Source organism: Rhinoraja longicauda, chromosome 26, assembly GCF_053455715.1.
Source record: "Rhinoraja longicauda isolate Sanriku21f chromosome 26, sRhiLon1.1, whole genome shotgun sequence".
Classification (NCBI taxonomy): Eukaryota; Metazoa; Chordata; class Chondrichthyes; order Rajiformes; family Arhynchobatidae; genus Rhinoraja; species Rhinoraja longicauda.
The window spans coordinates 4,960,397-5,094,076 of record NC_135978.1 but is presented as its reverse complement, the minus strand read 5'-3'; the positions used below and the strand labels follow the sequence as shown (position 1 = coordinate 5,094,076).

The 133,680-nt window shown below is 46.7% G+C and overlaps 4 protein-coding genes across 4 annotated transcripts in view; 2 read left to right on the top strand and 2 right to left on the bottom strand.

Moving 5' to 3' along the window:
* LOC144606385 (uncharacterized) overlaps positions 1-7,496 on the top strand; it is a 10,499-nt gene extending 3,003 nt beyond the window's left edge. The window contains exons 2-4 of the mRNA XM_078422420.1: positions 1,683-1,815; positions 2,617-2,751; positions 5,287-7,496. Coding sequence (XP_078278546.1) covers positions 1,683-1,815; positions 2,617-2,751; positions 5,287-6,370 — 1,352 coding nt within the window. The 3' untranslated portion in view covers positions 6,371-7,496. The remainder of the gene's footprint in view (positions 1-1,682; positions 1,816-2,616; positions 2,752-5,286) is intronic.
* Positions 7,497-12,641: 5,145 nt separating this feature from the next.
* supt6h (SPT6 homolog, histone chaperone and transcription elongation factor) lies at positions 12,642-94,719 on the bottom strand. The gene is made up of 37 exons (XM_078422569.1): positions 94,601-94,719; positions 92,681-92,797; positions 87,672-87,842; positions 86,194-86,264; positions 79,704-79,899; positions 76,789-76,873; positions 75,396-75,672; positions 73,951-74,052; positions 72,010-72,126; positions 70,996-71,085; positions 68,109-68,251; positions 65,909-66,063; positions 63,287-63,388; positions 62,252-62,381; positions 60,187-60,337; positions 58,095-58,249; positions 55,563-55,758; positions 53,325-53,467; positions 50,789-50,906; positions 48,661-48,737; positions 47,647-47,782; positions 44,380-44,517; positions 43,241-43,408; positions 41,333-41,460; positions 40,468-40,675; positions 38,373-38,520; positions 38,120-38,262; positions 34,653-34,793; positions 34,372-34,567; positions 31,401-31,639; positions 29,570-29,683; positions 28,695-28,819; positions 27,153-27,265; positions 25,142-25,222; positions 23,130-23,284; positions 18,160-18,317; positions 12,642-16,558 (listed from the first exon to the last, which is right to left on the bottom strand). The coding sequence occupies exons 2-37, from the start codon at positions 92,784-92,786 to the stop codon at positions 16,372-16,374; spliced, it is 5,163 nt and encodes a 1,720-aa protein (XP_078278695.1). The 5' UTR covers positions 92,787-92,797; positions 94,601-94,719; the 3' UTR covers positions 12,642-16,371.
* Positions 94,720-94,736: 17 nt separating this feature from the next.
* On the bottom strand, positions 94,737-101,803 carry LOC144606455 (uncharacterized). Its single transcript, XM_078422571.1, has 3 exons — positions 100,829-101,803; positions 96,808-96,826; positions 94,737-94,772 (listed from the first exon to the last, which is right to left on the bottom strand). Exon 1 carries the CDS (start codon positions 101,696-101,698, stop codon positions 100,955-100,957), a length of 744 nt encoding a protein of 247 aa, XP_078278697.1. The 5' UTR covers positions 101,699-101,803; the 3' UTR covers positions 94,737-94,772; positions 96,808-96,826; positions 100,829-100,954.
* A 2,117-nt stretch (positions 101,804-103,920) lies between these two features.
* sdf2 (stromal cell-derived factor 2) lies at positions 103,921-108,772 on the top strand. The gene is made up of 3 exons (XM_078421997.1): positions 103,921-104,189; positions 106,163-106,359; positions 107,746-108,772. Exons 1-3 carry the CDS (start codon positions 103,976-103,978, stop codon positions 108,031-108,033), a joined length of 699 nt encoding a protein of 232 aa, XP_078278123.1. The 5' UTR covers positions 103,921-103,975; the 3' UTR covers positions 108,034-108,772.
* The last annotated feature ends 24,908 nt before the right edge of the window (positions 108,773-133,680 follow it).

The window sequence follows — 133,680 nt, the reverse complement described above, 5'->3', positions numbered from 1 at the left end:
TCTCTGTGTCTCTCTCTGTGTCTCTCTGTGTCTCTCTCTGTCTCTCTCTGTCTCTCTGTGTCTCTGTGTCTCTCTCTGTCTCTCTGTGTCTCCCTGTGTCTCTCTGTCTCTCTCTCTCTGTCTCTCTCTCTCTGTCTCTCTCTGTGTCTCTCTGTGTCTCTCTCTCTCTGTCTCTCTGTGTCTCTCTGTGTCTCTGTGTCTCTCTGTCTCTCTCTCTCTGTCTCTCTCTGTGTCTCTCTGTGTCTCTCTGTCTCTCTCTCTCTGTCTCTCTCTCTCTGTCTCTCTGTGTCTCTCTGTGTCTCTCTCTCTCTGTCTCTCTGTCTCTGTCTCTCTGTGTCTCTGTGTCTCTCTGTCTCTCTCTCTCTGTCTCTCTGTCTCTCTGTGTCTCTCTGTCTCTCTCTCTCTGTCTCTCTCTCTCTGTCTCTCTGTGTCTCTCTGTGTCTCTCTCTCTCTGTCTCTCTGTCTCTGTCTCTCTGTGTCTCTGTGTCTCTCTGTCTCTCTCTCTCTGTCTCTCTGTCTCTCTGTGTCTCTCTGTCTCTCTCTGTGTCTCTCTGTCTCTGTCTCTCTCTGTGTCTCTCTGTCTCTGTCTCTCTCTGTCTCTCTCTGTCTCTCTGTCTCTCTCTCTGTCTCTCTCTCTGTCTCTCTCTGTGTCTCTCTGTCTCTGTCTCTCTCTGTGTCTCTCTGTCTCTGTCTCTCTCTGTGTCTCTCTCTGTGTCTCTGTCTCTCTCTGTCTCTCTCTCTGTCTCTCTCTCTGTCTCTCTCTCTGTCTCTCTCTGTGTCTCTCTGTCTCTGTCTCTCTCTGTGTCTCTCTGTCTCTGTCTCTCTCTGTGTCTCTCTGTCTCTGTCTCTCTCTGTCTCTCTGTCTCTCTGTGTCTCTGTGTCTCTGTCTCTCTGTGTCTCTCTGTCTCTGTCTCTCTCTGTGTCTCTGTGTCTCTGTCTCTCTGTGTCTCTCTGTCTCTCTCTGTGTCTCTGTCTCTCTCTGTCTCTCTCTGTCTCTCTGTCTCTCTGTGTCTCTCTCTGTGTCTCTGTCTCTCTCTGTCTCTCTCTGTCTCTCTGTCTCTCTGTGTCTCTGTGTCTCTCTCTGTGTCTCTCTGTCTCTCTCTGTGTCTCTCTGTCTCTGTCTCTCTCTGTGTCTCTCTGTCTCTGTCTCTCTCTGTCTCTCTGTCTCTCTCTGTCTCTCTGTCTCTCTGTGTCTCTGTGTCTCTGTCTCTCTCTGTGTCTCTCTCTGTGTCTCTCTGTGTCTCTCTGTCTCTCTCTGTGTCTCTCTGTCTCTCTCTCTGTCTCTCTCTCTCTGTCTCTCTGTCTCTCTCTCTGTGTCTCTGTGTCTCTGTCTCTCTCTGTCTCTCTCTGTGTCTCTCTGTGTCTCTGTCTCTCTCTGTCTCTCTCTGTGTCTCTCTGTGTCTCTGTCTCTCTGTGTCTCTCTGTGTCTCTCCGTGTCTCTCCGTGACTCTCCGTGACTCTCTGTGACTCTCTGTGTCTCTCTGTGACTCTCTCTGTCTCTCCGTGTCTCTCCGTGTCTCTCCGTGTCTCTCCGTGTCTCTCTGTGACTCTCTGTGTCTCTCTGTGACTCTCTCTGTGTCTCTCTGTGACTCTCTCTGTCTCTCTGTGACTCTCTGTGTCTCTCTGTGTCTCTCTGCGACTCTCTGACCATGTTTTTCCCCGTCTCTCTCTCTCTCTCCCAGGTGAGTTTTCGGAGACGGACAAGTGCTGCCGGGAGCACGACCACTGTGCCCACGTCATCTACCCTTTCTCCACCTCCTACGGCCACAGGAACCTGAGGCTCCACACACTGAGCCACTGCGACTGTGACGCACAGTAAGTACCGGGGCGGCACGTTGGCGCAGCGGGTAGAGCTGCCGCCTCACAGCGCCGGAGACCCGGGTTCGATCCCGACTACGGGCGCTGTCTGCACGGAGTTTGTACGCTCTCCCCGTGACCTGCGCGGGTTTTCTCCGGGTGCTCCGGTTTCCTCCCACACTCCAAAGTTTGTCGGTTAATTGGCTTCTGTAAAATTGCCCCTATTGTGCGGGATAGACCTAGTGTACGGGTGACAGTGGGATTGTACTGTACCTTCATATGTTCCTAAGGCTTGTATACACTGGGATTTAGAAGGATGAGAGGGGATCTTATCGAAACATATAAGATTATTAAGGGGTTGGACACATTAGAGGCAGGAAACATGTTCCCAATGTTGGGGGAGTCCAGAACCAGGGGCCACAGTTTAAGAATAAGGGGTAGGCCATTTAGAACTGAGATGAGGAAAAACTTTTTCAGTCAGAGAATTGTGAATCTGTGGAATTCTCTGCCTCAGAAGGCAGTGGAGGCCAATTCTCAGGATGCTTTCAAGAGAGAGCTAGATAGAGCTCTTAATGATAGCGGAGTCAGGGGGTATGGGGAGAAGGCAGGAACGGGGTACTGATTGAGAATGATCAGCCGCGATCACAGTGAATGGCGGTGCCGGCTCGAAGGGCCGAATGGTCTCCTCCTGCACCTATTGTCTAATTGACTATCAACCCATTCCTTCTCTCCAGAGATGCTGCCCGCCCCGCTGAGTTACTCCAGCATTTTGTGTCTATCCTCTCTCACTCTCACTGTCTGAATGACCTCTCCACACAGGCTGAAGAAGTGCTTGAGAAGGGTGAATGACACATCTTCCCGCATCGTGGGCCAGGCTTTCTTCAACGTGCTGGAGGTCCCTTGCTTTGACCTGACCTACAAGGAGCAGTGCGTCGAGCGGTATTGGTATGGCTGGTGAGTCCACGCTTCAAGAGTCAGCGACCGTTTCACTTTCACCCGGGACCCCATCTACACCTCACGCTGCCTCGGTAAGGCCAGCAGCATAATCAAGGACCAGCCTCACCCCGGCCACTCCCTCTTCTCCCCTCTCCCATCGGGCAAGATGCAGCTGGGACATGTTGGCCGGTTTGGGCAAGTTGGGCCAAAGGGCCTTTTTCCACACTCTATGGCTCTATAACTTTGTGGACGCAGCCCAGACCATCACACAAACCAACCCCCCTTCCATTGACTCCATCTACACCTCACGCTGCCTCGGCAAGGCCAGCAGCATCATCAAGGACCAGTCTCACCCCGGTCACTCCCTCTTCTCCCCTCTCCCATTAGGCAAGAGGTACAGAAGTGTGAAAACACGCACCTCCAGATTCAGGGACAGTTTCTTCCCAGCTGTTATCAGGCAACTGAACCATCCTACCACATCCTGAGAGCAGTGCTGAACTACTATCTACCTCACTGAGGACCCTCAAACTGAACTGCCCTCTGGTTTGGGAACCGCTCCATCCAAAACTGCAAGAAATTGCAGTGAATTGTGGACGCAGCCCAGACCATCACACAAACCAACCTCCCGTCCATCGACTCCATCTACACCTCACGCTGCCTCGGCAAGGCCAGCAACATAATCAAGGACCAATCTCACCCCCGGTCACTCCCTCTTCTCCCCTCTCCCATCAAGGCACGAGGTTATAGAAGATTGTAAATTAAACTAAACTAAGATGGGAAATTTCCCAGTAATGAACGCCATGATTTTGGATGTTATAATTCACTGCAACAGGGCGTCAACTCAGAAGGGCAGCGGTAGAGTTGCTGCCTCACAGCGCCAGAGACCCGGGTTCGATCCTGACCACGGGTGCTGGCTGTACGGAGTTTGTATGTTCTCCCTGTGACCACGTGGGTTTTCTCTGGGTGCCCTGGTTTCCTCCCACACTCCAAAGATGTTGTGTAATGAACCTGATCTGATAAGTGTTGTGCAATGAACCTGATCTGAGAAGGGGACTCAAGGTAAAAGAGCCATTAGGAGGCAGTGATCACAATATGATAAGTTTTACTCTACAAATTGAGAGGGAGAAGGGAAAATCGGAAGTGTCAGTATTACAGTATAGCAAAGGGGATTACAGAGGCATGAGGCAGGAGCTGGCCAGATTTGACTGGAAGGAGGCCCTAGCAGGGAAGACGGTGGAACAGCAATGGCAGGTATTCCTGGGAATAATGCTATGAGGTTGCAGGGTGACTTGGACAGGTTGTGTGAGTGGGCGGATGCATGGCAGATGCAGTTTAATGTGGTTAAGTGTGAGGTTATCCATTTTGGTGGTAAGAATAGGAAGGCAGATTATTATCTGAATGGTGTCAAGTTAGGAAAAGGGGGCGTACAACGAGATCTGGGTGTCCTAGTGCATCAGTCACTGAAAGGAAGCATGCAGGTACAGCAGGCAGTGAAGAAAGCCAATGGAATGTTGGCCTTCACAACAAGAGGAGTTGAGTATAGGAGCAAAGAGGTCCTTCTACAGTTGTACAGGGCCCTAGTGAGACCGCACCTGGAGTACTGTGTGCAGTTTTGGTCTCCAAATTTGAGGAAGGATATTCTTGCTATTGAGGACGTGCAGCGTAGGTTTACTAGGTTAATTCCCGGAATGGCGGGACTGTCATATGTTGAAAGACAGTCTGAAGAAGGGTCAAATGGCCTACTCCTGCACCTATTGTCTATTGTCTATGACGTGCAGCATTGTGAGCTAATTGGCTTTGGTACAAATTGCAAATTGTCGCGCGTGTGTGTGTGTGTGTGTGTGTGTGTGTGTGTGTGTGTGTGTGTGTGTGTGTGTGTGTGTGTGTGTGTGTGTGCGTGTATATGTGTGTGTGTATATGTGTGTATGTGCGTGTGTGTGTGCGCGTGTGTGCGTGTTTGCGTGTGTGTGTGTGTGTGTGCGTGTGTGTGTGCGTGTGCGCGTGTGTGTGTGTGTGTGTGCGTGTGTGTGTGTGCGTGTGTGTGTGTGTGTGTGTGTGTGTGCGTGTGTGTGTGTGTGTGTGTGTGTGTGTGCGTGTGTGTGTGTGTGCGTGTGTGTGTGTGTGTGTGTGTGTGTGTGTGTGTGTGTGTGTGTGTGTGTGTGTGTGTGTGTGCGTGCGTGTATATGTGTGTGTGTATATGTGTGTATGTGCGTGTGTGTGTGCGCGTGTGTGCGTGTTTGCGTGTGTGTGCGTGTGTGTGTGTGTGCGTGTGTGTGTGTGTGTGTGTGTGTGTGTGTGCGCGTGTGTGTGTGTGTGTGTGTGTGTGTATGTGCGTGTGTGTGTGTGTGTGTGTGTGTGTGTGTGTGTGTGTGTGTGTGTGTGTGTGTGTGTGTGTGTATGTGTGTGTGTGTGTGTGTGTGTGCGTGTGTGTGCGTGTGCGTACGTGTGTGTGCGTGTGTGTGTGCGTGTGCAGTGATCGCTGGTCGGCTTGGACTCGGTGGACCTGTAACTCTAAAGTCTGAAGTGTAAACCCTCTCTGATCATGTTTGAAAGGTGCAAGAGTTACGATCATGTTCTGGTCGCTGTCCCGAGGGAGTCGGTGCTCTATGACTACGGGGGAGATTTGATCGATGACGCCGGCGCGGAGACGAGGCCCGGCTCCAGCTCCAGCTCCCCGTCGTGGGCCTCCTCGTGGACGAGCAGTGCCCCGTCGTTTACCGCCGCCCCCGACCCCCCGAGACCGGACTCCACCAGCCAAGCGTCCACCCTGGGCCAGGTCATCCACGCGGCAGAGGACCTCCTGAAGGTCATGGCTACCATGACCCAGAGCTCTGTGCACGGGCAGCTGCCCGGGGACACGGGCCAGGCCGCACACGCCAACGCCAACCGCGAGGAGGGGAGGAAAAAGAAAAGGAGGAAAGGCAAGAAGAGACGAAAGGGGAAAGGAAGGAAGAAGAATCGCAAGGGCAAAGCTGGCAGCAAAGCCACCAACATGTTGCGTGGCCTTGACAAGAAGATGCACAGCAGGAAGGACTACTTCACTGAGAAGGCGGGCGGTAGGAACCGTAATGAAGTTGCCCACCCTTACTTTGAGAATTCCTTGGAGTTAATGATGAAGGGGGATGTATTTAACGGCGTGGTGAGTCATGGCTCCCACAGCTATCTCCAGCAGGCTCAGGCCTTGCCCGAGGTGCTGGCCCAACCTCAGCACCACACAAGGGAGGACTTGCTCACTCCCCCGGTCACACGGCACCCGGCAGCTAGGAATAGCGGGGGAGAGCCGCCTGCCAGGCCACGCCACCACTGTACCGATCGACATCAGGCCGGCCGAGAGGGCGCACTGACCCCGGCCCCCACCGAGCCAAGTTCCAATTCCCACTCGGCCAACGGAGAACCTTCTGTTTTAACGCCGACGGCAGGCGGACAATATACGGAGGGGCCTCCGGTGCCATCGCCGCTCCACGCCGCGCGCGGGGAGGTGGGAGCGAGTGCCGGGCCCGAGGCGGGCCACGTGGGCGGCACGAGCAAGAAACGGCGTCACAAGAGGAAGGGCAGGAGACGGACGGCCAAATCCCCAATCCCAACACGGGCGCAAGTCCGCACCACCACCGCCTCCCAGAGACGCCGGTCACGGTGAGCTGGACGCCTAGTCCCAGATGACCACGCAGCAGAGCACGTGTACGCGCCAAATCACAACGCACAATGTCGTCACGCAGCGATGCGGGGGCAACGCGTGACTTTACAGCCGGTCTCTGGACCGCAGAGAGATCCGGTAAATAGTCTAGACGTAAACACTGCCTAGGAAGGATCTGCAGACGCTGGTTTACACCGGAGACAAACACAAAAAGCCGGAGTAACTCAGCGGGACAGGCAGCGTCCATGGAGGGAAGGAACCGGTGACGTTTCGGGTCGAGACCCTTCGATGTTGAGGGCGGTGAGCTCTCAACATCGAAGGACTAGAACAGCATTTAAGATACATTTAAGGACAGGTACATGGTCAGGAAAGAGAATGTTGCTGATTGTATGCCTCGTTGTCCCCTTCTCCCCAGCTGAGAAGCAATCATTCTACATTCCCATACCAGCGTCTGCTTTGATCTGTCGTTTTCACACCTTTCCCCTCCATATCTCTAGACTCCCTCTCCCCTGACTCTCAGTCTGAAGGGACTCGACCCAAAACGTCACCCATTCAATAGACAATAGGTGCAGGAGGAGGCCATTCGGCCCTTCGAGCCAGCACCGCCATTCAATGTGATCATGGCTGATCATTCTCAATCAGTAACCCGTTCCTGCCTTCTCCCCATACCCCCTGACTCCGCTATCCTTAAGAGCTCTATCCAGCTCTCTCTTGAATGCATTCAGAGAATTGGCCTCCACTGCCTTCTGAGGCAGAGAATTCCACAGATTCACAACTCTCTGACTGAAAAAGTTTTTCCTCTTCTCCGTTCTAAATGGCCTACCCCTTATTCTTAAACTGTGGCCCCTTGTTCTGGACTTCCCCAACATTGGGAACATGTTTCCTGCCTCTAACGTGTCCAACCCCTTAATAATCTTATACGTTTCGATAAAATTCCTTCTCTCCAGAGATGCTGCCTGACCCGCTGAGTTACTCCAGCTTTTTGTGTCGACCTTAGAAATCAATACTGACGTTTCTTGTTGAGTTTAGATTCTTTACTGGCCCATGATTGCACAGACGGACTTAACATACCGTAGAAAGGAAATTTTTATAAAGTTTAATAAATTTAACATCTTTTAATCGCCTTGCTGTGTACATTTATTCTATTTTTACCTTGCTTTGATACATGGACAAATAGGTGCAGGAGGAGGCCATTCGGCCCTTCAAGTAAGCACCGCCATACAATATGATCATGGCTGATCACACATTGAACTCGTACACCCTATTAAGATGAATTAATCCCTTCTCTTCCAAAAACATTTCAACAAATGGCACCACTAGTCAGGGTAAATTAACATGTTTTTTAAAAATAATGATTAATTGTAGATGATGCAGATTGTTTGAAATGCTAATTTAGTTTAGTTTAGAGATCTAGCGCTGAAACAGGCCCTTCGGCCCACCAGGTCCGCGCCGACCAGCGATCCCCGCACACTAACACTATCCTACACACACTGGGGACAATTTACATTTATACCAATCCAATTAACCTACAAACCTGCACGTCTTTGGACTTACAGGAGGAAACCGGAGCACCCGGAGAAAACCCACGTGGTCACAGGGAGAACGTACAAACTCCGTACAGAACAGCGCCCGTAGTCAGGATCGACACAGGAATTCTTGCGCTGTAAGGCAGCAACTCTACCGCTGCGCCACCATAGATTGTGTCTATGCATGGGATATTTGATCTGTTTGGATAGCACGCAACACAAAGTCTTTCACTGTACCTCGGGATACAGGTGAAGTAATAAAACTAAACCGAATCAGATTCCCATCACAGATGCTGCCTGACACGCTGAGTTCCTCCAGCTATTTTATGCAGTTTTATTCCCAGAAGTTGCCACACCTGCTGACCCAGCGGATTAGTTTAACTGATGAGTTCATCAAAGGCTCAAAACAGCTTCAAAGGTTCACAGTGAAATTCGATTTACCATACAGTCATACTAGTAAAAGCAACACGCAACTACGTAAAAGTTAACATAAACATCCACTACAGCAGATTCCCCACGTTCCTCACTGTGATGGAAGGCAATAAAGTCCAATCTTCTTACCACTTTATTCTCCCGCGGTCGGGGCAGTCGAACCATCCGTCGGGGCGGTCGAAGCTCCCGGGATCGGGGCAGTCGAACCATCGGTCGGGGCAGTCGAATCATCCGTCGGGGCAGTCGAACCATCCGTCGGGGCAGTCGAACCATCCGTCGGGGCAGTCGAACCATCCGTCGGGGCAGTCGAACCATCCCTTGGGACGGTCGAAGCTCCCACGATCGGGGCGGTTGAACCATCTGCAGTCGGGGTGGTCGAACCATCTGCAGTCGGGGCGATCGAAACTCCTGCAGCCGGCGATCGAAGCTCCCACGATCGGGGCAGTCGAAGCTCCTGTGGCTTGCAGCTCCCGAAGTCGGTCCCTGACCAGTGTCCGCGTGCTCCACGATATCAAAGTCCGCAGGCTCCCGCAGTTGGAGCTTCCGAGGTTGATCCCCGACAGGGACCACCAGCTCCACGATGTTAACTCCTGCAGGCTCCCGCGGTTGGAGCTCCCACAGTCGATCCCCAGCAAGAGGCCGCCAGCTGCACGATGTTAGACCGTAGTGCTGACGGAGATACGATACGGGGGAAAAAAAAATCGCATCTCCGTCGAGATAAAAAAAATAAAAAAATTCCCCCAACCTCACCCCACCCCTGATAAAACAAAGCTAAAGAACACTAAAACATGCATTTAACACACACTAAAAATACCAAAGGACGAAAAGGACCAGACAGACTGTTGGCGAGGCATGTTCAGCACAGACATTGTGGGCCGAAGGGCCTGTTCCAGTACTGTTCCGTGCTCTATCCCTCCATTTCCACACTGCCCATGTGTCACAAATGAAAAATTGTGAAAAAGAATTGAGATTGAAAGGAGAAGGAAAAGTTATTTTTTTAAATTAAAAAACAATCAAAAACACAAAGGAAAATATTTACATTAATTTTAAGTTCCTGATTGATGAGCAGCATTTGTTCCCGGTATTTATGACTGAAATGGAACTTAACCTTCTCTGAGAAACAGAACCAACGAGATTTAAGCTTTGGGAAGTTAAACAAATTTGTCCCCTTGATTTACATGTTGGCATTCATAGCGAGGGGATTTGAGTATAGGAGCAGGGAGGTTCTGCTGCAGTTGTACAGGGCATTGGTGAGACCACACCTGGAGTATTGTGTACAGTTTTGGTCTCCTAATCTGAGGAAAGAAATTCTAGCCTTACAGGGAGTACAGAGAAGGTTCACCAGATTGATCCCTGGGATGGCAGGACTTTCATATGAAGAAAGACCGGATAGATTCGGCTTGTACTCGCTGGAATTTAGAAGATTGAGGGGGGATCTTATAGAAACATATAAAATTCTTAAGGGGTTGGAGAGGTTAGATGCGGGAAGATTGTTCCTGATGTTGGGGAAGTCCAGAACCAGGGGTCACAGCTTAAGGATAAGGGGGATGTCTTTTAGGACCGAGATGAGAAAACATTTCTTCACACAGAGTGGTGAGTCTGTGGAATTCTCTGCCACAGAAGGTAGTTGAGGCCAGTTCATTGGCTATATTTAAGAGGGAGTTAGATGTGGCCCTTGTGGCTAAAGGGATCAGGGGGTATGGAGAGAAGTCAGGTACAGGATACTGAGTTGGATGATCAGCCATGATCATATTGAATGGCGGTGCAGGCTCGAAGGGCCGAATGGCCTACTCCTGCACCTATTTTCTATGTTTCTACATCCTTTAGCTGCTACCCCTCCCCCAAACAAAAAATTTCGAAGGAACAATAATTTTTCCTTTGAATTATCAAGTGGCTCTTCATAAGTCGTAGGAGCAGAATTAGGCCATTCGGCCCATCAAGTCTACCCCGTCATTCAATCATAGCTGATCTATCTTTCCCTCTCAACCCCATTCTCCTGCCTTCTCCCCGTAACCCCTGACACCTGCAAATTTGTTTTAAACTTCCCAAAGCGTAAATCTTGATGGTTCTATATCTCTCAGAGTTTAAGTTCCAGTCCTAAATATCTGGAACAAAACATTACACCCGTACCAATCAAGAATCTCTCAACCTCCGGCTTAAAAATATCCATTATCTTGGCCTCCACAGCCGTCTGTGGCAATGAATTCCAGATTCACCACCCTCTGACTAAAGGAATTCCTCATCTCCTTCCTAAAGGAACGTCCTTTATCCTGAGGCTATGGCCACTAGTGGAAACATCCACACAGTTCTACATCTTTAGGTTTATTAATGTCATATGTAACGAGGTACAGTTGAAAGCTTTGTTTTTGCATGCTATCCAATCAAAGTAGATAAGATGATACATGAATACAATCAATTACATCGACAAATGAAGGGAAAGATAGAGTGCAGAATATACCCGATCAGCCAAAACATTATGACCACTGACAGGCAAAGTGAATAACATTGATGATCTTGTTACAATGGCACCTGTCAAGGGGTGGGGTATATTAGGCAGCAAGTGAACAGTCAGTTCTTGAAGTTGATGTGCTGGATGTAGGGCGGCACGGTAGCGCAGCGGTAGAGTTGCTGCTTTACAGCGAATGCAGCGCCGGAGACTCAGGTTCGATCCTGACTACGGGTGCTGCACTGTAAGGAGTTTGTACGTTCTCCCCGTGACCTGCGTGGGTTTTCTCCGAGATCTTCGGTTTCCTCCCACACTCCAAAGACGTACAGGTATGTAGGTTAATTGGCTGGGTAAATGTAAAAATTGTCCCTAGTGGGTGTAGGATAGTGTTAATGTACGGGAATCGCTGGGCGGCACGGACTTGGAGGGCCGAAAAGGCCTGTTTCCGGCTGTATATATATGATATGATGATGATGTAGGAGAAATGGGCAGGAGTAAAGACCTGAGCGACTTTGACAAGAGCCAAATTGTTACGGCCAGACGACTGGGTCAGAACATCTCTGAATCGGCAAGGCTTGTGTTGTGGGGTGCTCCCGGTCAGCAGTGGTGAGTACCGGCCGACAGCAGTCCAAGGAGGGACAAACCACAAACGGGCGACAGACAGGGTGTTGGGCGCCCAAGGCTCATCGATGCACGAGGGCAACGAAGGCTATCCCGTCTGGTCCGAACCGGCAGAAGGTCGACTGTGGCACAAGTCACAGAAAATGTTGATGGTGGTCACGGGAGGAATGTGTCACAATACACAGTGCATCGCACCCTGCTGCGTATGGGGCTGCACACGGAGGACCAACAGCATATTAGGCAGGTGGTCATAATGCTTTGGCTCGTCAGGTCATAATGTTTTGGCTGATCGGTGTAGTTCTCTGCATTGTAGCTCAACTGTAGCCTATTTTATGGAAGCACCGTTCAGAAGGCTGATAACAGAAGGGAAGAAGTTGTTCTCGAGTCTGGTGGTGCGCGCTTTCAAGCTTCTGTATCTTTTGCCCGATGGGAGCAGAGAGAAGGAATATCCTTGTTGGGACAAGTCTTTCATTATGTGGGATTAATTAAAATTGGATCTTGCAGCTTTAAAAACACACGCCAAAAGCAGGTTGTTCATCCCACCACAACCACAGAGCGGTCCTGAACTACTGTCTACTTCATTTGTGACCCTCGGACTATCCTTGATTGGACTTTGTGTGTTGGAAAGAACTGCAGATGCTGGTTTAAAATCGAAGGCAGTCACAAACTGCTGGTGTAACTCAGCGGGACAGGCAGCATCTCTGGGAAAGGATAGACAATAGGTGCAGGAGGAGGCCATTCGGCCCTTCGAGCCTGTACGCACCGCCATTCAATGTGATCATGGCTGATCATTCTCAATCAGTACCCCGTTCCTGCCTTCTCCCCATGCCCCCTGACTCCGCTATCCTTAAGAGCTCTATCTATGGGTGATGTTTTGGGTCTGAGGAAGGGTCTCGATCCGAAACATCATCCATTCCTTCTCTCCAGAGAAGCTGCCTGTCCCGCTGAGTTACTCCAGCAGTTTGCGTCCACCTTGATTGGACTTTGCTGGCTTTACCTTGCACTAAACGTTATTCCCTTGTCACTCATCTATCTGTACACTGTAAACGGCTCGATTGTAATCGTGTATTGTCTTTCCGCTGACTGGTTAGCACGCAACAAAAGCTTTTCACTGTACCTCGGTACACGCGACAATAAACCAAACTGTAAACCGGCACGCTACCTTTACAAAATATCAATGTACAAACTTAAACAACATGGGAACCTTTGACCCACAACGGGAACTCGTAACTGAAGTATAGAAACGTGATTTGTTTTGGTGAATTGGCTTTATTCATGGAACAATACAAGATACCAAGAATGGAAAGCATGATAATCTGGATTAAGATTGCTTGTTTGGAAAATACAATTTAATGCACAACTCCAAGACCATAGAACTTTCAAATCAGTTAAATAACAGAGCACGAGAATAACCCCATTATTATTCCATGTAATATACTTTCCAGATAATAATACATTGGTGGGAAGAGGAACTCGCCAATAAAAACAAAGAAATAATAATAGATTATGCTAGCATATACTAGCAACTATATGGGTTTAAAGAATTTCCTAGTGTAAAATGGAATATAATAACATCATTTCAAAAAAATAATACACTCCTCCTTATGTGCGTAAAACGGCCCTCAATGCACCACCCAACCTTGCATATTTAAACTTAATTACACTCCATCAAATTAAATGCTTTTGCAATAGTATAAAATTATGAGAGGAATAGATCTGGTCGATGCACAAAGTCTCTTGCCCAGGGTGTGAATCGAGGACCAGAGGACATAGGTTTAAGGTGAAGGGGAAATGATTTAATTGGAATCTGAGGGGGTAACTTTTCCACACAAAGGGTGGTGGGTGTATGGAACAAGCTGCCGGAGGAGGTAGTTGAGGCAGGGACTATCCCAACGTTTAAGAAACATTTAGACAGGTACATGGATAGGACAGGTTTGGGAGGGGCCAAACGCAGGCAGGTGGGACTAGTGCAGATGGGACACTTTGGTCGGTGTGGGCAAGTTGGGCCGAAGGGCCTGATTCCGCACTGTATCACTCTATGACTCGAGTTAAGATAACTTTGACCAGGCAGATATACTTGACTAGCATATGTCTACATCTGAAATTGCTTGCAGTAGCTTCGGTAAGCAAGGTTTGAATTCACAGTACTTTTATTCAGAGCAAAAGCTGCAAGAAATATTTACTTTGCAAGGTGAATTGTATTTGAAAAAATATCAAATCCCTTCTCCACAAAGACATAATTTAAGGTTGCATAAAATTATTCTGCAATGCAAAAAGCTTAAGATATTGTGTATCTACACATTTTGCAAACATATAATTTCACTAACTGATCCAAATTGTTCCCCATCCATCGAACTCACGCATTTTAGTACTGATGGACAGAACGAGGACTCAGACTCAAGATCCATGTGAATCTAAACAATTTTTGTGTGTTGTGCTACTGTGAATTCTAATGATTAGAGAAAAAAAAGTTTGGTTTAAACTTATCTGGATAAATAGGTCACTACAATAGGTCAATCCATAACCATAGCCCTGATCTACACATCTTAAATTAATCTCACGGATACATCAAAATGGAAGCTTGTCACCTCAAAATTTGGTTGAAACCAGACATTTTGGGAATTACATCAGTTCTGAAGTTTGAACAAAAGTGAACTGCAGATGCTGGTTCATACCAAAGATAGACACAAAATGCTGGAGTAACTCAGCGGGTCAGGCAGCATCCCTGGAGAACGTGGGTGGGTGACGTGGCGGGTCGAGACCCATCTTCAGTCTGAAGAAGGGTCTCAACCCAAAACTTCAACCATCCATTTGCAAGGATGTTGCAAGCAAAAGATGGGTAAAAATACATGCACTAATGTGGGCTGAAGTGTATTCCAGATGTAATCAAGAGCTCTTAGGGCTAACGGAATCAAGGGATATGGGGAAAAAACAGGAACGGGGTACTGATACTGGATGATCAGCCATGATCATATTGAATGGCAGTGCTGGCTCGAAGGGCCGAATGGCCTACTCCTCTACCTACTTTCTATGTTTCCAGCATTTTGTGTCTAGCTCTGAACCCTTATTACCCCACACTGAAATCTCTCAACCGTGGCTTCAACATTTGTAATCAAGGTTTTGGACATTAAAAAAAACAAAACTATTTCCAATTTCAGCAATAAAATACAGGCACGGTAGGGATCACGGCAGCAATTCAAACTAACATGCTTCCATAAGCTACACGATCCTTTAAAACAGCAACGTTATAATCTCCGTTATATTGACTATCTTGGGAAATATGTGTAACCAAAACATTAGGCCTTGGGAGGCTTTCAATAATTTCTGAGACAGGTATCTAAAAGGCAGTAATATTCATTGACTGATGCCATTGGAAAGAATAATGTAATATATATATGTATGTATATATGTGTGTGTGTGTATATATACATACATATATATATATGCGAGTGTGTGTGTATGCGCATATATGCAAGTGTGTGTGTATGTATATAAATGAGTGTGTATACACATATATACAGTATATATATACATAGTATATATATATATATACAGTATATATACACATACACAATATATATATATATATACACACACACAATATATATATATACACACACACAGTATATACATATATATATGTATGATTATATATATACACACACATATACATATGCACGCACACACACACATATATATATATATATATAGGCTCTCCTCCACAACCCCATGGAACAGAGGGATGTAGAGTAAGCCTTTCATAGCCCTACTGCTTTATGGAAAGTAGTGATAGGTATTTAGGTAACTTAATATTTGCCAACAATGGTATACATATTCCATTATTCCTGCATCATCCTTCACAACCGGAATGTGTGCAGCAAACGTTTAGCTGAAAACCCCCCTGCAGGATAGACTTACGACTGAACGAAGCACGGCACGGCAGAGCCACTATCACATCGTGACTGCAGCACCATTAAATAGCGTTGGACTAGATGTGAATGGGGACAGGGTGCCCTGTTGATGTGTTACAGTGACAAACCGCACCCCCGGTTTGGATGAGGGGGGTGGGGGTGATTGTTGGAGGCTGAGGTTACATCAGCTGCTACAGAACTTAAGAACACGTCCACCACGCTTGCCCCTGGAGCGCGCGTACGGACAAACCCCTCACTGCCCGATCCCTTACCCCTCAAGCAACCCGCGAATCCCTTGGGGATACCAACACGAAAAAGCACACGAATCATTTGGGACCCATATCAGAACAATATTTGTTATTAATAGTTCTTTTAAAGTTACAAAATAACCAGAAGGTGAGAAAGCAAATTGAAAACTAAATGCTCTTTTATTTAGAGGGGAAAGAAAAAGAAAAAAAAGCTTATTAATTCAGGTACAATTTAAATTCTCCTTCCGCAGCAGAACATGTAATCACCACGCGTTGGTGACCATTTCCATGTCCGTTAAATTTCACCTCAAGCTTAAAAACCCCCAAAGTCTGCGTCTTACCTATGTATGTATGTACATCGTTATATGATATAGGAAGTCAAGGTGGTGACAACCAGTCTCTGCTTTAGCGTAACGGTTGCAAATATCCCCCCAAAATCCCAGCCGCAGAAATGAAAAGTAGGCCAGGTGCAAGCTGGCGTTTGTGTATGCATCCGCGTGGGTCACGACAGCACACGGATAATCAGTCTGCCTCGCACACGAGACCAAGGGCCTAATCATCTCACCATTCCAGTCATTTCCCCTCGGCCTCCTGAAAGCTTCACGCTTCTTGCTAAGTGGACAATACTGAGTGTCAAGGACAAGTGTCGGAGAATAACCAATATATAGCTTAGAAGCAAAAATCCTTGAGCCCGTCCTTGGTAGTTGTGGGCACTGGGGAAACACTGAAAGTGACGGGTCCAATCGGAGGGGGTGGGAGGACGGGTGGGTGGGTAGGGGGGGGGGGAATCAAGTTCAAATGCTGTCCATTTTGCCATGCCCTATCGATCCATTTCATCCAGTAATGGCGTGGCGTCGCCAGCGATGGACATGGGGGTGCCCTCGATCATGGGGCTTGGAGACGGTCGAGGAGTCTTGACTTTTTGCTTCCGTCGCTCCTGTTCCTTCTCTTGTAACCACTGCTCGGCGATCTTGCCCCAGTCAACTGCCGTGTGTGCAGTGGAGGTCCTAGGTGAGAGAATCGCGAACAAGGTTAGGGGTCTTGTGTCACCTTTAAACCTGGAGATGTACACCGGCCGCAGAGGCAGAATGGGTCCCCGATCAGAAACCTCGCCCATCCGCGTCCTCCAGAGATGCTGCCTAACCCGCTGAATTACTCCAGCACTTCGTACCTTTTCATTTAACCCAGCATCTACAGTTCCTGTGTCTACTTGCCCCTTCTCTGAATTCTCTGTATTCTACCACGGTTGAGGAGCAGAGCTCATGGGTTTAAGGTGAGAGAGGAGGGGGGTGAGAGGGAAAGATTTAATAGGAACCCGAGGGTCAACGTTTTCACACAAAGGGTGGCAGGTGAATGGAACGAGCTGTCGAGGGCAGGTATTATCACAATGTTCAAGAAACATTTATCCAGGCACTTGGATAGGACAGGTTTAGAGGGATATGGGTGAAACACAGCAAGGTGGGTCAGTCTCGTGGTCGATTTGGCCATGTGTTGCAAAGCTGTATGATTTGATGACACTGATAGTTCTGAGCATCTGCAGTTCCTTGTGGCCACAAATGCATCTTGGCTTCTGTGGACTACATTTCATGACACTAAGGAGCACAGGTTTTTTGCACTAATATCGTGGGTTGTTAACCTATTGAATTTTTAAATTATAAATCATCTGTGATATAATTATATATCATCATTACATGGCTGTACACTAGAAATCAGTTGTAGTGTTTAATTTAGTTTAGAGGTACGGCACAGAAAAAGGCCCTTCGGCCCACTGAGTTCATGCCAACCAGCGATCGCTCTGTTCACTCGCATTATCCTACACACTAGGGATAATTTACAACTTACAGAAGCCAATTAACCCACAAACCTGCACATCTTCGGAGTGTGGGAGGAAACCGGAGCACCCGGAGAAAACTCACAGGGTCACGGGGAGAACGTACAAACTCCGTACAGACGGCACCCGTAGTCGGGATCGAAGCCGGGTCTCTGGTGCTGTGAGGCAGCAACTCTACCGCTGCGCCCTGTTCTGTACTGAAATGTACTCATGCCTCACCTCTACTGCCGTCATCTGCGGACTATCCTTCATTAGACTAAGGAGCACGGGTTTTTTCCACTGGTATTGCGGGTGGTTAACTTATTGAATTTGTACATGATGCGTCGTCTGGGATAATGACGTGGCTGCACGTTAGAATCCAGTTGCGTTGTCGGTACATTTGACGGTGGCGCAGCGGTAGAGTTGCTGCCTTACAGCGAATGCAGCGCCGGAGACTCAGGTTCGATCCTGACTACGGGTGCCGTCTGTACGGAGTTTGTACGTTCTCCCCGTGACCTGCGTGGGTTTTCTCCGAGATCTTCGGTTTCCTCCCACACTCCAAATACGTACAGGTATGTTGGTTAATTGACTGGGTAAATGTAAAAATTGTCCCTAGTGTGTGTACGATAGTGTTAGTGTGCGGGGATCGCTGGGCGGCGTGGACTCGGTGGGCTGAAGGGCCTGTTTCCGCGCTGTATCTCTAAATGTAAAACAAAATCTAAAAGCACTGTTGGATCTGGAAACTCTCGGGGCCTTTATGCACGGTCCCACCCCGTGTCCCGCTGTGGCAATACTCACTTGGGCTGCGAACGCTGTCGCGTGGAGGCGGGCGTCTGGGGCGTGGTGCTGCCCGGGTACTGCGGAGTGGTGACGGGCTGCTGGCTGGGCGTGGTGTACGAGTAACTCGGCGTCATCAGCGGAGTTGCCACCGCTTGCTGTGCGGGAGTGGCAAACACCTGCAACAGAGTGAAAGCACGCTCAATCAGTCCCGACGCAACATCACAATAGACAATAGGTGCAGGAGGAGGCCATTCAGCCCTGCGAGCCAGCACCGCCATTCAATGAGATCATGGCTGATCATTCTCAATCAGTACCCCGTTCCTGCCTTCTCCCCATACCCCCTGACTCCGCTATCCTTAAGAGCTCTATCTAGCTCTCTCTTGAATGCGTTCAGAGAATTGGCCTCCACTGCCTTCTGAGGCAGAGAATTCCACAGATTCACAACTCTCTGACTGAAAAAGTTTTTCCTCATCTCCGTTTTAAATGGCCTACCCCTTATTCTTAAACTGTGGCCCCTTGTTCTGGACTCCCCCGACATTGGGAACATTTTTCCTGCCTCTAACGTGTCCAACCCCTTAATAATCTTATTAATATCCAGTGTCACCCGTCATGGTTCATTGTCATGCGCAGATCTTTGCGACTTTTAAAATATGAGCCGGAAATTAAATGCAAATCACAGAAAACAGGATGTGATTATTGAAGATAATGACTTTGAAAAGATTCATTGATTTACCACAAAGTAGCAGACAAGACAATAATTATTCAAATTACAGGATAATTCCCTGCAACTTTGTTCACTTTTTTGATGAAAAGACCACCTTCCCAACATGGCCACTCAGTTTCCCCTTCCCTGCTTGCTGCGTGGTCAATCATCTGCGTATTTCCAGCATCTTCTACTTTTTATCTGACTATTCAAATAGGCATGTGGTGAAATATGAAAGGAGAAGTTAAAGATTTCCATTTCAGCAGCAGTCCCGGAAGGTAAATTGGACTTCCATTTGGAGAATGATTAGTCACCTCATTAACCGAGCTGGTTCTTGTCGGGTAGTGGGAGAGTCTAGGACTAGAGGTCACAGCCTCAGAATTAAAGGACATTCTTTTAGGAAGGAGATGGAGAGAAATTTCTTTAGTCGGGGGGTGGTGAATCTGTGGAATTCTTTGCCACAGAAGGCTATAGAGACCAAGTCAGTGGATATTTTTAAGGCATAGATAGATTCTTGATTAGTGCGGGTGTCAGAGGTTATGGGGAGAAGGCAGGAGAATGTGATTAGGAGGGAGAGATAGATCAGCCGTGATTGAATGGTGGAGTAGACTTGATAGGCTGGCTGGTCTAATTCTACTCCTATTCCTTCTGACTTCATGACCTTTAATGTTTTGATAAGAAAATTCATGGAGGGACATGTAACTGCTGACTAAATGTGGTGTACTTCATTCATGTAGAGACTTGAATATGCTTGAGGGTTCTGCCAGGATATGACTTCATTAGAGACAGTTGGCAAAATTTGGATTGTCTGGGTTTTAGTTTAGTTTAGTGTCATGTATCTAGTGAAAAGCTTTTGTTGCGTGCTCACCAGCCAGCTTATACATGATTACAATCGAGCCGTCCACACTGTAGGTACGTGATAAAGGGAATAATGTTTAGTGCGAGATAAAGTCCGATCAAAGATAGTCCAGGGGTCTCCAGTGAGGTAGATAGTAGCTCAGGTAGTAGACAATAGGTGCAGGAGGAGGCCATTCGGCCCTTCGAGCCAGCACCGCCATTCAATGTGATCATGGCTGAACATTCTCAATCAGTACCCCGTTCCTGCCTTCTCCCCATACCCCCTGACTCCGCTATCCTTAAGAGCTCTATCTAGCTCTCTCTTGAATGCATTCAGAGAATTGGCCTCCCACTGCCTTCTGAGGCAGAGAATTCCACAGATTCACAACTCTCTGACTGAAAAAGTTTTTCCTCATCTCCGTTTTAAATGGCCTCCCCCTTATTCTTAAACTGTGGCCCCTTGTTCTGGACTCCCCCGACATTGGGAACATTTTTCCTGCCTCTAACGTGTCCAACCCCTTAATAATCTTATTAATTTCCAGTGTCACCCGTCATGGTTCATTGTCATGCGCAGATCTTTGCGACTTTTAAAATATGAGCCGGAAATTAAATGCAAATCACAGAAAACAGGATGTGATTATTGAAGATAATGACTTTGAAAAGATTCATTGATTTACCACAAAGTAGCAGACAAGACAATAATTATTCAAATTACAGGATAATTCCCTGCAACTTTGTTCACTTTTTTGATGAAAAGACCACCTTCCCAACATGGCCACTCAGTTTCCCCTTCCCTGCTTGCTGCGTGGTCAATCATCTGCGTATTTCCAGCATCTTCTACTTTTTATCTGACTATTCAAATAGGCATGTGGTGAAATATGAAAGGAGAAGTTAAAGATTTCCATTTCAGCAGCAGTCCCGGAAGGTAAATTGGACTTCCATTTGGAGAATGATTAGTCACCTCATTAACCGAGCTGGTTCTTGTCGGGTAGTGGGAGAGTCTAGGACTAGAGGTCACAGCCTCAGAATTAAAGGACATTCTTTTAGGAAGGAGATGGAGAGAAATTTCTTTAGTCGGGGGGTGGTGAATCTGTGGAATTCTTTGCCACAGAAGGCTATAGAGGCCAAGTCAGTGGATATTTTTAAGGCATAGATAGATTCTTGATTAGTGCGGGTGTCAGAGGTTATGGGGAGAAGGCAGGAGAATGTGATTAGGAGGGAGAGATAGATCAGCCGTGATTGAATGGTGGAGTAGACTTGATAGGCTGGCTGGTCTAATTCTACTCCTATTCCTTCTGACTTCATGACCTTTAATGTTTTGATAAGAAAATTCATGGAGGGACATGTAACTGCTGACTAAATGTGGTGTACTTCATTCATGTAGAGACTTGAATATGCTTGAGGGTTCTGCCAGGATATGACTTCATTAGAGACAGTTGGCAAAATTTGGATTGTCTGGGTTTTAGTTTAGTTTAGTGTCATGTATCTAGTGAAAAGCTTTTGTTGCGTGCTCACCAGCCAGCTTATACACGATTACAATCGAGCCGTCCACACTGTAGGTACGTGATAAAGGGAATAATGTTTAGTGCGAGATAAAGTCCGATCAAAGATAGTCCAGGGGTCTCCAGTGAGGTAGATAGTAGCTCAGGTAGTAGACAATAGGTGCAGGAGGAGGCCATTCGGCCCTTCGAGCCAGCACCGCCATTCAATGTGATCATGGCTGAACATTCTCAATCAGTACCCCGTTCCTGCCTTCTCCCCATACCCCCTGACTCCACTATCCTTAAGAGCTCTATCTAGCTCTCTCTTGAATGCATTCAGAGAATTGGCCTCCACTGCCTTCTGAGGCAGAGAATTCCACAGATTTACAACTCTCTGACTGAAAAGGTTTTTCCTCATCTCAGTTCTAAATGGCCTACCCCTTATTCTTAAACTGTGGCCCCTTGTTCTGGACTCCCCCAACATTGGGAACATGTTTCCTGCCTCTAACGTGTCCAACCCCTTAATAATCTTATACGTTTCGATAAGATCCCCTCTCATCCTTCTAGTAGCTCGCTAGTTGTTTGTAGGATGGTTCAGTTGCCTGATAACAGCCGGGATAAATCTCTCCCTGAATCTGGAGGTGTGCGTTTTCACATTTCTTTACTTCTTGGCTGATGGAAGAGGGAGTGGCGGGGGTGAGACTGGTCCTTGATTATGCTGCTGGCCTTGCCGAGGCAGCGTGAAGAAGTGTAGATCAAGTCAATGGAAGGGAGGGGGTGGTTTGTGTGATGGTCTGGGCCGCGTCCACAACTCTCTGCAATTTCTTGTGGTCTTGGACGCAGCTGTTCCCAAACCTTTTTACAATGCCTTCTATAATGGATTGTAATACAGAAGCATATTCAATGAGTGTGGAATAACTGAAATGTTATGCGCTTGCATGCATTGTATCTCACAGGTAAAGGCAAAAGGAGAGGCTTCTTAATTTTCACCATCACGGTTCCTGATACAATATGTTGCTTGCTGTCAGATGTGATAATGAAAGGAGAAACACTTAATAGTTTGCTGTTAAACTTCGGCTGTTAATTAGTACTAAGCATTTACATCAATTCTAGGAGCAGAATTAGACCATTCGACCGATCAAGTCTACTCCGCCATTCAATTATGGCTGATCTATCTCTCCCTCTCAACCCCCTTCTCCTGCCTTCACCCCATAAGCCTCTTCTCCCCATTTTAACTCCAAAGTGAATCCTTAGAAGAGGCTAGATTGACTTTGCCGGTGACGGTGAGTGTTGGTATACATTTACGCGGGAAAGGCCCGCTTCCTTTATCATCATTACTTTTTCGCACATCTTTCATTCATTGCCCTTTATCTCTTCTCCACATCATCAGCTATATCTCTCGTCTCCCTCCCCCTCCCCCCCCCCCCCCCCCCCCCCCCGACTAGTCTGAAGAAGGGTCTCAACCTGAAACGTCACCCATTCCTCCTCTCCAGAGATGCTGCCTGTCCCGCAGTTACTCCGGCTTTCATAGAAACATAGAAAATAGGTGGAGGAGTAGGCCATTCAGCCCTTCGAGCCTGCACCGCCATTCAATATGATCATGGCTGATCATCCAACTCAGTATCCCGTACCTGCCTTCTCTCCATACCCCCTGATCCCTTTAGCCACAAGGGCCACATCTAACTCCCTCTTAAATATAGCCAATGAACTGGCCTCAACTACCTTCTGTGGCAGAGAATTCCACAGATTCACCACTCTCTGTGTGAAAAAAAACGTTCTCATCTCGGTCCTAAAGGACTTCCCCCTTATCCTTAAACTGTGACCCCTTGTTCTGGATCCCTTTCTGTGTGTGTCTGCGGGAATAGTTAAGTTGGATCTGGGGTCACGCTGGCGAACTAGGGAAACATGGGCGACGTTGAGAAATGAGCAAGGATTTTCACGGCTAGCGGTGATGGCGGCAGACGTACGTGGTAGGCACTGCTTCCTCCGTAGCCATACTGGCTGGATCCCCACTGCGCTGGCGTGGTGTTCGGATTCTGTCCCTGTCCGGTAACGGCGGCAATGGCATTAAACATCTGCGTCGTCATGTTCTGTGGGAGAGCGTTGACTGCTCGGGTAAGATCTAGGTAAAGAGAGAACAACTTTCGTGAACGACAAAGCGCGTCAATCATCTATCGATTCACACCGAAATCCCAGTCTGAAGAAGGGTCTCGACACGAAACGTCACCCACTCCTGCTCTCCAGAGATGCTGCCTGTCCCCCTGAGATACTCCAGCATTTAGTGTCTAACTTTGGTGTAAACCAGCATCTGCAGTCCCTTCCTTCACACCCCATTTCATTCGACAGCTGACGATGTTTACTTTACTTCATTCCTGTAAAGACTTTTAATTTATTTGAGGTTTCCGTGAAGCAACTTCCTCATAAGGGCAGAAAGTTACGCAAACAAGTTGGACTGGTCTCAAAAGCACCAGATTTAAGACAAAACATTCGCATGATCTAACACACGGGCCCAATGATTCTATGTTACGTTATTGGCACGAGTGTACAGTGAAATGCTTTGTTTTGTCTACAACCTGGTGAAACCATTAATCAGACCTCACCTGGCCAGTACACACAAGTCACCACACATCTGGAGCCGACAAAGTTACAAAAGTCCACCGAACAATCCCTTTGGTTGGTGTCAGCAGCCCCCTGCCCTTCCCCGCTGGGCCCCCACCTTTGTTCCCGAAGGTCCCCCATTCGTTCTCTGTGGCCCCTAGCATTCGATATCTGCCCCCCGCCCCCGTTCTCAACGGCTTCCCGCTGGGTCTCCCTTTGCCCCCCAACAAAATACACCTGATAAATGTCAACAGTGCAAGTGAAAACCCACATTTAATATTTATTAATCGATAATTAATCAGCAATAATTAATTAATATATAACACACACGCACACACACGTATAAATAAGTGAATAAGTAAATATTTGTTAATACTCAAGTACTAGAACAAACATATCCCCTTTTCCTATGAGTTTCACGGTGGAATTTGATGTATTTTGAAATATGTGTTGCCAGGGTGTGCATTTTTATATATATAAATATTAATATATATATAAAATGCACACCCTGGCAACACATATTTCAAAATACATCAAATTCCACCGTAAAACTCATAGGAAAAGGAGATATGTTTGTTCGAGTACTTGAATCTCACTTTAACGACAATGAATTTGGAGTTTGAAGTCCCAGATAAGAAACTCCTTTTAAATACTTTAGAAGTTGTGTTTATTCTGCAAATTAAGACACCAAAAGATAATCCTGTAGGTCACAGAGTATTGCTGTGGAAGATGCGAACTTGGGAAGATATGAAATGACCCATTTAATCTCACTCATTAGTGGTTGATTAAAATCATACGGTTGAAACTTTTTTTTAAAAATGCTTTAAAAAAACTTTTTAAAAAATGCATGAAGGGCTTGCTTCCACACAGAACTAATCTACTTGAATGTGTAGGGAAAAAACTGCAGATGATGGTTAAAATTGAAGGTAGATGCAAAATGCTGGAGTAACTCAGCGGGTCAGGCATCATCTTGGGAGAGAAGGAATGGGTGACGTTTCGGGTGACAATAGACAATAGGTGCAGGAGGAGGCCATTCGGCCCTTCGAGCCAGCACCGCCATTCAACGTGATCATGGCTGATCATTCTCAATCAGTACCCCGTTCCGTACTCAAGTACTCGAACAAACATATCTCAGTGGCTTTATTTAAATTAATACTGACTAGCTAATTAAATTATTGCATCGTATGGGAGGCGCATTCCCAATCTCGTTGTACCCCTGTACAATGACAATAAAGATATATTGTATTGTATTGTATTGTATTGCAGCTATATTTAACAGTGAAAATGAAACAGGCAAAAAAAACTTCAGCCTAAGAACTTAGCATAATATCAGGAATGCAAGCTGCCGAATACCTTTAACGCAAGAAATTCACGTACGTACCTGCCAAATTAATATTAGCTGGTGTGGCATCCATTGAAGCAGGAGTTCTACTAGATCTGCTTGTACTTGAAGGTGTTATACCTAGAAGAAATGTTAATACATTAAAACTATTAAAAACAAAATCAAGCAAGAGTATACGTTGTGTTAAAATAATTGTCATCGTGTGCCCACTCTCTCTCTTTGAATACATCGTTGACATTCGCATCATTAAAAATTATCCGTAACCTTTAATAAAATTAAAATGACCAAACATTTTTAAAAAACCCGAGCTCGATTAAATTTCCCTGAAAGTGGCGCCACAGGTGGATAGGCTGGTAAAGAGGGATTTTGGTGCATTGGCCTTCGTCAGTCAGGGTATCCAGTATAGAAATTCCTCTCTCCAGAGATGCTGCCTATCCCGCTGAGTTTCTCCAGCGTTTTGTGCCCATTATCGAATACAGAAGTTGTTCGCGACTCTGGTGAGGCTGCGTTTGGAGCATTATGTTCAGTTTCGGTTCTCCCTGCTATAAGGAGGATGTCTTTAAGCCGGAAAGAATGAGAGAAGATGTACGAGGATGTCGCCAGGACTCAAGGACCTGAGCTACAGGGAAAGATTGGAGAAACTAGGACTTTATTCCTCGGAGCGCAGGAGGCTAAGGGGTGTAGGAAAATAACTGCAGATGCTGGCTACAAATCGAAGGTATCACAAAATGCTGGAGTAACTCAGCAGGTCAGGCAGCATCTCTGCAGAGAAGGAATGGGTGACATTTCGGGTCAAGACCCTTCTTCAGAAGGCTAAGGGGTGATCTTATCATGGTGTATAAAAATCATGAGGGTGATTGATAGTGTGAATGCACAGATTCTTTTACCCAGGGAATCAAGAACAGAGGACATTGGTTTAAGGTGTGACGAGAAAGATTTACTCAGAATCTGATGGGCAACCTTTTCACTTAGTAGTATATGGAATGAGCTGCCTGAGGAGTTAGTTGAGGAAGGTATAATAACAACATTTATATGGTGGGCAAACAATATGTTCCGTGGACTTAATAGGTAGGATCTTCTACTTAAAAGCCTGCACAGTTACTTTGGTCCGATGGCCGATGCCCACGAAACTGAATGGAAACTTGAGATGACCATACAAACGAAGTTGAATAAGAAAATAACTGCAGATGCTGGTACAAATCGAAGGTATTTATTCACAAAATGCTGGAGTAACTGTACTTATGTCCCTTCCAAAGCCGTTATTAGCTGAAAGCAATTGGTTGCTGGTCTCTCTGGCAGACTTCCCAGTCAACATACTGAAAGATTTGCAGAAGCCCGAGGAGTCCAACAAACATGGTACGATACGATAGAAAGCTAATGGCATGTTGGCCCTCATAACAAGAGGATTTGAGTATACGAGTAAAGAGGTCCTTCTGCAGTTGTACGGGGCCCTGGTGAGACCACATCTGGAGTATTGTGTGCAGTTTTGGTCTCCTAATTTGAGGTCCTTGCTATGGAGGTAGTGCAGCGTAGGTTCACGAGGTTAATCCCCAGGATGGCGGGACTGCCATGTGAGGAAAGATTGGAAAGACTGGGCTTGTATTCACTGGAGTTTAGAATGATGAGAGGGGATCTTATAGAAATGTATAAAATTATGCAGGAAAAATGTTCCCAATATTGGGAGAGTCCAGAACCAGCGGCCACAGTCTAAGAATAGAGGGGAGGCCATTTAAAACTGAGGTGAGAAAAAACTTTTTCACCCAGAGAGTTGTGAATTTGTGGATTTCTCTGCCACAGAAGGCAGTGGAGGCCAACTCACTGGATGAATTTAAAAGAGAATTAGATAGAGCTCTAGGGGCTCAAGTTTCCATTCAGTTTCGTAGGCATTAGTCATCAGACCAAAATAGATGTTCTGGCTTTTAAGTAGAAGATCCTACCTATTGAGCCTACTGAACATATTGTTTGCTTACCTATGAAACCCAGCCCATTATAAAAACATGTTTTACCCATAAACTATTTTCATTGACATCAGTGTTTCAGCGAGTCCTACCTGGCACAGGGTCCTGGAAATGATCTTTAAACCACCTAAACAAACCATTCACAGTTGGGAAAACCTGCCCTCTGTACCGATATCCTTCTGGGGTGATGGTTACAAACTCTACCCTGCAAGACAAAATGGTGTGGCGATGAAAATTATGTTGTTGGATGATTATTGCCACTTCCACAGATACACTTTTACATATACATATACAATTAATATAGTCCTCCCTATTAAATATGCGGCACCTCCAGGAAACATTTTTCACCTCTCTGTGGAGAGGTGTCCTTACATCCTAACCTTGAACTATGCAGAAAACCATCTCCAGAAGCACAGTGCCCAGGTCTAAATGTTTCTTAAAACTCTCACTAATCAATTTACACTTTATTGCCTAAATAGTCCATTGTAAGAAATAGTGGCATTATGAGAAAAAAGATCATTTAAAATCATTCATATGATTTTACAAATTAAGCCTTTAGTTTAGTTTAGAGATACAGCACGGAAACAGGCCCTTCGGCCCACCGAGTCCACGCCGACCAGCGATCCCCGCACACTAACACCATCCTACACACACAAGGGACAATTTACACTTATACCAAGGATACAAACCCAAGCCAATTAACCTACAAACCTTTACAACTTGAGTGTGGGAGGAAACCGAAGATCTCGGAGAAAACCCATGCAGGTCACGGGGAGAACGTACAAACTCCGTACAGACAGCACCCGTAGTCAGGATTAAGCCCGGGTCTCTGGCGCTGCAAGCGCTGTACGGCAGCAACTCTACCGCTGAGCCACAGTGCATTGCATAGCATGGAATATAGATATAGCATAGAAAGAGGCCCTGTGGCCCATCGGGTCCATGCTGACCCTTAACCACTCGTTCAAACTAATTCCATGCTATCCCACTTTCGCATCCACTCCCTACACACTTAAGGGGAATTTTACACAAGAGGCAAATTAACCTACAATCCTGCACATCTTTAGGATGTTGGGGGAAACCGGAGCACCCGGAGGAAACCCACGCGGTCACAGGCAGAACGTGCAAACTTTACACACAGACAGCACCCAAAGTCAGGATTGAACCTGGGTCTCTGGCGTGGTGGGGCAGCAACTCTGCGGGCTGCAAAGCCGTAATGCCTAAAAACATTTTTATTCAGTCTCTAACACTATGAGCAACGGATTGGCTTTAATTATTTTCCACCGTGCCATTTTTGCCATAATCAGATTTATTTCCATAATTAAGATCACAGTTGCTCCTCAACGTACGATGGTGTTACGTTCCGATAAACCCATCGCAAACCGAAAATATCGTAAGTCGGAAACGCATTTAAATACGCCCGATCACGTGACCGAAAACGCGCTACGGCTCGCTGCCGTTTGACCATCGCGAAGTTGAAGCATCCTAAGCCGGGGAGCATCTGTAATGTCGAGCCCATCCAAAAGAAAGTGATCACAAGCTTATTAAAAGTGGCATTCCCACTTTTGGGTTAACAAGCAAGGTAATCATTACCGAGGTTTATCTGCCGAACATTGTGACATTTTGGAGACACTAACCTTGGCTTGGCTCGGGGTTGGTAACCTAACAAAAACTTCCCTGGCAGTTCCTTTGATGCGGACACATAGTAGGGAATAAATGAAGGCTTTTCCCTTTTGGATTTTGTGAGAAGCTCTTCCATTTTCTAGAAAGAAAAACAACGTTACATTTAATATTTACCTTGGGTCATGCAGGGCAGCCCAAGACAGAACGACAAATTGATCTTGGCCTGTGGATAACTAAAGTCGACAGCGAGACTGCTGACAGGACCTTACCCAATGTCTAAAGGTTGACACTGGAAAAATGTTGCATCAACCCCACTGCTAACTCAACCAATATTTAATGATACGAAAGGGCTGTCTGTCTGTCTGTCTGTCTATCTATCTATGACTAAAAATCCGCCCGTGCGTAGTTGGGGGAGTGTTGCTGCTCGGAGGGGGGGTGGGACCCGAGTGACGGGAGTGGCGGCAAATGAGATGGGGGGGGGGGAAAGAAGGAGTGCTCTCCTGCTGATGGCTGACGTGATGGCCGCCCGGGGCCGGGGTGAGTGGCTCCCTCTCCCATTTCCTCTCCCCCCCCCTCCAGCCCCGGGGGAGTTTTAAGGGGGGTTGTGGGGGGGATGGAGTGGGTGAGTGTCGTCAGTTGGGGGAGGGTTGCCGGGCCCGCAGGAGAGATGTGTGTCTTAAATGTGATCCAAGTGTCTCTATCAAATTCCAAGCTCCAACTTCACTGGTAGTAACTCAGCGGGACAGGCAACATCTCTGGATTCCTTCTCTCCAGAGATGGCTACCTGTCCCGCTGAGTTCCCCCAGCATTTTGTGTCTACCTTCTATTAAAACGGTTGATCAGGTAACTGTTACCGAGCCGGCCACATTTAGCTTCTGTATACTAGTACCTTGCGGTCTCCACCATTGCACTCCTGGTAATATTTATGATAGATCAAGTCACGAGCAAAAGATGCCATTGGCTGCACAAAACGAGCCGTAATTTCATCAAGGTCTTCAAATTCCTGGATAATAATGCAAATCAAGTTTTTTGTGTCAATAAAATCAAACAAATGAATACATCACGTAAGTGTACATTAATTGTAAATACCTGCAGAATCATTGCAGAAATGACAACCTGAATGAAGTATTAATTACAAACACATTGTAAATGCATTGAACCATATTTGATCTGAAGTGGAAAATGTGTTGACAAGTAGATTCGAACATGGATGAAGTATATTTGAAGATGCATAATGTGTTTTCAGGTAGATTTGAAGATGAATAATGCGCCAACAAGTAGATTTGAACATAACGTGCGCAGTAGTAGATCCAAACGTGGAGAATGTGTCCACTGGTAAATTTAAGCATGGATAACGTGTCCAGTAAAATTGAAGAGATAATATTTTAACAAGGAGATTTGAACGTGCAAAATGTGTCCACTAGTAGATTTGAACATGGAAAATATGCCAACATGTAGATTCTGGATAATGTGTACACTAGTGGATGTGAATATGGATAATGAAGTGACATATAGGTTCAAAAACGATTAATGTCCCTATAAGTAGATTTGAACATGAATAATGCATTAAGTAGATTTGAACGTGGAGAATGCATCCACCAGTAGATTTGAACATAATGTGTGCACTGGTAGATTTGAACATGAATAATGCATTAACAAGGAAACATAGACAATAGCTACAAGAATAGGCCATTCGGCCCTTTGAGCCAGCACTGCCATTCATTAGATCATGGCTGATCATCCAAAATCAGTACCCCCTTCCTGCTTTCTCCCCATATCCCTTGATTCCCTTAGCCCTAAGAGCTAAATCTAACTCTCTCTTGAAAACAGTAGATTTGAACATGGATAAAGCCTCAACAAGTAGATTTGAAGATTGAAAGTATATGATAAAATTAAATGTTTGAAATAATCGCCTATAAATTTGAAGGAAGCAGAAAGCTACCAACTGTGTACTTCACTTGTAAGTAAAAGTCAACATATTGGCAACTGTGTGGCATGACCCACGAGCACCAGAAATTCCACCAAGAAGTTATAGTCAATAGACAAATGGTGCAGTAGGCCATTCGGCCCTACGAGCCAGCACCGCCATTCAATGTGATCATGGCTGATCATTCACAATCAATACCCCGTTCCTGCCCTCTCCCCATGTGAGACTGCACAACCAGCGCTACTCCCAGCAGACGAGTCAACAGTAACAGTTAAGGAATACACAGTAAATGATGGCAATCTATCCTTGTCTTTATTTTTATTTATAACTAGACCAAATGGACCCGATGGGCCCAAACCTCTCCTGCATTGGTGCAGCACCCTCTCCTCCCCTCCCCTCCCTCCTCAACCTCTCCGTCCCCTCTTCCCCCTTCCTCCCTCCCCCTCCCCTCCTTTTAAACTTAAAAATATGAATAACAAAAAATATAACACCGATGTCAATAAAACTACTTGCATTATCACTAAAGTGACAATGGTGAGTAAGGTGGGCCTAAAATTGTCGCGCTATCGTGTACCGTTTTGGCTGAAGTTCAGTCACAAACAAGATAACAAACGAGAGTTTTAGTATATAGATGAATGATCTCTTGCTATCCACGTTGCCGCTGTAACACTGCAAATTTCCCCGGCGTGGGACAAATAAAGGAATATATTAACCCCTGACTCCGCTAAATAGACAAGTTCATAAAATGTGTACGTAATCTGAAATAAATTACAGTGCAACGTATTTTTCTTACCTCGGTGTTGATCAAAAGAGACTGTCCCAAACTGAAGGCGTTCTCCTTGCGTTCTTCTCTCACGTCGATATGCTGGTAGATCCCGTCGCTCACTTTCCAGGTGACGGTGAGGTGATTTGCTCCTTTGCTGCTGGGTCTGATGATGACATCTCCTTGGTCCATGGTCTCCATCATCTTCTCAGCCTGCTTGAAGTTGATGTTGTGGAATGATGGGTGGACAATTACCCGCTTGATGTACGCTGAGAAACAGAAACAAGTCATTAAACACAATCGTTTCGAGCAACGACAAACTCTTCACTTCAAATAACACAGCTATGCTTTTCACAAAATGCTGGAGTAACTCAGCAGGTCAGGCAGCATCTCGGGAGAGAAGGAATGGGTGACGTTTCGGGTCGAGACCCTTCTTCAGACTGAAGAAGGGTCTCGACCCGAAACGTCACCCATTCCTTCTCTCCCGAGATGCTGCCTGACCTGCTGAGTTACTCCAGCATTTTGTGAATAAATACCTTCGATTTGTACCAGCATCTGCAGTTATTTTCTTATACAGCTATGCTATAATTTTTTTTAATAAGTTTAAGAAATAAGGTGCGGCATAGTGGCGTGGAGGTAGAACTACCGTCTTACAGTGCCTGAGACCCGGGTTCGATCTTGCCACGGGTGCTGTCTGTACAGAGTTTGTACGTTCTCCCCGTGACCTGCGTGCGTTTTTCTCCAAGATCTTCAGTTTCCAGCCACGCTCCAAAGACGTACAGGTTTGTAGGTTAACTTGCTTGGCTTAAATGTAAAAAAATTGTCCCTAGTGTGTGTAGGATAGTGTGGGGATAGTGTGTGTAGGATAGTGTGGGGATCGCTGGTCGGTCAGGACTTGCTGGGCCGAAGGGCCTGTTTCCGCGCTGTATCTCTAAACTAAACTTAATAAAAAAAGATGTTTTCAGTTCAAATCCTCATGTTAGAACATAGAACTGATGTGTCGGAAGGAACTGCAGATGCAGGGTTATACCGAAGATATCCACAAAATGCTGGAGTAATTTGGCAGGTCAGGCAGCATCTCCAGAGAGGAACAGGTGAGGTTTCGAGTTGGAACGCTTCCGATGCAGCCTGACCCGTTGAGTTACTCCAGCATTTTGAGTCTTCAGAATAGCACACAGCCCAGGAACAGGCCCTTTGGCCCACAAGGGCTGATGGCAAGACAAACACTTATCTATCTGCACATAATCCATATCCTTCCATTCACGGTACAGATGCTCCTCGACTTACGATGCTTCGACTTGCGATATTCCAACTTTACGATGGTGCAAAAGTGATACACATTCAGTAGAAAACGTGATGTTGGGTAGGTCAGGTGGCTGTGATGTTCAGTAAGTTAGGTGGCTATGATGTTGGGTAGGTTAGGTGGCTATGATGTTCAGTAAGTTAGGTGGCTATGATTTGTACCAGCATCTGCAGTTATTTTCTTATACTAGGTGGCTATGATGTTGGGTAGGTTAGGTGGCTATGATGTTGGGTAGGTTAGGTGGCTATGATGTTGGGTAGGTTAGGTGGCTATGATGTTGGGTAGGTTAGGTGGCTATGATGTTGGTAGGTTAGGTGGCTCTGATGTTCGGTAGATTAGGTGTATTAAATGCATTTTCGACTTATGATATTTTCAATTTACGATGGGTTTATCAGAACGTAACCCCATCGTAAGTCGAGGAACACCTGTATATCCATATGCCTATCCAAAAGCCTCTTAAATGCCACTATTATTTCCGTGCTGTATCTCTAAACTAAACTAAATCCTAGTCTGTCGAACCACCCTCTGTAGTTAATATCCTCCAATCCAGGCATCATTCTGGCAATCCTCGTAGAGTCATACAGGTGGAAACAGGCCCTTCGGCCCAACTTGCCCACACTGACCAACATATTCCATCTATACTAATGCCACCTGCCCGCGTTTGTCCCATGACCCTCTATGATATGCCACCATAGCATGGTCATTTATTTGTTACATGTACCGAGGTACAGTGAAATTAATTTTTGTATACAGTTCAGTACAAGTATCACTATACATAAGCACTTAGATACGTCTTGGATCATAAGTGATAGGAGCAGAATTAGGCCATTCGGCCCATCAAGTCTACTCCGCCATTCAATCATGGCTGATCTATCTCTCCCTCCTAACCCCATTCTCCTGCCTAGATAAGCAGCTCAGATATAGTGTATGTGTACAGCAGTATCTCAGATACAGTGCATGTGTACAGCAGTATCTCAGATACAGTGCATGTGTATAGCAGTAGTACACTAAGACAGTATATAGAGTCGTCAGTTTGGCACCATTTTCAAGTCCCAGTTGTTGTAAGTGCAGGGATCTTAACCTGATCGTGAAGGCCTGAAGGGAAAAAAAAGCCTCTAAATAAATGTATGATCTTCTCATGAGATTGTGAATATTTAAACACCAAAGTGAATAACCCAGAGAGTCAGTGCTTGTGGCAAATTTAAGGATAAACTGTAAACTTGGGAGCTTCTCAATAATGGAATATTAGAAATTGCAAACAGCATCTGCTGAAATTTCATGAGATGAGGAAAAACTTTTTCACCCAGAGTTGTGAATCTGTGGAACTCTCTGCCGCAGAAGGCAGTGGAGTCCAATTCACTGGATGTTTTCAAGAGAGAGTTAGGTAGAGCTCTCAGGGCTAACGGAATCAAGGGATGTGTGGGAAAGCAGGAACGGGAAACTGATTTTGGATCAGCAATGATCATATTGAATGGCGGTGCTGGCTCGAAGGGCCCATCGGATGGCCTACTCCTGCACCTGTTTACTATGTTTCTATGATCGCATTGAATGGCGGTGCTGGCTCGATGGGCCCATCGGATGGCCTACTCCTGCACCTGTTTACTATGTTTCTATGATCACATTGAATGGCGGTGCTGGCTCGATGGGCCCATCGGATGGCCACCTCCTGCACCTGTTTTCGATGCTTCAATGACATACTTGTGCGTTGCTGCTTTTTCTTTGCGTCGTCTTCGACCTTTTGATCTGCTGCTTCGGAGTCAAAATCGTAATAGGTGTCCTTGGGCAACTTCCACTCATTGTTCTTATCCATCAGATCCGACGTCCGGCAAGTCAGGTCCACGCTGAACTTCTCAATGTCTATCTTCATGATCCGGCAATGTACGGTCATGCCAATCTACGAAGGGAAGCAGCGGTCAATCAATTGTTAGTACCACCCCCCCTGTGAGTCTGGATCTGGTTTGCAATCAAGTGGTCTCTACCTTGACCCTTTCTTCAGGGTGTTTCACATTCTTGTCACTGAGGAACTTTGTTGGGATAAAACCCGTAACATTGTTGTCCATCCTGGTTTTCACTCCGATCGCCTGACCCGGGCACGCACCGCTGTCAAAGTGATTCCACACCTGAGGTCGGAAAAATGGAAACATTTGGTGAATTTAAAATTAAAAAAAATTAAAAACCACAGACTTTGGGGCGGCACGGTGGCACACCGGTAGAGTTGCTGCCTCACAGCGCCAGAGACCCCGGTTCGATCCTGACCATGGGTGCTGTCTGTACGGATAGATCAGCCATACTTGAATGGCGGAGTAGACTTGATGGGCCAAATTGCCTTAATCTGCTCCGAGAACTTATGAATATTGTGACTGTGTTAGTTAAAAGTTAAGACCTAAATGACAATCAATGGCTCAACTTTTGTGGGTGAGGTATTGTTATTTTATGCCGTGGGAAGAAAATTCTCACAGGAAATTCTGGAAGTTCCCACCTACACGACTGCCAAACTTGGGTAATACCTGACAGGAAAAGCTATCACACCCCTTACTTACTGTTTTTTTTTTTAACAGTAAATAGTTATTTGAGCAGACAGGCAGAGACACAAAACTACCTTTCCAGATCAGAACATGTCCCAGCATGTTTTATAGCCACTGAAATAGATCTGAAATACAGTCACACTTTTGGAGGACACGTGCGACAGTGGAGGACACCAGCAACGTGGCTGAAGTTCAAGAGTCGGTGGGGGGGGGGGGGGGAGAGAGAGTTAGTGGAGCGGCTATTACTAAAGAGCGGCACGGTGGCGCAGCAGTAGAGTTGCTGCCTTACAGCGAATGCAGCGCCGGAGACTCAGGTTCGATCCTGACTACGGGCGCCGTCTGTACGGGGTTTGCACGTTCTCCCCGTGACCTGCGTGGGTTTTCTCCGAGATCTTCGGTTTCCTCCCACACTCCAAAGACATGCAGGTATGTAGGTTAATTGACTGGGTAAAATGTAAAAAATTGTCCCTGGTGTGTGTAAGATAGCGTTAATGTGCGGGGATCTCTGGGCGGCGCAGACTCGGTGGGCCGAAGGGCCTGTTTCCGCGCTGTATCTCTGAATCTGAATCTAAAGAGAAGCTGAAAGGGTTGAGGGTGGATAACCCACCTCGGCCAGATGGACCCCACCCTATAGTTCAGAAAGAGGTGGCTTCAGAGAGTGTAGAAGCATTAATAGTGACATTTCAAGAATCACGAGAATATTGCCAATATTACCCCGCTGCACAAGAAGGGAGCAAAGCAGAAGAGTGGGGTTTCGGTGGTTGGTGAGATTTTAGAGTTCATTATAAAGGATGAGGTTATGGAGTACTTGGAAGTTCATGATAAACTAGACCGAAGTCAGCATGGCTTTGTGAAGGGGAGGTCTTGCCCGACGAATCTGCTGGATTTCTTTGAAGAAGTAAATAGCAGGACAGACAAAGGAGAGCCAGTAGATGTTGTTTACCTAGATTTTCTGAAAGCCTTTGATAAGGTGAGGCTGCGAAGGAAGATGAGAGCCCATGGTACCAAAGGGCAGATACGAGAATGGATAGCAGGGTGGCTGGATGGCAGAAGGCAAAGAGGGGCAGTAAAGGGGGCTTTTTCTGGTTGGCTGCCGGTGACTGGCAGAGTTTAGTTTAGTTTAGAGATGCTGCGCGGAAACAGGCCCTTCGGCCCGCTGGATCCGCGCCGACCAGCGATCCCCGCACATTAACACTATCCTACACCAGCTAGGGACAATTTTTATTTACTAAGCCAATTAACCCACAAACATGTATGTCTTTGGAGTGTTGGAGGAAACCGGAGATATCGGAGAAAACCCATGCAGGTCACGGGGAGAAAGTACAAACTCCTTACAGACAGCACCCGTGGTCAGGATCGACACCGGGTCTCCGGCACTGCATTCGCTGTAAGGCAGCAACTCTACCGCCGCGCACCGTGACCGCAGAGGTCAGTGCTGGGGCCGCTACTCTTCACGCTGTATATTAATGATTTGGACAAGGGGATTGAAGGCTTTGTGGCCACATTTGCAGATAATACGGAAATAGGTGAGGGGGCAGGTAGGCAGAAAGCAGGGACTCTGCAGAAGGACTTGGACAGGTTGGAAGAGTGGGCAGAGAAGTGGCAGAAGGAATATAGTGTAGCAAAGTGTGGAATCGGAATAAAGGCGTAGACTATTTTCTAAATGGGGAGAGAATCCAGAAATCGGAGGTGCAAAGGAACTTTGAAGTGCTGGTATTTATTCACAAAATGCTGGAGTAACTCAGCAGGTCAGGCAGCATCTCAGGAGAGAAGGAATGGGTGACGTTTCGGGTCGAGACCCTTCTTCAGACTGATGTCAGGGGGGTGGGACAAAGGAAGGATATAGGTGGAGAAAGGAAGATAGAGGGAGATCTTGGAAGGAGGAGGGGAAGAGAGGGACAGAGGAACTATGTGCTGGTGCAGGATTCACTAAAGGTTAATCTGAAGTCGAATCGGTAGTAAAGAAAGCAAACTCAATGCCAGCATTTATTTCAAGAGGGCTTGTATACAAAAACAGGGATGTAATGATGAGGCTCTATGAGGCATTTGGAGTATTGTGAGCAATTTTGGGCACCATACCTGAGGAAGGATGTGCTGGATCTGGAGAGGGTCCAGAGGAGGTTTACAAGAGTGATCCCAGGAATGAGTGGGTTAACATATGATGAACATTTGACGGCACTGAGCCTGTATTCGCTGGAGTTTAGAAGAATGAGGGAGGACCTCATTGAAACTTACAGAATAGCGAAAGGCTTGGATAGAATGGATGTGGAGAGGATGTTTCCACTAGTGGGAGAGTCGAAGACTAGAGGTCATAGCCTTAGAATTAAAGAACATTCCTTTAGGAAGGAGATGAAGAGCAATTCTTTGCCACAGATTCTGCGGAGGCCAAGTCAATGGATATTTTTAAGGCAGGATATAGATTCTTGATTAGTACAGGTGTCTGGGGTTATATGGAGGAGGCAGGAGAAAGGGGTTTACGAGGGAGAGATAGTTCAGCCATGATTGAATGGCGGAGTAGACTTGATGGGCCGGATGGCCTAATTCTGCTCCTGTCACATGACCTTATGACAGGTAATTTGTGCACAGCAAGGTGAGCTTCAAAAACGACAATGATCAAACCATTTTCTTCATGTTCATAATCGATAGGAGCAGAATTGGGCCATTCGGCTCATCATGGCTGATCTCCCTAGAGAAGGCAGGAGAATGGGGTTAGGAGGGAGGGACAGATCAGCCATGATTGAATGGTGGAGTAGACTAGATGGGCCGAATGGCCTAATTTTTGCAATGATGGGCTGAACTATCTAAGAGTGGGGATTCTTGATCGGCATGGACAAGTTGGGCTGATGGATCAGTTTTTGTACTGTAGGACGCTAAAAACACAGCATCATAAAGCACCTGTCCAAGATATTAAAATGCTATACCTCACTAAGCTCCGGAAAGTTGTCTTGCTGGCAGAAAGGACATTGCCAAAGGCCCGTCTCATCGTTCCTGATGGCCTGATCATAACTCTCACCCTGAGGCCTCCTGTGAGCAATTCCAGTCACGTTGCACGTTATTAATTTACCTAAAACAGTTAAACCAAAAAAAAAACAAATGTTAAAAACGCAGGTATTCAGAATTCAGAAAATGCTTGAGAATATGTTTCTATTGGTGGGAAAGTGAGGAAGACTTTACCAATGTAAAACGTGTCTGGAGTTTCCTTTGTGAGCATGTTAAAGATCTCCTCAGAGTTTGGAACACGGCAAGGTATACGCAGATCCTTGTATCTGCAGCTCAGCTCGGCTCGAATGTCGTACAGCGTAATGCCTTTGTTACCATAGCCCTGTTAAATTAATCATTCAAAAATGAGAATTAAAGAACGTAGAACAGTACAGCTTAGGAACCTAGTGTTTTTGGCTTGCAATGTTTGTGCCCAACGTGATGCCTAGTTACACTGATCTCATCTGCCTCTACGTGATCCATATCACTCCATTCCCTGCACTTCCATGTACAATTCCATGATTAGTACGGGTGTCATGGGGTCATCGGGAGAAGGCGGGTAAATGGGGTTAGGGGGGAGAGATAGACCAGCCATGATTGAATGGCGGAGTTAGACCTGATGGATCGAATGGCCTAATTCTGCTCCCATCACGTATTTAGAGATACATTCAGATTTAGAGATACAGCGCGGAAACAGGCACTTCGGCCCACCGAGACCGCGCCGCCCAGCGATCCCCGCACATTAACACTATCCTACACACACTGGGGACAATTTTTAAATTTACCCAGTCAATTAACCTACATACCTGTACGTCTTTGGAGTAAATGGTTAAATTAGACAGGATAAATCGGACACCAAATTTTTTTTTTCTATTCATTAATTGGCACTAGAAGGAATTTTTATGTCTTTCGACTTTCGAGATACAGTGTGGAAACAGGCCGCTCGGTCCACCGAGTCCACGCAGACCTGAAATCACCCCGTAAACTAGCACTATCCCACACACCAGGGACCAGTTACAACTTTACGGAAGCCAATTAACCTACAGACCCTCCGTAACAGTCCCTTCACAAAGGAACTTAGAAAATATATCCTATCAAACACTAACGACATTTGGTACCGGCACGACAAAATTAATGAAAATAGGGAATTACTAATGTACCAAACTTGTTTAGTAGAGTTTATTGTCACGTGTACCGAGGCACCGTGAAAAGCTTTGTTGCGTGCCAACCAGTCAGCAGAAAGACAAAACATGATCATATTGAATGGCGGTGCAGGCTCGAAGGGCCGAATGGCCTACTCCTGCACCTATTTTCTATGTTACTATGTTTCTATGTTTCTATGATTACAATCGAGCCATTTGCAGTATAGTAGATACACTGCAGGGGGCACTTCTACAACACGGTGGTTGCATTGGCTATTTTCTATGGAGTGGTCTGCTGGAGCAGTAGCAACTCAGCGGTGGAAGGGAAGAGACTCGACAAGCTGGTCAGGAAGGCCAGCTCTGTCCTGGGTTGCCCCCTTGACTCAGTGCAGGCAGTGGGAGAGAGGAGGATGATGGCAAAGTTAACATCGCTGTTGGACAACGACTCCCGCCCCATGCAGGACACTGCCACTGCACTGAGTAGCTCCTTCAGTGACAGACTCCTTCACCCCAAGTGTGTGAAGGAGAGATATCGGAGGTCCTTCCATCCCGCTGCTGTGAGACTGCACAACCAGCACTGCTCCCAGCAGACGAGTCAACAGTAACAGTTAAGAACACACAGAAACCTGATGACAATTTATCCTTGTCTTTCCTTTTATTTATAATGAATGATCTCTTGCTATCCACTTTGCTGCTGTAACACTGTAAATTTCCCCGGTGTGGGACGAATAAAGGAATATTATTATTATTATTATCCGAATTATTATTATTATTCGATAACAAATTTCATTCTAAATTATAGTATTCATGCACAAAAAGGAGTTAAATATAGAACTTTCTTTCTGGTTAAATCAGTTGCAAGTTGATAAATATTTTCTGGCAATACATCAATCACAAAGCAATGTAGCAAATGTGACAAAAAATTCCTTTGAAGATAGACACATAATGCTGGAGTAACTCAGCGGGACAGGCAACATCTCTGGAGAGAAGGAATGGGTCGTGACCCTTCTTCAGACTGAAAGTCAGGGGGAGCAGAAGACTAGAGATATGGAAGGGTAGGGCGTGAAAATGACAGATCAAAGCAGACGATGCTCAACTGTTTTTGCCAAACAAATCTCAGTTGAAAAGCCGCGGTGGGGAATACTAACCTGCCTTTCCAGTTCTTCCGCAAATGCGTCAAGGTCGAGGTCTTTGAGTCGCTCAGGGTTTTCCAGAATCTCTTCCAGCGCCCCGGCGGGGTTGGCGTCCTCTGCCGACTCATCGTATTCCAGAGCGTCCACGGCCATCTTCCTGGCCCATTCGTACGTCTCAGGATGAACTCTTGATCCATCCAGGACCTCAATGTAGGAATCAGTACTGCAGACACAAACAGCTCAGCGTTATTTCCTGATCAACGTTATTTATCAAAATTACATTTTTCTTTCTTCCGTCCGTTCTATGTACAGAGTTTGTGCGTTCTCCCTGTGAGAATAGGTGGGACGTGTCGATGGGGCATGTTGGTAGGAGCGTGCAAGTTGGGCCAAAGGGCCTGTTTCAGCACTGTGTAGATGGGGCATGTTGGGCTGTGTGGGCAAGTTGGGCCAAAGGACCTGATTCCACACTGTGTAGATGGGGCATGTTGGTAGGAGCGTGCAAGTTGGGCCAAAGGGCCTGTTTCCACACTGTGTAGATGGGGCGTGTTGGGCTGTGTGGACAAGTTGGGCCAAAGGGCCTGTTACAGCACTGTGTAGATGGGGCATGTTGGACTGTGTGGGCAAGTTGGGCCAAAGGGCCTGACTCCACACTGTGTAGATGGGGCATGTTGGACTGTGTGGGCAAGTTGGGCCAAAGGGCCTGACTCCACACTGTGTAGATGGGGCATGTTGGACTGTGTGGGCAAGTTGGGCCAAAGGACGCTGTAAGACTCTATGAGGAGGGACTAGTGCAGATAATGGTGCTTTTCAAATTCTTTGAAAAATGGAGATTTGAATAATATTGTTTCAGAAAGAGTACACTAATCTTATGAAGACTAACCTGTCCCCTAAAGACGCCGTATCTATTTTAATAAACCCCGCACAATTGATGAAGACCTTCGGGCCCATGTGACACATCGTGACTAGCTGGGTCCTATTTTCCAAGCGAGTGTTATTCTGTTTGAGGATCTGCATCACAAAATAAACACCTGTTAGTGTGATCGATGCACTAAAGTTGAATGTATAATTCTGCAGCAGCAAGAGTTTATAAACCCAAACGATATTTTTGAATTACGGTTAAAACGCGCAAAGTACCTGTGTTCCAACACCAGGATAAGTGTTCAACCAAGAAAACCAAAAGCAATGCCCAAGTAGTATTTAATCTGCACATGCACTTAAGCTACGGGGCAATATCATATATATCATATCATATATATATACAGCCGGAAACAGGCCTTTTCGGCCCTCCAAGTCCGTGCCGCCCAGCGATCCCCGTACATTAACACTATCCTACACCCACTAGGGACAATTTTTACATTTACCCAGCCAATTAACCTACATACCGTCTAATATCTAACTTCATATTTCATAACAGGCAACTGAACCATCCTACCACAACCAGAGAGCAGCCCTGAACTGCTATCTACCTCATTGGTGACCCTCGGACTATCCTTGATCAGACTTTGCTGGCTTTACCTTGCGCTAAACGTTATTCCCTTATCATGTATCTACACACTGTAAATTATCTTTTTGCAAGAAACTACCCAGTAAAGCAAGTTTTCTCTGAAAAGACAACTTTTAAAAACTGTCCCTCTGTCACCCTTTCTGCATAATGCCTTTAACCTTGCTGTTGCTAGCTTCACCAAAATAACCACCAGAAGATGTTGTTCTTCACGGAATATTAAGCAAATTGGATTTACTGAGTGGAATTCGTCGTCCACTTGTGTCATTTGAGGAACTATGCTAAGCACTGTAATTAATAGAATACTAGACCAAGTGGACCCGTTGGGCCCAAACTTCTCCTGCATTGGTGCAGCATCTCTCCCCCCCCCACCTCCCCCTCAACCCCCCCCCCACCTCCTCCTCAACTCCCCCCCCACCTCCCCCTCAACCCCCCTCCCTCCCTCCCCCACTCCATCCCCCTTAATCCCCCTCCTCCCTCCCTCCCTCCCCCCCTCCCACCCTCCCTAGGAGATAGATTTTAAACTTTAAAATGTGAATAACTAAAAAAATATAACACCAATTTCAATGAAACTTCTTCCATTAGCACCAAAGGGACGAAGGAGAGTAAGGTGGGCCTAAAACTGTCGTGCTATCGTGTACCGTTTTGGTTGTAGTTCAGGAACAAACAAACAAATGAGAGTTTTAGTATATAGATAGATGAATAGAGATCCAGCCTTAAAGGATTGAAGTAAGTGGAAACCTTCTTTTGTACAGAAGATTGTAATTCCGTTGCAAGTGGACAGCAGAGGCTCGGTTGTTGAATAGATTCAAGACAGGCAAGATCGAAAGACTGAAAATAAGCAAGGGGCAGGGATTGAAGAATTACTGAACATTAGGAGAAACGGAGAAGATGGTGTTATGGCAGGAAAAGAGAAATTATGATCTTATTGAGTAGCTTGAGTTGAACGATCCACTTCTGTTTCATAAGTTCATAAATGATAGGAGGGAGCAGAGTTCTGCCATTCGGCCCATCAAGTCTACTTCGCCATTCAATCATGGCTGATATCTTTCCCTCTCAACCCCATTCTCCTGACTTTTCCCCCTAAACCCTGACATCCGTACTAATCAATAATCTATCTAGTTCTGCTTTAAAAATAACCATTGACTTGGCCTCGATAGCCTTCTGTGGCAAAGAATTCCACAGATTCACCACCCTCTGACGAAAGGAATTCCTCCTCGTCTCCTTACTTAAGGAACGTTGCTCTCGAGCTTTCTTAGTAAAATAGTGTTGGATTTCCTTTCGTACCTTCTGCAGGTGTGATCCTTTACGAGGTCCCAGACCACAAACATATTGGACCAGTGCTTGAGTGTGTGGATGCGTTATCGCCCTGTTTACATCCACACCTACTTCATTCACTCGGTTAATGAATTCACAGTAAAGCGCACTCAGTAGTTCTTCTTTCACAACTTGTTCCTGGGAGAGGGTGTAGGAAAATATCAAGTGGTTTAAATCAAGTGGTTTAAATCTCTTCATTCAGTTTGAGTGAGAGCAAAAGTGAGATTGATAGGATGAGATAGGGGGAAAGGATGAGAGGGGAGAGAGAAAGGGAAAGGGAGGGGGAAAGGGAGGGAGGGGGGAAAGGGAGGGAGAATGGGAGGGGGAAAAGGAGGGAGGGAGAATAGGAGGGAGAATGGGAGGGAGGGAGAATGGGAGGGAGAATGGGAGAGAGAAAGGGAGGGGGAAAAAGGGAGGGGGGAAAGGGAGGGGGAATGGAAGGGAGGGAGGGAGAATGGGAGGGGGAAAGGAAGGGAGGGAGAATGGGAGGGGGAAAGGAAGGGAGGGGGGGAAAGGGAGGGGGAATGGGAGGGGGAATGGAAGGGAGGGAGAATGGGAGGGGGCAAGGAAGGGAGGGGGAATGGAAGGGAGGGAGAATGGGAGGGGGAAAGGATGAGAGGGGAGAGAGAGGGAGAATGAGGGGGAATGGGCGGGGGAAAGGGAGGGGGAAAAGGGGAAAGGGAGGGAGGAAGGGGAAAGGGAGGGGGAAAGGAAGGGAGAGAGGGAGGAGAAGGGGAAAGGGAGGGGGAAAGGGAGGTGTGGAGAGATTCTGACAATATTTATCTTACTGTACAAAGAGGAAAAAAAAGTTGATTTTACTCCATTAAACATTACAGACAAGATTAGATTGCTATTAGAAACTAACATTTGGAAAATTGCATCTTCTTGTTCAGATTCATGCGGCAGTCTGAATGCGCGAGAGCCTGGAATAAATATACAGCAAACCACCCCAAATGCCTTTGACAGTCCTCAGCTTTTAAGTACATTTAAAGTGATCGCCCATTTTACATTGCAGCATAAAATTAATGACCCACTCCCTTAAATTGTTACAGTTGGGATAAAAAGGCAAGCAAGCTAATTTTTCAGAATTTTGAAAGAACACAAGTTACCTGCAAGGGGTGGAGTTTGAGACAAAGAATGTCGTCATCAGAGCTGCAGACTTGAGCAAACTCGACCAGCGGGTCCTGCACCCTGTGAGCCAGTGACACCGCCTGACGTAACAGCGGCGGATAATCCCGAAAGTCAGTCTAATAAGCAAGGTAACAAAGTCAAAGTTATTGCAAGCACCATGTCTCCATCTACTTTCTTTAACATCTACAGGCCCAACACCAATTTTCCAGCAACTGGTGGTCGGATCACCATTTCCTTTGATCCGGACAAAATGACAAGAATGCATTTTAGATTTTAAAATTTAGATTTAGGGATATAACGTGGAAACAGGCCCTTCGGCCCACCGAGTCCGCGCCGCCCAGCGATCCCCGCACATTAACACTATCCTACACACACTGGGGACAATTTTTACATTTACCCAGTCAATTAACCTACATACCTGCACGTCTTTGGAGTGTGGGAGGAAACCGAAGACCTCGGAGAAAACCCACACAGGTCACGGGGAGGACGTACAAACTCCGTACAGACGGCGCCCGTAGTCAGGATCGAACCCGGGTCTCCGGCACTGCATTCGCAGTAAGGCAGCAACTCTACCTCTGCACCACCGTGCCGCCATTTGATTACCCCCCCCCCCCCCCCCCCCCCACCCCGAAATCCCACTAAAAATGTGGCCCCGATCTCAACCTCATCGGGACTTCCGCGGCGGGTGGAATTTGCCCCCTGCGGCCGGCCGGGGCTCTGGAACTGCGGCCCGGGCCGGAGCCGGCAGATCCGTTCCTGTAGCCGACTTCTGATGCCCCTACCCCCTCCCCCCCCCCCCAAGTAGTCTAGGTGGACTCCTCTCGGAGACCGTGACCTCTGTGGGTCCGGCAAACCGGATAATCCAGCAGGGCCCTGGAACCAAGGGTACGGGAAAATCGCCGCTGGCCCAATACCTCTCACTAAGTCACATATGGAGAGAGCCTCCCACTCTTCTAACGCTGTTTTTCATAGACAAATTGACTGAAGACAAACAATAAAGGACACCTTAGAAACAAGTGACTGCAGATGCTGGTTTACAAAAGACACAAAATGCTGTGTAGCTCAGCGGGCCGGGCAGCATCTCTGGAGAACGTGGGTAGGTGAGGCTTCGGGTCTGGACTCTTCCTCACCTACCACCTTCATCCCTCGGGTTTATTTTTCTCAAGGGACATCATAATCATTTTTAAACAGTCACGGTATCATGGAGATGTACAGCATCGGACCAGACCCTTCGGCCCACCGTGTCTACGTACTCCTTCTCGCCCGCTATGTCCATGACAATCTTTTGCTCATGTACACAAATCCTATTTTCCAGGATTAGATCTGCATCTTTATAGTGTGAGAAAATAACTGCAGATGCTGGTACAAATCGAAGGTATCTATTCACAAAATGCTGGAATAACTCAGCAGGTCAGGCAGCATCTCTGGAGAGAAGGAATGGGGGACGTTTCGGGTCGAGACCCTTCTTCAGACTGAAGAAGGGTCTCGACCCGAAACGTCACCCATTCCTTCTCTCCTGAGATGCTGCCTGACCTGCTGAGTTACTCCAGCATTTTGTGAATAAATATGCATCTTTATAGTGTTTGCCTATTCAAACTCTTTTCTAAATGGCTCCTAAATATAGTGATTGTATCTCATTCCACCCGCTCCTTTGCTAGTGCATTGCAGATGAAAGCCAGAGTGTGTGAAAGGTCACATCCCCTCATATCCCCATTAAAATTCATTCCTCTCATTTTAAACCTGTGCCCTCTTAATTTTGATACCCCTACAAATACATTTTTTGGACAGGTACATGGATAGGAAAGGTAATTTGATACCTCTACAAAGACAGTTTTTGGACAGGTACATGGATAGGAAAGGTTTAGAGGGATATGGGCCAAACATGCAAAGGTGCGACCAGTGTAGATGAGGCATCTTGGTCGACATGGGAAAGTTGGGCTGCAGGAGTCTGTTTCCATGCTGTACACTCTATGACTATCTGCCTTATCTATGCGTCTTATTGTATATGTAGGAAGGAACTGCAGATGCTGGTTTACACCGAAGATAGACACAAAATGCTGGAGTAACTCAGCGGGTCAGGCAGCGCATCTGGAGAGAAGGAACAAGTGTCGTTTCGGGTGAAGACCTTTCAGGCCCTTCCGAGTCTGAAAAGGGGTCTTGACCTGAAACGTTGAGTCTCAAGAAGGGTCTTGACCCGAAACATCACCTATTCCTTTTCTCCACAGATGCTGCCTGACCCGCTGAGTTACTCCAGCACTCTGTGAAACATCACCTATCCATGTTCTCCACAGATGCTGCCTGACCCGCTGGGTTACTCCAGTATTTTGTTCCTCTTATTTTATACACTTCTAAGGTAATCTCTCAGCCTCCTTTGCTGCAGGGAAAATGAGCCCAGCCTATCCAATCTCCCCCCCCCCCCCCACCCGACTAAACTCTTCCAATCTAGAATCTCTAACACCAACAATTTATTCAAAATTGAAAATTAGATATTCTTGCAGAAAATAGATTGTAAATCATGCTTCAGATTGTCACCAAATAACATCTGCAACAACATACTACCAACTATTGTGAAGTGTAAGAAAATAACTGCAGATGCTGTTACAGATCGAAGGTATTTATTTCACAAAATGCTGGAGTGACTCAGCAGGTCAGGCTGTGAAATGTGAGTGAGTAGGGACCAGACTGAAGAAGGGTCTCAGTTCGAAACATCACCCATTCCTTCTCTCCAGAGATGCCGCCTGTCCCGCTAAGTTACTCCAGCATTTTGTGTCTATCTTTGACATTAAAGTGATCTTCAATAGACCAATTTGAATGAGACAATGCATTGTACATCATCCGAAGATTGTATAAGGCACATTATACTTCATATCTATGTAGCTTGGCCCTCTCCCAAGTCAAGTCAAGTCAACTTTATTTGTCACATACATATACAAGATGTGCAGTGAAATAAAAGTGGCAATGCCTGCGGGTTGTGCTAAAACTACAAAACAGAATAGAATTTTTTTTAACACACAAAAAATAAATTTATACAGTAACTTAAATTAGTCCCTGGTGATAGGAGAGTTAATAGTCCTGATGGCCTGTGGGAAGAAACTCCGTCTCATGCTCTCTGTTTTCACAGCGTGACAGCGGAAACGTTTGCCTGACCCCAGCAGCTGGAACAGTCCGTCCCATGCCCTCTGTGTGCTGTTAACCAACAAGCCGTTAGTTCATTTTAGGTTGCTTTTGAGTTAGGCGCTCGTTACCTCGGACTTTTTGCTGTTCATGTAGAGAAGAGCCAGCTCGTTGTCCACCAGCTGCACTCCAATGGGTGACATCTGATGCTCCTGCTCCAGTTCATTCACGACTCGCTTTATATCCTCGACAACCATAAGGGCGTCCCTAAACAGAGAAACATCTGCAACTCCAGTTTCCGAAGGAAAGCGTACATTATCAATGCAAAAGAGCACATCTTAAACGCTGAAATTCCGTGCCAACACCAACGGGACCATTATGAAATCGAATCACCGCCTATTTGTTGGAGATGGAGAAGATAAACTGGCCCCTGATTTATTTCCTCCAAAAGGAAATGTCTGGCCTTCAAAGTACCCCGAATCAGTAAAATAATAATGCAGTCTCAGCGTGTGTGTAGGAAGGAACCACAGATGCTGCTTTAAACCCAAACTGAAATAGACGTACTCTATCTATATCTGCGAGGACAGCAGATATGTGGGACAGAGACAAAATGTGAAATACGAGTCAGACAACTTACAAACTTCTCAGATACATTTTACGGCTGAATCGAGTGAATTAAGCTTTATAATGTTATAAAACGTTACGTTTTATAACATTATAAAGCTTAATTCACTCGATTCAGCCTTAAAACGTTTAAGTTTCATAGGCGGCGAAAACATAGGGGGGGGGGGCACTGAGAACGAAGGGGTAACTGGCTGAGGAGGGGGCTGCTGTCACATGTGGCAGCGGGCAATTGATCGGATTGTTCGGTACATTTATAACTTTGTCGGTGCCGACACGCGTACTGCCCAGGTTGTAAGCAGAACAAAGCATTTCACTGCACCTAGCTACGCCAGGTACATGTGACAATAAAGCATCATTCAAAACAATCCTGTGAAAATGATCACAAATGCGTGCACTTGCTTGGGCAAAGCAGAATTATTCTTCAATAATTCAAAGCAATTTAAATATCGTTTTGCGCAGATTTTGAAATAATTAAACCCCGTTCCTTGGCTAAACACTAACTCAACAACATCGATTCTCACCTGTTCTCTCCACCAACCGCCACCACGTGAGGCTTCTTGCTCAGAAGAAACTTCTTCAAGCTTTCAGTGTCCTGTGCCTGTGGACAAAGAGATGTCGAGTCAAGTTGCTGGAAATAAAATTGATTTACTCTTGTCAGACCGTTACAAGATCATCCTTTGGCAAACAAATCCAGGCAGAGGATACTCCATCGGCCGAAGGGCCTAATTCTGCTCCTGTGTCTCATATCTAATCAATCTGTTCATCTTTTCCACATGGATTCTCCTATATTTCAGTGTGAAAACAGGCCCTTCCGCCCATCTCATCCAAGCTGAAACAAGATGCCCATATACGCTAATCCCATTTGCCTGCGTTTAGCCCATCTATATAATATCGTTTGTTTGTTTGTTCGTTCCTGAACTACAGCCAAAACGGTACATGATTGCGCACCAATTTTAGGCCCACCTAACTCAGCGTCGTCCCTTTGGTGCTAATGGAAGAAGTTTCATTGAATCGGTGTTATAATTTAAAGTCATTCACAATTTGAAGTTTAAATCTATCTCCTAGGGAGGGATGGGGGGGGGGGGGGGGGGGGGGGAGGGGAAGAGGGTGCTGCACCAATGCAGGAGAGTTTTGGTCCAAACGGGTCCACTTGGTCTAGTATCCTTCTAAATCCTTCCTACTCACATACTTGTTCAAATGTCTACTACACGTTGTAATTGGATCAGTACCTACGACTTCCTCGGGCAACCCAATCCAGATACCCACCACCCTCTGTGCGATAAACTTGCCCCTCGGGTCCCCCTTTAAATCTTTCCCCTCTCATCTTAAACTTGCACCCCTCTAGTTTTAGACATGCCTCCCGTGGGATGACAACTGTGACCGATCCGTCCGTCCAGTAATCCAAGCCCCCCAGTGTTGCCCCCCGTAGTTTGTCTGAAGGGATCCAACCCGAAATATCAACTATTCCTTTCCTCCAGAGATGCTGCCTGATCCACTGAGTTACTCCAGCATTTTGTGTCTACCCTTGTGATTTATTTTCTGCACCCTTTCTACTACATCCCTTCCTTTTGTAGATTTTTCCTGACGCTCTCTCAACTTTCCTATACCTTTAATAAAGGGGTGTCCCCATAGCAGAAGCGTCCACGTCGCGGGGCTGGAAACGGGGCATGTCCTGGGCTAATTCTGCTACCACCATCGTCTACTGTACAAGTGATGGCTCCCACTGACTGTCGCCAGAAGCTCGCGCCCTTTTCAGGACGGACGATGACAGTGATGTGACATTTGAATGATGGACACGCAAGAAGAATAAAGGGGTATCCAAATTCCAATCAAATTTTTCAATAGACAATAGGTGCAGGAGTAGGCCATTCAGCCCTTCGAGCCAGCACCACCATTCAATTTCACGTACGTTCAGTATAAAACTTCCCCACTTTTCAATTCTATCCCTCTTTGAACAAACCCTTTATTTAAAATGACCTTGCCAATGGCACGGTGGCGCAGCGGTAGAGTTGCTGCCTTTCAGCGCCAGAGACCCAGGTTAGATCCTGACTACAGGCGCTGTGTGTACGGAGTTTGTACGTGCTCCCCGTGACCTGTGGGGCGTACCTATGAGATCTCCGGTTTCCTCCCACACCCCAAAGACGTACAGATTTGTTGGTCAATTGGCTGGGTATAAATGTAAAATTGTCCCTAGTGTGTGTAGGATAGTGTTAATGTGCGGGGATCGCTGGTCGGTGCGGACTTGGTGGGCCACAGGGGGTTGATTCCGCGCTGTGCTTATCTCTAAACTAAACTCTCCTTGGAGTTTAGAGGGATAAGGGCCAAACCCAGACAAATTGGACTAGCTTAGATGGGCCATCTTAGTCGGCACGGACTGGGGCCGGTTTCCATGCTGTACGTCTCTATATAACACTAACGCGTGGCACATCTTTCATGAATGGTGTATTTGTCTCATGTCCAAGATAAATTAAAAATGGAGAGTAAATGCTGGAAATGTCACAAAACAAACTGAGGGGCGGTGCAAGATGTTTGCAGAAATCCTGGCAGCCAGCATCCACGGTCTCTTAAAATTCTACTCAAACCCGGGTACAATTGTGCACACTGCCAATTACAGTTTGCGTTTCGACGCATTGAAGCAAGCTATTTTACCTTCTTCTCTCGTTCTTCCTCACGCCACGCATTCCTCCGCTTTAAGAAATAAGGCAGTCGGAGGAAGTCTGTCACTTCCCCGTCTCCATTGACAAGGGAACAGAATGACGGCGTATCCCTAGGAGAAACGAAAACACAAAGGGGAACACTACTTATTTGGCGGTGATTGCAGGTCCATACAACAGCAGTTTACACACACACACATATATAATATGACGCAATAACATGCTAGAAATCATAAATAGCCTTAATGATGCCGTCTGATTATTCTTCAAACAGATGAATCTACACTGTTCTATGTTTACAGATTGCAATTTTAAAAGCACGGCATAAATGAGACTGCGCAGAGAATGAACAACATTTATGATACCTGCCAGAGGAGGTAGTTGAGGCACGTACTATCATAATGTTTAAAAAAACATTTGGCCAGGTACATGGATAGGATAAGTTTAGAAGGAGATGGATGAGCAGAGGGCTTATTTTTGCACTGTTTTACTAGCAACCTTAAGACACACAAAGACTGCAAGGTGTACAAGGACTGGACGTCCATCGTCTGAAATGGTGTGCGAGTCCCAGCCCGAAATGTTGCTTGTCCATTCCCTCCACAGATGCTGTCTAACCCAGAGTTCATCCAGCATTTTTTTTTTTTGCCTTCATCTTCCAAGCTACTAACACCAGCAGCTTTGTGTGCAGAGGAAGTTCTCCATTCAAATGACTTCAAAAGAACAAGAGTACCATGGCAGACACAAAAAACTGGAGTATCACAGCGGGACAGGCAGCATCTCTGGAGAGAAGGAATGGGCGACGTTTCGGGTCGAGACCCTTCTTCAGACTGTACCATGACAATATTCACAAACCACTATACGGTGGAGACACAGAAGGTCGGATTACAATGAATCAACATCCTTTCCCAATAAGGTCATAGTGATAGGAGCTGAATTAGGCCATTCGGCCCATCAAGTCTACTCCGCCATTCAATCATGGCTGATCTATCTCTCCCTCCTAACCCCATTCTCCTGCCTTCTCCCCATAACCTCTGACACCCGTACTAATCAAGAATCTATCCATCCCAATCCTTAAATCTATCCACTGAAGGCCTCCACAGCCTTCTGTGGCAAAGAATTCCACAGATTTACCACCCTCTGACTAAAGAAATTCCTTCTCATCTCCTTCCAAAAAGAAGGTCCTTTAATTCTGAGGCTATGGCCTCTAATAAGATCAATAGGCAAGTTAAATTTATGTTTTAAGTAAAGATTCCTTTTTTCATAGAGTACTGAGTTTCAGAGTCAGATCTTTTAACATGTCTTTTAACCCTTACACCACCAAAGTACACAAATTAAAGAACAAAACAGGCTTGTATACACTGGAATTTAGAAGGATGAGAGGAGATCTTATCGAAACGTATAAGATTATTAAGGGGTTGGACACGTTAGAGGCAGGAAACATGTTCCCAATGTTGGGGGAGTCCAGAACAAGGGGCCACAGTTTAAGAATAAGGGGTAGGCCATTTAGAACTGAGATGAGGAAAAACCTTTTCAGTCAGAGAGTTGTGAATCTGTGGAATTCTCTGCCTCAGAAGGCAGTGGAGGCCAATTCTCTGAATGCATTCAAGAGAGAGCTAGATAGAGCTCTTAAGGATAGCGGAGTCAGGGGGTATGGGGAGAAGGCAGAAACGGGGTACAGATTGAGAATGATCAGCCATGATCACATTGAATGGCGATGCTGGCTCGAAGGGCCGAATGGCCTCCTCCTGCACCTATTGTCTATTGTCTATAAAACTGGGAGAATATCCTATTAAAATGATCTCCATGTGGTTTGTCTGCACTACATCCTAACGTATTTTATGAACATGTATGGATCGCTGAAATATTTGAGGAAATTAGTTTTTGTTTTAAATATATACAGCATCATAGTGTATTATATCTGAATGCACACAGCTATGTGGAACTGCAAGTCCATAGAGCTCAGAGGACCATCGGAACACAGCTACCAGCCTTGGAGGACATCTACAACACACGATGCCTCAGAAAAGCCACCAGCATCCACAAAGACTCTTCACACCCCTGCAACAGTCTGTTCGAACATCTACCATCGGGCAGACGATACAAGGCCTTCTACGCCCGCACCTCCAGACTCAGGAACAGCTTCATCCCCAGGGCCATAGCTGCTATGAACCGGTCCTGCTGAGCCGGATGGTCACATCGCACAGTGATCCGGCACAGATCTACTTGCACTTTATTCTGTTTTAAAACTGTTACAATTTGTTTCATTGGGTTGTTTAAATTAATACTGACTAGCTAATTAAATTATTGCATCGTATGGGAGGCGCATTCCCAATCTCGGTGTACCCCTGTACAATGACAATAAAGATATATTGTATTGTAAGTTGTTGTTTAAATCACAAGTGCAATTGATTTACAATATTCTTAAGTGCCATGCTTTTTGAAAACATAAGCAACTTCTTGAAATTGGAACCAAGATTTTCTCTATGCATAAACGCCTACACATGTACACGGGTCTTTCCTTGCACACTTACCTTTCTTCTGTAAACGCCATGCCTAACACTCGGACACCTTTGCTCTGACTTTCCTCCATGAAGTCATCGTCGTCCTCATCATTTTGCTGGTCAGGCCGATATGGCGAGACCTTCAACCAGTTGTATAGTTTGCGACTGCAACACTAGCAAAAAGACCATTTGCAGAAAGTTAGCCCCTTTTGACAAAAAAAGAGATATGTTTTCAAGCAAAAACATGTTAAAAGGGCAAAAAATCATCCTTCTTGGGTTCCGACCTGAAACCTCACCCATCCTTTATCTCCAGAGATGCTGCCTGACCCGTTGAGTTACTCCAACGCTTTGTGTCTACACAATCATCCAGGTCTTTTTATGACCCTTCTTGATACAAGAACGCCAGCAGATGCTGAAACATTTATGTTCAATCATCAGAATTGCTGTTCATTGCATTAAAACCGGCTGGTGCATTTATCACCAACCTTATAATGTTCCACTCCACACTTCAAGTGAGACTTCATGCTTACTAACAATCTACTGCAGTGAGCAGTTCTGTCCTGAAAGCTCACAGAACTTATTTATACATACGTTGATTGCAGTTCAGGTAATTTTACAAAGAATTGCATTTTTTTAAAAAAGTTCTGCTCTATTTAAAGCCAAAAGCTAAAAGCACAACTGTTTACCTGACCTCATCCATAATCCAGATAATAAAGTTAATAAAGCATTATTTTTAATGCCTTCTTACTTTCAATACACCATTGGTCCAATTGTCCAAAAGCATATCTTCGTAGACATCAAATATCACATATATTTGTGATAAGATGATATCAGAATGATTTTTAATTGCTTTATCATTGGTAAAAAATGATAAGAATTATTTGTGGGTGGCTTTTAGAAAGGTGGTGTCTACATGATACAACAGAAATGCACTTTGGAAGTGCCTGAGTTTAGTAACACCAGGTATTTCAGGAAATTATCAACATTTAAAAACATACCACACCTGCCCCAAGACGATGGAGAATAGTTTGAAATAGTTTAATTTAGTTTTGTTTATTACTGTCACGGGCACTGCATGCTATCCAGTCAAATGCATCGTACAGTTCAGATTGTGAGGTGTTTAAACACGTTTTCTTGTATATTCTTGCACTTGGCTCTTCTGTGAATGAAACATTTAATACTTTTTGAAGGGGAGTGCACATTTTCATTTGCCTCGCAAACAAATATACAAGACAGAAGGATACGTGCAATAGTGATATAGGGGATATTAAAACAGCAGCCTGCCCCAACCTACCTGCAATACGTGCAATCGTGATATAGGGGATACGTGCAATAGTGATATAGGGGATATTAAAACAGCAGCCTGCCCCAACCTACCTGCAATACGTGCAATAGCGATATAGGGGATACGTGCAATAGCGATATAGGGGATATTAAAACAGCAGCCTGCCCAAACCTACCTGAAGACTAAATTTGGACTGGGCGTTCATTTTGCTGAACACCTTCGCTCAGTCCGCCTGGACCTACCTGATCTCCCGGTTGCCAAACACTTTAATTCTCCTTCCCATTCCCACAAAGACCTTTCTGTCCAAGGTCTCCTCCATTGTCAGTGTGAGGCTAAACGCAAATTGGAGGAACAGCATCTCATATTTCACTTGGGCAGTTTACAGCCCAGTGGTATGGATGTTGATTTCTCTAACTTCAAGTAACCCCAGCATTCCCTCTCTCTCCATCCCTCCCCCACCCAAGTCGCACCAGCTTCTCGTTTTCACCCACCAAAAAGCTAACAATGGCCTGCTTCCTTTATCATGGTGACTTTTTTTGCATATCTTTCATTCATTGTTCTTTATCTTTCTACATCATCGTCTACATCTCTCATTTCCCTTATCCCTAACCAGTCTGAAGAAGGGTCTCGACGCAAAACTTCACCCATTCCTTCTCTCCACAGATGCTGCCTGTCCCGCTGAGTTATTCCAGCTTTTTGTGTCTATCTTCGGTTTAAACCGGCACCTGCAGTTCCTTCCTGCACATAAAAACAATAAATACAGGTGCTCCTCGACCTACGATGGGGTCACGTTCCGATAAAACCATCGTCAACCGAAAATATCGCAAGTGGGAATGCATTTAATACACCTGATCACGTGGCCGGAAACGAGCCACGGCTCACCGCCGTTGCCCAGTGTTTGCACCGTTGTAAAGTCAGAAGCATCGTAAGTCAGGGAGCCTGCACTAAACGGCTCGGAGAGAGGTCAAGTATTCATGAGGTACCTTTGAAATATAATCTCGTGCCTCATTGAGCAATTTGTTTTTCAGCTCCTTGCCCATCTGTGGGTAGAGGAACTGATTCAGAGCCCGCTCGATTGCCATGCTGCGTTGCCGGTTCCATTCTTGCACTTGGTGACTGAACTCATCACGGTAGTAGAATTGCTTGATTTCGTCAAAATAGGTCTGCTCATTGTCGTAACTAAAAGACGGGAGACATAACCATAAAACAAGTTCATTGCCTGGTGTAATACGGCACCATATTCTAGTCGCGCTGATTAAATGTCAGCAGGGGACAATCTAGCCAGGATTTTCCGATTGCAGTGATGAGGAAACTGTCAGCGTTTGCTGTCGTTGCAACAGGAAACCGATGGCAATTTGTGGAACGTGTATTCGTTAAAATATACCTCAGAAGCTCCCTTCAACGATGTTGCTTTGGAGCTTTCATGCAGTCAATGAAAGTAGAACAAAGAACAGGACATCACCTGCTGCCAAATTAAAATGGATCTCACATGCCCGTACATATCCCTCTATTCCCTGCACTTCCATGTGCAAACTGAGGCGAGAAAAAACGTTTTCACCCAGAGTCGTGAATTTGTGGAATTCTCTGCCACAGAGGGCAGTGGAGGCCAATTCACTGGATGAATTTAAAAGAGAGTTTGATAGAGCTCTAGGGGCTAGCGGAATCAGGGGATGTGGGGAGAAGGCAGGCAGGGGTTACTGATTGTGGATGATCAGCCACGATCACAATGAATGGCGGTGCTGGCTCGAAGGGCCAAATGGCCACCTCCTGCACCTATTTTCTATGTTTCTAAATCTAAAAGCCTTTTAAATGCCACTACTGTATCTGCCTCTACCACTTGCTCCAGATCCAGTACTCTGTATAAATAATTCTTGCCCCACACATCTATACACTAAAACTCTCGTTTGTTTGTTTGTTTGTTCCTGAACTACAGCCAAAACGGTACGCGATACCATGACAATTTTAGGCCTACCTTACTCACCGTCGTCCCTTTGGTGCTAATGGAAGAAGTGATGTCACCCGAAAATGTGACAATTTATTGCACAAGAGAGAGTATGTTTTTAGCAATGTATTAACCTTTAATTATTGTTTCTGCATTCCTTTGGCATAAAGGCCAATAATGCATTTAGATTCTCATATAAATACCAATGATTTTGTTTTTTGAATGTTTAAAAAATCATGCATTTTAGTTTCTTACTAAACCTTTGCTTCCTGCTCTACAAAACGCTCAAAAGATTTGCTTAAAATAGTGCTCTTTTCTGTCTCGATTCCTGCCTGTGGAAAGTAGGACATTTTTGTACTTGAGAAAGGGCAGCACAGTGATGCAGCTGCCCGAGCTGCTGCCTCTCACGGCGCCACAGATCCGAGATCCATCCTGACCCCGGGCGAGGTCTGTGCGGAGTTTGCACGTTCTCCCTGTAAGTGGCCATGTATGTTTCCTCCGGGTGCTTCAGCTTCCTCTCACGTCCCAAAGACGTGCGGGTTTCTAGATTAACTGGCCTCTGTAAATTGCCCCTAGTGTGTGGATGCGAAAGTGGGATAATATATAGAACTTTAGACTTTAGTTCAGAGATACAGTATGGAAACTGGCCCTTCGAGTCCACGGCGACCAGCGATCACCCTGTACACTATCCTACACACTAGGAACAATTTATAATTTACAGAAGCCAATTAACCTACAAACCTGCACGTCATTGGAGTGTGGGAGGAAACCGGAGCACACGGAGAAAACCCACGCGGTCACGGGGAGAATGTACAAACTCCTAACTGACAGCACTTTTAGTCAGGATTGGACCCGGGTCTCTGGCGTTGTAAGGCAGTAACTCTACCGCTGCACCACCATGCCTCCCAACCCTTCCCTCCAAATGCACTCTTGGGATTTAATTCTATTACATCAAGAAATTTTGTTAATACCCCTTCTTTTATTCCTCTCTTCTGCTGCTCTCACTAGCTTTTTAGCCCGATGGTTTAGCTGATCTTTAAAACAGTTAATTCTACTCTTAAATGATATTTGTTGAAGGTACAGAGCAAAATTTGGAATCCGAAAATCATTGGCTCTCCTTCTGCTGACATATTTCAAGCAAACTGCAATTCATTTTTATGGATCGCAGTGAAAAATAAACAGGCAAAAAAGAACCGTGAGCTCTAATTTTTTTTAATTTTCAATTGGTGCAGGAGTAGGCCATTCGCCCTTCGAGCCAGCACCGCCATTTACTGTGATCATGGCTGATCATCCACAATTAGTACCCCGTTCCTCCCTTGACTCCGCTATCTTTAAGAGCTCCATCTAACTCGCTCTTGAAAGCATCCTGAGAATTGGCCTGTATGGTAACAATCAAAACCTGAACGCAAGAACCAAAATTCAATGTTACAAGCTCACCAGAAATTGTTGGAAATATGTTACTGTAAAAATTACAATCATGGGATCATATAAAATATATATCCTTCACACTGCTGTACCATGTACCAGGTCAGCATCTTCCTCCCCTTTCCTATTGCCTATTGTGATAACTCACCCTTCAAGTCCTTTCATGTCAATGCAGATCTCCATAGTTAGCAGGCTGTCATCCTCAGCAATGCACATCTTCAAGAACTGGTCATCTCTCAATTCTTTGACTGGCTTATTCTTTACATATTTGAAAGAATAAGCATAGTGCGCTTCATCAATGTCCTGAAACCATAAAATCAAATGTTAAAAATACTGAAAATTCTTATTTGCAATATTTCTGCTGTGGGCGTACCTTTGTTAGAAATATCACCGCGGTTATGAAAACGATTATTTGTAAACCAACATCTGTAGTTCCACCCTTTTATCTTTGGTGTAAACTAACATCTGCAGTTTCTTCCTACACGTTTAATTTAATCAGACCAGTTTTTTGCCTAATCCTATATTTAAATACCAACCATTACAATGCAGGATTGCGATATTATGTAACCTAATCTACGAAGGATTAATTTTCAGAACAGATTTTAGGCTCTGAGATGGTTACTTCAAGATTTTGCTGTATAAATACACATCGCAATGAGGTACATTAAAGTTTAATTGTTGATGAAATAGTCAAGAGTCAATAGTTTTTTTATCATCATGTGTCCCAGACTGAACAATGAAATTCTTACCTGCAGCAGCACAATAAAATATGTAAACTCAGAAAAAAAGTCCTATGTATGTTTTTTATATATATATATGAAAATAACTGCAGATGCTCGTACAAATCGAAGGTATCACAAAATGCTAGAGTCTGAAGAATTCAGTCTGAATTCAGTCTGAAGATGGGCCTCGACCCGAAACGTCACCCATTCCTTCTCTCCTGAGATATTTTTCATATATTTTTTCATATTTCAGATACAGCGCGGAAACAGGCCTTTTAGGCCCACCAAGTCCGCGCCGCCCAGCGATCCCCGCACACTAACACTATCCTACAAACACTAGGGACAATTTTTACATTTACCCAGTCAATTAACCTACATAACTGTACGTCTTTGGAGTGTGGGAGGAAACCGAAGATCTCGGAGAAAACCCACGCAGGTCACGGGGAGAACGTACAAACTCCTTATAGTACAGCACCCGTAGTCAGGATCAAACCTGAGACTCCGGCGCTGCATTCGCTGTAAAGCAGCAACTCTACCGCTGCACTACCGTGCCGCCCGATGCTGCCTGACCTGCTGAGTTACTCCAGCATTTTGTGATACCTTCTATATATATAGACCCACTGAGTTACTCCAGCACCTCGGTGCTTCTAAAAAATAAACCAGCACCTGCAGTTCCTGGTTTCTACACTCCAGTATTTTTTTTTAACCATTTTTCTGCTTTTATTTCAGATAACTTTGTTCTTTGCAAATCAAACTAAATTAGGCAAAGAAAAGTGCTGGAGTAACTCAGCGGGTCAGGCAGCATCTCTGAAGAACATGGATAGGTGATGTTTTGTATTGGGATCCTCTTTAAGAACTAGTCTGAAGAACAGTCCAGAACCAAAAGCAGTCTGAAGGGTGCGAAACGAAATCCCTCCCATCCAGAGAAGCTGCCAAACCCGCTGAGTTACTCCAGCACTTTGTGGCTTTTAATGTAAACCAGCATCTGCAGTACCTTGTTTCTACTATATTAGGCATATTTTAATCATTGAAATAACACTCCATTTGCCGCCCGCTTTTATTCTCGGCTAATTTAAACCGTGGATTTACTTTACTGAGTGCCTCTATTGATGTTATCCAGTTTCAGCGCTGGAAAGGGATGTGGGTGGAAAGGCTCGTATCCAAATTTAATGCACAGCATCACAACAAAAATGTATGCATTTGCTTCCTGTATTTGACATGCTGTGAGCGAGGACAAAACAAAATTTCAATGTTGCGTCCCAATAGACAATAGGTGCAGGAGTAGGCCATTCGGCCCTTCGAGCCAGCACCGCCATTCAATGTGATCATGGCTGATCATTCTCAATCAGTACCCCGTTCCTGCCTTCTCCCCATACCCCCTGACTCCGCTATCCTTAAGAGCTCTATCTAGCTCTCTCTTGAATGTATTCAGAGAATTGTCCTCCACTGCCCTCTGAGGCAGAGAATTCCACAGATTCCATTGCATTATGCACAGAAACTCCATGAATCGCACGTTACCTTTTTGCCTTTCTTCGTGGGAGTAATGTTGACCTTGGCTCTCTCTTGAAAGGTCTGTCTTAGAACTTGCTTGACCAAGGGTTCTCGAGCAATCTGCATGGCCACCATGTATCGGGAACCTTCCAACACGCCCTCGGGCGTTGTGAATTGGCTGAAAGATTAATAAATATTAACGGACGGATATAGATTTTGACAAACCTTTATTACGTCAAGTACGGGTGCTCCCCGGCTCGCTATGCTTCGACTTGTGATGTTTCGACTTTGCGATGGCGCAAACGGCAGCGGTTCGCTTCCGGCCACGTGATCAGGTGTATTAAACGCGTTACAATATTTTCGGTTTGCGATGGGTTTCTCGGCATCGGAAGCCGAGGAGCACCTGTATTAAGTTCTATAAGAAAATAACTGCAGATGCTGGTACAAATCGAAGGTATTTATTCACAAAAATGCTGGAGTAACTCAGCGGGTCAGGCAGCATCTCGGGAGAGACGGAACGGGCGACGTTTCGGGTCGAGACCCTTCTTCAGACTGATGTCAGGGGAGGGGGCGGGCCTGACATCAGTCTGAAGAAGGGTCTCGAACCGAATCGTCGCCCATTCCTTCTCTCCCGAGATGCTGCCTGACCTGCTGAGTCACTCCAGCATTCTGTGAATAAATACCTGTATTAAGCTCAATTAGTTCATTTAATTCTTCCACTTTGGCTTTAAATGACAATTAAACGGTGAGGTACCGACATACAACTTTATGCATTGGAAGAAAGGTGGAAAGATATTATAAGTAGCATAAATATTTAAAACTCACTGGGTTGGCAGTGAGAGGAGCACTTTTCAAGGTCCACCCCAAGCAGCTCCGTAACAGAGGACTTTCTGATTTACGGGCTGTTACCAGGGACACAACAGGAGACGGGTGTCAGGGGTTACGGGGAGAAGGCAAGAGAATGGGGTTAGGAGGGAGAGATAGATCAGCCACGATTGAATGGCGGAGTAGACGTGATGGGCCGAATTGCCTAATCCTGCTCCCATCACTTATGAACTTGGGAGCTGGACATCAAGTGCCGCTGGAAGATCATCAACTCGGTGAAAGACGGCTTTTGGTCGGCCCAAAACATGACCTCCCGGCAGAGCGAGATGGCCGTCGGGGAATGTTGCTGACCTGCCAGCTCCAGACTGCAGGAGTGTGTGCTGAGCAAAGATACTAGAGGAGCAAGATGAACCACTCCGTTGAAATCGCCTATACTGAAGTGTAGTACGCGTAACGTCCGCCATTTTAGTAGGCAAAACCCGCCGTTCGCCATGCCGTTCGCAGTGCAATCAGTGTTTTGGGAGAACAGTATGTGTGATGATACCATAAAAATGCAGAATGTATCTCATCTATCAAATCACAGATTTTTATTATTTTTCTTTTAAAATGTTTCTGCAAGTTTCTGCCTACTAAAATGGCGCCGTGACATACTTCGGTTTTTAGGGTTGAGTGGTCTATCTTGCTCTGCTCTGTTATCTATGGTGCTGAGGGACGCACTGAAGCTTGGTGCAGCCAACGCCAAGGCTCTGTGGGGGAGGACCACAGTCTCGGGTCCTTCCGCTGCTGGACATGGGGGGGGGGGGGGCAGAGTCCAGTGGGGACACCCCTCAAACAAGGGGGGTGATTGAGGGGCAGGGGCATTTTTGTGTAAAGGCTGGTGCTAACACCACTGAGTATGACACTATTGAATGTATGGACACTAAAAATATATGATGACCTCTACTGTTTTTGCTATGCAAATAAGTTTTAATTCTGCAAAGTTTATTTTTGTCATATATTTAAAAAAAACTAAAACCTAATACAAACACCAAGCAATAAAATGGCGTCACGATGAACTGCAGGTGCTGGAATCTTGAGTAAAACTCAAATTGCTGGAGGAACGGGGTTGGTCAGGCAGCATCTGTGGAGGGAAAAGATGGCCAAGGCCCTTCTTCAGTCATCCAGACCTGAGACGTCATCTATCCATGTCCTCCAGACATGCTGGGTTACTCCAGTACTTTGTGTTTTACTCATGAACACCAAGCAGCAGGTAACTTTTTGTGCTAACCTGCAGACGTAATCTTTCGCCAATTCCAGTGGCTCAGCAGGAAATTGCTCGGTTTCATGACGCTGGTAACTGTCTCGGAGATTTTCACCAAACTGCTCAGGAGTCAGCCCAAATTTCTTTGCAAGCCCATCTGTAAGACAGAGAGCCCATCAAGACGTGTGATTAACAAGTGCAGATTTTTGATTTATCACCAGATATTACAAAACAGAGAAAGGATTAAAACGGCAGCAATAGTACGACGGTGCTGAACTTGGACTTGTCACAACACAGCGTAGTTTTTTAAAAGTTTAGCTTAGTTTAAGGATGGAGCGCGGAAACAGGGCCTTCGGCCTACCGAGTCCGCACCCACCAGCGATCCCCACACACCAACACTACGTCTATCCTACCCACACTAGGGACAACTTACAATTTTACCGAAGCCAATTAACCCACAAATCTGAAAATCGTTGGAGTGTGGGAGGAAACCGTATCCCCCGGAGAAAACCCACACAGGTTATGGGGAGAACGTACAAACTCCCTGCACACAGCACTCAGTCAGGATGGAACGCGGATCTCTGGCGCTGTAAGTCAGCAACTCTACCGCTAGGCTCAAAATGTAAACTTCAGTTTTACTTTATTGCCAGTAACTTTGCCATTCAGTGGAAAATCTGTCTGGTCATTTGAAGTCACTTTGGGCTTGATTAATACTAGGCTAATCACGCACAAGACAGGCCAATTTTGTAGTTATACCCAAAATATACCTTAAATTTGGCAAGACTAATCTTAATTTTAACCCAGATATTGCCAGTAAATCCCGTTTAAAAAAATTAAAAATTCATATTATTTCACTTATTTCACAAAGGCAAACGCAGGCAAAGATTCGGGCTTTTGTTTAGCAATCCGAAGACAATAAGTTCCAAAGGAAAATAAACTGTAGAAGCTGGTTTAAATCGAAGGTAGACGCAAAAAGCTGGAGTAACTCAGCGGGTCAGGCAGCATCTCTGGAGAGAGGAATGGGTGGCGTTTCGGGTCGAGACCTTTCTTCAGACTATTTACCTAGACCAGTGTTCTGGCAAATGGTGTACATGTCCCTGCGGGAAGCTTGCTTCAGCTCTGGTCCATGATGTTCTTCGTCTTCAACCTCCTCATCTCGTTCTCCTGAAATCAGAATCAGAATTACCTTTATTGTCATCCCAAAAAAAAGCAAGTCTTTTGGACGAGATTTCGTCACCCACAGAATGACAATGAAAATCTATTGCAATTAACTGTTCCACCAAGCACCCTACTTTACTGAATTTGACAACAAATTATGGATAATATCACAATGTTACCCTTTAGATTCATACTGCACACAAACGGTCCTTCAGCCCACTATGTCAATGGTGACCTTTTTCCCCCTTTAATTCCATTTGCCTGCATTAGCACAGCATCCCTCTATCTCTTGCCTATTTGTGTCTAAATGCCTCTTAAATGTAGCAATTGGATCCAATTCCACTGCCTCCTTGGACAGCACATACCAGATCTTCGCTGTCAACCAGATATCATAGAAACATAGAAAATAGGTGCAGGAGTAGGCCATACGGCCCTTCGAGCCTGCACCGCCATTCAATATGATCATGGCTGATCATCCAACTCAGTATCCCGTACCTGCCTTCTCTCCATACCCCTGATCCCTTTAGCCACAAGGGCCACATCTAACTCCTTCTTAAATATAGACAATAGACAATAGGTGCAGGAGTAGGCCATTCAGCCCTTCGAGCCAGCACCGCCATTCAATGCGATCATGGCTGATCACTCTCAATCAGTACCCCGTTCCTGCCTTCTCCCCATACCCCCTCACTCCGCTATCCTTAAGAGCTCTATCCAGCTCTCTCTTGAAAGCATCCAACGAACTGGCTTCCACTGCCTTCTGAGGCAGAGAATTCCACACCTTCACCACTCTCTGACTGAAAAAGTTCTTCCTCATCTCCGTTCTAAATGGCCTACCCCTTATTCTTAAACTGTGGCCCCTTGTTCTGGACTCCCCCAACATTGGGAACATGTTTCCTGCCTCTAATGTGTCCAATCCCCTAATTATCTTATACTTTTCAATAAGATCCCCCCTCATCCTTCTAAATTCCAGTGTATACAAGCCTAATTGCTCCAGCCTGTCAACATACTGGCCTGGCCTCAACTACCTTCTGTGGCAGGGAATTCCACAGATTCACCACTCTCTGTGTTAAAAAAAACTTTCTCATCTCGGTCCTAAAAGACTTCCCCCTTATCCTTAAACTGTGACCCCTTGTTCTGGACTTCCCCAACATCGGGAACAATCTTCCTGCATCTAGCCTGTCCAACCCCTTAAGAATTTTGTACGTTTCTATAAGATCCCCCCTCAATCTTCTAAATTCCAGCGAGTACAAGCCGAGTCTATCCAGTCTTTCTTCATATGAAAGTCCTGCCACAGAATCAACCAAATATCAGATAGTCAAGAGTGTTTTATTGTCATATGTCAATGGTGGAGTCGCAGGTAGATTGGGTGGTCAAAAAGGCTATTGGCACATTGGCCTTCATCAGCTAGAGTATTCAGTAGATAAGTTGGGAGGCCATGTTACAGTTGTGTAAGACGTAGGTGAGGCCGCATTTAGAGTATTGTGCAACAAGTTATAGGAAAGACGTTTAAAAACTGGAAATGATACAATAAAGATTCACAAGAATGTGGCCAGGACTAGAGGATGTGAGCTATAGGGAAAGGATGAGCAGGCTGGGACACTACTCCTTGGAGCACAGGAGGAGGAGGGGTGATCTTATAGAGGTGTATAAAATCATGAGGAATAGGTCGGGTAGATGCACAGTCTCTTGACCAGAGTAGGTGAATCGAGGACCAGAGGACTTTTAAAAAAAAGATTTTAGAGATACAGCGCAGAAACAGGCCCTTCGGCCCACCGGGTCCGCGCCGCCCAGCGATCCCCGCACACTAACACTATCCTACACCCACTAGGGACAATTTTTACATTTGCCCAGCCAATTAACCTACAAAATTGCACATCTTTGGAGTGTGGGAGGAAACCGAAGATCTCGGAGAAAACCCACGCAGGTCACGGGGAGAACGTACAAACTCCGTACAGTACAGCACCCGTAGTCAGGATCGGACCCGAGTGTCCGGCGCTGCATTCGTTGTAAGGCAGTAACTCTACCGCTGCGCCACCACAATAGGACATAGGTTTCAAGTTAAGGGAAACGATTTAATAGGAATCTGAGGGGTAACTTTTCCACACAAATAACAGGGACTATCCTAACATTTAAGAAACAGTTAAGACAGGTACATGGATAGGACAGATTTGGAGGGATATGGACCGAATGCAGGTAGCTGGGATACGCTGGCTGGTGTGGGCAAGTTGTGCCGAAGGGCCTGTTTCCATACTGTATCACTCTATATCCTGCAGACCGGCAGGTTTTTGGGACGTAGGAGGAGCCTGGAGCACCCGGAGGAAACCCACACGGTCAGAGAGAACATGCAAACTCCAGTCGGCACCCGACATCAGAATTGAACCCGGGTCTCTGGTGCCGTGAGGCAGCAGGACTACCAGCTGCACCACTCCGACGGGCCATACTGGGGCGACCAGGACTGCTGATTCACGTGCTGATGTAGGGAGGAAACAGATAGTGAATTTCCTGTGAGAAGCGAGACATACCAACCTTCCTCCTCATCCTCTCCAACTTGCTGACTCTTTTTGTATTTCTTCTTACTTGGTTTTAATGCATTTTGCATTTTTGGAATATCACGACCATAATACAACAAGAAGTGATTGTACACATCCCGCAGCTCATCTGTCGACTGTACGTCCTTCAGTCTGAAAAGATGGAAAGAGGGAATAATCACAGGACAAAGAAACAATCGAAACGTATAAGATTATTAAGGGGTTGGACACGTTAGAGGCAGGAAACATGTTCCCAATTTTGGGGGAGTCCAGAACAAGGGGCCACAGTTTAAGAATAAGGGGTAGGCCATTTAGAACTGAGACGAGGAAAAACTTTTTCAGTCAGAGAGTTGTGAATCTGTGGAATTCTCTGCCTCAGAAGGCAGTGGAGGCCAATTCTCTGAATGCATTCAAGAGAGAGCTGGATAGAGCACTTAAGGATAGCGGAGTCAGGGGGTATGGGGAGAAGGCAGGAACGGGGTACTGATTGAGAATGATCAGCCATGATCACATTGAATGGCGGTGCTGGCTCGAATGGCCGAATGGCCTCCTCCTGCACCTATTGTCTATTGTCTAAGAAGCAAAATTCACAGAAACAAATGCAGAAGGAAACACAAAAACAATCCGCGACTTAGCATCCTCAAATACAGTTGACAATTGGCTTCTTTAGTTTAGTTTAGAGATACAGCACGGAAACATGCCCTTCGGCCCACTGACCAGCGATCCCTGCGCATTAACGCTATCCTGCACACACGAGGGTCAATTTTACATTTACAACAAACCAACTGACCAACAAACCTGTACGTCTTTGGAGTGCGGGAGGAAATCGAAGATCTCTGAAAAAAACCCACACAGGTGACGGGGAGAACATAAAAACTTTGTACGGACAAGCACCAGTGGTCAGGATGGAACCCGGGTCTCAGGCACTGTGAGGCAGCTGCTCTACCGCTATGCCTCCGTGCCTCTCATTGACATCCATCAATTCAGTGAATGGCAGGGCCCTGGGGAGCGTTGTAGAGCAGAGGGATCTAGGGGTGCAGATTCCCTGAGAGTGGCCTTACAGGCAAGTAGGGTGCTAAAGGCAGCTCTTTGTACATTCGCCTTCATTAGTCAGGGTACAGAGTAAAGAGTTGGAACGTCATGTTGTACAAGACCCCGATGAAGCTGCAATTAGAGTATTGTGTTCAGTTTTGGTCACCCTGCGATAGCAAGGATGTCATTGAGGTGAAAATGGGCGCAGTGAAGATTTACAAGGATGTTGCCAAGACTCAAAGGTCTGAGCTATTGGGGGAAGATTGGGCAGGCGAGGACTTTATTCCTTCGACCTTAGAGGTGTATAAATTCATGGGGACAATATATATGTGTGTATATGCAAGTATATATATATATATACACACATACAATTTTTCTCGTTTATCATATTGTTTACAGTGTACTATTTTAAAACATAATTCTGTTGTGCTGCTGCAAGTAAGAATTTCAATGTCCTATCTGGGACATATGATAATAAAACACTCTTGACAAGGTTAGTGGGGAAAGATTTAATAGGAGCCCGAGGGGCAACTTTTTCCACTCAGAGGTGGTAGGTATATGGAATGAGCTGCCAGAGGAGGTAGTTGAGGCAGGGACTAGAACAACATTTACAAGCAGGTCCATGGATAGGAAAGGTTTACAGGGATAGGGGCCAAGTGCGGGAAGATGGGATTATAGACGGGGCATCGGTTGGCATGGGCAGGTTGGGCTGTATGATTCTATGACTCGAATCACACTGCACAACAATGAAATATTTAAATATTTAGGCAAAGATATATTTTAAATTGCAAATGACTTTCCAGGAAAGGCTAACAGGCTACGTGATAATATTGAGGGCAGCACGGTATCGCAGCAGTGGAGTTGCTGCCTCACAGCGCCAGAGACATGGGTTCAATCTTGACTACAGGTGCTGTCTGTACGGAGTTTGTGCGCTCTCCCTGTAACCACATGGGTTTTCTCCAGGTGCTTAGGTTTCCACCCACAACTCATAGAACGTACATGTTTGCAGCTTAATTCAGCTTTGGTAAAGATTGTAAATTGTCCCTAGTCTGTCGGATAGTGCCAGTGTGCGGGGATCGCTAGTTGGCGTGGACCCGGTGGGCCGAAGGGCCCGTTTCCACTTTTGTATCTCGAAACTAAACCTCTAAATGACATTAGGAGGTTACCTATCAATATCTGCAGTGTCAAGTGCTCGAACACCATCCGCCAGGGGCTTGTCGGGATCGGCAGAGATTTGCTCGTACTGGTACGCTTGCATCTTCTGGAATAGCCGGGCCAGGTTTTCTTTACGAGTCTTCAGCTGTGTCCACTGTAATGGACCATTGCAAAAGGTGACTCAAGCAGAACTGTGGAATATTCATCAGTGAACAAAAAAGAGATTCCAACAGGCCCAATAAGTGGGAGCAAAAACATAACAGCCAATTAATCCATGTACATTTCTCACCCAGACTTCTAAAGCATTAAAGACATAAAACATGGAACATGGAACAGTACAGCACTGGAACGGGCACTCCAGCCCAGAGTGTTTGTGCTGAACACGATGCCTAGCTGAACTGATCTCATCCGCCTGCACATGATCCATATCCCTCCACTTCCGTGTGCCTATCAAAAAGTCTCTTAAACACCACTATTGAAATCAATAAGCAGTACATCGTATGCAAACGCCCGATCTCGCTTTGCAGCCTCCCTGATTATGCTCTGATGTTGTATAATTAGTCCATTTGCCAAAAATAAAGGCACAAAACGCTGGAGTAACTCAGGCGGTCAGGCAGCATCTCTGGATAGGAATGGGTGACGTTTCGGGTCGAGACCCTTCTATTTAGACTGAGAGTCAGGGGAGAGGGAGTCAGGTAGATAAGGAAGTGTACGAGATCAAAAGTGAAGCAGATCAAGGAAAATGTAGAATAGATCATTGTTAGCTGGGAAAAGGTGACAACAAAACAACCAGAGATAAAATTTAATCACGGGGACAATCAGGCTGGTCGGAGAACTGGGAAGGGGGAGGGATGGAGAGAGAGGGAAAGCAAGGGTTACGAAGTTGGGGAAGTCAATATTCATACCGCCGAGTCCGAGTGGTTAATTATAACTATGAGAGACAAGTAAAAGCTAATTTATATATTTAAGAATTACCTGCATTTACCTTAATGTTCGTGATTACATAAATTTGGTTTACGTGATTTTAATTTTAATTTTTTAAATGTTAACTTATTAACTGATTTACTTTCATTTAGTTTCAAGACAGTGTGGAAACAGGGGCTCCGGCCCACTGAGTCCGCTCCGATCAGTGACCACCCACACACTGGTTCTATCTTACACGCATAGGGACAATTTTCCAGATGCCAATTAATCCACAAACCTGCACGTCTTTGGAATGTGGGAGGAAACCAGAGCACCCGGAAAAAACCCACGTGGTCACAGGAAAAACGTACAAAGTACCTGTGGTCAGGATTGAGCCTGGGGCTCTGGTGCTGTAAGGCAGCATCTCTACCATTATGCTCCCGTGCCAACCCCAAATAGTTTCTTTAAAACATACCATGTCTTTGACAAGCTGGACAAGCAGTGAAACCTGGGGGCATTATCCACACGTTAAAGTTGCACAGGCGGGACTTGTTCTGCTCTTCCACCACATCACATTGCACACAATGAGATAACATTGCTCAAGGCTCAGTCACTGTGGACGGCCTCTTTTATGGACTGTGACAGCTGCAATCAGCACGACAATACCAGGTGGAGTGAAAAAGCAGAGCGGCACAGTGGCGCAGTCGGTAGAACCTCTTCCTCGCAGTGCCAGAGGCCCGGGTTTGATTCTGACCTCAGTTGCTGCCTGTGTGGAGTTTGCACCTTCTCCCTGCGACTGTGTGTGTTTCCTCCGGGTGCTCCGATATTCCAAAGTTTACTCCCATATTCCAAAGACGTGCGGGTTTGTGGGTGAATTGGCCCTCTGTAAATTGCCCCTTGTGTGTAGGGAGTGGATGTGAAAGTCGGATAAAGATTTAGATATTTTAGATTTAGAGATACAGCGCAGAAACAGGCCCTTCGGCCCACCGGGTCTGCGCCGCATATTAACACTATCCTACACCCACTACGAACAATTTTTATATTTACCAAGCCAATTAACCTACGTACCTGTACGTCTTTGGAGTGTGGGAGAAAACCGTAGATCTCGGAGAAAACCCACGCAGGTCACGGGTTGAACGTACAAACTCCGTACAGACGGCGCCCGTAGTCAGGATCGAACCCGAGTCTCCGGCGCTGCATTCGCTGTAAGGCAGCAACTCTACCGCTGCGTCCCCCATTAACATAGAACTAGCGTGAACGGATGATCGACGGTCGGCCTGAAACGTCACCTATTCCTTTGCTGTCTGACCCGCTGGGTTACTCCAGCTTTTTGTGTCTATCTTCAGTGAGCCAAATATCCTGTTCCTGTGCTGTATCTTTCAAAACCAGTCAAACCCAAGAAGGAGGGGAAAGAATTGCAGTTGCCGGTTTAAATCGAAGGTAGACACAAAATGCTGGAGTAACTCAGCGGGTCGGGCAGCATCTTGGGAGAGAAGGAATGGGTGACGTTTCAGGTCGAGACCCTTCTTCAGACTGATGTTGAGACCCTTCTTCAGACTGATGTCAGGGGAGGGGATGGGCTCATCGCCCGCCCGCCCCCTCCCCTGACATCAGTCTGAAGAAGGGTCTCGACCCGAAACGTCACCCATTCCTTCTCTCCCGAGATGCTGCCTGACCCGCTGAGTTACTCCAGCAGTTTGTGTACACCCAAGAAGACAACATTGCAACTGGCAGTTCTCGACCAAGAACTGCAAAGCTATTGCAGTGGACCTTCTCGAGTTGGTGAAAGCTTCAGAGAACTGTATTCTGATATCTCCTGCTATCATTTTGATTAACGTAGGTCAGTTTTCAAACGACAATTGTCTTTCCAACCAATGAACAACAATTTTCGATGACTTAAAATTGTTCGTAACACGAAACTTGGTCGGTTTGAAACGCGAACCACCAACCTCTACCTTCTGAAGTTACTCCAGCATTTTGTGAATAAACCCCTACCTTCTCGTCCCACTGCCAGACCTTCCACAGGTCATTGATGTTCAGTTCCGGCTCCACATACTCCTTCCTGTAGAACGCAATGAAAGGCACCTAACCCAAGGAAATACGTTGTAAAACAAAACGAAGAAAAATATTCAATTAGAATCTGTCACGATAAAAACATCAGTACTACCACAAATATACAATGCTGCCCTCAACCACGATCTTTAAAGAAGACCACGACGTTTTCTATGTGTAAGAAGGAACTGCAGATACAGGGTGCTGCAAGACTTACGATGATGCTTCGACTTGGAATTCTCTGCCTCAGAAGGCAGTGGAGGCCAATTCTCTGAATGCATTCAAGAGAGAGTCAGATAGAGCTCTTAAGGATAGCGGAGTCAGGGGGTATGGGGAGAAGGCAGGAACGGGGTACTGATTGAGAATGATCAGCCATGATCACATTGAATGGTGGTGCTGGCTCGAAGGGCTGAATGGCCTCCTCCTGCACCTATTGTCTGTTGACTTACGATATTTCGACTTTCGATGGTGCAAACGCTGGGCAACGGCAGTGACCCCGTAGCGAGCTGGCCACGTGATCGGATGCATTAAATGCATTCGACTTACGATATTTTTGGTTTACGATGGGTTTCTCGGAACGAAAACCCCATCGTAAGTTGAGGAGCACCTCTACTGGTTTAAACTCAAGACAAGACTCAAAATTCCTGAGTAACTCAGCGGGGCAGGCAGCATCTCTGTTTAGAAGGAAGAGGTGACGTTTCGGGTCGAGACCCTCCTTCAGTCTTAAGAAGGGTCGACCACCCTTCTTCAGATCCGAATCGTCACCCATTCCTTCTGCCTGTCCCGCTGAGTTACTCCAACATTTTGTGCGTATAAAACACTTTCTACGCTGGTTCAAATCATATCAACGTTTTATGCTCTTAAACAATATCTTTAATAAATAATTGCATACGATAGTTTATCAGAATTATTAATCAACTTTGGGCGGTTTAGTCAAGCAGTAGAATGCAGAAATACCTCAAAGTGCTGGTTCCTCATAAAATTGAGTGCTTCTTTTATCTTCTGGATAGTTGCCGGACCTTTTCGACTGAAGTTGCTAATTCCCTGGCCACGTTCCAGGTATTCAGAACTCTCCTATGACAATAAAGTCAGAAGTTTGGGTGTCAAGAACTTACTCCCAAAAGCAAACCATATTCATCTTGCAAATTGACCTTGCAGCAAAAGTCAGGGCTGCTTAATATTTCTTCAGACAGTGACATCTTCAGTAGTTTGTTTAAAAATATAACAACAGACGGAGGCAGTACAAATTAGTTCTTCAATACCTAGGAATCAATAAAACACTTCTGCGTTCGATGTAAAAAGATCCTCAGGTGTTGGAATTTTGCAAGGAACACAAAGTGCTGGAGTAACTCAGTGGGTCAGGCAGCATCTCTGGAGGACATGGATAGGTGACGTTTCAGGTTGGGACCCTTCGAGACCGCTGAAGGGTCTCCAGTGTGAAGAAGGGTCCCGACTTGAAACGGCACCCATCCACGCCCCCTAGAGATGCTACCTGACCCACTAAGTTACTCCAGCACTTTGTGTCTTGAGTTTTTGAATTTGAGTTTCCCTGGAAGCCAGCTCAATATAAACGAATTGTGCAAAATAGAAGGGCTTAAACTAACCTCAGGTGATTTCAACTGCAGTGCTTGCTTAGAGGGCAGAGGGAGAATTGCCATAAATCATGCAGACTGACAAACCTACGTCAGAAAAACAATTTGAATCACAGATGGTCAATTTGATCCATGCTGCCTGTGTTGGAAAAGACCTTGTCTTCACTCATATTCCTCCATTCCTTTCCCATAGCCACGCATAGATTGCATTGCGTTCACTAAAACACAGTGCTTCCTTTATTTTCTAAATATTAGCTGGGTCTTTTCAGCTTAAGTTGCTAATACCCTGGCCATGTTCCTGGTATTTAGAGCTTTCCTGTCATCTTAAATCTTTCCATCACAGAGGCTGCCAAAACAGGTTGTGGAAGCAGTGATTTCCCAGCAATTTTCCACTCTTTCTCTCAGCAGTGCATTCAGATCATAATTTAATTTAGTTTGCAAAAGTGTTGTCATCTTGCATCTGGTTGGGATACCACAATCTGCATCTCACGATGAATGACGACGCGCTGCCACTGTTGCCCGGAGTACTGGCGCTCCTCATCCATGGCATCATTCCAGTCAATTTCCACCACGCCCCCCCTCCAAGATCTTGCCATGTCTTGTCAAGAATGGTGCCCAACAATGGGAATAATAGTCAGATGGAGGATTAAGCAACAATTCACAGCAATGTACCATTATCCTATTTGGGTACGTCGTCCAAGTTCATCTCGATTCATTCTTGCATACTTTAACCGTAACGATTTGGCTATGTGCCTCCATCAACGTTTGTGCTGATGGCTAAAATGGAGGGTCAGATGCAGAGAAAGTAAAATGCATTCACTGGAGAAGGAGGAGGATACTGAAACGTTTATTCCATGACATAGGTGGCTTCTGTTTCACGGATTTAGTCATAGGGAATCGTAAGCATCATACAGCATGAAACTGTATGGCCCAACTTATCCTTTGGCCCAACTTGCCCATGTCGACCAAGGCACTCCATCTACGCTAGTCCCATCTGCCCCTGTCTACTAGTGTAGCTGGGATATGTTGGTCGACGTGGGCGAGTTGGGCCGAAGGACCTGTTTCCAAAATATAGTTAACATAAAATGCTTGCACAAAATACAACTATGACCATATTTTAGAAATCACAAGAAAACAGATTTTCAACAGTGGGTGTCAGAGGTTATGAGGAGAAGGCAGGAGAATGGGGTTAGGAGGGAGAGATAGATCAGCCATGATTGAATGGCGGAGTAGACTTGATGGACCGAATGGCCTAACTCTGCTCCTGTCACTTATGATGTTATGAAAATAGATCTGGACTGCCAACCTGCAATGAAATGGTGGGCGTTGAGAAGGAATGTCTGTAAATCCACTCGGACTCTTCTTCTAGTTCGTCATCTTCACAGGGCTTGACTGGAATGGAACGAAGCTGTGGAAAGAGAATTTCATTTTGACCACTGTAGGCATTTGGTTTTATTAGCCCATGTTAAATATTAGGAGGATTAAATATAACCGGGTGGGGCAAAAACTTGCTTGGTGGCACATCGGTAGAGTTGCTTCCTCACAGCGCCAGGAACCCGGGTTCCATCCTGACTATGGGTGGCATATGTACAGTTTGTACATCCTCCCCGTGACCTGCGTGGGTTTACTCCGGGAAGCTCCAGTTTCCCCCCCCACCACACTCCAAAGACGTAAAGGTTTGTAAGCTAATTGGCTTGGTATAAATGTAAATTGTCCCTAGCGTGTTTGGAACTATCGCTAGTGTGCGGGGATTGCTGGTCGGAGTGGAAGGGCCTGTTTCCGCGCTACATCTCTAGACTAAACTAAAACTATATGCAACAAAATTCAAATGAATCCCGAGAAACTATTTTTGCATTGACTGATCATCTGCTATTGCTCTGGATGCCGGCGATGGGTCTTCTGTAGTGATGTTTGGTAGAAAATCCACTCAAACTGACTCAGCAAGGTTTAAAGAAGGTATTTATTCACAAAATGCTGGAGTAACTCAGCAGGTCAGACAGCATCTCGGGAGAGAAGGAATGGGTGACGTTTCGGGTCGAGACCCTTCTTCAGTCTGAAGACCCGAAACGTCACCCATTCCTTCTCTCCCGAGATGCTGCCTGACCTGCTGAGTTACTCCAGCATTTTGTGAATAAATACCTTCGATTTGTACCAGCATCTGCAGTTATTTTCTTATACCAAGGTTTAAAGAAGGATGCTGTGTATCTAAGCAGGTTGCTTAGACGTTGCCTTTACCGACCCATCATTTCGCGTCAGCACGGTGGCGCAGAGGTAGAGCTGCTGCCTCACAGCGCCAGAGACGCAGGTTCAATCCTGACTACGGGCGCTGACTGTACGCAGTTTGTACGTTCTCCCTGCGACTGCGTGGGTTTTCTCCAGGTGCTCCGGTTCTCTCCCACACTCCAAAAGACGTACTGGTTTGTAGGTTAATTGGTTTAGGTAAAATCGTAAATGGTCCCTCGTGTTAGTGTGCGGGGATTGCTTGTCGGCGGGGGCTCGATGGGCCTGTTTCCTCGCTGTCTACAGTCTAAATCTGCCATCCAACACCCCCATTGATTGTAACCGCCGGTCACTTGCCAGGCTTTGCCCTGCCCCACCTCTCATTTCCAGCTCCCCCCCCCGCTTAATGCAATCAGTATGAAGATGAGCCCCCACCTGATGCATGCGTGGCCTGGCCATTCCCTTCCCAGGTGCCGCCTGACCCGCTGAGTTACTCTGGCACTATGTGCTTCATACAAGAGGCACACTGACCTGGAATCTCTCGGGCATGTCTGTGACTCTGATCTCGTTGTCCTGGTCCGTCAGATGGCTGCTCTCCAGCTCACTGGGCTCATAGATCTCAAAGATGCTCCGCCGGCTAACACGTTTTTTGGTGGTTTTCTTCGGACGGACCCTTGTTTCGCCTTCACCCAACTCCTCATCTTCAAACTCGTATTCCTCCTCCATTTCCTCATCGTATTCATTGTACTTTTCAAATTCGTCATAATCAAAATCCACTCCGAAGATCTCCTGAGCTTCTTGAAGAGCACTGCAATTAAAATGAAAATACATTTTAAAAACTGGTGCAGAAAGCAGTTTAACAACTCAGCTGGATAAAACACACACCCGCGCTGATTTTACTTTAGAGATACAGCGCAGAAACAGGCCCTTCGGACCACCGAGTCCACGCCGACCAGCAATCCCCTGTACACTAGCACTATCCTGCACACACAAGGGACGATTTACAACTTTTACCAAAGCCAATTAACCTACAAACCTGCACGTCTTTGGAGTGTGGGAGGAAACCGAAGCTCCCGGAGAAAGCCCACGCGGCCATAGGGAGAACGTACAAGCTCCGCACAGACAGCGCTCGTAGTCAGAATCGATCCCGGGTCTCTGGTGCTGTGAGGCAGCAACTCGACTGCTGCGCCACCGTGCTGGTTGTCACATCGACAGTTTGTCATGTCGTAATGTATGACAAAGATTAAGAAACATTTAGACAGGTTTATGGACGGGACAAGTTTGGAGGGATACAGGCCAAACGCAGGCAGGTGGGACTAGTGTAGATGGGACACGTTGGTCGATGTGGGCAAGTTGGGCCGAAGGGCCTGTTTCCGCGCTGTCTAAAGTTGTAGGTCAAGGGTAGACATCCTGGCCAGGGCAGGGCAGCATCAGTGGCTGGGTGGATGGCCTTGATGCCACCAGGGAAAAGCCTCAGTGAGCAGTCATTCACCATGTGTGGGGCGGTCTGGTCTGGTCTGGATATCACAAGCAGGGCTGTCCGTCTGTCATCCCCCACTTGTGCAGGTGATGGGCTGTTCTTGCATGGAGGGTGCGGATCCTGTTAATGGTTAGCCATTGCTTGCGATGGAGGTCAAATCCCGGTGGTTTCACTGTGGGGTCTGTGATCACCTCTCCGTTGTTGGCGTGGGCATCTTTCCAGACTCTGCGCCACTCAGTCTCGGGGTCAAAGTCTTCCAGGGATTTGGCCGAAGACCAGAAGAGTTTGCGTTTCCGCGCTGTGAGACTCTATGATAACCTAACATGGAAGGTCTTGCTATATCTCTAAAGTAAGGTCTAAAATGCTTTCTTAGTGTTTTCTTCGTTACACAGGACCGAGCGCTGGACAGCTTGTGTTAATTTTCCACAGCAGAATATTACTCACGCATCAGTGTACCCGGGGAACTTCCTCTTCCATTTTGGCTTCTTAAGCGGCTGCCCGTCATCATCAACAATGAAGTCATCGATATCTACGATAAAGGCACAATCAATTTAGAAGTAATCTCAATTCTGTTCCTTCGTTCTCTTGAATCAGAATGATACAGTAATGAAACAAGCTCTACACTCGCTGAGTCCACACTGACCATCAAGCACCCATTTACATTAAAGGTAGACACAAAATGCTGGAGTAACTCTGCAGGTCAGGCAGCATCTGGGGAGAGAAGGAATGGGTGACGTTTCGGGTCGAGACCCTTCTGCAGACTGATGTCAGGGGAGGGGGCGGGACGCCCTCCAAAGAAGGGTCTCGACCCAAAACGTCACCCATTCCTTCTCTCCTGAGATGATGCCTGACCCGCTGAGTTACTCCAGCATTTTGTGTCCACCTTCGATTTAAACCACCACCTGCAGTTCTTTCCTACCTATTTACATTATTCCTACATGAATCCCATTTTCCTATTCCCTAATTCCATGTTACAGGAAGGATGTTGTCGCTGGTACAGGGTACAGAGAGGATGTAGCCAGGACCCGAGGGTTGGAGGTATCGGGAGAGGATGAGCAGGCTGGGAGCGCAGGGAGATGCGTTTCCCAGAGAGGTGTATAAAACTATGAGAGGAATAGATTGGGTGGACGCACAGAGTCAATGGCCCAGAGTTGGGGAACTGAGAACCAGAAGACATAGGTTTAAGGTGGAGGGGAAAAGATTTAATAGGAATCTGAGGGGTAACTTTCTCACAAAAAAGGGTGGTGGGTGGATGGAACGAGCTGCCAGAGAAGGTTGTTGAGCCAGGGACTATTGCAACGTTTAAGAAACAATCAGACAGGTACATCGATAGGACAGGTTTGGAGAGATATGGGCCAAACGCAGGCAGATGGGACTAGTGTAGATGGGACATGTTGGTCGGTGTGGGCACATTGGGCCAAAGGGCCTGTTTCCACACTGTATGACTCCATGACCCAATGACTGTAATTCCCCATCAACTTCTCCCCGATTCCACCGAGACACCAGGTAGCGTTTAGAGATCAGTTGGGTATACCTCAGCTTGTGTAATCTGCCAATGCAGACAGCACTGTGATTGTGCTATACATTTTTGAAATGGTTCTGCAGAATGGCGTGAAGTTGACAGAAAATCATAGCACAGGGCAGAATTATCGAGATGTTAATTCAATAAGAAATACGGCATTGTGGCGCAGCTAGTCGAGGTGCAGCCTCACATCACCAGAGACCCAGGTTTGATCCTAGCACTTGGGTGTATCTGCGTGGAGTTTGTACATTCTCCCTGTGATTGCACGGGGTTCCTCCGACGTCTCAAACACGTGCAGGTTTGTAGAATAGTCGGCCTCTAAACTGCCCCCCGCGCGTAGGGATTGGATGTGAAAGTTGGATAACATAGAACTCAGGGTGGCGCGGTGGAACAGCGGTAGAGTTGCTGCCTTACAGGGCTACAGGGCTGGGTTAAGTCCCCAATACGGGTGCTGTCCTGTTTGTACGTTCTCCCCGTGACCGCGTGGGTTTTCTCCGAGACCTTCCTCCCACACCACAAAGACATGCAGGTTTGTAGGTTAACTGGGTTGGTATCAGTGTAAGATTGTCCCTAGCGTGTATAGGGTAGTGTTATTGTGCGTGGATCGCTGGTCGGTGCGGACTCGGTGGGCCGATGGGCCTGTTTCCCTGCTGTGTCTCTAAACTACATTAAACTAAACTAAACTAGCGTGAAGGGGTAAACGATGGTTGGACTCGGTGGGCCAAAAGGGCTGTTTCCATGCCGTACGTCTAAACAAAAACTAATCTATGAATAACTACATGCCAAACGCATCTTGTATCTAGGAAACAACAACAGTTAATTTTATTTAATCGAAAACAAGTGGCAAATGTAAAGTGTGGGGAGGTGAGGGATTTAATTTTCTCGAGTTATGAAACACAAGTGCAACGTATTAGACATTGCAACTTTGCAGCAAGCATTTTGGCTCAAGCTGTCTGCTTTAGTGCCGACACTAAAATGCCCCCAATGTTGGGGGAGTCCAGAACCAGGGGCCACAGTTTAAGAATAAGGGGTAGGCCATTTAGAACTGAGATGAGGAAAAACTTTTTCAGTCAGAGAGTTGTGAATTTGTGGAATTCTCTGCCTCAGCGGGCAGTGGAGGCCAATTCTCTGAATGCATTCAAGAGAGAGCTAGATAGAGCTCTTAAGGATAGCGGAGTCAGGGGGGTATGGGGAGAAGGCAGGAACGGGGTACTGATTGAGAATGATCAGCCATGATCACATTGAATGGCGGTGCTGGCTCGAAGGGCCGAATGGCCTCCTCCTGCACCTATTGTCACTCCAGATTCTCCCACCTCATTCAATCCAATCTTAAAACAATCTCTGAAAATAGCAATGAATATATTCTAAATTTTGTTTGATTGTAATTTCAATTTCTGTAATGAATGAGGTAGGAAAGTCCAAGAGAGTTCTCTTTTCTGAACGGGGACCATTTATCCTCAGAGAAAGCAATCGATTGGGCATGTCAATTAAGAAGGAAGACAGAAAATGCTGGAGTAACTCGGCGGGTCAGACAGCATCTCGGGAGAGAAGGAATGGGTGACGTTTCGGGTCGAGACCCTTCTTCAGACTGATGTAGAGACCCTTCTTCAGACTGACATCAGTCTGAAGAAGGGTCTCGACCCGATACGTCACCCATTCATTCCTTCCCTCCCGAGGTGCTGCCTGACCCGCTGAGTTACTCTAGTATTTTGTGTCTACCTTCGATTTTAACCGGCATCTGCAGATATTTCCCTACTCAATTAAGGAGTTCAGCAATGAGGCTGGGAGATCTGAGCCCATTTGCTTCCTCACACATAGAGGCACAGCCCAAGAGTACCTGATTCCTCCTCCTCTTCCTCCTCTTCTTCCTCAGGGGCCACGACGGGGACTTCCACCTGCTCTCCTTCCTCCCCTTCATACTCCGGGAACAGTTCGTCGGCAATCGCCTCCTTCTCGTGTCCCTTCTTGGCCGTTTCTTCCTCCTCTTCGTCTTCGTCATCAGATACTTTCTTCACACGTCGGAATTTTTGCTGCTGAAAAAGTTATTCACACAATTTAAAGAATTGAAAATCTATGTTAGACAATAGACAATAGGTGCAGGAGGAGGCCATTCGGCCCTTCGAGCCAGCACCGCCATTCAATGTGATCATGGCTGATCATTCTCAATCAGTACCCCGTTCCTGCCTTCTCCCCATACCCCCTTTTCTAACCAAACTAACTGAACAATTGGGAACCATATTCTGCACCCCTCTATCTTCTCCCATGCTTTAACTATTGTTCTTGAGTTTGATTTGATTGTGTTGACATTTATCTGATCTGTTTGGATAGCATCCAAAACAAAGGTTCTCACTTAATAATAGACTAAAACCTAAACCTATAAACTAATTCAATTGTACATTCTCCCCGTGACCTGCGTGGGTTTTCTCCGAGATCTTCGATTTCCTCCCACACTCCAAAGACGTGCAGGTTTGTAGGTTAATTGACTGGGTAATATGTAAAAATTGTCCCTAGTGTGTGTAGGATAGTGTAATGTGCGGGGATCGCTGGGCGGCGCGGACTCGGTGGGCCGAAGGGCCTGTTTCTGCGCTGTATTTCTAAATCTAAATCTAAAAAAACACAGCTTTAAATCAGAGATGGGCTGCACTGAGGATTCTGTCAGACATAGCAACTGGCTGAAAGGATTGAAAGCTGCTTATAATAAAACACATTAAAAATATTTTTTTCTTTTTGTACTAAAGGGCTAATCTGAAGACGCTTACTTTTAGTACAATTGACATTCAAGATAAGAAGAATGCTGAAAGATCACAACTGTCATGAAGAAAATAATTTGTAGTTGCACCTTCTTTTTGTCATCGTCCCCAAGTGTCGTGCCTCAGTAAATTAGATTTTAAAAACAGCAGCCTGAATGGATTCTACACAAGATATCTCACACCTTTGGACAAAGGTCATTAGAAGGAGGACAAAAGCAACAGAAATGTTGAGAAAGGTGTCCTCCAGAGATGTTGCCTGACCCACTGATTTACTGCAGGACGTTGTAATTATCTCTCGAGATTCTGCACCGACCAGCGATCCCGAACACTACCACCGTCCCACACACTGGGGACAATTTACAATTATACCAAGCCAAATAACCTACAAACCTCTTTGTGTTTGGAGCGTGGGAGAAAACTGGAGCACCCGGAGAAAACCTACACAGGTCACGGGAAGAACGTACAAACTCCATACAGACAGCACCCGTGGTCAGGGTCAAACCCAGGCAACAACTCTACCGCTGCGCCACCCCATCTGTCAGCCTGAAATATGTTACTATCCTCCTAACTGCAAACAGCATTTAAGTTTCTTGACTTCGTCATACTTTAAACTGCTTGGTATATCCAAATTCAGGGCATTTGATGCAATGATTCTAATGTTGACTCCCGGAGAACACCACTGTTTACATTCTCGGCAGAACAACAACTAACCATTCACCACTACTCTGCTTTCTGTCCTGCAGCCAATGTGACCCCATGGGCTGTAATGTTGTCAACAAGTATATCACGTGAAGATACATCAAATGACCTTTGGAAGCTTGCTTCAGCTTCATCAATCCTCTCCTCAATTCAAAGATCTGGTTAATTCAAATATGGCTAAAGCAATTACTTGGAGCTGTTAACTGCACGAGGGGAGAGGGAGTTGAAGAGATATTATACGGAATTATCTTTCTCGTTTCCAAACAGATGCATTTGCCTTTTACCAATTGTGTGTAGAGGTGCATTGGGCCACATAGGCATCACTACATCATTAGGCATTACTGCAGGATATGGATCATGCGCACACAGAGATTAGTTCAACTTGGCATTATGTTCAGCATGGATATTGTAAGTCGAAGGGCCTGTTCCTGTGCTGTACTGTTCATTGTGTAGGAAAAAAAACTGAGATGCTGGTTTAAATCGAAGGCAGACACAAAATGCTGGAGTAACTCAGCGGGCCAGGCAGCATCTCAGGAGAGGAGGAACAGGTGACGTTTCAGATCAAGACCCATCTTCAGACTGTACTGTTCTATGTTCTATCTACGTGGGAAATATGTGCAGAGCCAGGTGGCCGTGGGCAGATCTCGTACACAGGCCCACCAACGATTTTCCGGCACCCTTGGTTCCCAGGGCATTCCTGGATTATCACTTTTGCCGGGCCAACGGAGGTCACAGCCTCCGAGAGGAGTCCAACCGTACCGGAACGTTCCGCCTAGGCCGCGCGCCGAGATACCGACCCGCAAAGCCGGCCTCGGAAGTCGGCTGTGTGAACGGATCTGCCAGTACCAGAGTACCCGGCCGCGGGGGGGCAAATTCCACCCGCCGATCGGCCACGGCGGTCTCGAGATCAGCCGCCTCACCCGGCCTGGGCGCCACACTTTCGGGGGGACTTCCGCAGAGAGGGGTGGGGGGGGGGGGATTTCAAGTGCACTCTAGTAATTTTGTCCGAATTAAAAGGGCGCGCCGGACCACAAGTTGCCAGAAAATCGGCGGTGGACCTGTACATCAATTTATTTATTTGTTTGTTTTTCCGAGGAGTTTTTTTTTTGTTATAAAGGCCGAAAGTACTGTTCAAATTTTCAGAGGCTAGCAGTCACCACCACGAAAGACGGTGAGCCGAGGCCATTTTCCGCCTGTAAATGTGAGTAATTATGTGAAGGCTGTTCTGTGCAGCGTATTCAAGGCTAATTGATTAGTTGGCGTTGGAAAGCAGACAGATAAGAGTAAACATTGTCCACGCAGAACATCCGAATCTGCGGGAAACCGGACGTGGGAACAGCTGAACAGAGAGACGGACAAGGCAGCTGCAGGGCTGCACAACAGTGTGGCCTCGAGAGTTTTGTGGCATGACGAGTGATCATTACAGCCCATTGCATTCATGCTCAAACTCTCCTCACCGCTCCGCTCACCCCAATCTTTCACTTTACACTCGCTCCAGAATCTCACATTTCATTTACACTACGTCATTGGCAAGGCTCTCACGATTTTAATCCATTTGAATTCCCAAATTCTAACCTCTTGATCAACTCACAAATGTAATTGCTACACCACTGGCAGGCTTATGGATCAGCATGCCGAGATCCTCAGCTCTGGAATAACTTGCTTAAATTTATCACACAGAGAGCGGTGAATCTGTGGAATTCTCTGCCACAGAAGGTAGTTGAGGCCAGTTCATTGGCTATATTTAAGAGGGAGTTAGATGTGGCCCTTGTGGCTAAAGGGATCAGGGGTGTATGGAGAGAAGGCAGGTACGGGATACTGAGTTGGATGATCAGCCATGATCATATTGAATGGCGGTGCAGACTCGAAGGGCCGAATGGCCTACTCCTGCACCTATTTTCTATGTTTCTATCCACCGCCATGACCGTGTTCCCGTCTAGCACAAGTCATTTTGTGACCAAGGTTTTAATGAGCTCCTTTTGTAGTTCAGTCTTCAATTTTAGAACATAGAAGTATAGCGCAGCGCAGGAATGGCCCCTCTACCCACAATGTTTGTGCTGAATATGATACCAGGTTAAACTGATCTCGTCTGTCTGTGCATGATCCATGTTCCTCTGTTGTCTGCACTTCCATGTGCGTGTCTAAACGCCTCTTAAACGCCACTATCGTATCCCTGCTCCACCGCCCCCCCCCCCCCCCCTTCCTCCCGACAACGCGTTCCAGGCCCCCACCACTCTCTATTAAAAAACCTTGCCCCACGCATCTCCATTAAACGAGAACTTCCACCCCTCTCACCGTATAGCTGCGGCCTTTGGTGTTGGACATTTCCACCCTGGGGAAAAAGATTGTGACTGTCTACCCTATCTATGCCCCTCATAATTTTAAATACTTCAATCAAGTATCCTCTCAACCTCCGACATTCCAAGTCTATCCAACCTTTCCTGGTAGCAGTTGTACAAGGCCCTAGTGAGACCACACCTGGAGTATAGTGTGCAATTTTGGTCTGCAAATTTGAGGAAGGACATTATTGCTATTGAGGGCGTGCATCGTAGTTTAACGAGGTTAATTCCCAGGATGGCAGGACTATCATATGTTGAAAGAATGGAGCAACAGGGCTCGTATACACAGAAATTTAGAAGGATGAGAGGGGATCACGGGATTGGACACGCTAGAGGCAGGAAACATGTTCCCGATGTTGGGGGGGGGGGGTCCAGAGCCAGGGGCCACAGTTTAAGAATAAGGGGTAGGCCATTTAGAACGGAGATGAGGAAAAACATTTTCACCCAGAGAGTTGTGAATCTGTGGAATTCTCTGCCTCAGAAGGCAGTGAAGGCCAATTGTCCAGATGCTTTCAAGAGAGTTAATTAGAGCTCTTAAAGATAGCGGAGACAAGGGATATGGGAGGAAGGCAGGAACGGGGTACTGATTGTGGATGATCACGGTGAATGGCGGTGCTGGCTCGAAGCCGAATGGCCTACTCCTGCACCTATTGTCTATAACCAAAACCTTCTGATCCAGGCAGCATTCTTGTAAACCTCCTCCACACCCCCCCAATAGCCTCCACTTTCTTCCTGTATTGGGAACCGCACACAATATTACAAATGCTCCAAATATCCAATTTGGGATGTTTTCTTTTGCTGGAGCGGTTGAGGAAACAATCAAACATCTAGCATGGGCATTGTGGGCCAAAGGGCCTGTTCCTGTGCTGTACTGTTCTATGTTGCTTCTGTTATTATTGTAGGCCAGTATGATTTTTTTTTTAAAAGCTAATTCAGTTCTACTGAATTCCAAATGAGAGTTTGTGCAATTTACTTTCTACAAATGGGTCACTTGTTTGGCTTCAGTTAAGTGTGGTCATAAATTTACTTATCGAAAAGATTTGATCAAATTCATGATTAAAGATTTGTTTTTCTGAAACTCTTAATTCACTATCTCAAATCGCAATGGGCAGACTGGTATGGGCTTGAAATGCTTTTTTACTGCAACGCCAGACAGACTGGAGTGAACAAGTTATGACACTTTTGTATATTTCTTGATGACAAAATCTCAATGACAAGGTTAACTCAATATTCATTTCTTTACCATATACTGTGACAAAGTAATAGCTATTTTTTTCCTGATAAAAGTTGCGCTAATTCTTTTTTCCAGGGTCAAAATGTCCAACACTAGAGGGCAGAACAATAATGTGAGAGGTGAAAAGTTTAATGGAGATGTTTAGTTCGGAGATACAGTGAGCAAACAGGCCTTTCGGCCCATCGAGTCCACACCAACCCCTGCACACGAACACTATCCTACACACACTCGGGAGAATTTTTACAATTACACCAAGCCAATTAGCCTACAAACCTGCACGTCTTTGGAGTGTGAAACCGAAGATCTCGGCAAAAACCCACGCAGGTCACGGGGAGAACGTAAAACTCCGCAGAGACAACACCCGTGGTCGGGATCGAACCTGGGTCTCTGGCGCTGTGAGGCAGCAACTCTACCGCTGCGCCATATGCGCGGGGCAAGATTTTTTACAGACAGTGGTGAGGGTTTGGAACACGTTGCTAGGGGTGGTGGTGGAGGCAGATGTGATTATGGCGTTTCGGAGGCTTTTAGATCCATTGTAATTCTAACTGCCTCGACAGCTTCCTTGGCAACTTCGTCCATGTACCCACCACCTTCTGTGTAATACGTTACCCCCAGGTTTCCATACTCCAGGAATTCCCAAACTCTCCTTTTCACTCAAACCCTCCAGACCTGGTAACATCTTTGTGAATTGTTTCTGCACCTTTTGCAGCTTAATTACATCCTTCCCGTGACTAGGCGACCAGAACTGCACGTAATACTGTCTCGTAATACTCTAGGTGTGGCTTCACCGACGTCTTGTATAACTGTAACACTGTTCCAACTCAAAGGTAGACACAAAATGCTGGAGTAACGCAGCGGGACAGGCAGCATCTCTGGAGAGAAGGAACGTTTCAGGTCGAGATCCTTCTTGCCCTGACCGATAAAGGAAATTATGGCAAATGCCACTTTCAGGAAATTAAGCGTTGTAAGGTCATAAGTGATAGGAGCAGAATTAGGCCATTCGGCCCATCAAGTCTACTCCACCATTCAATCGTGGCTGATTTGTCTCTCCCTCCTAACCCCATTCTCCTGCCTTCTCCACATAACCTCTGACACCCGTACTAATCATGGAATTGTACATGGAAGTACAGGGAATAGAGGGATATGGATCACGTAGAGGCAGATAAGATCAGTTTAACTAGGGATCATGTTCGGCACAAATATTGCAAGCCAAAAACATTGTAGGTTCCCATGCAGTACTGTTCTACATTCTTTAATTCTCACTTTTGAATTATTAAAGCTATCAGAGCAAAAGAATGAATTTACCCGTTTGACTTTGACACCCAGGTTTTCCTCAATGAGATCAAAATCATCATCTTCCAGCCTGTCATCATAAGCTGCGCAGAGTAAGAGAACAAACAACATAATTAATGCACAATGCAAATTTTGTTAAATATTAAAATGTCTCTAAGGTTCAGATTGCAACACAGTTATTTCAACACAAGAATTACTGATATCTTCTTGGGCATTATCATTTTCCATCAGCCCAAGGCTGCATTAAATTCCACGGAGATACCTCCAGGGATGTTGACCGCATCCTCCTACTACTAAAAAGTAATATATTCAATAAATATGTTTTCATAAATTCATAAGTGATGGGAGCAGAATTAGGCCATTCAGCCCATCAAGTCTACTCCGCCATTCAATCATGGCTGATCTATCTCTCCCTCCTAACCCCATTCTCCTGCCTTCTCCCCATAATCCCCGACACCCGTACTAAACAAGAATCTATCTATTTCTGCCTTAAAAATATCCACTGACTTGGCCTCCACAGCCTTCTGTGGCAATGAATTCCACAGATTCCACCACCCTCTGGCTAAAGAAATTCCTCCTCATCTTCCTAAAGGAACATCCTTTAATTCTGAGGATATGACCTCTGGTCCCAGACGCTCCCACTAGTAGAAACATCCTCTCCACATCCACTCTATCCGGGCCTTTTACTATTCGGTAAGTTTCAATGAGGTCCCCCTTCATCCTTCTAATCTCCAGCGAGTACAGGCCCAGTGCCAAAGAAACGCTCATCATATGTTAACCCACTTCCTGGGATCATTCCCGCTAACCTCCTCTGGACCCACTCCAGCACCAGAATATCCTTCGTCAGATATTTGGCCCAAAATTGGTCACAATTCCCCAAATGCAGTCTGACCAGTGCCTTGAGGTCCTTTGAGAAATGTTTCAAAGGAAGACACAGAACACAATGTAAAAAACCTTTAAATTCTCCATCTTGCGGTGTGAACTTTGGCCCAAATATTATTAATAGCCGAAAGAATGTTTCAACGTCTCACAGTCCGATTATCTAACGAGTCACGGGTGTTTTATTATCGTATGTCTCGGAAGGGAACAATTAAATTCTTACTTGCAGCGGCACAAGTATGTAAACACAGTACATGCCATAATAAACAATAAAAAGTGTAAAAAAGGCAATAAAAAGCAATTGATATGAATACTGACTTCCGAGATGACGCCCAACCCAGGCGACTTTTTGGGTGCTAGTCACAGAAGCAGATCTACAACCGCTTACGACAATCACGCCACACTCTTAAATCTCTGCTCCCACAGCAACATTTTTAAACACTGTAAATGGCTCAATTGTAATCGTGTATTGGCTTTCCGCTGACTGGTTAGCACGCGACAAAAGCTTCTCACTGTACCTCGGTACACGTGACAATAATCTGAACCTGATCTGACTTTTGCAAAAAGATCAATACAAAAACAGCAGTAGCATGTGAAATGTTAACACTGACTTTTGCGTTTCCGTTTCTTTGCGATGGAGTCTGAACCTCCAGATCCTTCACTGCCTGCACCTTCCTCCTCCTCCTCCTCATCATCATCCTCCACGTCGTCATTGATGAAGTCCTTCAAATTTCCCCGCTCGTCTTGGTCGTCTGCATTTTCATCTTCCTCCTCCTCTTCCTCTGTAACGGGGAGGGGGAGAAAAAAAACATTAAACCTTTTCCAAATGAGCACTAGATACCCACGATAGGTGGCGCAGTGGTAGAGTTGCTGTCTCCCAGCACCAGAGACCCAGCTTCCATCCCGACTACGGGTGCCGTCTGTAAAGAGTTTTGTATATTCTCCCTGTGACCACGTGGGTTTTCTCCAGGTGCTCCGGTTTCCCCCCACACTCCAAAGACGTGCAGGTTAATTGGCCTCTGTAAATTGTTCCTAGTGTGTAGGATAGTGCTAGTGTACGGGTGAACGCTGGTGAGCGAGGATTCGGTGGGCCGAAGTGTCTGTTTCCATGCTGTATCTCTAAAACTAAAACCGATTAACATTGCTGCTATGACTACCCGACCAAGCCGAATAAACATTATGTGCTAGACACAAAATGCCGGAGTAACTCAGCGGGACAGGCAACATCTCTGGAGAGAAGGAATGGGTGACCTTTCAGGACGGGACCCTTCTTCAGACTAGCATCTGCAGTTCCTTCCGAAACATCGTGTGCTTATCATTAACTTGCTAGCTTTACTGTTTTAAAAAAATTGTACAGCACAGGAACAGGTGATAGTGTCTGCACTAACCACGTTGCCAATTTTAACTTCATGTCTGGCCCAAGTGGTCTATATCCCCCAATGCCCTGCCTATTTATGTGTCTGTCTGAATGTCCTTGCTTCCCTCTGCCCATTGTTTTGGCTAGAAAAGTTTATCTTAGGGGTAGGTAACTTTAGTAACATGGTGCCAAGAAAACAACATGAAGAATGGTCCCAACCTGAAACCTCTTCTCTCCATCACCATCAGAGATGCGCTCTGATCCGCTGAGTTCCTCCAGCACTTTAGTTTTGCTCAATATTCCTGCACCTTCAGTTTCTTGCGGGTCTGAAGGGTCCCAACCCAAAACGCTGCCAGACCACCCCCCCTATAGATACTGCCCGACCCACTGAGTTCCTCCAGCAGTTTTTTTTAAAAACTCAAGATTCCAGCATCTGCAGTTTCTTGTGTCACGAGACTCCTTCTAAACTCTTAATACAGAAAGCAGAAATTCTGCAGGATGTTGCAAATCCACAAATAACAAAATAAAATGTTGGCTTTCTCATCTCAATCAGGCAATAGCACTGAAGAAAACAAAATAGAGGTAATCCCACAGGTAATTTTCCCCAAATGTTAACTGTTCCTCTCTATGCGCTGCATGACCTGATGAGTATTTTTTGCTTATAGTCATTGCAAATTTGCAGAATTTCACACTCTTGCATGGACATTTGACGTTATTAAACTGATATTCAAATTCTTTTGGTGCTAAATTCACCCCCCCAAAACTGGGAGTAAAATGTACCTATCAAACTCTAAGTACACCAGACCAACTGAAGAATCCAGCAGACGATCTCTTGGTATCTGAATTGAATCCCCTACATCTGCTTGCACTGTATCTTCCCCACCGTTAGCATGCTCTAGGATGAATCTTTCTCGCATCTCTCAGTCTACCTCACTGCAACCCCAGAATTAGGACAAGGACATTCAGGCTCAAATCTGTTCTGCCATCCAGTCGGAACACAGTTGGCCCCGTAGCTCGGCCCTATTTATCTTGTGTATCCCGTCCATATTCCATGACGCTGATACCAACTACTACTTCAGGGTCTTGTTTCAATTAACCGAGCAAACACAATTTCCAAGGTAGACACAAAAATTCTGGAGTAAATCAGCGGGTCAGGCAGCATCTCCGGAGAGAAGGAATGGGTGACGTTTCGGGTCGAGACCCTTCTTCAGACCGGGTCCCGCCCCCTACCCTGACATCAGTCTGAAGAAGGGTCTCGACCCGAAACGTCACCCATTCCTTCTCTCCGGAGATGCTGCCTGACCCGCTGATTTACTCCAGCATTTTGTGTCTACCGTCGATTTTTACCAGCATCTGCAGTATTTTTCCAATCACAATTTCCAGATTTCTTCAAGCTTTTGCAATGAAAAGTACTTCCTAATTTTGTAAATGGATTGACTCCAATTTTTAAGTTGTACCATGAACTTCCCCATTCTGAAATTTAAGTATCTCACTTAAATCTACTGACAATCTAATAAAGCAAATACCCAAAGTTGCACGATATGGTGTTGCATCTTACTGCGTATGATTTTTTTTTTAAATTAGATTCTTTAGACTGACTAATCAGTGGGATAGATGTAAAATGTTGGAGTAACAATGGGACAGGCAGCATCTCTGGAGAGAAGGAGTGGGTGACGTTTTGGCTCGAGGCCCTTCTTCAGGGGAGAGGGAGACAGAGATATGGAGGGGTAAGGTGTGAAAACAAGTGATCAAAGGAGACAAGGTTCAAGGAAAATGTAGAATAGTTCATTGTTAGCTACGGGGAAGATGACAACGATGCATACAATCAGTATAATTCAATCAGGAGAGTAGTGAAACGTCAATATTCATACCGCTGGTTGTAAGCTGCCCAAGCGAAATAGGAGGTGCTGTTCCTCCAATTTGCATTGGGCCTCACTCTGACAGTGGAGGAGGCATAGGACAGAAAGGTCAGATTGGGAATGGGAGGGGGAGTTAAAGTGGGGGACTGAGCGGAGGTGTTCAGCGAAACGATCGCCGAGTCTGCGCTTGGACCAGCTGATGTATAGGGACCTCTCTCTAATTGTACTGCTCCTTAGGTTTCCTAAATTAACCCATTAACTTACGATTCCTGCACTGCAGCCTTGCAAGGCCAAAATATCTTTGCAAAGAAAGCAAGAATTCAGAAGGGTCCTAACTTATAGCTCATTAAAGTTAAGTATCATTTCCTTTTGGATTTTAAAACTTTTACCAACATTGAAAGATGTTCCATTCACTCTGAAGGTGTTGTTAATGCTCAAAATAGGAACGTGCAAAATTTTAGTTTAGTTTAGAGACGCAGCGCGGAAACAGGCCGTATGGCCTACCAAGCCTGCACCGACCGGCAACCCGAGCACACTCACTAGGGAAAACTTACAATTTTACAAAGCCAATTAACCCACAAACCTGTGTGTCTTTGGAGTGTGGGAGTAAACCGGATATCCCGGAGAAAACCCAAGCAGGCCATGGGGACAGCGTAAAATTGCATACAGATTTCTCATGATAGGTTTGCATCGCTCCAAAGCTTTTACAATAGCACTGCTAAATCCCAAACCACTCCCACCCAGGGGCGAGGGGAAATAGATATCAGAACTGAATGTGACAAAGCAGTTACGTTTTATGATTAACGTATGCTGGCTGACCTGCTGAGTTACTCCAGCATTCTGTGTCTGTCTTTATTGTGTTCGGGTGATTAATGGTCAGCATGGACTTGATGGACCAAAGAGCCCGTTTCCATACTGTATCTCTACGTACCAACTATCAGTGAGTTCACAGAGTTAATCAGATTTAGTTTTATCACATTTCCCAAAAATGGTCATTAGTGTATGATCCCACTGGTGTGTTGGCACAGGGATGTCACTGATGCCTTCCAAGGCCATTTCAAGGGGCAACTAACATAATGAAGGCACCAACACAGTCACGAGAAACCGTAGGCAATGATGGCATTTCTTTCTCTGAACAGGTCACAAGTGAGTCAAAGGGCTGGAGGAACTCAGCAGATCAGGCAGTATCTGCGGAGGGGATGGACAGGTGATGTTTTGGGTCAGGACCATTCTTCAGACAGGCAAATCAAATGTTTTGTTTAAGGTTTGGTATTCTTGTGATCTTTGGTTCCAGGTCACAGAGTGATATAGCATGGAAACAGGCCCTCCGGCCCAACTTGCCCACACACTGGTCAACATGTCTCAGCCACACTACTCCCACCTGCCTGTGTTTAGTCCATATCCCTCCAAACCTGTCCTGTCTGTGTACCTGTCTAACTGCTTCTTAAACGTTGGGATAGTCCTCAACTACCTCCTCTGGCAGCTCGTTCCATACATCCACCACCCGTTGTGTGAAAAAGATACCCCTCAGATTCCTATTAAATCTTTTCCCCTTCACCTTAAACCTATGTCCTCTGGTCCTACTCTGGGCAAGAGACTCTGTACGTCTACCCAATCTATTCCTCTCATGATTTTATACACCTCTATATGATCACCCCTCATCCTCCTGCGCTCCAAGGAATAGAGTCCCAGCCTACTCAATCTCTCCCTATAGCTCAGACCCTCTCCACACTCCAATCACTGAAATTAAATTCTCCAGCTCGTGAGGTAAGATTTCAATTTGTGTCTTTGGATTAGTTCAAGCTTTAGGATTTAAGGAAGGTGGATTGGATTGAGAGCTTTAGTCTCCTTTCCTCATGTTCCTATGCTGCCGGCTCCTTCAATTATTTTGTTCATATTGCACCTAGAATGCGCCTCCAAATTCTTTCATGGTCAAATTAACATGACAATTGGAACTACTTTTCACAGGCTGTAGAAACAATGAACTGCAGACACTGGTTTACACCAAAGATAGGCCCAAAGTGCTGGAGTATCTCAGCGGGTCAGGCAACATCTCTGGTGAAAAAGGATGGGTGACGTTTCGGATCGGGACCGTTCTTGAGACCCATTCTGAAGTCGGGTCCCAACCTGAAACGTCATCCATTCATCTCCATGGTCTAAAATGGAAGGAGGATCACCAGCAGCAAGAGATACGAATCTTTGGGATGCTGAAAATGTGACAAAAGCTAGACACAGATCAGATTTTTAGTTAATAAAATTCCAAAGCATCCTTTACAAAGATGTTAACTAACTGAAAGACCTGCTTTTTACATTGCTATTGTACAGGTTTTAAACCTTGGCTCAGAATTCACAGCAGCAAACCTCGCGGGGAAACCAGTTTACGCTGCATCACAGTTGCACGTACCATCATCGTCTTCCAAGAATTTCTTGGGTATTTTCGGCACCACTGTTCCTTCTTCATCATACTCTTCCTCAGACTCCTCAGCTTCACTCTCCACAAAATCAGACATGTCTGCAAAACCTACAGGCGGAAGAGAGAAATGCGCAGGTGAAATATGGCCTACAATAATTTAACATCAAGCGGAAAAAAGGAAACGCCATCTATATTAGTTTAGACTTTTTTAAGTGTAGAGATATAACTTTGGCCCACCGAATCCGTGCCGACCAGCGATCCCCACACATTAACACTACCCTACACATGCTAGGGACAATTTTTACATTTACACCAAGCCAATTAATCTACAAACCTGTACATCTTTGGAGCGTGGGAGGAAACCGAAGATCTCGGAGAAACCCCACAGGTCACGGGGACAAACTCCGTAAAGACAGCACCTGTAGTCGGGATGGAACCCGGGTCTCTGGGGCTGTAAGGCAGCAGCGCTACCCCACCGTGCCATATGACTAAATAAGACCTTCATTTAATGGATATCAATAACAACTATTTCCCCTCCCATCCTCTCACACCCCTCTTCTAGTCCACCTTTTATTAAGATAATAAAAATCAGGTGAAACAAGGTATGAAGTTAAATACGAGAGCATTAATGCCTTTTTGATGTTTACAGAGGTAGGTCTGGTAATGCAGATGTTCAGATATTAACCAAAGAGACACAAAAGGCTGGAATAACTCAGCGAGTCAGGCAGCATCTCTGGAGAAAAGGAATAGGTGACGTTTCAGGTTCAAACTCTTCCATTCTAATTAAAATTTAGAATGGTCTTGACCTAAAACTTCACCTATTCCTTTTCTCCAGAGATGGTGTCCGACCCGTTGAGTTACTTCAGCTTTTTGTGTCCATTTTTGGTTTAAACCAGAATCTGCAGTTCCTTCCTACTCGGATATTAACCAGCTTGTTTGTTTAAAACATCCCTGTCAGTATCACCCTAATGCAGAGACAATAGATGCAGGAGTAGGCCATTCGGCCGCTCGAGACAAAGTCAAGCAGAATCCCAATGAACAAGATACCATATACAAGCACAACATACCCGATGGAGAGACAGCAGGGCAAAGCGAGAAATTGGACACAATCCATGAGATAGTCTTGTTAAAATCTCCACTCCCCAACTTTCTTTCTCCTCCCTCCATGCCATCCCCCCCTCCCCTCACCCTCTCTCCACCCCTGCCCCCTCTCCTCACCCTCCCTCCACCCCTGCCCCCTCCCCTCACCCTCCCCCCTCTCCTCACCCTCTCTCCTCACCCTCCCTCCACACCCTCTCCTCTCACCCCTCTCGGAGGCAGTTGGCCAAAGTGAGCCATTGGAACACAGACGAATGAGATGGCCTTGCCCAGCGGTCTGCCCCCCTTCCCTCTCTTCTCCCCCCTCAACCCATTCTCTCTCCCCCCCTCCTCTCCTATCCATCATCCCCATAACCCCCCTCATTCGCCCCTCTCACTCCACCCCATCCAACTCTCTTCTGTGAGATAGACACACAATGCTGGAGTCTCCCCACCCGCTCCAGGCCCCCTCTCTCTCTCTCCCCCCTGTACCAGCCCCTCTATCTCTCTCCCCCTCCCCCAGGCCCCCTCTCTCCCCCTGTACCAGCCCCTCTATCTCTCTCCCCCTCCCCCAGGCCCCCCTCTTTCTCCCTGCACCAGGCCCCCTCTCTCCCTCCCTCCCTCCCCTCGCGCCCTCTCCCCCTCCCTCTCCCCCTCCCCCCGCCCTCTCCCCCTCCCTCCCCTCGCGCCCTCCCCTCCCCTCGCGCCCTCTCCCCCTCAGGCCCGAGGCCCAGTAGGGGCCGGGTCCCCGCTCCAGACGACGACGCGGCGGCGGCGGGGAAAGGCCCGGGTTTTTACCCTCCCCTCCCCCGGGGGTTTGACCGCCATCATTACCTGCGCTAGAGAGAGGAGAGGAGAAGAGAGGAGAGGAGAAGAGAGGAGCCACGACCACCCGACCGACCGACCGACGTCCGCTGCCGCGACTGAGGGGGAAATGGCCGCCGGTGCAACGCCAAGACCGTCCGCCTGCCCTCCGCACCCCCGACACTGCGTTCCGCCTGTGTCACTGGCAGCAGCAGCAACACCAGCAGCAACACCAGCAGCAACAACAACACCAACAGCAATAACAACAGCAATAACAACAGCAATAACAACAGCAATAACAACACCAACAGCAATAACAACACCAACAGCAATAACAACACCAACAGCAATAACAACAGCAATAACAACACCAACAGCAATAACAACACCAACAGCAATAACAACACCAACAGCAATAACAACACCAACAGCAATAACAACACCAACAGCAATAACAACAGCAATAACAACAGCAATAACAACACCAACAGCAATAACAACACCAACAGCAATAACAACACCAACAGCAATAACAACACCAACAGCAATAACAACACCAACAGCAATAACAACACCAACAGCAATACCAACAGCAATAACAACACCAACAGCAATAACAACACCAACAGCAACAACAACAGCAATAACAACACCAACAGCAATAACAACACCAACAGCAATAACAACACCAATAACAACACCAACAGCAATAACAACACCAATAACAACACCAATAACAACACCAATAACAACACCAACAGCAATAACAACACCAACAGCAATAACAACACCAGCAGCAACAACAACACCAACAGCAATAACAACACCAACAGCAATAACAACACCAATAACAACACCAACAGCAATAACAACACCAACAGCAATAACAACACCAATAACAACACCAACAGCAATAACAACACCAACAGCAATAACAACACCAATAACAACACCAACAGCAATAACAACACCAACAGCAATAACAACACCTGCAGCAACAACAACACCAACAGCAATAACAACACCAACAGCAATAACAACACCAATAACAACACCAACAGCAATAACAACACCAACAGCAATAACAACAGCAATAACAACACCAACAGCAATAACAACACCAACAGCAATAACAACACCAACAGCAATAACAACACCAACAGCAATAACAACAGCAATAACAACACCAACAGCAATAACAACACCAACAGCAATAACAACACCAACAGCAATAACAACACCAACAGCAATAACAACACCAACAGCAATAACAACACCAACAGCAATAACAACACCAACAGCAATAACAACACCAACAGCAATAACACCAACAACAGCAATAACACCAACAACAGCAATAACAACACCAGCAGCAGTAACAACACCAGCAGCAGTAACAACACCAACTCCAACAGCAGCACCAACAGCAGCAACAACACCACCAGCAGCAGCAACACCAGCAGCAGCAACACCAGCAGCAGCACCAACAACACCAAAACCAGCAACAACAACAACACCAGCAGCAACAACAGCAACAACACCAGCAGCAACAACAACACCAGCAGCAACACCAACACCAGCAACAACAGCAACAACACCAGCAGCACCAACAACACCAAAACCAGCAGCAACAACACCAACACCAGCAGCAACAACAACACCAGTAACATGCAATTTATCCTGATAGACACAAACTGCTGGAGTAACTCAGCGGGACAGGCAGCATGTCTGGAGAGAAGGAATGGGTGACATTTCGGGTCGAGAACCTTCTTCAGACATCCTTCAGGCAATGTAAGTCAGGTAACTAACTTAGCGGGACAGGCAGCATCTGTCTGAAGAAGGGTTTCAAACCGAAACGTCACCCATTCCTTCTCTCCAGAGATACTGCCTGTCTCTCTGAGTTACTCCAGCATTTTATGTCTATTTTTGGTTTAAACCAGCATCTGCAGTTCCTTCCTACACAATGTATTCGATCATAACGAATAGGAGTAGAATTAGGCCATTCTGCCCATCAAGTCTACTCCGCGTGAATCTATTCAATCATGGCTGATCTATCTCTCCCTCCTAACCTAATTCTCCTGCCTTCTCCCCATAAACCCTGACACCTGTACTAATCAAGAATGATGTATAGGAAGGAACTGCAGATGCTGGTTTATACAGAAGATAGACACAAAATGCTGGAGTAACAGTGGGACAGGCAGCATCTCTGAATGTATCCTGAGATTGGAGCTACTCACCACAGCACTTGGAGTTTTGCTGCATGACATTAATAGAATAATGACATAAACAAAAAATAAACAAATGCTTAAATTAACTGAAGTTGGACAGACTGGTGGAGTAACTCAGCGGGTCAGGCAGCATCTCTGAAGAAAAGGAATAGGTGACTTTTCAGGTCGTGACCCTTCTTCTGACTGAGAGTCAGGGGAGAGGGAAACGAGAGAAAACGTCGGCGATAGAGGTATAGAACAAAGGAATTGAAGATTTGCACAAAGTCAACAATGATCAAGGAAAGGTGAAGGTGATAACATGTTATACACAGTGAAACTCAACAGGACAACAGCCAAACTAGTACGACAACTAGGGTGGGGCAGGGAGGTGGGGGAATGGATGAAAGGGTTACTTGAAGTTAGAGAAATCAAATTTCATACCATTGGGTTCTACACTGTCCAAGCAAAATGTGAGGTGCCGTTCCTCTAAATTATGTTTGGCCTCACTCTGACAGTGGAGGGGGCCCAGGACAGAAAAGTTAACGTGGGAATGGGAAGAGGAGTTAAAATGTTTGGCAACCGGGAGAAAATTAACTTGCATTGATATTTTCTTCCAATCGACCGCTTAATCCACAAGTCAAGTCACCGGCACCTATACGGGGACTGTCTAAAAGAGAGGTAATATGGCGAGTCCGAAAACTTGTTGGTTGTAGAAGAAGTTTATTGCAGCCGCAATATTCGAATACAGAGTTAAACAACAAGGTAAAGGACAACCATCAAAAACTTACTGTCTTCTTCGAAGACTTCGCCGAACTGAACATTTCGGGCGCCAAAAGCGCACATGACCACGCTGGCCAATCAGCGATGTCGCTCCCTGGACCAATCCCCATGGTCGCGTTCACACGTGACCTCGCTGGCCAATCCGAGGGTTCGACGACCTGGACCATTCTCTATGGTCGCTACATGACCCCCCCCCCAGAACCCGAGGTGCGGAACCTAGCAGGGAGCCGGATTTCGCGACCATAACAAGTACGGAGAGGGACAGCCTGAACCACAGGAGCCGGGGGTTCCAGACTTGGCGGAACTGCCGGAACGGGAGGTCCTGGAGGAACTGCCGGAACGGGGGGTCCTGGAGGAACTGCCGGAACGGGGGGTCCTGGACTGAGCGGAACTAACGGAGGTCGGCCTCTCCTAGGGGTTTGACCGACCAGGACTGGTTGATCCGGATCCAAATGTGCAGGTTTGAGCCGGGACACCGAGACGAGCTCACTCTTGCCGCACATGTCTAAGGTGAAGGTAGCCGTTCCCTTACGCAAAACCCGGAACGGCCCTTGATAGACCCTCTGCAACGGGGCGCGATGGGAATTTTTTCGCAGAAAAACAAACTCGCAGTCCTTCAGGGAAGGCGGTTCATGTACCATGGGACACCCATGACGTGAAGTCGGAACTGGAGCCAGGGAGCCCACCCGTTCCCGGAGAGATGCTAACACTGATGGGACTGTAGGCAGCTGGTCTGCAGGGTCCGGAAACAAATCTCCGGGTACTCGAAGTGTCGAGCCATATACTAGCTCCGCGGACGACGCACCGAGATCTAGCTTAGGAGCAGTCCGGATGCCCAAAAGAACCCAAGGGAGCTGGTCTACCCAGTCCGGGCCTTCAAGCCTTGCACTGAGGGACGCCTTAAGTTGACGGTGGAACCTTTCTACGAGTCCATTTGCCTGGGGGTGATATGCAGTAGTGGGTTGTAACTTGGAACCGTACAGTTCTGCGAGCGCGGCCCAGAGGGACGAAGTGAACTGTGGCCCTCTGTCAGTGGTAATAACTGCCGGGACCCCGAAACGAGCTACCCAATGAAGGGCCAAAGTCCTAGCACAAGACGCTGACGAAATATCAGACAATGGGAAAGCCTCTGGCCACCGGGTGAACCGATCCACCACCGTGAGGAGGTGGGTGTAGCCCCGGGAGGAAGGCAAAGGCCCGACCAAATCCACGTGGATGTGGAAAAAACGAACTGCTGGGACCTAGAAATCCTGTACGGGGGGCTGGACATGGCGCTGGACTTTAGCGGTCTGACAGGGAACGCAGGAACGCGCCCAACCCGCTACCTGTTTCCGTAGGCCATGCCAGACAAACCGAGCTGCTACCAAAGCAGAGGTGGAGCGGATGGACGGGTGCGCCAGCCCATGAATGGCATCGAAAACCCGGCGCTGAAGGGAGGGCGGTACTACCGGCCTGGGACGGGGAAGAGAAACATCGCACCAGACTTTTGTGCCTTCCGACCCACAAGCTACCTGGGCCAACTTCAATCCCGAAGTGGTGGACTGGTATGCCGAAGCGGTATCCGCTAGAAGCTGTGCCTCCGCAAGCTCCTGGGGATCCACTTCGCAGTCCACCGCCGAAATAGGGGAAAAAGCAGGTCTAGACAGGGCGTCAGCAACGGCATTAAGCTTACCTGCGACATGACGGACATCGGTGGTGAATTCGGAGATAGCAGTCAGGTGCCGCTGCTGGCGGGCCGACCATGGGTCAGACAATTTAAAAAATGCAAATGTTAATGGTTTGTGGTCCGTAAAGGCCACAAATGGGCGGCCCTCAAGGAAGTACCTGAAATGACGAACAGCTAAATAGAGAGCCAGAAGCTCTCGGTCAAATGCGCTATACTTCAGCTCAGCCGAATTTAATTGCCGGCTGAAAAACGCTAAAGGCTGCCAACGGCCACCGACCTGCTGCTCCAGAACCCCGCCCACCGCCACGTCAGAGGCGTCAACCGTCAGGGCCGTGGGGGCGGAGGGGCTCGGGTGGACCAACATGGTGGCGTCTGCCAAGGCTGCCTTAGCTGCTGTAAAAGCCGACTCTGCGGCCGGGGACCATATCAACTCTACCGGATTCCCTGCAAGGCACTGGAAAAGCGGGCGCATGACCCGCGCAGCTGCCGGAACGAACCTATGGTAGAAATTAACCATGCCTACGAACTCCTGTAGCCCTTTTACTGTGGTGGGCCTGGGAAATGCCCGGATAGCCTCCACCTTCTCTGGCAAAGGGGAGGCGCCGGCAGGGGTAATTCTGTGCCCTAGAAAATCAAGAGCAGGGAGGCCGAATTGACACTTGGAGGGTTGGATAATGAGCCCGTGGTCTTGGAGCCGCTGGAACACGGTCCGCAAGTGGACCTGGTGTTCCTGCACTGAGGGGCTGGCGACCAGGATGTCGTCTAAATAAATAAACAAAAAGGGTAAACCCCGGCCCACACGGTCCATCAGTCGTTGGAAAGCCTGTGCTGCGTTCTTTAAACCGAAAGGCATACGCAACCATTCAAACAACCCAAACGGAGTAATCGTTGCAGTTTTCTGTATGTCCTCCGGTCGCACCGGAATCTGGTGGTATCCTCGCACCAAATCGATTTTGGAGAACACCACCGCTCCTTCCAGCCCAGACGAAAAGTCCTGTAGGTGCGGTATGGGGTAGCGATCAGCCGTGGTGACAGCATTGAGACGCCGATAATCGCCACATGGTCTCCACCCCCCAGATGCCTTGGAGACCATATGTAACGGCGAGGCCCACGGGCTGTCAGACTGACGGACAATTCCCATTTCCTCCATCTTCCTGAACTCCGCCCGTGCCACCACCAGTTTGTCTGGCGGTAGTCTCCTGGCCCGAGCGAAAACGGGAGGGCCTTCGGTGCGGATGTGATGGACCACGCCGTGCTTGGCCGAAGACGTGTCAAAACGTTGAATGAGCAGCTCTGGAAACTCCGCCAGGATCTCAGCATACGAGTCAGGGGCCGCGTCGACGGCCTGGACAGTAGGGCTGGGCGGGGAGGCGATTGTCGGAGCGACGGGCTCATCTCCGGCGGAGGGTCGGAGGTCGTTACCGCGAACATCAGGGACCAGTGAAAAAGCCCAGAGAAAATCTGCGCCCAGGATCGCTTGTCTGACGTCGGCTATGATGAATGGCCATTCGTATGTGCGGAGGCCTAACACAAGGGACATCTTCCGTATACCGAAAGTGCGAATGGGGCTGCCATTAACCGCGATGAGGGTGGGACCTGTCTTACCCGATCTGGTTTCGAGGTCGGTCGGCGGCACTATACTGACGATGGCTCCCGTGTCCACCAAAAATTCTGTGTCCGTGAATCGATCATGGACGTAGAGGCGTCGGTTCTGGCCAATCGTAACTGCCCCTATGTACGATCGGCCGAGGCATTTCCCGCGAAGGTACAAGGCGAGCGGCAGTTGCGGGATTCGCTACCCCATCGTAGGTGATAATAGCACCAGCCGCGCTTGTGCGGATCTTTTTGGCGGGCTTTCGGAGAATTGGCGGGAGACGCGGCGCCATCTTGATGTCGCTGTGGCATGGTCACTGATGTCGAGACCTTGTTGATCGAACCGCTTGCCTTGTTTTTAGCCGCTATGAGCGCGTCCGCTTTCGCTGCATATGCTTCGGGGTCCTTAAAAGAACAATCCGTGAGCAGCAGTCGGACATCCTCAGGAAGCTTCTCTCGGAATGCCTGTTCGAACATAGGGCAATCCGTATGCTCACCGGCTAGCATCATCATTTCGGACATGAGAACGGAAGGCCGTCGGTCTCCAAGATCCGGTAGGTGCAGAAGTCTTGCAGCGCAATCATGCTTATTAAACCCGAAGGTTCGCAGTAACACTTTCTTCATGGCCTCGTACTTGCTTTCCGCAGGTGGATTAACGATGAACCGCATCACGCGCGTGGTCGTCTCCGACGATAGAGCGCTGACGAGGTAGTAATACATCGTGGAGTCGTCCGATATCTTCTTTATATGAAATTGAGCTTCGGTGTGGATAAACCAAGATTGCGGTGCATGCGTCCAAAACAACGGAAGGTGAACGCTTACCGCGCTTAACTCCGGTGTGCCCGGCGCGGCCATCAACAACGAGGCGTCGTGTTCCTGCATAGTCGGTGATCGTCCAGATCACGTCGGGGTCACCAATATGGCGAGTCCGAAAACTTGTTGGTTGTAGAAGAAGTTTATTGCAGCCGCAATATTCGAATACAGAGTTAAACAACAAGGTAAAGGACAACCATCAAAAACTTACTGTCTTCTTCGAAGACTTCGCCGAACTGAACATTTCGGGTGCCAAAAGCGCACATGACCACGCTGGCCAATCAGCGATGTCGCTCCCTGGACCAATCCCCATGGTCGCGTTCACACGTGACCTCGCTGGCCAATCCGAGGGTTCGACGACCTGGACCATTCTCTATGGTCGCTACAGTAACATAGAAAACAAAGAATAAATAACTTATTTTGAGGCTGTAGATAGTGGGCCACTGCTACTTGGGCTCCAACAATTCATATCAACAACTTGGCTGTGGGGACGAAATGTAAGATTTTTTGATAGAAACATAGAAATTAGGTGCAGCAGTCGGCCATTTGGCCCTTTGAGCCAGCACCGCCATTCAATATAATCATGGCTGATCATCCAGAATCAGTACCCCATTCCTGCTTTCAAGTATTTGGGAATATGAATAGTGACGAGGATACTAAAAGGGGCATGTAGACAAGCTGAGTAAGTGGGAAGATGGAGAATAATGTGGAAAAACAATAGGTTATACACTTCGGGGGGAGAAAATCCGAAATGTTGAGTGTTTTTGTTGTGAAATGACTTCACCTGCCCTGGACAGCCACATCAAAGCAATGGCAAAGAAAGGCCAATGGCCAAACACGTCTACTTCCCTCGAAGGTTTAGGAAGTTCAGCATATCCCCAACATCTCTCACCAACTCCTACAGTTGCACCATAGAAAGTGCTCCCAGTGGCGCCACAGTGAGACCAGTGCATCCTCCAGGAGGCCGCTAGTCCTCCCAGTGGCGCTGCAGTGACTCATCCAGTCCCCACTGTGGAAGCATAAGAAAATAACTGCAGATGCTGGTACAAATCGAAGGTATTTATTCACAAAATGCTGGAGTAACTCAGCAGGTCAGGCAGCATCTCAGGAGAGAAGGAATGGGTGACGTTTCGGGTCGAGACCCTTCTTCAGACTGATGTTGGGGGTGGGACAAAGGAAGGATATAGGTGGAGACAGGAAGATAGAGGGAGATCTGGGAAGGAGGAGGGGAAGGGAGGGACAGAGGAGCTATCTGAAGGAAGTCATTAAGGTTGTCAGGGTGAGAAGACGTCAGTCTGAAGAAGGGTCTCGACCCGAAACGTCACCCATTCCCTCTCCTAGATGCTACCTGACCTGCTGAGTTACTCCAGCATTTTGTGATACCTTTGCATTGTACTGCACTGTCATCCCTTGTCTATATGTTTTGCATTTGTATTGCACTCTGTTTTGTCCCATTCATTGCATGATCTGCAAGGAGTGGAATGACAAATAAACTAAACTAAACTATTACTGACGTCATGCACTAACAAACCACAATTTGATCTACAGCCACCAGTCCTCCCAGTGGCGCTGCAGCGGCACAGACGAGTCCTCCTGCGCTCACCACGGTCCTCTAGTGCAGTCGCAGTTGGAGCTGCACCTTCACCAGGCGGCCGTTGGTCCTCCCGGTGGTGCTGCAGCGGTACAGACCGGCAGTTCCTCCAGGCGGTCGCTGGTCCTCCCGGTTGCGCTGCAGCGGCGCAGACCGGCAGTTCCTCCAGGCGGCCGCTGGTCCTCCCGGTGGCGCTGCAGGGGCTCCTCTCGTGCAGTCGCAGTTGGAGCTGCACCTTCACCAGGCGGCAGCTGGTCCTCCCGGTGGCGCTGCAGCGACGCAGACGAGCCCTCCAGGCGGCCGCTATTCCTCCCAGTGGCGCTGCAGCGGCACAGACGAGTCCTCCTGCGCTCACCGCTGGTCCTGCAGCGGCACCTCTAGTGCAGTCGCAGTTGGAGCTGCAACTTCACCAGGCGGCCGCTGGTCCTCCCGGTGGCGCTGCAGCGGTGCAGATGAGTCCTCCAGGCGGCCGCTGGTCCTCCCGGTGGCGCTGCAGCGGCTCCTCTAGTGCAATCTGAAGAAGGGTCTCGACCCGAAACGTCACCCATTCCTTCTCTCCCGAGATGCTGCCTGACCTGCTGAGTTACTCCAGCATTTTGTGAATAATATGCTGCACCTTCACCAAGCGGCCGCCGGTCCTCCCGGTGGCGCTGCAGCGGCAGGTCCTTCAGGCAGCCGCAGGTCCTCCCGGTGGCGCTGCAGCGGCGCAGACGAGTCCTCCAGGCGGCGGCGGCGGCGGGGAGAGGGAGGGAAGAATGGCGGCGCTGCTGGTGTGGCGGTCCGGCTCCGGGCCGTCGTCGCCCCCTTTGCCGCTGCTGCTGCTGCTGTGGTGCGTGTGGGTGAGCGGGTTGCCGGCGCCGGGCCGCGCCCAGGCCGACCTCAGCCCCGTGACGTGCGGCTCGGTGATCAAACTGCTCAACACGCTGCATAACGTCAGGCTGCACTCGCATGAGGTCAAGTACGGCTCCGGTACGTGGGGGAGGGGGGGGGGGGGGTAGAGAGAGGAGGGGGGGGGTAGAGAGAGGGAAGGAGGGGGGGGGGTAGGGAGAGGGGGGGAGAAGAGAGGGGGGGAGAAGAGAGGGGGAGAAGAGAGGGGAGAAGAGAGGGAGGGGGAACAGAGAGGGAGGGGGGGACAGAGAGGGAGGGAGAGAAAGAGGAGAGGGTGGGGGGGGGGGGGGAGAGGGTGGGGGTGGGGGGGAGAGGTGGGGGGAGAGGGTGGGGTGGGGGGGAGAGGGTGGGGGGGAGAGGGTGGGGGTGGGGGGGAGAGGGTGGGGGTGGGGGGGGAGAGGGTGGGGGTGGGGGGGAGAGGGTGGGGGTGGGGGGGAGAGGGTGGGGGTGGGGGGGGAGAGGGTGGGGGTGGGGGGGGGAGAGAGAATTTACTGTATTCATTTATTTTTTGCGTTAAAAAAAAATTCTATTCTGTTTGTAGTTTAGCACAATCCGCAGGCGTTGCCATTTTCATTTCACTGCACATCTTGATATGTATGTGACAAATAAAGTTAACTTGACTTGAGAGAGTGGGGGGATAGAGAGAGAGAGGAGGGGAGGGAGAGAGAGCGAGAAGGGGGAGAGAGGGGGAAGAGCTAGGGGGGGAGAGAGGGGGAAGAGATAGGGGGGGAGAGAGGAAGTGGGGGGAGGAGGGGGAGATGGAAGAAGGGCCTCCACCCTTTCCTTTTCTCCAGAGATGCTGCCTGTCCTGCTGAGTTACTCCAGCATTTTGTGGCTATCTTCGATTTAAATCAGCATCTGCAGTTCTTTCCTATCTTCATTAGCTGTCGTCCTTGCAGTTGAATTCCAGAATTTCTTGTGTCTGAAAAATTGAATGCTATCAGGACGGTTATTCATTTAGAAGATAATAGGGCTATTTTTGGTATCTTTTGCCATTTATTATCTATTTGCCTTGAACAGCTTAATTTACAATGTTTAGTTCATGGTAAGTTTAAGAGCAAGAGAAAATTTCAAGTGATAGTGGGAAGTGTCATGCCAACAATAAGAATATCCTAATTTGTAGACATTTTTAGAATTGTTTTTTTAAATCTGTTTTTACATGTAACTTTCGTCAAATGACCACTCTTCAAGCTTAGAACACAAAGTGCTGGAATAACTCAGTTGGGGCGCAGCGGTAGAGTTGCTGCCTCACAGCGCCAGAGACCCGTGTTCGATCCTGACCACGGGTGCTACCTGTACGGAGTTTGTAAGTTCTCCCGTGACTGCGTGGGTTTTGTCTGGGTGCTCCGGTTTCATCCCACACTCAACGACGTATAAGATTGTAGGCTAATTGGCTTTGGTAAAATTATAAATTGTCCCTCGAGTCTCGGATAGTGGTGATGTATGGGGTGATCACCGGTCGGCGCGGTCTCGGTGGGCCGAATGGTCTTTCTGTGCTGTATCTCTAAAGCAAATCAGGCAGCATCTCTGGAGGACATGGATGGGCGACGTTTTGTGTCAGGGTCCTTCACATCCGCCACAGGTACTGCCTGACCCGCTGAGTTACTCCAGCATTTAGATTTTTTAGATTTAGGGAAACAGGCCCTTCGGCCCACCGGGGCCGTGCTGCCCAGCGATCCCCGCACATTAACACTAACCTGCACACACTAGGGACAATCTTTACATTTGCCCAGCCATTCAACCTACAAACCTGTACGTCTTTGGAGTGTGGGAGGAAACCGAAGATCACGGAGAAAACCCACACAGGTCACAGGGAGAACGTACAAACTCCGTACTGACGGCGCCCGTAGTCAGGATCAAACCTGAGTCTCCGGCGCTGCATTCGCTGTAAAGCAGCAACTCTACCGCTGCGCCACCGTGCCGCCTTTGTATGTTCCAGGCAAGATTCCAGCATCTGCAGTTCCTTGTGTCTCCGGTCTTCAAACCTGTTTCTTCACTCCGTGAACATTTTTTAAAATTAATGTTGAAAGCGACTCCTTTGACCTTTCTTTCAGGAAGTGGCCAGCAATCTGTCACTGGAGTAACTGAGGCAGACGACAGCAACAGTTATTGGAGGATACGTGGGAAAAGTGACCTTGTTTGCCAGCGCGGGAACCCCATCAAATGTGGCGAGACCATCCGCCTGACCCACGTCAACACGGGCCGCAACCTGCACAGTCATTACTTCACCTCACCGCTGTCAGGGAACCAGGTGTGTTGACTGAACTGGCAGTTAATGAAGCCATGTACGCGCAGAGCTTCTTAAAATTCAATATGTGTAAGAAGGAACTGCAGATGCTGGTTTAAACCGAGGATAGCCACAAAAAGCTGGGGTAACTCAGCGGGACATGCAGCATGTGTAGGGAAGTAGTGCAGATCGTGGTTTAAATCGAAGGTAGACACAAAATTCTGGAGTAAATCAGCGGGTCAGGCAGCATCTCCGGAGAGAAGGAATGGGTGACGTTTCGGGTCGAGACCCTTCTTCAGACCGGGTCCCGCCCCCTCCCCTGACATCAGTCTGAAGAAGGGTCTCGACCCGCAACGTCACCCATTCCTTCTCTCCAGAGATACAGCCTGTCCTAAGTTTAGAAGAAGGGTCTCGACCTCGACCCCCCTGTCCGATCCTGACTACAGGTACTGTCTGTGTGGAATTTGTACATTCTCCCTGTGTCCCCGTGGGTTTTCTCCGGGATCGCCAGTTCCCTCCCACACTCCAAAGATGTACAGGTTTGTATGCTAATTGGATTGGTATGAATGTAAATTGTTCCTAGGTATTTATTCACAAAATGCTGCAGTAACTCAGCAGGTCAGGCAGCATCTCAGGAGAGAAGGAATGGGCGACGTTTCGGGTCGTGACCCTTCTTCAGTTTGAAGAAAGGTCTCGACCCGAAACGTCGCCCACTCCTTCTCTCCTGAGATGCTGCCTGACCTGCTGAGTTACTCCAGCATTTGTGAATAAATACCATCGATTTGTACCAGCATCTGCAGTTATTTTCTTGCACTAAATTGTTCCTAGTGTGCATAGGGTAGCGTTAGTGCACGGGGATCGGTGGTCAATAGACAATAGGTGCAGGAGGAGGCCATTCGGCCCTTCGAGCCAGCACCACCATTCAATGTGATCATGGCTGATCATTCTCAATCAGTACCCCGTTCCTGCCTTCTCCCCATACCCCCTGACTCCGCTATCCTTAAGAGCTCTATTTAGCTCTTTCTTGAATGCATTCAGAGAATTGGCCTCCACTGCCTTCTGAGGCAGTGAATTCCACAGATGTATAACTCTCTGACTGAAAAGGTTTTTCCTCATCTCCGTTCTAAATGGCCTACCCCTTATTCTTAAACTGTGGCCCCTTGTTCTGGACTCCCCCAACATTGGGAACATGTTTCTTGCCTCTAACGTGTCCAACCCCTTAATAATCTTAAGGTGTGGACTCGGTGGGCCGCAGGGCCTGTTTCCGCGCTGTATCTCTGAACGAAACTGAAAAACTAATCTTTGTGTCCTTTTGTACAGTAATTTAAACCTAGTTTTGTACTCGAGCGTGGATTTGGTTAAAGGGGATCGTTTCCTTCGTAATTGTTTCCTTTTCGTTTTGTTGTATAGGAGGTGAGTGCATTTGGCGAAGGTGGAGAAGGGGATAACCTGGATGACTGGACTGTTGTGTGCAGTGAGACGTACTGGGATAGAAAGAATGCCGTGAGGTTTAAGCACACTGTCACTGAAGTCCTGCTGTCCATTACAGGGGAACAGTATGGGCGGCCAATCAATGGCCAGCGGGAAGTTCATGGCATGCAGTATTCAAACCAATACAATTCATGGAAAGCGATGGAAGGAATTTTCATGAAACCCATGGAGGGGTCCAAGGCTGGAAATATACATTCTGAACTCTAATAAGCAATCGTGAATGCTATCGTGCAACCGTTAATGCAGTGAGACCCTGAATGAAATCTTCTTGGCCCACCTGGTTTTTCTTTTCAGTATTACGCGTACTTTGACTCGGACATCTAAGATGTTATGTGCCTGCAATATTGGTTATCCTGAAGATGCCACTTTTGTGCAACATCCAACTCCAGTATTATAAAACTCTTTTGGTTTGTTTCTAAACAGTGTTTAACTGGTGTAAGACGGAGCTGGTCCACATTGAAGATAGGCACAAAATGCTGGAGTAACTCAGCGGGGGTCAGGCAGCATCGCTGAAGAGTAGGAATCGGAGACGTTTCGGCTCGAGATTGCCGCAGGGTCTCGACCCGAAGCTGCACCGTTCTTTCTATCCAGAGATGATGCCTGTCCCGCTGAATCACTCCAGCATTTAGTGTTTAAATATAGTTGTGTACTTGCAACTTGACAACAAAATTTGCAGTACATTAAATATGTTCTTCACCATGAACATAAGCAAGTAAGTACTGTATGCAAATCCAGAAATCTAACCAGGAAGATAAGTTGAAGTCATAATAAAGCTATAGCATTTAAACCATGGAAAACCAGTGCCGAATATAATAATTGTATTAAAGATTATCATGTGTTATTTCTAGCCCTGAATTTAATTTCAGGTGAATTTGGATTCTTGAGTTGCCGGCAAAGAGCAAAGTTCCTTCAGACGTTGAATTGTTTAAATAAAAACTGACCGACTATGCAAAGGGCGAATATATTTGTCTTGCTTTGCACCCGTCTCTTCGACAAGATCATGAACGTGGCTTCCCTGGTTGCTTGTGTTTTTAAGTTCTCAGTTCACCTGAAGAATGAAATGCGAAGACCAGATCATTCACCTGGAATGAGAAACAAATGGACAATAATCATTCCTATGAGCCAATCTGTTCAGTCGGTTTAGTTTATTGTCACGAAGGTAGACATCAAAAAGCTGATGTTATATAATTAGTCCATTTGCCGAAGATATAGACCCAAATTGCTGGAGTAACTCAGCGGGGCAGGCAGCATCTCTGGAGAGAAGGAATGGGTGACGTTAATGGTCGAGACCCTTCTTCAGACTCAATTTATTGTCACGTGCACCGAGGTACAGTGAAAAGCTTTTGTTGCGTGCTATCGAGTCAGCAGAAAGACAATACATGATTACAATTGAGCCATTTATAGTTTATAGAGATGTAATGAGTGGAGCGATTGTAATATGTGATTGTAGATTTGCTTCTGTGGCTACCACGCAAATAGCCGCCTGGGTTCGATGCCATCTTGGAAACAGTCTCAGAACTCTTTTGTTTTGGCAGGATGCAAGGCAGACTTAACCTGAAGTGGAACAGAAGATTAGAGCAGGAATGAAGGGCAATCTTCAGGCACCAGATAGTTTAATGAATAGTTTATTTAGAGATGCAACGCAGAAACAGAGCCTTCAGCCTACTGAGTCCGCACCGACCACACTAACACTATCCTACACACTGGGGACAATTTTTACATTTATACCAAGTCAATTAACCTACAAACCTGTACGTCTTTGGAGTGTGGGAGGAATCCGGAGGACCTGGAGAAAACCCACGCAGGTCATGTGAGGAACTTACAAACTCCGTAAAGACAAACATCCGTAGTCAGGATGGAACCTGGGTCTCTGGTGCTGTGAGGAAGCAACTTTTTCAGTCAGAGAGTTGTAAATCTGGAATTCTCGGCCTCAGAAGGCAGTGGAGGCCAATTCTCTGAATGCTTTCATGAGAGAGCTAGATAGAGCTCTTAAGGATAGCGGAGTCAGGGGGTATGGGGAGAAGGCAGGAATGGGGTACTGATTGAGAATGATCAGCCATGATCACATTGAATGGTGGTGCTGGCTCGAATGGCCTACTCCTGCAGCTATTGTCTACTGCTATGCCGCCCTGATGGCTGACTTAAAAATGAGAATGCTAAGCAAAGAATCTAGGGCTTTCACTTTAACAACAGGTGTTCATATATTTATTGTGTAAGAAGGAACTGCAGATGCTGGTTTAAACCGAAGATAGACACAAAACGCTGGAGTCACTCAACGGGACAGGCAGCATCTCTGGAGGGAAGGAATGGGTGACGTTTCGGGTCGAGACCCTTCTTCATAGATTTAAACTGGTCACTTTGTACCAACTAATGGACAGGCAGGCCACATGGAATGTGTGACACAAGAGAATCAAAGCAAGCATCATGGTCTGTGCTTTATCATGCAAGTGATTCCCGGGAGGACAGGGAAATCTTCAGCTATGTTGTCATCTTTAGGAGGTGGGTGGGAGATTAGAACATTCCTAAAAGAACGGAGTCCTTGGTCCAAGATAGTATAAACTGGTGGAGAAGTATCCCATTCCTTCTCTCCTGAGATGCTGCCTGACCGGTTGAGTTACTCCACCATTTTGTGAAATAAACACCTTCGATTTGTACCAGCATCTGCAGTTATTTTCTTACACAGAAGTATGGAGCACTTCAAGTCTCTTAGAAACAGAAATTAGGTGCAGGAGGAGGCCATTTGGCCCTTTGAGCCAGCACCGCCATTCATTGTGATCATGGCTGATCATCTACAATCAGCAACCAGTGTCTGCCTTCTCCCCATATCCCTTGATTCCACTAGCTCCTAGAGTTCTATCTAACTCTTTTAAATTCATCCAGTGAATTGGCTTCCACTGCCTTCTGTGGCAGAGAATTCCACAAATTCACAACTCCCTGGGTAAAAATGTTTTTTTCTCATCTCAGTTTTAAATGGCCTTCCCTTTATTCTTAGACTCTGGCCCCCTGGTTCTGGACTCCCCCAACGTTGGGAACATATTTCCTGCATCTAGCTTGTCCAATCCTTTCATAATTTTATACGTCTCGATAAGGTCCCCTCTCATCCATCTAAACTAGTGAATACAAGCCCAGTCTTTCCAATCTTTCCTCATATGACAGTCTCGCCATCCCGGGGATTAACCTCCTGAACCTACGCTGCACTGCCTCAATAGCAAGGATGCCCTTCCTCAAATTAGGGAGCAAATGGAGGCTGTGATAGAATGGTCCAGTGTGGAAACAGGCCCTTCGGCCCAACTTGCCCACACCGGCCAACATGTCCCAGCTACACTAGCCCCACCTAGTTTCACCCCATATTCCCTCCAAATCTGTCCTATCCATGTACCTGTCCAAATGTTTCTTATGTGTTGCAATAGTTCCTGCCTCAACTACCTCTGGCAGCTTGTTCCATACACCCACCACCCTTTGAGTGAAAACGATACCCCTCAGGAAGGCTGATTCTGTCCTGGAGTTGGATTCACGGGAGGTGGTCTTGGAGGGGAGGACGTTCCCCAAACTGCGGAGCATCCTGGACAATACAGCTCACCCCCTCCCTCCGTCACACACACTGGTCAACCTGAGGAGCACCTTCAGCAACAGACTGGTCCCACCAAGATGCAGCACAGAACGCCACAGGAGATCCTTCTTCCCTTTGGCTATCAAACTGTACAACCCTTCCCCTTCTGTCGTGGGGTAGACTGAGACGGACTCCCCCAATCCATGCACATCAGCATTCCCACTCGTCACTTTAATTTCATGTATCTAGTGTTTTATGACTTGGCAGACTAATTTCCCCCCTGGAATAAATAAATGTATATTGTATATCTTGTCTTAAATTCCATTTTTTGGGTTGGTTAGATTTGAAATATCAATCACTCTTTTTATCACAAGTTTTCTGTTTGATCCGAAGCAAGCAGCATCTTCCGCAACCATTGCATAAGATTTAGTTGTTCACAAACAAGTCGTATCTAAACCGATTTTGTTTATTGTAATGGCAAGGAACTGGATGCTGTTTTTAGACCAACGTGCTGGAGTAACTCAGAGGATCAGGAAGCATCTCTTGAGAAGGTGGACGGAGTTTGTACGTTCCCCCCATGACCCGCGTGGGTTTTCTCTGAGATCTTCGGTTTCCTCCCACACTCCAAAGGTGTGCAGGTTTGTAGGATAATTGGCTTGGTGTAAATGCTAAAATTGGCCCTAGTGGATGTAGGATAGTGTTAATGTGCGGGGATCACTGGTCGGCGCGGAACCGGTGGGCCGAAGGGCCTGTTTCCATGCTGTGTCTCTAAACTAAACTAAAGTGAACACAGGCGGGGGGGGGGGGGGGGGTGGAGGTTTGAATGGCAAATTGTTAGACAGAAACCAGAGATGAAAGGGCAGGCGTGAGCCCCAAAAAAAGAAAAAGAGTTGCGAGTTGTGAAACTGAAATGTAGAAAAGTTGTGAATTTTAGTTTTGGAGATGCAGCCTGGACACAGGCCCTTCGGCCCACCGAGCAATTCCCGTACATTAGTTCTACCCTACACACTAGGGACAACGTGCAGAAGGCAGTTAAACTACAAACCTGCCCGTTCTTGGAGTGTGGGAGGAAACCGGAGCACCCGGAGGAAGCCCACGCGGTCACACGGGGAATGTACAAACTATCCAGGCAGCTCCCGTAGTCGGGATCGAACCCGGGTCTCTGGTGCTGTGAGGCAGCAACTCTACCGCCGCACCACCGTGCCACCCTGAATAGTGGAAGGGAGAAAGGTTTTTGTTTAGGATGGAACTGCAGGTGCTGGTTTAAACTGAAGATCGACACAAGAAGCTGGAGTAACTCAGTGGGTCAGACAGCATCTCTGGAGAAAAGGAATGGGCGACGTTTCGAGTCTAGACCCTCCCCGCCCACCAAACTCGTACCAGCTTCAAATTGGTCTTGTTGAGTCTCATTGTCTTTAACGCGTTTTCACCTAGCCCACAGCTAACAATGGCCTGATTCCTTTATCATTGTTACTTTTTTGGAAATCTTTCATTCATTTGTTCTATATCTCTATCAACCTGTATATTTCTAATTTCCCTTTCCCCTGACTCTCAGTTTGAAGAAGGTTCTCGACCCTTGTCGAAGGATGTGCTGGCTCTGGAGAGAAGGTTTACAAGAATGATCCCAATAATGAGTAGGTTAGCCTATGATGAGCGTTTGTCGGCACTGGGCCTGTACTCGCTGGAGTTTAGAAGCATGAGGGGGGACCCCATTGAAACGTGCAGTATAGTGAAAGGCTTGGATAGAGAGGATGTTTCCATTAGTGGGAGAGTCCAGAACAAGAGGTCACAGCCTCAGAATAAAATGACATTATTTTAGGAAGGAGATGAGAAATTTCTTTGGTCAGAGGGTGGTGAATCTGTGGAATTCTTTGTCACAGAAGGCTGTGGAGGCCAAGTCAGTGGATATTTTTAAGGCAGAGGTAGATAGATTCTTGATTAGTGCGGGTGTTAGAGGTTATACAGAGCTTTATTTGTCATTCGGTACCGAGGTACCGAACAAAATTACATTTCCGGCAGTCACACACAAAAAAAGAACACAAGACACACGACCCCAACACAAACGTCCATCACAGTGACTCCAAACACCCCCTCACTGTGATGGAGGCAACAAAACTTCTAATCTCTTCCTCACGCCCACGGACAGACAGCTCGTCCCCGACCGACCTATGGGGAGAAGGCAGGAGAATGGGGTTGGGAGGGAGAGATAGATCAGCCATGATTGAATGGCTGAGTAGACTGAGTAGTCTGAAGAAAGGTCTCGACCCGAAACGTCACCCATTCCTTCTCTCCCGAGATGCTGCCTGACCCGCTGAGTTACTCCAGCATTTTGTGAATAAATCGAAATGGCTGAGTAGACTTGATGGGCCGAATGGCCTAATTCTACTCCTATTCCTTATGACCTAAAACGTCACCTATTCCTTTTCACCAGCGATGCTGACTGACCCGCTGAGTTACTCCAGCTTTTTGTGTCTTTAAAGTTTATTGTTTGTTGTGTTCCACTTGCAGTGAATACTAAAGATTGTTCCTCCTCCCAACAAAGCTTCCCTGCCTTAAACGTTCTAGATTTAGACTGTTCTTCAATGTTAATTGCACTTGAGCTAATTTGCCATAAGTCAGATGAACAGACACTGACAAGTATTTTGTGGATCAGTTAAATTCTATCGCCTGTTGCTTTATTCTTGAATGATTAGCATGAAGATTATCCCAGTAGTTATCTACCCTTTACAGTTAACCCTCTTTAATTCAATTGTCGTTTTCTTGTCTGGAACATTAGTTTAAATCTCCACTTACAATAGGTTTAATGAAATTTTTGTTTATTAGGAGATGTCCAGAATTCTAATCATTAATTATATCCATCTCAAAGAATTCGGAGTCTCTCAAATTAAGACAATTGTTTCCAGTTTTACCTTCGATGGAATGAGATTTCAATGTGGTGGCAAGGTGGCTTATCTTTAGAGTTGCTGCCTTAGAGCGCCAGAGATCCGCGTTCGATCTCGACCAAGGGTGCCATCTGTACATAGTTTGTACGTTCTCCCCGTGACCTGCGTGGGTTTTCTCCGAGATCTTCGGTTTCCTCCCGCACTCCAAAGACGTGCAGGTTTTGCAGGTTAATTGGCTTGGTGTTTAATGTAAATTTTCCCCTCACATGCGTAGGATGTGCGGGGATCGCTGGTCGGAGTGGACTCGGTGGGCCGAAGGGCCTGTTTCCGCGCTGCATCTCTAAACTAAACTAAATTTGACCATTGTGTAGGAAAAAAAAATGCAGATGCTGGTTTAAATCGAAGGTAGACACAAAACGCTGGAATAACTCAGTGGGTCAGGGAGCATCTCGGGAGAGAAGGAATGGGTGACGTTTCCGGTCGAGACCCTTCTTCAGACTGATGTCGAGACCCTTCTTCAGACTGATGTCAGGGGAGGGGGCGGGCGAGGAGCCTGACATTAGTCTGAAGAAGGGTCTCGACCCGAAACGTCATCCATTCCTTCTCCCCAGAGATGCTGCCTGACCCGTTGAGTTACTCTACTCCAGCATTTCGTGTCTACCTTAAAATTTGACCATTCATCATTACAAGTGGTGTTGGAGAATAAGTGGTTTGAGCCGGGTAATTTGGATCACAGCTTTGAAAGTTTTGCCCAAACAATTGAACTACATTATCTCTTCACATTATTCATGTTAATCAATTGGAACTACCAGCAGTCAGATTGCAGATAATTTGGCACGCAGCATTAATCAGAAATTGATTTATGGTCCTGTAGACTTCTAATTTTAGATTCATTGTGCACTTGAAATATTACCAAATGAATGCATTATTCTGCTGAATTAGACGTCGTTTAGATTTCCCATTGTGAGGAATGCAAAGGCATTTTTTATTTTATATTTTTTAAAATCATTTATTTGAAAAAGGGACAATGTACATTAATTGACATTCAAACAAGTGTAAATGTACTCGAGTTAGCCGACAGGGTTTCTTCGACAGACCCTAAGTCTGAAGTTAGGCATCCTAGAAAAGAAATACAATACAATTTGTGCAATAGTTACAATAGTACAATAATCAGTCTGAAGAAGGGTCTCGACCCGAAACGTCACCCATTCCTTCTCTCCCGAGATGCTGCCTGACCTGCTGAGTTACTCCAGCATTTTGTGAATAAATACCTGGAGTATTGCATACAGTTTTGGTCTCCTAATCTGAGGAAAGACATTCTTGCCATAGAGGGAGTACAGAGAAGGTTCACCAGATTGATTCCTGGGATGGCAGGACTTTCATATGAAGAAAGACTGGATAGACTCGGCTTGTACTCGCTGGAATTTAGAAGATTGAGGGGGGATCTTATAGAAACTTACAAAATTCTTAAGGGGTTGGACAGGCTAGATGCAGGAAGATTGTTCCCGATGTTGGGGAAGTCCAGAACAAGGGGTCACAGTTTAAGGGTAAGGGGGAAGTCTTTTAGGACCGAGATGAGAACGTTTTTTTTCACACAGAGAGTGGTGAATCTGTGGAATTCTCTGCCACAGAAGGTAGTTGAGGCCAGTTCATTGGTTATATTTAAGAGGGAGTTAGATGTGGCCCTTGTGGCTAAAGTGATCAGGGGGTATGGAGAGAAGGCAGGTACAGGATACTGAGTTGGATGATCAGCCATGATCATATTGAATGGCGGTGCAGGCTCGAAGGGCCGAATGGCCTACTCCTGCACCTATTTTCTATGTTTCTGTTTCTATGCCTTCGATTTGTACCAGCATCTGCAGTTATTTTCTTATAGTTAAAAACATAGTACATTGCCATACAAAGCAATACAGTTAATTAAAATGAGCAGACAAAACCCAAACAGCAGATGTAAAAATACAGTCTTAATTTAAAGTTCACATTTTTTAGGTTTAAGTTTTAAAAGTCACATTCAAGTTGGATAAAACTGGCATCATTGTTGGTTCTCAATACGCCATTTCTTGACGTTACGCTTAAATGAATAATATGTTGGGGAATTTCTAACTGATTGTGGTACTGAATTCCATTGATGTGATGCTCTGAAGGAAAATTATCGAGCGGCACGGTGGCGCAGCGGTAGAGTTGCCGCCTTACAGCGAATGCAGCGCCAGAGATTCAGGTTCGATCCTGACTACGGGCGCCGTCTGTACGGAGTTTGTACGTTCTCCCCGTGACCTGCGTGGGTTTTCTCCGAGATCTTCGGTTTCCCCCCACACGCCAAAGACGTACAGGTATGTAGGTTAAAGTCTGAAGAAGGGTCAAAAGTCTTCAGTCTGAAGAAGGGTCTCGACCCGAAACGTCACCCATTCCTTCTCTCCCGAGATGCTGTCTGACCTGCTGAGTTACTCCAGCATTTTGTGAATAAATCGGGTATGTAGGTTAATTGGCTGGGCAAATGTAAAAAAAATTGTCTCTAGTGCAGTGTTAATGTGCGAGGATCGCTGGGCGGTGCGGACCCGGTGGGCCGAAGGGCCTGTTTCCGCGCAGTATCTCTAAATCTAAAAAAAAAAGACAGCCTGGCTAAATGCAGTTTTCTTGAATGGGGAATGGCAGAATAGACTTAAACCCCTCGGCTTTAAATACATCTGTATTTTCATTCATTTTACCCAATACAGTTTCTGACGAGGATTAGATTTATTAATGATTATTGACCAGTACCTTTGGAGATGTTTTAGTTGTTTTACTTTTGGAGATACAACACAGAAACAGTCCCTTCGGCCCACCGAGTCCGTGCCGACAAACGATTCCCCCACATTAACACTACCCTGCACACACTGGGGGCAATTTACCAAGCCGGTTAACCTACAAACCTACACGTCTTTAGAGTGTGGGAGGAAACTGGAGCACCCGGAGAAAACCCACCAGGTCACGGGGAGAACGTACAGACAAGCACCTGCGTTCAGGATCAAACCCGGGTCTCTGGCGCTGTAAAGGCAGTAACTCTACCACTGCCCATTATCGAGTCAGTTATAAACAAGAGCAGATGGAAAAGGTGAAATATTTTCACAGACACAGGAGACTGCAGATGTTGGAATCCTGAGTAAAATCACAAGTGCTAGAGGAACGGTAAGTCAGGCAGCAGCTTGTGGAGGAAATGGACAAGTGATGTTTCGGGTCAATAGACAATAGGTGCAGGAGGAGGCCACAGTGTGTCACTCTATGAATCTAGTCATTGGCATTAGATGCCTGACAACTGATCAGTTGTCACTGCTAAAGCTATTTGCAGATTCAGGCGGAAACAGGCCCATCGAGTCCGTGCCGACCAGCGATCATCCCGTACACTAGCACTATCCTACACACACCAGGGACAATTTATAATTTTACCAGAACCAAGTAACCTACATACCTGTACGGCCTTGGAGTGTGGGAGGAAACCGGAGCACCAGGAGAAAACCCACGCAGGTCACGGGGAGAACGCACAAACTCCGTGCAGACAGCGCCCGTAGTCAGGATCGCACCCGGGTCTCTGGCGCTGTGCCACCGTGCCGGCCACCACATAGCAGGTATTCAAGAGAGTCTGGAGGGCAGAAGTTAGTAAACATCTCAGATGTTTCACAGTGACTGCCACGGAAAATAAGTTTCACTCCTGTTGCTGTTAATTCCTGGTGAATAGAATTTGTTCCGAAGCAATTAGAATTGATCACCCCTGTTCTTCCTAGTGTATAAAATACGGAATTTAATTTTTTGGGGGCAGTTTCTTTTCCTAAACACCGCTAGGGGGCAGTTGGTAGAGCCACTGCCTCTCAGCACCAGAGATCCTGGTTCGATCCTGACCTCGGGCGCAGTCTGTGTGTGGAGTTTGCACGTTCTCCCCGTGACTGCGTGGGTTTCCTCCAGGTGTTACAGTTTCCCTCCACATCCCAAACATTTATGGATAGGACAGGATTAGAAGGATGTGGACCAAACTTGGGCAGGTGGGACTAGTGTAGATGGGACATGTTGGCCGGTGTGGGCAAATTGGGCCGAAGGGCCTGTTTCCACGCTGTATGGCTGTGTGACTATATGACTCGATGACGTGTGGATTTGTAGGTTAATTAGATGCTGTAAAATTGCCCTAATGTACAGGGAGTGGATGAGAAAGTGGGATAACATAGAAGTGGTGCGAATGGGTGATCGATTGTCGGCATGGACTCGGTGGGCCGAAGGGCCTCTTTCCACGCTGCATTTCCATTGTCTATCACCAGTCTCTCGTGAGGACCAGTTGTTTACCTTGATTCGCTGCTCATTCATCTGAAGAACAAATAGCTTAGTGATGAAGGAACAACAAATATTAATGGGAAATTTTAATCTAGGATCTCTGATTTAAACGGAATAATTGCCATTTTACTTTGAGAGTTATTGCACTTCAAAGCAAGAACAGCAGACAAAGGAGATTGGAGCATTAAGGCAACCATGTATAACTAAATCAAATTAATTTAAATGATTTGAAAGGATTTTGGATAGCAAACAATTTATTATGTTTCTGAGCTTGCATATCAAGTAAAATGCAGTAAATTTATCGTGTATTTAGACAAGGTGATTTTAACATATCCAATCAGTTGCACATGGTAATTTTAGGCCTAATGATTGTACTGAATTAATCTTAAAATCATGCTTTTGCAGAAAGGGTTTAAGTTGGAAAAACATGATTTAATTGATTGCTGTGATATTCTGGGAAGATTATATGAATAATGTGTCTTAATGGCTTGTTGGAGGTAGGTTTCAGCCCACAAGGCTAATGTCATGTTTAGTTTTGTTTAGAGATAAAGAATAGAAACAGGCCCTTCGGCCCACCGAGTCCGTGCCGACCAGCGATCCCTGCACACCTACACTAACCTACACACACTAGGGACAAATTACAATCATACCAAACCAATTAACCTACAAACCTGCACGTCTTTGGAGTGTGGGAGGAAACCGGAGCGCCCGGAGAAAACCCACGCAGTCTGGAATTTGCACAATTTTGTGTGGGGCTTTTTGAGTTAATGTGTCAAAAGGGGCGTGGCTGTGTTCTGCAGCTGCGGCTCACCGGCAGTCTCTCTGTCTTTTTTTTGTTTTTTTGTCTGTCATCGTTTAATTGTACGTTTTATTTTATTTTTAACTCTGTGTATGTGGGGGGGTGGTGGAAACCTTTTTTCAAATCTCCTCCTCAACGGAGATGCGACCTTTACCGTGTCGTATCTCCGTTCGCGCTACGGCCTGACATCGTGGAGTCGGCGGCCTCCAGCTGGGATCGACCTTGAAAACTCTGGTCGCAGGGCCTGGACTTACCATCTCGGAGGCTTCGGCCGTGGGCCCTGCAGACCGCAACATCGGGAGTTCACAGGTCCCTGGCTGGCGACCGGCTTTCGGGAGCTCCAGCCGTAGCAGCTTCGACCGCCCCGAAGTGCGAGATATGATCAACCCGCTCGCAGGCCCTTCATCGCCCTGCGTGGCTCGACCGCAGCACTTTCCATCGCCCGGTGGGGGCTCAAGACCTTCATCGGCCTGCTCGGCTCGGCCCTGGGACTTTCCATCGCCCAGTGGGGGCTCAGGACCTTCATCGGCCTGCTTGGCTCGGCCCTGGGACTTACCATCGCCCGGTGGGGGCTCAGGACTTTCATCGGCCTGCTCGGCTCGGCCCTGGGACTTACCATCGCCCGGTGGGGGCTCAGGACCTTCATCGGCCTGCTTGGCTCGGCCCTGGGACTTTCCGTCGCCCAGTGGGGGCTTCAAAAAGTTGGGAGCCTCGATCACCTCGTGGCACCACGGGAGAAGAAATCAGGAGGAGATAAGACTTTGCCTTCCATCACAGTGAGGGTGTGCCTAGAGCAATCACTGTGATGGCTGTTTGTGTAAAAAATTGTGTAAAAATTGTATCTGTGTGTCCTGTGCTTTGTGTTGTCTACTGCCGGACCCTGACGTGAGAGGACGCTGGCGCTGTTTATTCACCGCTTCTCCGTTAGGATAGTTTGTCTGTTTGTTTTTATGTTTGATTGTTTATGTAAAGCGCTTTGAGCACCTGATAAGGCGCTATATAAAATAAATGCTTATTATTATTATTATTATTATTTATTTATTTTGTCCAACTTTTTAAAAAAGTGCTCTCTTGCATAATCGAACAAAAGTTTTGTTCAGTGAACGAATTTTGAACAAAGGCACATTGTTCCTTCAGTGCACGGTGGCGCAGCGGTAGAGTTGCTGCCTCACAGCGTCGGAGACCCGGGTTCGATACCGACTACGGGCGCCGTCTGTACGGAGTTTGTACGTTCTCCCCGTGACCTGCGTGGGTTTTCTTCGATATCTTCAGTTTCCACCCACACTCCAAAGACGTACAAGTCCAGTAGGTTAATTGGCTTGGTGTAAATGTAAAAATTGTCCCTAGTGTGTGTAGGATAGTGTAAATGTGCGGGGATCGCTGGTCGGTGTGGAGTCAGGGGGCCGTATGGCCGGTTTCTGCACTGTATCTCTAAACTAAACTAAGTTCCTTCTATAGAACAATTTAAAGCTGAGGTTTTTTGTTTTTTTTTAGTTTTAAAGATACAGCATGGAAACAGGCCCTTTGGCCCACCGAGTCCGAGTCGACCAACATTCACCCCGCACACTAGTTCTATCCTACACACTAGGGACAATTGCGTGGGTTTTCTCTGGGTGCCTCTGCTTCCTCCCAAACATCAAAGATGTGTAGATACGAAGTGGGATAACACAGAACTAGTGTGAATGGGGGAGCCATGGTCGCCATGGACTCAGTGGGCAAAAAGGCCATGTTTCCATGTTTAGTTTAGCTTAGTGTAGACAAACAGCGCGGAAACAGGCCCCTCAGCCCACCGAGTCCACGCCAACCATTGACCTCCGCACACCAGCGCTATCCTACACACACAAGGGCCAATTTGCAATTTTTAGCGAAGCTGATTAACCTACAAACCTGAGGTATTTATGCACAAAGTGCTGGAGTAACTCAGCGGGTCAGGCAGCATCTCAGGAGAGAAGGAATGGGTGACGTTTCGGGCCGAGACCCTTCTTCAGACTGATGTCAGGGGGGCGGGGTACACAACCTACAAACCTGCATGTCTTTGGAGTGTGGGAGGAAACCGGAGCAATAGACAATAGGTGCAGGAGGAGGCCATTCGGCCCTTCGAGCCAGCACCGCCATTCAATGTGATCATGGCTGATCATTCTCAATCAGTACCCCGTTCCTGCCTTCTCCCCATACCCCCTGACTCCGCTATCCTTAAGAATTGGCCTCCACTGCCTTCTGAGGCAGAGAATTCCACAGATTCACAACTCTCTGACCGAAAAAGTTTTTCCTCATCTCAGTTCTAAATGGCCTACCCCTTATTCTTAAACTGTGGCCCCTGGTTCTGGACTCCCCCAACATTGGGAACATGTTTCCTGCCTCTAACGTGTCCAACCCCTTAATAATCTTATACGTTTCGATAAGATCTCCTCTCATCCTTCTAAATTCCAGTGTATACAAACCCAGTCACTCCAGTCTTGTGGCACCCGGAGAAAACCCACAAACTCCGTACAGACAGCACCCGTAGTCAGGATTGAACTCGGGTCTCTGGCGCTGTGAGGCAGCAACTCTACCGCTGCGCCAGCGTGCCACCCCTAATGTTGTATCTCTAAACTGAGGTAGAAATATGCAGAATCATCCCACTCGTTATATTAATTTTATCCAGAATGTTTTGCGGAGGTGGATCACAAAGCTGGAATTGAATACTCTAAGCATATTGGAGAAATGGGATTCAACTTGAACATGCACCCCAGAGAGAAAGCTTTCACAATTCTCTTCCAGTTTGGCCTAATTCCAAATAGATGACATCTGCAGAAAAAAGGACCCATTATTGATTCCTTTCGTTAAGTGCCTGAGGAACCGAGACCAATATAACCACAATTACACAGGAATCGTGTCTCCCCTCTCCCCTGACTCTCGGTCTGAAGAAAGGTCGCATCCCAAAACGTCACCCATTGATGTTCTTTTAGGAAGGAGATGAGGAGAAATTTCTTTAATGGTCAATCTGTGGAATTCTTTGCCACAGAAGGCTGTGGAGGCCAAGTCAATTGATATTTTTACGGCAGAGATAGATAGATTCTTGATTAGTGTGGGTGTCAGAGGTTATGGGGAGAAGGCGGGAGAATGGGGCTAGGAGAGAGAGATAGATCAGCCATGATTGATTGGCGGAGTAGACTTGATGGGCTGAATGACCTAATTCTACTCCTATTCCTTATGACCTAATGACCGTTCATTCTCTCCAGAGACGCTGCCTGTCCCGCTGAGTTACTCCAGGTTTTTGTGCCTTTCGCACACTGACCTTCCTGTCCTGGGCCTCCTCCACTGTCTGAGTGAGGCTAAACGCAAATTTTTTAGAGGTACTGCGCGGAAACAGGCCCTTCGGGTCCGTGCCGCCCAGCGATCCCCGCACACTGACACTATCCTACACCCACTAGGGACAACTTTTCTACTTTTGCCCAGCCAATTAGCCTACATACATGTACATCTTTGGAGTGTGGGAGGACACCGAAGATCTCGGAGAAAACCCACGCAGGTCACGGGGAGAACGTACAAACTCCGTACAGACAGCACCCGTAGTCAGGATCGAACCTGAGTCTCCGGCGCTGCATTCGCTGTAAGGCAGCAACTCTACCGCTGCGCCACCGCACCTCATTTTTCGCTTGGGCAGCTTCTGACCCAGCGGTATGAACGTTGATTTCTCTAACTTCAAGTAACCCTTGCATCCCCTCTCTCTCTCTCTCTCCGTCCCTCCCCCACCCTGGTCATCGTGCTAGTTTCACTGTTGACCTGCTGAGTTTCAGTGTCTGTATAACTCGTTTTCACTCAGCCCACAGCCAACAATGGAGCATTGTGGGCTTCACCTTTCCTTAGTCATCATTGCTGGCTTTGATCTGTCTCTTTGCATTTTTTTTCATTCATTTGTTCTATCTACCTTTTCATAACTCTCGGTTCCCTCTCCCCCGACTCTCAGTGTGAAGAAGGGTCTCGACCCCATTCCTTCTCTCCAGAGATGCTGCCTGAGTTACTCCAGCTTTTTGTGTTTATCTTCACGGTAAGGGTGAAACTTTGTTGTATTCACATTTTCCACATGAGCATTTATGTCTGGGCCATATTTTATCCAACCCAGGTGAGATAGTCTTGTTTAATGAAGGGTCGTGTTTAGGTTTTAGATTTCGTTTTAGAGACACAGCATGGAAACAGGCCCTTCGGCCCACTGAGTCCACACCGACCATCGATCACCCGTTCACACTAGTCTATGTTATCCCATTTTCGCGTTCATTCCATACACACTAGCGGCAATTAACCTACAAACCTGTGTAGGAAAAAAACCCTGCAAATGCTGGTTTAAATCGAAGGTAGACACAAAACGCCTGAGTAACTCAGCAGGTCGGGCAGCATTTCAGGAGAGAAGGCATGGGTGATGTTTCGGGTCGAGACCCTTCTTTTGGGATGTAGGAGCACCCGGAGAAAACCCACGCGGTCCCGGGGAGAACGTACAAACTCCGCACAGTCGGCACCTGCAGTCGGGATGGAACCCGGGTCCCTGGCACTGTGAGGCAGCAAATCTACCGCTGTGCCACCCTATTTGGGAAACTAAAAAATGTTTAAGTTGGCTGGAGTTTGATACCTTCTGGGGGAGGTAATTATAGGTACAAGCTCTCCACCAAGATTTTTAATACATAATGTGAGCCAAGAGTCAGCGGAATTGTCAGAAGTCCTGTATTTCCACTGAGCCGATGGTAATGGTAATGGATAGGAACAATGCTTGTTTTAACATGAGAGATTACTGCAAAGTACTTCACAAAGGCCCAAAGAACATGTACCTCGGGTCTTACAATAACAGGGTCTATTACATAATCTCCAAATCACATTTTCAAGGAATTATGACCTTGACTGCAATTTTTGTGTACGGGTTTTATCCCATTCTTCCATTTTATCTCCATTGTCTGACGCTGGCGTCAGCCTGGTTGCTTTGGAACCAGGTTTTTGATAGTCTTTTGTGTCTCATTGTCAACTACAACATGACCCCTTCCCCAATGTCTGGACTCAATACTTTGACTGATGAAGCCCAATGTGCTGAAAGCCTTTCTGACCACCCTGTCTACCTGCGGAGGCCACTTCCAGGGAACGATGTATTTGTATCGGGCAGCTCGTTGCAAATGCCCACCACCACAATTGGCCTGAAACCCCAATTCTGTATCATATTGTACTGTATCATGCTGTATCGAAACTTTCTTTTAGGAAGATGAGGGGGATGTTTCTTCAGTCAGAGGGTGGTAAATGAGAAGGCTGTGGAGGCCAAGTCAGTGGATATTTTTAAGGCAGAATTAGATAGATAGAGGTGTAAGAAAGAACTGCAGATGCTGGTTCTTAGATAGATAGATTTTTGATTAGTATGGGTGTCAGGGGTTGTGGGGAGAAGACAGGAGAATGGGGGTTAAGAGGGAGAGATGGATCAGCCATGATTGAATGGTGGGGTACACTTGATGGGCCGAATGGCCTAATTCTACTCCTATCACTTATGACCTTATGATGAAAAGACACAAGTGAACAAAATGCCAAATGGAATTAAACACAAAGTGCCGGAGGAACTCAACGGGTCAGGCAGCATCTGTGGAGGGAATGGATAGGCAATATAGAAACATAGAAAATAGGTGCAGGGGTAGGCCATTCTGTCCTTCCAGCCAGCACCGCCATTCGATATGATCATGGCTGATCATCCAGAATCAGTACCCTGTTCCTGCTTTCTCCCCACATCCCTTGATTCCGTTAGCCCTAAGAGCTGTATCTGACTCTCTCTTGAAAACATCCAGTGAATTAGCCTCCACTGCCTTCTGTGGCAGAGAATTCCACAGATTCACAACTCTCTGGGTGAACAGGTTTTTCCTTATCTCGGTCCTAAATGGCCGGCCTCATATTCTTAAACTGTGCCCCCTTGTTCTGGACTCCCCCCAACATGGGGAACATTTTTCCTGCAATATTTCGTGTCGGGCCAGGAGAAGGGTCCCAACCCAAAAACCAGATTTGCAATTTTTTTAGGATCCCTGCACATTAACACTATCCTACACCCACTAGGGACAATGTTTACATTTACCCAGCCAATTAACCTACAAACCTGTACGTCTTAGTAGTGTGGGAGGAAACCGAAGATCTCGGAAAAAACCTACGCAGGTCACGGGCAGAACGTACAAACTCCGTACAGACGGCGCCCGTGGTCGGGATCGAACCCGGGTCTCCGGCGCTGCATTCGCTGTAAGACAGCAACTCTACCGCCGCGCCACCGTGACCGCCCTTTACTCCTGAGGTGCTGTCTGACCTCCTGAGTTACTCCAGCACTTTGTGTTCGACACAAGATTCTCGCATCTTGCATTGGGCCCTTCTTCAGTAGAAAGGAACGAGGAAGGGTCCCAACTGGAATTATCACCTGCCCCCTATTCCCTCCACAGATGCCGGCTGACCCGTTGAGTTCCTCCGGCACTTTGTGTTCTTCTCAAGATCCCAGCATCTGCAGTTCCTTGTGGTCTCCGCCTAATAGAACTAAATTGTTTGGTTGATGGTTGACTGACTCCTGTGTAGAATAGAAAGAAACATTCCGATTGACATTTTAACGAAACAACCTGTGGAAAAATAATTATAATAACTGATGTACCTCGGTAATTCCAAAAATAAACAGCCTGAGACTGAATTTGTGTTCTCAATTTCACGATTGAAGACCAATTTCAGAGAGTTTTTCTTGAGAGAGGCAACTCAGTAGAGGGCGCTTGGGTATTGTACGATCATCATTTCATCTCAATTGAGCAATTTTTAAAATTGACGCTCCGTTTTGGTGTTGATGACTAAACATCTAAAAGAAAACTAAACATACTTACCGAATAGCGAAAGGCCTGGATAGAGTGGATGTGGAGAGGATGTTTCCACCAGTGGGAGAGTCTAGGACCAGAGGGCACAGCCTCAGAATAAAAGGACGTACCTTCAGAAAAGAGGTGAGGAGGAATTTCTTTAGTCGGGGTTGGGGGGTGAATCTGTGGGATTCATTGCCACAGAAGGCTGTGGAGGCCACAAGTCAGTTGGTATTTTTAAGGCGGAGATTGTCATAGTTTTTGATTAGTACGGGTGTCAGAGGTTACGGGGAGAAGGCAGGAGAATGGGGTTAGGAGGGAGAGATAGATCAGCCATGATTGAATGGCGGAGTAGACCTGATGGGCCGAATGGCCTAATTCTGCTCCTCGAACTGATGAACCATGTGAAATTTTCAATTTTTACCGAAGCTAATTAACCTACAAACCTGCACGTCTTTGGAGTGTGGGAGGAAACCGGAGCACCCGGAGAAAACCCAGGCAGGTCACGGGGAGAACGTACAAACTCCGTACAGACAGCACCCATGATTCGGTCAGGATCGAACCGGGGTCTCTGGCACTGTGAGGCAGCAACTCTACCGCTGCGCCACCGCTAAAGAGTAAAGTAAAAAATTGCCAAGAGGGCTCATTGTATAGAAAGTATGAACAGAAAACGTAAGAGTTGCCAAAATGCACGCAGGTCAATTGTGCAAAATAGGACGGAGCTGACTGATAGTCACTGTGTAGGAAGGAACTGCAGGTGCTGGTTTACACCAAAGATAGACATAATGTACTGGAGTAACTCAGCGGCTCAGGCAGCATCTCTGGCGAAAAGGAATGGGTGACGTTTTGGGCCTGAAGAAAGTCTGAAGAAGGGTCTCGATCTGTAACGTCACCTGTTCCTTTTCTCCAGAGGTGCTGTCTGACCTGCTGAGCTGAGTTACTCCAGCTTTTTGTGACTGGTTTTTCTGTTGGTACCTTGGCATTAGGAGAGATGAGAGGGTCGAGAGATCAAAGACTCTCGCTTTCCCCTGGGCCCACTTAGGATCAATGCTTTCTTTCTCATCCAACAATGATCTTTGTTTGCACATCAAGCCTTTGACACCAGTAGTTAAGTTTATGTTGCATAGTGTTTGGCCTTAAATAAGATCTTTGAGTTATTGTAACTTTAGGCCGTAGTTTAGTTTAGTTTAGAGATACGACTGCGGACAGTTCAACAGCCCCGACCAATGGTGAACAAAGAGGAAGATGCTTGAACTTTATTACCTTCCATCACGGTGAGGAATGTGGTGGATATTCATGTTAAATTTTACTTTATGTGGATGTGTGTCTTGTTGCTTTTCACTTAGTGTGGCTGTACGGTAACTCGAAGTTAGAAGGATGAGAGGGGATCTTATCGAAACGTATAAGATTATTAAGGGGTTGGACATGTTAGAGGCAGGAAACATGTTCCCAATGTTGGGGGAGTCCAGAACAAGGGGCCACAGTTTAAGAATAAGGGGTAGGGCATTTAGAATTGAGATGAGGAAAAACTTTTTCAGTCAGAGAGTTGTGAATCTGTGGAATTCTCTGCCTCAGAAGGCAGTGGAGGCCAATTCTCTGAATGCATTCAAGAGAGAGCTAGATAGAGCTCTCAAGGATAGCGGAGTCAGGGGGTATGGGGAGAAGGCAGGAACGGGGTACTGATTGAGAATGATCAGCCATGATCACATTGAATGGTGGTGCTGGCTCGAAGGGCCGAATGGCCTCCTCCTGCACCTATTGTCTATTGAATTTCACTGTACCTTAATTGGTGCACGTGACAATACATTGATCTTGAAATCTCTTGAAACAGGCCCTTCGGCCCACCAAGTCCATACCGATCAGCAATAAACTAGCACTATACCGCACACTAGGAACAATTTACAATTTTACCGAAGCCAATTATACCCGCAAACCTGCACGTCTTTGGAGTGTGGGAGGAAACCGGAGCACCTGGAGAAAACCCACGCAGGTCACTGACCCAAACTCTTTGCGTCTATCTTCATTATGAAGATTACGTTCTATTTACACCGATGCAGGCATGAATTAGGAAAGCTTTGTCGGTACAGATATTTTTTAGGCATTTGTAAAATTCAATTGAGTCATTAAATAGAGGAATGTGCACTGGAAATAAAAAATATATAAAGTCTGCAAATAACCAGCAAATCCAGGCTGTAAGTGTGGAGAGATAAAGAGATATCCTTCAGATAAAAAGAAATCAAAGCGCCCTCTTACATAGTCACTTGAATATTCTAAGGTCATAAATTATCGTAGCAGAATTAGGCCATTCAGCCCATCAAGTCTGCTCCATCATTCAATCATGGCTGATCTATCTCTCCCTCCCAACCCCATTCTCCTGTCTTCTCCCCATAACCCCTGACACCTGCACTAATTAAGAATCTATCAATCTGCGCCTTAAAAATATTAATATTAAACATACTATTTAATTATTGCGTTTCCGAATCTAATTGGACAGAATGCAAAACAAACCTTTTCACTGTACCTCAGTACATGTGACATTAATGAACTTCAACCTAAACCTTTCTTTAGAGTTAATGGGTAGCAAGGTGACGCAGCGGTAAAGTTGCTGCCTCACAGCGCCAGAGACCCAGGTTCCATCCTGACCACGGGTGCTGTCTGTATGGAGTTTGTACGTTCTCCCCGTGACCTGCGTGGGTTTTCATCGGGTGCTCTGGTTTTGTCTCACACCCCAAAGACGTGCAGGTTTGTAGGTTAATTGGCCTTGGTAAAATTTGTAAATTGTCCCTAGTGTGTGTAGGATAGTGTTAGTGTGCGGGGTGATAGCTGGTCGGCGCGGACTGGGTGGGCCGAAGGGCCTGTTTCCGCGCTGTATCTCTAAAGCCGAGATTGCCACCCTTGCCACTGTTCGGGCTGCTTCTCAAATCAAGGCCTGAGCTGTTTTCCAGCACTTTAATGTTGCAGCAGTCACTCGATGTTGGGGGAGTCCAGAACCAGGGGTCACAGTTTAAGAATAAGGGGTCGGCCATTTAGGACTGAGATGAGGAAAAACTTTTTCAGTCAGAGAGTTGTGAATCTGTGGAATTCTCTGCCACAGAAGGCAGTGGAGGCCAATTCACTGGATGTTTTCAAGGGGAGTTAGATTTAGATCTTCGGGCTAAAGGAATCAAGGGATATGGGGAAAAACAGGAACGGGGTACTGATTTAGGATGATCAGCCATGATCATGTTGAATGGCGGTGCTGGCTTGAAGGGCCGAACGGCCCATTTCTACACCTATTGTTCTATATTTCTACACTTCACATGCAAGGTGGTGGGTATCTTGAATGAGCTGCCAAATGAGGTAGTTGAGGCTGGTACTAAAACAAAACTTAAAAGACATTGGACAGGATTTCCTTTAGAGATACAGTGCGGATTTTGTACGTTCTCCCCGTGACCTGCGTGGGTTTTCTCTGGGATCTCCGGTTTCCTCCCACCCTCCAAAGACGTACAGGCTTGTAGGTTAAGGTAGACACAACATGCTGGAGTGAATCAGCGAGTCAGGCAGCATCTCGGGAGAGAAGGAATGGGGTCGAGACCCTCCTTCAGACTGATGTCAGGGGAAGGGGGAGGGGGGGTCGAGTCCCTTCTTCAGACATATCAGGGGAGGGGAGGGGAGGTCGAGACCCTTCTTCAGAATGATGTCAGAGGAGGGGGCGGTTCCCGCCCCCTCCCCTGACATCAGCCTGAAGAAGGGTCTCGACTCCAGAACAAGGGGTCACAGTTTAAGGATAAGGGGGAAGTCTTTTAGGACCGAGATGAGAACGTTTTTCTTCACACAGAGAGTGATGAATCTGTGGAATTCTCTGCCACAGAAGGTAGTTGAGGCCAGTTCATTGGCTATATTTAAGAGGGAGTTAGATGTGGCCTTTGTGGCTAAAGGGATCAGGGGGTATGGAGAGAAGGCAGGTACGGGATACTGAGTTGGATGATCAGCCATGATCATATTGAATGGCGGTGCGTACAGGCTCGAAGGGCCGAATGGCCTACTCCTGCACCTATTTTCTATGTTTCTAAGTCACCCATTCCTTCTTTCTCTCCCGAGAGATGCTGCCTTACCCGCTGAGTTACTCCAGCATTTTGTGTCTACCTTCGAGAAGCTTTTGGCTGTTAGACAGTATTGTTCTGCAGTGGCACAACACAGCCATTGAAGCGTTATTAAATAACATAAAGCAGGACTTTCTACGGGGGAACGCATGAAATATTTGCACATGCTCTCCGACAGCTTAAAATAACGAGGACGCCAATCGCGGAGGGAATTATTGCTTCGCCCTCACAAAGGTGCAAGTTGGGTTGGCACCGGGCCTCTGACCTGATTTGAGAAGTAACACAAAATGATTGTCTCGCAGTGTCAGGTCATTACCAAAAAAAGGTCAATTAATTCTGCACGGGGATGTATGGCAAATTTATTCCTGTGCGATATCGGAACATCTTTTTTAATTAGCTGCCAAAAGGATCTGAGTGACTCCCGATTCCGATCCTCGGCTGAATGAATAATGAAACTGGAAGCAAATGTCCCCTGCACTGCACTGCGCGGCAATAGGTTTTTTCCCTTTGTTATTTATTCAGCCCTTGGTGAGGATATGCCGGTTCCCGGAGGAGGAAGGAATTATTCCAGTCACCTGACGTTTAGAGAAACTGCCTTGGCATTTCTGGATGGAACCGTACCTGCAGCAAGGGTCCCTGATATTAATTATTCACCCCAGCTATTATTTTTAGGCTATTTTCCTTCTGTGATGTTGAAATGCCCATGCATCGTCTCTCTCGTTTCCAACGTCTGTTTACAGAACCTATTATTTTCACAGTAATCAGGAACCAAAAGGGCAAGTAAACAAGGAGTCTGAAGAAATGGTCTCGACCCGAAACGTCACCCATTCCTACTCTCCTGAGATGCTGCCTGACCCGCTGAGTTACTCCAGCATTTTGTGACACCTTCGATTTGTACCAGCATTCCTACAAGTAAACAAGGAAATAGCTTTCTCTGGTTTGGTTTAGTTTTGGAGATACTGGCCCTTCGGCCCACCGGGTCCGCGCTGACCGCCTCCTCCCCCGACATCAGTCTGAAGAAGGGTCTCGACCTGAAACGTCACCCATTCCTTCTTTCTCTCCCGAGATGCTGCCTGACCCGCTGAGTTACTCCAGCATTTTGTGTCTACCTTCGATTTAAACCAGCATCTGCAGTTTTCTTTCCTACAAAGTCTTACAAATCTGCATCATGACTTCCTGACTCTTATACTCAATGCCACAATGAAGGTAAGAAAAAAAAACCCACACACCTTATATTCCACAGACACGCAGGGCTTAAGGTCCTGTTTCCGTACTGGGTGCGTCTACGTAGAAAAAGATGATACAGTTTCGTTGAGTTTTGAGATACAGCGCGGAAACAAGTCTTTCTTTCAGCCCACCGAGTCCGCACCGACCAGCGATCCCCGCACACTAACACTACCCAACACACACTGGGGACAATTATACACTTATGGAACGAGCTGCCGGAGGAGGTAGTTGTGGCAGGGACTATCCCAACATTTAAGAAACAGTTAGAGAGGTACATGGATAGGACCGGTTTGGAGGGATATGGACCAAACGCATGCAGGTGGGACTAGGGTAGTTGGGATATGTTGGCTGGTGTGGGCGAGTTGGGCCGAAGGGCCTGTTTCCACACTGTATCACTCTGACTACCACATTATCTTGCTACAAGATCAGTTCCTGGTCGTGCCAGTGAAAGCTGGAACATCTATGGCGATGTAATGTGAAGGAAGGAACTGCAGGTTCTGGTTTACACCGAAGATAGACGCAAAATGCTGAAGTAACTCAGCGGGACAGGCGGCATCTCTGGAGAGAAGGAATGGGTGACGTTTTGGGTCGAGACCCTTCTTGTAATCAACTGTGGGTTCAGCATTGTACAGGTGATGCCATTCAATACTTTGTAAAGTATTAGGTTTAGTTCAGTTTTGTTTAGTTTAGAGATGCAGCACAGATAAAGTCCCTTCGGCCCACCGAGTCCGTGCCAACCAGCAAACCCTGTACACTTACACTATCCTACACACTCTACGGATCATTTACAATTTTACCGAGGCCAATTAACCTACAAACCCGTACGTCTTTGGAGTGTGGGAGGAAACCGACGCGGGTCATGGGGAGAACGTACAAACTCCGCACAGACAGCACCTGTAGTCAGGATCGAACCCGGGTCTCTGGCACTGTGAGGCAGCAACTCTACCGCTGTGCCACCGTGCCGGTCAAAGTGCTTGTTGCTGCTTGCTATTTCACATATTCTGCACTAAAAACCCAAAGTGGATTTCTCGGCAAGTTAATTTGCAAATATATTCATATATACCCTATTCTAAAGGATGTATTAACTAATTTAAAAGGCGAAAGACTATTTTTTTTGTCCTAGAGGTGATGGTACATATCTTTTTAGCGCTCCACTGGAGATCGTCAACCTCTTAAATCTGTTTTATTGATTGAGGGAAGAATCTTTATTAATGATCTCGCACAGCTAAAAATAAGATTCTATTCTCAGTTTGATAGCGTACCTGGCAAGGGTTGTCAGGGGAGGAGTGACGGGCTCTCACATACCATGGCATCTTTACTTTGTTTCAGTGCACTTTAAATATTTTTAAATATTTCAAGTGCTCAGCCTTTGCAGGGAGAAGGAGGGATCCTCTTGACTTTTCATGCATCTTCAGTGACACGTCTTCATTAGTCATCGGAGCAGAATTAGGCCATTCGTCCCTTCGAGTCCACTCTGCCATTCAATCATGGCCAATCTATCTTTCCCTCCTAACCCCATTCTCCTGCCTTCTCCCCGTAACCCCTGACACCCGCACTGATCAAGAATCAGTCAATCTCCGCCTTAAAAATGACTTGGCCTCCACAGCCGTCTGTGGTTCGACCCGGGTTCGATCCTGACCACGGGTGCTGCCTGTACGGAGTTTGCACGTTCTCCCCGTGACCTGCGTGGGTTTTCTCCGGGTGCTCCGGTTTCCTCCCACGCTCCAAAGATGTACAGGTTTGTAGGTTAATTGGCCTGGTACAAATGTAAAATTGTCCCTAGTGTGTAGGGGTTGCCAACTATCTCACTCCCAAATATAAGAGACAAGGTGACATCAACGCCCGCGGCCCATGTGACCTCGCCCAGCAGCGGCTACGTGCCCCCGCTCCACCAATGGCGGCCGCCCAGGCCGGGAGGCAGGTTGCTACGCAAGCTCCATTAGGTGGCGCTCGGACATACACTGTCCAGACCTACAGCGGCCTCCGGGTCTACACTGCCCGAACCGGGCCTACAGCATCCGGGCCCACACTGTCTGGGCCTACAGCGTTCGGGCCTACACTATCCGGGCCTTCAATGTCCAGACCTTCAGTGTCCGGGCCTACAGCGTCCGGACCTACACTGTCTGGGCCTACAGCGTCTAGGCTTACAGTGTCCGGGCCTTCAGTGTCCGGGCCTACAGTGTCCGGGCATTCAGCGTCC

Coding starts and splice junctions, on each gene's coding strand:
- sdf2 (XM_078421997.1), top strand. CDS start 103,976: ATGGCGGCGCTGCTGGTGTGGCGGTCCGGCTCCGGGCCGTCGTCGCCC. Junction 104,190..106,162: donor TGAGGTCAAGTACGGCTCCG/GTACGTGGGGGA, acceptor CCTTTCTTTCAG/GAAGTGGCCAGCAATCTGTC. Junction 106,360..107,745: donor CACCGCTGTCAGGGAACCAG/GTGTGTTGACTG, acceptor TTTGTTGTATAG/GAGGTGAGTGCATTTGGCGA.
- LOC144606455 (XM_078422571.1), bottom strand. CDS start 101,698: ATGCAGGAACACGACGCCTCGTTGTTGATGGCCGCGCCGGGCACACCG.
- supt6h (XM_078422569.1), bottom strand. CDS start 92,786: ATGTCTGATTTTGTGGAGAGTGAAGCTGAGGAGTCTGAGGAAGAGTAT. Junction 60,338..62,251: donor GCGAAAGATTACGTCTGCAG/GTTAGCACAAAA, acceptor TTAATCTTTCAG/CCAATTCACAACGCCCGAGG. Junction 47,783..48,660: donor GCGGTTGGTGGAGAGAACAG/GTGAGAATCGAT, acceptor TTCTCTGTTTAG/GGACGCCCTTATGGTTGTCG.